This window comes from Hibiscus syriacus, unplaced genomic scaffold (assembly GCF_006381635.1).
Source record: "Hibiscus syriacus cultivar Baekdansim isolate YM2019G1 unplaced genomic scaffold, ASM638163v2 tig00110213_pilon, whole genome shotgun sequence".
In the NCBI taxonomy this organism is placed as follows: domain Eukaryota; kingdom Viridiplantae; phylum Streptophyta; class Magnoliopsida; order Malvales; family Malvaceae; genus Hibiscus; species Hibiscus syriacus.
Genome location: NW_024062630.1, coordinates 1630939 through 1748828, shown reverse-complemented (window position 1 = coordinate 1748828; position 117890 = coordinate 1630939). Strand labels below are relative to the sequence as shown.

At 33.7% G+C, this 117890-nt stretch overlaps 13 protein-coding genes, 1 long non-coding RNA gene and 1 pseudogene across 20 annotated transcripts; 11 read left to right on the top strand and 4 right to left on the bottom strand.

Annotated features, from left to right (window-relative positions):
• The first annotated feature begins 3921 nt into the window (after positions 1-3921).
• LOC120113902 (probable protein phosphatase 2C 33) lies at positions 3922-7362 on the top strand. 4 transcript variants are annotated; one of them, XM_039134962.1, is made up of 7 exons: positions 3924-4597; positions 5227-5622; positions 5715-5832; positions 6071-6294; positions 6382-6615; positions 6856-7110; positions 7185-7362. In XM_039134962.1, exons 1-6 carry the CDS (start codon positions 4349-4351, stop codon positions 7099-7101), a joined length of 1467 nt encoding a protein of 488 aa, XP_038990893.1. In that variant the 5' UTR covers positions 3924-4348; the 3' UTR covers positions 7102-7110; positions 7185-7362. The 4 variants fall into 4 exon arrangements, with proteins under 4 accessions (XP_038990895.1, XP_038990893.1, XP_038990891.1 ...); XM_039134960.1 differs by having other exon boundaries at positions 3925-4597; positions 6856-7105; XM_039134964.1 differs by lacking the exon at positions 7185-7362 and having other exon boundaries at positions 3922-4597; positions 6382-6411; positions 6647-7043.
• Positions 7363-8932: 1570 nt separating this feature from the next.
• LOC120113704 lies at positions 8933-11224 on the bottom strand (the record flags this gene model as incomplete). Its single annotated transcript, XM_039134767.1, has 2 exons — positions 8933-9323; positions 11058-11224. Coding segments are annotated over 2 exons (375 nt in total), but the record flags the coding sequence as incomplete, so codon positions are not given.
• Positions 11225-13716: 2492 nt separating this feature from the next.
• LOC120113904 (CMP-sialic acid transporter 3-like) lies at positions 13717-28902 on the top strand. Of its 2 annotated transcripts, none has more exons than XM_039134967.1 (16): positions 13717-13913; positions 14031-14208; positions 14302-14418; positions 15280-15336; positions 16311-16388; positions 16611-16655; positions 17004-17063; positions 17207-17329; positions 17887-17964; positions 18147-18216; positions 18890-18997; positions 19968-20101; positions 20276-20355; positions 27766-27814; positions 27925-27990; positions 28517-28902. In XM_039134967.1, exons 2-15 carry the CDS (start codon positions 14053-14055, stop codon positions 27973-27975), a joined length of 1206 nt encoding a protein of 401 aa, XP_038990898.1. In that variant the 5' UTR covers positions 13717-13913; positions 14031-14052; the 3' UTR covers positions 27976-27990; positions 28517-28902. The 2 variants fall into 2 exon arrangements, with proteins under 2 accessions (XP_038990898.1, XP_038990897.1); XM_039134966.1 differs by having other exon boundaries at positions 14022-14208.
• Positions 28903-31201: 2299 nt separating this feature from the next.
• On the top strand, positions 31202-44178 carry LOC120113901 (probable E3 ubiquitin-protein ligase ARI7). Of its 2 annotated transcripts, XM_039134958.1 has the most exons (15): positions 31211-31618; positions 32952-33076; positions 33470-33575; positions 33702-33792; positions 36510-36682; positions 39879-39983; positions 40118-40206; positions 41124-41231; positions 41521-41611; positions 41733-41822; positions 41973-42020; positions 42789-42860; positions 42930-43029; positions 43119-43245; positions 43577-44178. In XM_039134958.1, the coding sequence occupies exons 1-15, from the start codon at positions 31427-31429 to the stop codon at positions 43776-43778; spliced, it is 1719 nt and encodes a 572-aa protein (XP_038990889.1). In that variant the 5' UTR covers positions 31211-31426; the 3' UTR covers positions 43779-44178. The 2 variants fall into 2 exon arrangements, with proteins under 2 accessions (XP_038990890.1, XP_038990889.1); XM_039134959.1 differs by lacking the exon at positions 42930-43029 and having other exon boundaries at positions 31202-31618; positions 42789-42863; positions 43106-43245.
• A 942-nt stretch (positions 44179-45120) lies between these two features.
• LOC120113898 (protein AIR1-like) lies at positions 45121-49096 on the top strand. Of its 2 annotated transcripts, none has more exons than XM_039134953.1 (7): positions 45121-45564; positions 46620-46772; positions 46848-47009; positions 47474-47635; positions 47716-47832; positions 48379-48579; positions 48668-49096. In XM_039134953.1, the coding sequence occupies exons 1-7, from the start codon at positions 45208-45210 to the stop codon at positions 49052-49054; spliced, it is 1539 nt and encodes a 512-aa protein (XP_038990884.1). In that variant the 5' UTR covers positions 45121-45207; the 3' UTR covers positions 49055-49096. The 2 variants fall into 2 exon arrangements, with proteins under 2 accessions (XP_038990884.1, XP_038990885.1); XM_039134954.1 differs by having other exon boundaries at positions 45208-45564; positions 48379-48555; positions 48668-49094.
• A 668-nt stretch (positions 49097-49764) lies between these two features.
• Positions 49765-50930, top strand: LOC120113896. The gene is made up of 2 exons (XM_039134952.1): positions 49765-49865; positions 50657-50930. Exon 2 carries the CDS (start codon positions 50658-50660, stop codon positions 50928-50930), a length of 273 nt encoding a protein of 90 aa, XP_038990883.1. The 5' UTR covers positions 49765-49865; position 50657.
• Positions 50931-52846: 1916 nt separating this feature from the next.
• LOC120113703 (lysine-specific demethylase JMJ706-like) lies at positions 52847-55396 on the top strand. Its single transcript, XM_039134766.1, has 9 exons — positions 52847-53166; positions 53264-53420; positions 53517-53736; positions 53829-53882; positions 53971-54050; positions 54119-54396; positions 54466-54864; positions 54951-55144; positions 55298-55396. Exons 1-9 carry the CDS (start codon positions 52878-52880, stop codon positions 55394-55396), a joined length of 1770 nt encoding a protein of 589 aa, XP_038990697.1. The 5' UTR covers positions 52847-52877.
• Positions 55397-56568: 1172 nt separating this feature from the next.
• Positions 56569-59779, bottom strand: LOC120113894 (binding partner of ACD11 1-like). Its single transcript, XM_039134950.1, has 5 exons — positions 59621-59779; positions 58698-58801; positions 58196-58271; positions 57545-57619; positions 56569-57459 (listed from the first exon to the last, which is right to left on the bottom strand). The coding sequence occupies exons 1-5, from the start codon at positions 59624-59626 to the stop codon at positions 56818-56820; spliced, it is 903 nt and encodes a 300-aa protein (XP_038990881.1). The 5' UTR covers positions 59627-59779; the 3' UTR covers positions 56569-56817.
• Positions 59780-65381: 5602 nt separating this feature from the next.
• On the top strand, positions 65382-76494 carry LOC120113897. Its single transcript, XR_005515348.1, has 3 exons — positions 65382-65393; positions 69413-69415; positions 76293-76494. It is a non-coding gene; the product is annotated as an uncharacterized LOC120113897 (long non-coding RNA).
• LOC120113895 (histone acetyltransferase MCC1-like) lies at positions 71949-76268 on the top strand. Its single transcript, XM_039134951.1, has 6 exons — positions 71949-72081; positions 72896-73120; positions 73205-73349; positions 73657-73756; positions 73858-74086; positions 76068-76268. Exons 2-6 carry the CDS (start codon positions 72999-73001, stop codon positions 76246-76248), a joined length of 777 nt encoding a protein of 258 aa, XP_038990882.1. The 5' UTR covers positions 71949-72081; positions 72896-72998; the 3' UTR covers positions 76249-76268.
• A 434-nt stretch (positions 76495-76928) lies between the features above and the next one.
• LOC120113892 lies at positions 76929-80001 on the bottom strand (annotated as a pseudogene).
• Positions 80002-81446: 1445 nt separating this feature from the next.
• LOC120113893 lies at positions 81447-84443 on the bottom strand. Its single transcript, XM_039134949.1, has 2 exons — positions 84258-84443; positions 81447-81882 (listed from the first exon to the last, which is right to left on the bottom strand). The coding sequence occupies exons 1-2, from the start codon at positions 84404-84406 to the stop codon at positions 81759-81761; spliced, it is 273 nt and encodes a 90-aa protein (XP_038990880.1). The 5' UTR covers positions 84407-84443; the 3' UTR covers positions 81447-81758.
• A 4501-nt stretch (positions 84444-88944) lies between these two features.
• On the top strand, positions 88945-89386 carry LOC120113702 (DNA polymerase delta subunit 4-like). The gene is made up of 2 exons (XM_039134765.1): positions 88945-89107; positions 89211-89386. The coding sequence occupies exons 1-2, from the start codon at positions 88945-88947 to the stop codon at positions 89384-89386; spliced, it is 339 nt and encodes a 112-aa protein (XP_038990696.1).
• Positions 89387-92574: 3188 nt separating this feature from the next.
• Positions 92575-96338, top strand: LOC120113891 (pentatricopeptide repeat-containing protein At5g14770, mitochondrial-like). Its single transcript, XM_039134948.1, has 3 exons — positions 92575-95732; positions 95829-95883; positions 96168-96338. The coding sequence occupies exons 1-3, from the start codon at positions 92636-92638 to the stop codon at positions 96172-96174; spliced, it is 3159 nt and encodes a 1052-aa protein (XP_038990879.1). The 5' UTR covers positions 92575-92635; the 3' UTR covers positions 96175-96338.
• A 13489-nt stretch (positions 96339-109827) lies between these two features.
• LOC120113700 (cytochrome P450 89A2-like) lies at positions 109828-111336 on the top strand. The gene has a single exon (XM_039134764.1). The coding sequence runs from the start codon at positions 109828-109830 to the stop codon at positions 111334-111336; it is 1509 nt and encodes a 502-aa protein (XP_038990695.1).
• Positions 111337-117890: the final 6554 nt, after the last annotated feature.

Below are 117890 nucleotides of genomic sequence, written 5' to 3'. Positions count from 1 at the left end.
AATAGCCATAAGGATGCTTATCATACAACTGTCATGTGCAAACCCACCGCCTTTTAGATTCTTGAAATGGATCATTGATGAAAAATGATATTTTGCGGTGATTCTATGTAAGGGTTTCGGAAAATGATGTGGTAAGAAGACGATGTGATATGGACCAGGTTGGTTGGCAGTTAATTGGAAGGAACGAAAAGGGGGATTAACTATGATTTGGAGGTACTGAACTTGATGTGCATTGTGCAATGATTGGTTGGAAGCATTTATTGCGTTTTCCAAGTCATAAAACAGCCTTGATTAGCTTTGTGGTGCGAAAGACAGCTGCTTCAATTGTTGAACTTGCTCCAGGATTGCTACCAAATTTTGTCCTCCGCAATTATGGTGTGATATGAAAGATGAATAAAAGGTGGTATGGACCACTACATCTTGGGAACATTTGTTTCAGTAAGCACATGCTGATGCTATTAAAAGGCAACGTAAGTGAGGTTTTATATTTATATAATCATTGATTAAATAATCTGAATCAAATATTATTAACATATTTTGTGATGATTTTGCCAATTCGATTTGTTCTTTTTGTAAGGTTAAGATTTCAATAAAAAAAACTATCATTAATATGCGTGTTCACCTTAAAAAATATTTATAAATCGTCATATATATATATATATATATATATATATATATATATATAAAGTTTCATAGTAGCCCACACCCTTCAAAACAAGATGAACCTTGGGAAAATTTTAAATTTTTACTTATTTTATATTCAGAAGTGATTGATAGGAGAAGTACCTTGAACGATTACTCCGAGTCCTCATTTTTTATTGTACCATTAATTTTTTAGTCCTATTTTTTATCTTCATAATTGATGTCTTTATTTTTTTAGTTTCATTTTCTATTTTTATAATTGATGCTCCTAACTTTTATAATATTATATTTTATCTTTTTAATTGAGCTCATATTTTTTTATTCCCATTTTTTATCTTTATAATTGAAGCCTCTAATTTTTATAATCTCGCATTTTACCTTTATAATTGAGACCTATTGTTTTCAACCCTACTTTTTACTTTTATAATCGAGACATCTAATTTTCTTCAATCCCACTTCTTACCTTTATAATTGAGACCTCTAATTTTTTTCAATCTCACTTCTACTATTATAGTTGAGGCCCCTAGTTTTTCTATCTCACTCTTTTACTTTTAAGTATTTTAGATATTTTAATTATTATTATCATTTTAAATTATATTTAGAATAAAATATTAGTAAATTTATCACGTAATAGTAATAGTAATAATAATAATAATAATCCACATCATCGTAGAGTGACAAAAAAATTAATATATAAAATTAAGTAAATTAAAAAAATTAATATATAAAATTAAATAAGTAAATTAAAAAAAATTAATAATACAATAAATAAAATAAAAGATAGAAAATAGTTCAATTGCTAAATTTATAATTTATTCTAAAATCAATGTAAACCAAAAATTTAAATATAAGGTTTTTTATTAATCGAAGAGTGAGGCGGCCAGTTAGGTTTGACCCGAAAAAATAACGTTGAATTAACTTTCTCATATAATAATTGTCTGTCTCTTTGACTGCACGATTGAAGGTAGATGGTAACTAGTAGTGTCGCCCTGATTTGACCACCTTCTCACGTAATCTGATATACGATCAAATACATTTAGGTTGTTTTAATTATTAATTTGATTATAAATCGATAGTTTTTTAAGTTATAATCTAATTATTTAATTAAAATTTTATTATATATATATTATTTATCATTAAATATTAGAAAGAAATCAAATAATAGTTATATGAAAGGATATATTACTAGTTTTTTAGTATAAATATTTTTTATTTTAATTCAAATATTAATTAAATGTATTTAAATTTAAAGTTGAGAAGATTTTGAATCCTTTTATATCCATCCTATCAAGTAGTTTTAAAAATTATAAGTGAAAGATAGAAAAACTAACACAATCGTTCAATTAACAAATACACTCCCTCCTCGTAAAGGGTGCAAGAACAAAACCCAAGCAAAGGTCAACTCACCTTATCCTTGCCGATAAAGGGCATGATCAAACGGGACTGAAAAGTAATTTTTGAACACATTTCAAGAACAAATACACGTATGATTAGATATAAAAGCATACATAAATAATCAGAAATATATTTATTTTTAAAAAAAATATTATTATCATATATACTTATTATTGAAAAATTATCATGTCTTTAAGTTAATATTAAAAACTTATTATATGTTTTTAAACATAAAACGTAAATTAATTAATAATTTAACGACATTGATGTCGTTTATAAAAAAGACAGAAAATAGAGAATTAAAAATAATAATAAATCCATAAGAGAAATTAACTAACTGAATTATCCAAAAAAAAAATTAACTAACTGATGCAAAAACAAAAGCCAGCCATTTAAACGGAAAAGTCAGGCACCTACTAATCTGTTTCTTAATTAAAAATTAGTAAAATGAATTATACGACACGTCATGATCAATTCAATTAGTAATTATTATCAAATGATTAAAAATGAACTATTTTAATAGATTTAATTTATTAATTAGAGTAAACTACAACATCAGTCAGTAAACTTTAGATTATGTATCATTTTCAGCATTAAACTTTAAAATATTTTACTTTTATCACTGAATATTAATTTATTTTCAAATTTGGGCATTGAGTTGCTAAACCATTCATAGAAATATAATGGGTCAGTTTACTGTTGACATGAAAGCTGAAATAAGTTACCATGAAGGTTTAAAAGTTTAGTTTTATTATATTTTATCATCATCAAACTTAAGTTTTTCGTCAATTTTCAGTTGTTATATAAAATATTATTTTTCAGTAATTTTTATGGTCACCTTAAATACTAATAAACTTATCTTATAGTCTTTTTATTATTTAATTTTTTTCATCTTTAAAATTCATGAAATTAAACACAAATTTTATTATTTTCGGGGTATGTGAGCTTTATCATATTTGAAATTCTTGATGTATTTGTCTAAATATCAGAACAGTGAGAAATATTCTCTATAGAATACGAACAATATACATAAAAATTAGCATCATTAAACAATCGTTAAAGGATATTAGAACATTAGAACATCAAACAATTTTATGTATTTTTGTAGATCTGGAATGAATTTCGCAAAAATCATTTCAAGAAGAATAAAGATGAGTACAATACAAATATTTTAATATTAATTTTGTAACAAATGATAATTGGTGACGTATGGCAAAGGAATTAATAAATTTCTATAAAAATAGAAAAAAAACAACAACCATATCAATTATCATCACGTCAATAAAAAAATACTCTAATTGAGACACAAATTAACATGCGGTATTAAAACTAAAAATATTTAAAATTAATTGCTGAAATCGAAAAACTGACTAATGATATGCCCTACTAATTAATTAAACACACACCCGAATATAATAAAATTCTAATTACATTTTTTTTATCTATAATTCCTCTCTGAACAACTAAGTTCAGGTATCCTCCTCCTCTCTCTCTGTCTTCAATCCATTTTCACTATCCCATGGCTTTGTTTTTTATTTTTGTTCATCTTTACCGCTGACGAAGAAGGTTTGCTCTTTTTTGGGGTGGTTTCTTGTTTGAATTATACGACTCTCAACAACTTTTGGCCTTGTTCGTTGAAAAGGGTCTTACCTTTTTTTTTTCTGGTGGAGTTATTCAATGTATAATTAGTGATTCCCATATATTGTTCTTCTTTCCTGTTGATTTGCATCTGTAGATCTCCTTTTTCCCAAAACATGTGCCTTTACAGCTTTCTGTTATTATTATAATTTTCTTTCTGATTCCTTTTATGTATTAGAAATAAAAAAATTTACCTTTTCTTCCTTCTTTTTCTTTTATTCTGAGTGTCTTTCTTTTTAATGGAAGCAGATTAAGAGATTGAATTCGTGGAGTGGCCTGATCATTGGATTGGAAGTGGGAAAGGTTATCGGGCAAATTCTTAAGGTAATTATTCAAGTGATTTGAGAAGAAACTCAAAGGAAAACTTATTTTAAGGCTGTGATTTTGAAGATGGGAATTCTAAGAGATTGAAGAACCAATCAATGAATTTTCAATTGGCAAATAGGATATTTGGCTCTGAATTGAGAAGGAATTGTTTAGATTTGGTGAAAGAAGGATTTTACAATTAAAGGTTATTGGTGGATTAACTGCAACATTAGCTATCTAGAAAGTGGGGAAGAGTTTCTTCAAGGATTTAACCCAACGAGTTCCGACGGATCCATCTACTGAGAATAGGGGTTGTGGTTGTCTAGCTGGTCTGGAGTGCATATTAAGCATCATCAGGGCCCTCCAAATGGGGTCCTGCTTCTCTGCTGAAAGCAGGAGCCCTCTCCCGGGGTCGCCTCTATCCCCTCATCAGGCTCTCGACTACTGGAAGAAGGGTTATTCGAGGAAGAAATCAGGGTCTTTCGACTACAGAAAGGGAGAAACATTGCATAGGATTCCAGGGAGGTTGTTCTTGAATGGCTCTAGTGGTGTTGCTTCACTCTATACTCAACAAGGCAAGAAAGGAACCAACCAGGATGCCATGATTGTTTGGGAGGTTAGCTTCTTTTATCCATTTTCACATGAATCTTGTTTCTATCAAACTGGTCGAGCAATTGTTGTTTAATATATTTGCTTCGTGTGTCATGATCCATTTGTAGCTTTGAAGAATAGTAATAGATCTTATATTATTTAGGAGTATAATATTTATTGGATGATGGAACTTTCCCTTCTTTTCTGGTTGCTTTGTCAGTATCTTTTAGTTCTTTAATGTTAATGTTCATCTGTTTCAGCTAACATTAAATTTTGTATTATCTTCAAGTTGTTTATGTAACTTTTAGGTTACTCGTGAACATATCTTCACAGCTGTCTAGTTAGAGGGAAAACAGTATCTTCACGTTAATTGACTGCGACTTCTTCCCTTTCATTCAGGATATTATCTATCTAGTTTCTGCATGCCTGATGCTTCCACGATAATGACTTCAAAAACATTGACTTCTTTTATCCCTGTAACATGTATCCTATTATTTGTATGCAGAGGAAAGGATAAAAGGTTATAGTAATAACAGATTTGTGATGCAAATCGCTGTTCTCTCCTTGTATTTGATATTGTTAATATGGTTACCAACATTTTTCTTCTGCATTAACATGTTCCATTTCTCACTATTTATGACTGTTGTTCCCCAGAATTTTTGTTCCAGAACAGATACAGTTTTGTGTGGTGTTTTTGACGGCCATGGTCCCTTTGGTCATATGGTGGCAAAGAAAGTGAGGGACCATCTTCCCTTAAAACTGAGTGCTCACTGGGAAGTCAATATATCCAGTGAGGATGGTTTCAGAAAGATCAGTTTGAACACTGCAGGAAGCGTTAACTCCGAAGAAATTGCTTTTATATCTGCTGACAACGACTCTAGGACCTCTGTAAATCTTGATGAAACGGAAAAGCTCCCAGAGATCGAGATTTTTAAGACTCTTAAAGAGTCTTTTCTGAAGGCTTTTAAGGCTATGGACAGGGAACTTAGATTGCATACAAATATCAATTGTTTCTGTAGCGGAACAACAGCTGTAACTTTGGTCAAACAGGTATGCAGCTTCAACTTTCAAAAGCTTTCTTTGAAGAACTATGTTACGGTAAGTTTCATAGCTAATCATAAGTCCCTTTCCTCGTTGTATAGGGTCCATATCTAGTCATTGGCAATGTTGGGGACTCAAGAGCTGTGTTGGCCACTAGGGACAAAGACAATTCACTTACTGCAGTTCAGTTGACTGTTGATCTCAAACCAAATCTTCCAGGTCCATGTCTGTTCTAGTATATCATAACTGCATGCGTGAGAGCATCTACATTAATGCTTTTTACATTAGTGTGCTCTCCCCTGGCTGGCTCGTCTGACATTTCGTGTATCCTTTAATCTCCATGGTTTTCTTTATGTTTTCTGAACATTCTCGATACCGTTGTCAACTTGTCATTGCTGGATGGTTGAGAGAAGATTTCAGCAGATGACATGTTAAATACTTTTTCCCCCCTTTACAGCGGAAGAGGAGAGAATTCGAAGATGTAAGGGTCGTGTCTTTGCTCTTCATAATGAACCTACAGTTGCCAGAGTTTGGCTGCCTAACAATGATGCACCTGGCCTGGCCATGGCACGGGCTTTTGGGGACTTTTGCCTCAAAGATTTTGGCCTGATCTCTGTGCCTGAAGTATATTATCGGCGCCTATCAGAGGAGGATGAATTTATTGTGTTGGCCACAGACGGGGTAAAGGAACCAACATGAATTCTTATTCAAATACTAGCATTTGATCGCATAACTTGCGATCTAAGGTTTTCCTCAATATCTTTACAGATATGGGATGTTCTTTCAAACAACGAAGTGGTAGATATTGTAGCATCTGCCCCTGCTCGTTCCTCTGCTGCTCGAGCCTTGGTTCATTCAGCAGTTCGAGCTTGGAGATACAAATACCCGACTTCAAAAGTTGATGATTGTGCTGTGGTCTGCCTCTTCCTTGATTCCAACTCAAGCAATTTAACTTATGCTTCCAATGCCAAGGAAAAAGTGCAGCCAGCTTCAATGGACCACATCAACAATGAGAGCGAGAAAGACGAAAGTGGTAGATATTGTAGCATCTGCCCCTGCTCGTTCCTCTGCTGCTCGAGCCTTGGTTCATTCAGCAGTTCGAGCTTGGAGATACAAATACCCGACTTCAAAAGTTGATGATTGTGCTGTGGTCTGCCTCTTCCTTGATTCCAACTCAAGCAATTTAACTTATGCTTCCAATGCCAAGCCAAGGAAAAAGTGCAGCCAGCTTCAATGGACCACATCAACAATGAGAGCGAGAAAGACGATAGTGTGGGTGTCTTAACCAGTCTCGACCGATCTGGGTCTGTGCGAACAAGCAAAGTAATCCCTGGAGGGAATGAAGATTCCTCAAAGTCAAAACAGCAGGAAAGGAATTTAGAATCGGGAATAGATTGGTCTTCCCTTGATGGAATATCTCGTGTCGATACACTTTTGAATCTCCCAAGGTTTGTTCCAGGGAAGGAGGATGAGAAGGCTCGGAAATGAGGTGGTCTGGTTAGTACCTTCTTTAAAAATTTAATTTAATTGAATTGTGGCTTGCTTTTCTTATATTGGTTTCTTTTCCACAGATCATTGATTGATGTTGAAAAAATTGGACCGGAGAGGTGAGGCCGGCTGTATTAGTGAGTCCGGGAATCTGTCCTTTTTCTCTCTAAGTCTGTAATGTGGCTAGAAATGAATTTTTGTTGTTGTAAATTCAGCTCTCCATCTATTTTTGATTTCATAATATATATATTGATTTGATTATTCTCCCTTGTATTGCCTATGTGTGTGTGATTTGTTATGATAATAATTTTTTTTGAGAATGAAGCCTTTTTAGGTATCAACTTGAAGGGCATGAAGATGATGTTCTTTAGTGTGTGATTGTGAACTGTTTACAACAATAGATATTTGTTTTTTGTTTGGTTTGAGTAGCATCAAAATTATCTCTTGGTGACCAACTAATTCAACTTGAATATATATATTGGTACAATTACGGACCTTGAGAGAATTTCCACGTTCTAGGACAAAAGCCATTCCATTCATTTTAAGCCTTGGTTTTGGTGTTGAAGATGAAGTTATAGAAAAGGGGTGGTGTGTGGCGGGTAGCAAAGTCCATGTATACTTTGGTTAAAGTAGAGAAAATGACTTTTGCTTTTGTGGTTGAACAACACACCATTAATGAGAAGGAATTTACTATAATTCAAGACTAATAGCATAATTAGATTTAAAGGATTTTATTATTGAAAAATTATTTGAGGGTTAATAATAAGTTAAGCCAAGTTGGTGAGTATAAATCAGATGGGACCTTCTATAATCAACGCTAATTTTGTTTTATTTGGGGAATTTTTATTCATTTATACAATCCTTTTTCATATGAAACCGTGTCAAATCAGGTGAATCCTTGGAATCTAAGCATTTGGCACGGTTTTCAAATCTAAACCTTGGAATCCAAGTCCCCACCTTTGTTTCTCTAATTGTCAAAGAACTGTATGTTTTATTTTTTCCATGTTAAAATTGTCATTTTTGGGTGGTGGACCAAACCATTGTAATATTTACCTTTGAATTTTGTATTTTATTTTACAATTGTTGGGATTTTTTTTGGTTTGCTTGAAGGCTACAATTGTTGTGATTTTAATAAATTTTTATGTGGGATATGTTATTATTTTTATGCAATGGAGTCTCAACAATAATCCAATCAAATATGAACTCAATAATAATATATAAAAGTACAGCCAAAATCTCAACAATGGACTTATTTATTCCATAAATACAGCGAGTGAATTGATACATTGTTTACCGAAATAAGAATCTTTTTTATTTTAAGAAAAAAATATCGGAGTTTCTCCACTATTGGAGTTGGAATTGCAAAAAAGATTTTTGACAGATTATTTTCATGTTGAAAAGCGTAATATTCCGATGACGAATTCCAACATTTAATACTATTGTTTGTTTGTGTCGGAAGATTTTCAGATGATGGACTGCGTCTCACGGATAGTAACCCAACCCTTAATTCAATTGTAAATGCTGTATATGACAACCTGTTTCATGCAGGAGAGTTGAAAACTTAAGTTTTTTTTTTCCTTTTTCTATTCTACTTGTTTCTCTACGTTAGGGGAAAAAAAAATCAAAACTTGAAGTGAACGATAAATAATCAGTTCTTTCCGGTTCGTTATTAACTTAATATTCCAGATAATCATATAAAATCGAACCGTCAGACCTGTTCGATTTCATTTCCGGTCGATTCAGTCCAGTTCTAAATCACCGATGGACATGGACATTCAAAACAAATGGGTGCAATCCTAGTACATAGGTGATGTTCGAATTCTAAAGCAAGTAAAGGGAATAAGGGATTTTATTTCGTGACTACAGCACATGAATGAGCATATCGTCAAAACCAAACTATAACAAATGGGAAAAACAATTTGCAGCAATAAAAAGCTGCCTACACATAATATGCAGAAATGATGATCTCCGATGCACAATTCCAGCGTCTGACAAATATGTTTGCTGAATGTATTCAACTTTCATTAGTTTTCTCTTCAATCTTGATTTTAGATACGGATCTTCGTTGCGCTTCTCTTCTTCTAGTTTGAATCTGGCGAACATACTCGACAACAACAACATGTAACTTGGGTGCAAGCTTAATTGGAGACGGGACATTAAGGCCTGCCCTTTTCAATGCCCGTTGAAGATATTTTTCAGCTGCTTGAGCATGGACAGGGCAATAGAACAAGCATGGATATTAATAGGAGGAAATGGTTATCCAATATAGTGACCTATTCAAGAAATAAAGGCGACCATAAATGATGCAGTTGCTATCCTACACAAGAATAGGCACAATAATAATTGGCACCACCAAGGAAACATCTAAAATTTGTGTACCAAGTGTCCCCTAGCATGCACATCCCAAATGTTTAAAATGGAGAGAGCAACAGCAGTGCCTAGTTTTAATGTGTATTTGGCCGGCCCAGCTCAAGAATGAGATTTTCTGCAACAAAAGTAGAAGAGATCTATTTGGCTCTTAAAGTTCTAAAATTTAGTGTATGCAGGAAGCCCATTGGAGCTTTCAGACAAAACAGTAAATCAAAGCTTCGTAAAAAAGAGATAATGTACAGTAACACTTCATGAGATTCTTTTGCATTCTCACTTTACCTGTTAAATTATTGGAAACTATAACTTTCAACATTCATCATTTTATTTAACTAATTTAAATTCCCTTGATTTCATTTATATTTTATTTCTAATTAACAAAAAATGTATTCTCTTAATTTAATTCACCTTAAAATTTATCATTAAGTTAATAACATTGAATATTTTATTTTTATTTACTAAGAATAAAAATATTAATAATATTTTTCAACATTCTATGTCACTTCTGCATCAAGTTAGCAGAACTATCATGGTGATTTTACTTGTACATGAAGTGAATCGCTCAGACTCCAATAGCATTTCTTTAGAGAAGACCCAGCCATGCCAAAAGGGCAAAAGGCCCTCTGTCATTCATATAGGTTGATAAATAAAATATGATAGCCAAGTATCAGTTGCAGGTGCAAAACTCACAGAACATAATGTAGTATATAAGGTGGCTAGCTTACATGTGGCAGTGGCACAGTCCAATAATCTCATATAGATGATTTAAATTAATCTCTTATAGATGATTTAAATTATCTTTCCCAAACAAAACAAATTACTGTAGTAAAATCACATAATAAGCATATGAGTATTAACATCCAAGGCATCTAAGCCCAAAATTTTACAACATAATCAAATTGAATATTATCCCAAATGACTGAAGTAAACATCAAAAGACAGTTAAATCAGTGGAGAGGAAAGCTATCATTATTTCAACATGGAAAGCATATTCATGTTCACGAACAGTCTACCAAGCCAAATATTTTCTTCCATCCACAACACTGAGATTGGAAAAGAGAATAGCAGGTACTTAAATAAGAGTTAAGACTCTATATTTGTTAGTTAGAATAAGCTTTCATAGAAGAAACAAAAAGGAAAAGTGTTTCAACTTCATGTTGATATTCTCAAGTTCGCTAGCACAAGACTCCTTATTTCACCGTGCGGATCAAAATTTTAAGTTCTAAGTTAGAGGAAGAGTTGTTACTTATTGAATTCAATTTCCAATGTCAGTAAATCCAAGTAAATAAATGTTCTCCAACATCACAATTTTTAAGATCTAAATTAGAGGAAGATTCATTCTTTATCGAATTCAATTTCCAAGGTCAGTAAATGAGTCCAAGTGCATAAATGTTTTCCAAGATCCAAAAAATGAATGAAAGAAAAAAAACTAATTCATGATTTTGACTACAGTTTAAACCCTAATTCAACTTAGAGAAGAAATTGCATTCAAGAAAAAAAATATAGAAAAATGCGGAGAACACATAAAAGTAAAATCGTAAAATATAGAAAAAGAACAAACCTCTTTGAAGGGGCTCTTTCCTTAGAGCCAATAGCATTCCTTTAAGTCTCTCTTGATCCTCTCCATTAGACTCCAGTAGTGAGCTTTGTAGAGCCTCGCTATCTGCTTGATCAGCCGCAACCGCCGGCGAAGAACCTCTTTTCGGCTGAGGAACTCGGACTTGGAGAGGGCCAGTCCTCGTCGGCGCCGTCGATGTTACTGGCACCGCCCATAGCTGGTGGTGATACGGTGGTGCTGAATCGGGAAATCGAGTTGGCGCACTTTTTTAAAATTTAATTTATTTGAGCCTTTGAAAGTTTACGAGTACGTTATTGGTATCTGTAGTATTCGTAGTATTAAAGTCGGTGTTAATTGTTTTCATAAAGTTAGGGGAATTACCTAATGAGACGTTTGAACCGGAATATTTATTTTGTTAACCATCCTGAAAAAAGTTATTTAAGAAATGGGAAATATCATTTTGCAAAATTAATATAATTAATTCTTAAGTGGGAGGATAAGTTTTGTTCAATTAATTTAATTTTGGTGTAGTTTTATTTTTCTCTATAAATTAAAATTACAACGCATTATATTTTTTAAATAGATATTATTTTCTAATTATCTCATAATATTTAAAAATTATAACTTATTAAATTAAATAATACTTATTATAAATTTAAATCTATTTTTATCAGTTTATGATAGTTATAAGATAATATTAATTTAAAATTTTCTTAGTCAGTTGACAATAAACACACATCTTACCCATACAATTGTTTGAATATGAAGTTTTAAATAAAAATAACATATTTTTTGTTATCAATGAATTTGCTTAAATCTAAAAATTGTATAATATAATTTTATAAAATTTTCAATTAAGATATCATATTATTTTCTTGAATTGTGAACATAGTCAAAGGTATTTTTTTAGTTATAAGTTGCACTCGATCGACTCTTAAGGTATAATGGACTCCCTTCTATACACATTCTAAATCATTCTTGTTTTTTTAATTAATGTTAATTGCACTTGTAATTAAAACATCATAATTTGGATCCATTGTAGTTTATAGACTTTTAATTTTAGAATCGTATAGTAACTACAATTAAGTAACACCCTATAGTCGGGTGGCAATTATGTACTCTATAGTTGAAGGATCATTTTATAACTTTTAATAGTCAAGAGACTCAACAAAGCATCACCCTATAGTCAGAGATCATTTGTATACTTTAACATATTTATTTAATATATTATTAATGTATTAAGTTTTTTTGGTTTAGTTGAAGGAATATAATAATGAAAAATATATATTTTATCAAATTATCATATATTTTCTTTTTAACATGTTAAAATTTTAATATTAAAGAAAGTTTATATAAAATATTTTATTATTATTTATAATTTGTATATTTTTATAATTTTTATACAAATAATTTAATATACATTTTTTTCTATTTTTTTTATCTTTTGAAATATATAAACATGCTTACATTAGTGTAAGTATGTGTTTATTTTCACACTTTTTCCTTAATTTATTTATGTTACATATATGAGTTGTAAAACAAAATATCATATCAATTTATTTGATAAAGTTAATAGAAAATAGAAAATATAATATATAAAATCTTAGGTAAATTAATCTTTAAATATAAATAAACTAAACACATATAAAAATTAAACTTAAATCAAACATGTACATAATAAATATTCAAAATAAAATAAAATAAATCGATGTTCTTTTATTTTTTTTATTTTATGAACATCATGCTATTTTATAATATATATTAAAAACTTAGAACAACAATAAAAAATAGATTCATATTAGTGTAGTTATAAAGAAACAATTTTAAAATAGTTGTATTATTTCAAAGATACTCTTATCTTAAAATGAGATAATTTTCAAATACTAAATAATTTAAGATAATTATTCCCACCAAATAAATAACAAAAGATAATGTATTCCCACCATTTCAAAAAAGATTATTATAAGAAAGTTGCAAAGATGAGATGTGAATATAATTTCAAATAAAATTATTTATTTTATAGTAACCTTTTCCTTTTATGCTATAATAGATCTCTAATGATAATAACAAAATATAATAAAAATAACAAATAATAACTCCACAAATGTACCATATTGCAAACAATGAAAAATGAAATTTAAACACTTATATTTGGGAGGAAAAGGTTTGGATTTGTATAACTTGAGATTAAAATTATAAGATTTAAGGTTTAACTGAAAAAAAATTGAGGATAAATTTCTAGCGCTGGAGTTAATTTAGGATAAACGTATAGCTGGTGAGATAGTATAATTGTTAAGGCAGTGATAAGATATTTTTGTTTGAATAGAAGTTATTAGATATTTTTTAATCTATTAAATCGCGTGTAATCGTATTTACTAGCTATACGTGTTTAAAAATTAATTAATACTATATTTCATAATTTAAAAAATATCTAATCACTGCCTTAGCAATTACACTATCTTTCAATTACTTTATATGTCGACACATACTCTCAAAATAAGAGAGAAAAAAGAGGACACGTTTTTAAAATATTTTTCCACCGTCAAGAGAAAAATACAATAAATGGAAGAAGAAGAAGAAGAAAAAACTATATATGAAAAGCGCAGTCCACCTTCCTTTTTTATTATTTAATTTTGTTTCACAACAGTAAAATTTATGCATATAAACTTGAAATAATTTATTCAAACGTAAGCAGAACTAAAAGGAAAGAGCAGCCAACAAGTGACATTACATCTCACCTTCCTAGCTCCCAACTCTTTCTTTCCATACGTTTTGACCCTTTAATTCTCAGATTTCTATTCTGTTTTGTCAAATTCTGATCGAGGGCTCCGAGATCTCTCAAGATCTGCAGCCTCTCTCGCCTTTCGCTTCCCGTAACTATACTCTGGTAATTTTTCTCATTTTTGTTTTCTCAATTCTGAGATTGCCTCCTTAAATCATATTTTTATTATTTGAGGAAATGAAAATTGATTTTATGGTGTTGATCTATTGTTAGTTTGGTTAGTTAGGCGGTGGCGCTGGCGGGGATGATAGAATGCAGTGTTTGCCATTCAAAAATAGCACCGCCCGGTACTAAAACCGTTTCGAGGGCTTACGATACGCATCGTAGCTATGTATCCTCCAAAAATCGTCTCCTCAATGTTCTTTTGGTCGGTGGGGACTGCGTTTTGGTCGGTTTTCAAGTAAATTATTTGTTTCTAACCATCAAATCTAAATCAGCAATCTGGATCCGGGATTTCTTTGTATTCTAACACCATACATATATATTATTGCAGCCTATATTGGTTTATATGTCAAAGGTGGATGGCGGTTTCAAGTTTAGTCCAATTAGCGTTAACTTTCTTACTGAGTTGGCTAAAGTTATTTTCGCCATTATTATGCTCTTGTTCCAGGTACTTTTTAGCATTTTATTAACTTTCAACTGGAATAGGAGGGTGGCGGGGGGGTTATACCATAAAGTGGAGTTCAAGAACTCTTTAAAAAGGTTTATATGCTTGTCATGTGTTAGTTTAGCTATAAGCATGTTATAACATATACCTAAAGTGGTGCCCAGTGAGGAACTCTCTTGTCCCCATGGAGGTGTATTCTCAATTAAGTCATAGTTGTACCTGTTGAATTTAAGATTAAATTATCTTTTTATACTAGGTTAGATAGGCCAAAGAAATCTTAAATGTCTCTCTTCCACAATTTATCAGAAGCACCATAAGATCTGCCCATATCCCACTAAATTTGGTCCTCGCATTTAACTGTTCAATCAAAATTGCTTCATGCATGCGATCTGTGTTAAAAATAGCTTTCTCTGTGAAACTTGAGAAGTATAAGAGAGGGGAGTGTTGGTGTGTTACAAATTCATCAATTATTTTTGTAAATTGTTTTGTATCTGATTCGTAAATTATTTTTAGTGGGGATGTCCTGACATGCTGGAACAATTAGATTATGTTCATTTCCATGTATTATCTGATATCCTAGAAGTGTAAGAGATCAGCTGCATTAGTTCTGGAAGTTAGAGGGATTGCTAAAATAATTTGCTTTTTCTTATTGACCTACAGTGCTAGGAAAAGTTACTAAGCCTAGCATGTAGGAGCTCAATGGGCTTGCTATTAGTTTTCAGCCGTAACAGGAACAATTGCATTTCAAAGATTAGGAAGTCCTAGTCCATTGATTATCACACTAAATGTTATTTCAGATTCTTCTAATTAAATTCTTTCATTAGGTTTTAACTGTTGTTCTTATTTAACTCTCTCTCTCTGAAGGCTCGGAATAAGAAAGTTGGGGAGAAATCTCTTCTCTCAATTTCTTCGTTAGGGCAGGTAAGAAATTTACTTCCAAATTGCAATTCTATTATTAGTTTTGTATCACTAATTTCACTATTGATTCTTGGTAACATTAATAACCTTAATGGTTTTATGATGCATCCCAATAGCGTTTGATAAAGAATGAAAAACTTGTAGACTATTCTATGGGGCAACCATTGGGCTAATTAGAGGTTTGAATGTTAGTTTCATTAAGTTTCTTCTATCGGTAGAGGATGATTTTGTCTGGAGTGCTATACTGTGTGAGACTGGTGTCACTGGTCAAGAAGCTGACTTAACCATATATGCTCTGCGGTAGATAACAATAGCAATTGGCATACCAATAAGGTTATTCATTGTGAGCTTAGTTGATACTTTTAAGATATTTTGGGTCTTAAAGGGGGAGAAATTAGAAGAATTCCAGTTATTAAGAAGCCATGCTGAAAGTAGAGATAAAGCAAGTCAATGAAATGTTTTTAGTTTCACATAGCTGTGGCTTTTTTATTGATTTTCTTGGTCATGTGCAATAAATTTGGTCAGACATGGTGTTTTGCAATGTGCAACTTTAATGAGACTAATGTTAGATGAGTGAAGATACATTGTTAGCATTCTTTTATTTTTTGAGTGGCAGTTTTCTTTATTCTTCATTTTGTTTATTAATGGTTGATATAATTTTAACTCTTTATTCATAATATGGGTTTTCTGAAAAAGATGCTGCCAATTAAGTATCTTATTCGGTTGATAAAAATGTGTTTAAATTGCATTCTGAAAACTAATATATATGTACTAATATTAGTGTGGTGTCATTTTGGTCTAGTAAAACCGTCTTAATGTGACATGAAGTCTTTTTGTAACTTTTAGCTCATTTTCCCCTTTTTATCTGCAAATTATTGTTTTGCGCTGAATCTACTTTTCTGAAATGGTATGAACCATAGTAGTATATCATCTTTTTGGCCTCAAGGTGTCTTTTCCTTTGTTCCAAAATTTTACAGGCTGCTCGAAATAATGTGCTTCTTGCAGTTCCAGCTCTACTTTACGCCATCAACAATTACCTAAAGTTCATCATGCAGGTGGTGTTTTCTTAATGATCTTTCTGCTTCTTCTCTGTCACCTGTTTAATATCAGTTACTTAAAAATTACCTGATTCTGTAGAATTTTGAGAAATAGAATTTAACTACGTGCTGTGTTTCCGTTAAACTATTTATCCACAGCTAAAATTTCTTTTTAATATTATTTGGCTTTTTTCCTTGAAGTAATTGTTTTCTAATATTTATGCCATTATTCCTTTGCAGCTTTATTTCAATCCTGCTACTGTGAAGATGCTTAGTAACCTAAAGGTAGAATAATACATTTTGTTTAATGATTGTTTAAATAGTAAAGGTTCTAATCTATCTCCTTTTTGCTCTAAATAAATGCATTTTGGGTTAGTTTATCCTTTAAATCCATTTCCTTTTGGTTATTCGTCACGTATTTGTTACCACCACAATCAATGAGTGTGATGAATCCTAAATACAATTAGTTTATGACTCTCTATCTAGAAGCTCAATTTATTGGTGAAAACTAACTTTATGCTACTGTGCACCATGGGAAAATTTTGAGTACTATGCACATGATCATGCTTTTTCTTTTGGTTTTGCTGTGAGAATTCTTAGTGAATCTGTTCCAGTACCGTCCAACTTATGCAGGTTTTGGTAATAGCTATCTTGTTAAAGATGATCATGAAACGGCGGTTTTCTATTATTCAGGTTAGTTTGAACAGAAGGATTTTTCTCATTGAACTGTATCACAATTATTCAAAACTGAAAGAAAATATGTGGACATTTGGAATGGTTAATTGGTTATAGTTTATCCATATTGCATGTGTGGTGCGGATTCATGTTTGTAACAGTGGGAGGCTCTTGCTTTGTTGCTCATTGGAATTAGCATAAACCAGTTGCGGTCTCTTCCAGAGGGTACTACTTCGCTTGGTGTTCCGATTGCAACAGGCGCATACTTGTACACTCTTATATTTGTAAGTTGTTAACATAGTTGCCGCACTTAATTGATGTGACAACTTTGTGAACTGTTGTTTCAAAGGGTTATATCTTGCAATGATGTTATTCATACTGTAGGACTAGGGAAGGGGAAAATCAATTATTAAGTTTACCGCTTTCACAGTACTTGTTTATCATTGTACTTGTTAAGGAGTTACTTTGACCAAAAAGTGTTCAACACACACCATATTTTACAACTACTTCACCATCTCTTAGATATTATACGATAACTAATCCAGCTATTAGGTTTGAGCTCAATTAGATTTACAAACAAATCTCATAATGTACTATGCAGACTTGCAAAATTAACTATCTAAATATACATCTAGTAAATATTTTGATGCTACAATTGTTCAATTCAAGTTTCTAAGCATTCATTAATACTATGATGGTTTCTTAATAATTCACGCTCCTTAATAATGTTAATTATCAATAGAAACAGAATATATTGGTAACTGGGTTATTTTGTGGGTTTGGGCTTTTAGAGTCAATAGACAATGACACAAGGAAACCTAACTCTATGGCATTAATACAGGTTACTGTCCCATCCCTGGCATCTGTCTTTAATGAATATGCTTTAAAGAGCCAGTTTGAGACGAGCATTTACCATCAGGTATGTTTATAATGAATTTATTTGTTGTCCAGGCTCTAGCATTGATTCTTGATCAAATCTCAAGTAGTCTTACAGGGCATAGATTAATTTGCTGATGGTTATGCAAATGGTTTAAAAATAATGTTCTTTGACCATTAATTTGAATCCTCTATTTATTTGTGGTTGCTTTATGTGTTTTACAGAACTTGTTTCTTTATGGGTATGGCGCAATTTTCAATTTCCTAGCCATTCTTGGAACTGCACTTTTTAAAGGTAAGAAATAAACTTTTAAGCTTGGAATCTAGTGTTGCTTTCTGGTGGCATGAAGCCTCTGATAAGCTCTGATTATTCAGAGGAAATTATGACATAATTATCAACTGATCTTCATTGATCACATTTGGGTGCTATTTCTTCATTGTCTTGCAAATTCCTTTAGACATGTATATACACACATGAGGGATTCACTCACATTAGTGTAAAATTAAAATACTTTTCCATGTTTTTGTAGCTTTTTATTCGATTTTTTATTTGTTTAATCTAACCGTTGTATTCCATGTTCTATCCACATAGAACATGCATATTGAGTTTAGAGTAAATTTAAAATGTTTAACAATTTGTTCAATGTAAGAAACTGTATTGTTAAATATAAATTGAGAAAATCAGTAGTTTCAATTTATATGATAGTGGTATCGGATTGATTCAGAACTTTATGTTAATGTCAAGTAAAATAATATTGGTAAACTCAAGGGTTGCTTTATTAAAATATCAAGTGTAGACTAATTTAGTTCTACACTGTGTAATTGGGTCCCTCTTCTGTCCCCCTATCCATATACAAATATATTTGTACTGATATTTTTCTATTTAGAAGGCATGCAAATTGCTCTAAGTGTACTCATAATCTTTTTATTGACTAGCTACTGTATTTCCATGACCTCCTTACTTTTAGGTCCCAGTAGCTTGGATATCCTGCAGGGACATTCAAAGGCTACTATGCTTCTAATATGCAACAATGCAGCCCAAGGGATCTTATCATCTTTCTTCTTCAAATATGCAGGTATATTTAATACTAAAGTGTGCATGCATATATTATTACTGCAAGGTGATGCAAAAAAAAAAAAAAAAAAACAAAGGAAAAATCAAAGGGATTACTGAAAAGCACTGGGAAAAATCCCAGTAGCTTGGAAAAATACTTGAGTTAGTGATTACCTACATGAGTTGAATGGTTTTAGAAAGGTTGAACAGGAGGTACCAACATTAAGTTTAAGGTTTGGCTGTCCTTCATGCCTTTATAATCATATGCAACAACCTAAATCGTACTCTAATTTGAACTGCTTTTTGTTTCCTGCTTGTTTGTAGAGAAAGTAATTCCTGCTGACATCATACCTAAATAGCTACCATAATTGCTTGAAAACTTTTTGGGAAATTTACAACTACCAATTATGTGTGTCATAGATGCATGGAAATGTGTAAAGGGATATGGACAGCAGGTGCTAATCTCCTAAAGGAAGCTTTTAACCCCCAAAAAAATAATAGGGAAGTTAGTTATTCCTTTGATCAATCAGATATTTTGGGTAGAGGGATAGGACAAGGTTCCTGATGTGGACTTTTGGAGAACCACACGGCACACGCCCAAAGCCAGCTGTTGAGGTTGGGGAACCTAGGTCTGTATAAACTCCACAAGGAAATCGATATTTTTCCTGGCTAAAGAAAACACCTGGAAATTACTGTTATGCAATTTGTCTCCTAAAAACCGAAGAAAAAAAAACCACTTTTGGGTAGATGTTAAACTATTCCGTAATATTATCATACAACATATCGCCTTTGATTACCCTTCTAAATTTGTCAAACCAGTTTCCATTTCTGTATATTGCACTAAATTTTTCTCTTACCTTTGGCCGACTGGTTGCTTCTTTTTAAACCCTTGCATTATTAGCGGCACCATACTTGTTTTATTTTTCTTTCAATGTCTATAGGTTTCTCATACTGTTTGTATTTTGCTCAAGTATGGTACCTTTTTCTTGCAGATACAATCTTGAAAAAGTACTCCTCAACAATTGCCACAATTTTCACTGGCATAGCATCTGCTATTTTGTTTGGTCACACCCTGACCATAAACTTTGTTTTAGGAATATCAGTTGTGATTATCTCCATGCATCAGGTAATTTTAGCTTATATAGGTGCTCATATATTCTCATGCTGGCCAGTAAAGCACACACAGAAACATGCACTTATTTATTTTTCAATACTCCTATCATGTTGTGCTTTCCTTCTCTTCTATTTTGAGATAGGGAGAGCCTGCTTATAATTGTGCTGTATACTTTATTCCTTTCAGTTCTTTTCATCACTTTCAAAGGTTAAAGATGAAAAACAAAGTGGTAGTTTGGAGATGGTGAATAGCCAAGACATCAAGAGGTATACCTTTTTCTTGTATGCTATTTTTGTGGACCATGTTGAAACTGTTCTATACTTGGATGTTGATTAGGGCGATAACTGGATCTATGATTTCAAAAGATTCATTTTTTTTCTTTATCGTTTTTTTTTATAAGAATTGAAGGCCTCATTAAAAAACCCCTTCATGATTAATGGAACTCAAAATGATTTCCTTAATCAGAGGAAAAGAGTGCCTTATACTTCATTAATAGGAAAAGATACATAAGATTTTAAACAATATAAAAAACCCTAACAAAGAACCAGAAGACTCAACATAAAATACCCCTAAGAACCACACTGAATTAGCCTATACCAGCCTTAGCTAGAGCATTTGCCTCCATATTGGCTGTTCTAGCAACCCATCTAATTACACTCTCCAATTCTCTCAGCCTTACAGCTATATCCCTGACAATTAAGACATACATCTCAGAACAAATAACACCATTCTTAACCCAATCTACTGCCATTTTACAATCAGTTTCAATAATCAACCGACCCTTAATACTTCCTTTCAATGAATCAAAAAAAGATAATCTCTTCCGAATAGCCTTTAGCTCCATCATAGTAGGTGGACCCGGATCTGAAGCCTCCTTGAAAGACCTAGAAACAGACCAGCATCATCTCTTAGAATTCCAGCAATTCCACTTCTCTTCTAATCCCCACTGGTAGCTGCATCCACATTCATTTTGATTAAACCCTTAGGAGGAGGTGACCAAGGGATCGAAGTGATAATAGAATTGTTTTGGGGGATACAAGAATCCCCAATGGATGGGTCACAGATAAGAAAGTCCTTAGAGATAGAAGAATCTTTATACTTAGCTAAGAACCAGGAAGCAAGCCTAAATCTTTCTAAGAAAAATAAGTCAATCTTGTCTAACTCATTCCCTTAAAAAACAATGGCATTCCTGACTTTCCAAACAGTCCAAATAACAACATCAGGAATAAACTTCATAATAACAGATTTAGTGTTTAAATCTTCCCACGCTAGGAGAAAGCTTTGCGCATTGACATGAATAACCGAACTTATGCTCCAATACTGCATGAATTTGTTCCAAATTGACCACACAATAGAATATGAGAAGAATAAATGAGAAGAAGATTCATCCACCAATTTACAAAGAGGGCAAGAAACATCTTCAATTCCCGTAACCCCTCTTTTAACCAATTCTGTCTTCACTGGCAGCTTTTGAAGTACCACCTGCCACATAAAGATCTCTACTCTTGGAGGCACCAAACCTTTCCACAAAATGTTCTTCCAGAACTGAACTTCCTGGGAACCCGATGAACACACCTTCACACATGAGCTAACAGAAAAGACACCAGCCCCATTTCCTTTCCAGATCAGTCCATCAAAAGACTCTTTAGACAGGCAGAAATTCGAAATAATTGATATCAAATTTACCCATTGTTCATATTCCCAATCTGTCAAATTCCTTCTCATCTGAATATTCCAAATCCGTCCCATTGAACTAAACTCGCCAAACTCAACTAATTTGCCGCTGTTATTAGAAGAAATAGAAAACAATCTAGGGAAGGAATCCTTGAGCGAACAGTCCATCGCCCAAATGTCTTGCCAAAACCTAATCAACTCACCATTACCCACTTGAATTCTGCACATGGTACAAAACTTGGAGCCAAATGAATCATCTTTAAAATGATTGTTGACCATTGAACTCCAAATCCAAGAAGCTTGAGTTGGAACCTTGCTATTAAACATTAATGAGGAGGATTCAAGGTTGTATTTACAGCATATCAACATCCTCCAAACAACATTCCTATCATTAGCAAACCTCCAAGACCATTTTCCCAAAAGGGCTCTGTTCATATTGATAAGATTTATCACTCCCAAACCTCCCTCATTCTTAGGCATGCACACAGAGGACCATTTAACCTAATGAATCTTGTTTTTCTCCAATCCACCTCCTCATAAGAACTTAGACATAATGGAATTAAGTTTAGAATTAACCGAGGAGGGGATTTTAAAAAGAGCAAATAATAGGTTGGAAGTGAGCAAAGAACCGACTTGACCAAAACTAACCTCCTTGCCAAAGAAAGAGTAGCAGCTTTCCAACCAGCAAGTTTGTTATAGAAGTTCTGAACAACCGGATCCCAAAGTGATGAAGAATTCCTTTTTGCACCAAGAGGAAGCCCTAGGTAATCTGAGGGAAAAAACCTAACAGCACAACCAATTGTTCCTGCCCACTCCTCAATCTCCTCTTGACTCACATTGACACCAAGTAGTCTACTTTTCTTTAGGTTCAGTTGAAGTCCAGACATGATTCAAAGACTCTAAGAACTCTCTTGACATTTAAAATCTACTTTTCGAAGCACCACAGAAAATTACAAGGTCATCTGCAAACTGCAAGTGAGAAAAATCAACAGCAGTCTCATTTCTACCAATTTTCAAACCAGAAAACAGCCCTTCAGATATTGCCTTTAACAGTAGTAGGTCTAGAAGTTCCCCAACTAAATTGAAAAGCAAAGGAGAAAGAGAACAACCCTGACGAAGACCCTTTGCCATTGGAAATTCCTCAGTAGCTACCCCATTAACCAAAACAGAAACCGAAGATGTTGTAACACACTGTCTAATCCAATTACTCCATTTGGTGCCAAAACCCATTTTCTCCATAACTAGAAAAAGTATAGACCAGTCCACTGTATCATAGGCCTTTTTGAAATCCACCTTAAATACACATCCCTTAAGTCATTTTTTCCTCCAAAAGTCTACCCCCTCATTAGCTATAAGAGAACAATCCAATATTTGTAGACCTGGGACAAAGGCAAACTGTGTAGGACTGATTATATCATTAATACAGTTTCTTAATCTCCTCGAAAGACACTTTGAAAGAATCTTGTTCAACCCTCCTATGAGGCTAATAGGTCGATAATTATCTAAACCACCAATGTTGGACACCTTTGGGATTAAAATAATGAAAGTGTGATTTATCCCATGTTCCCAATCTTTCCCCAAATAAAATTTGTGGAAAAATTTCAAAATATCTACCTTGAGGATAGACCAATATCTTTTAAAAAACCCATATTAAAACCATCCGGCCCGGGAGCTTTGTTGCTATCACACGATTTAATAGTCTCCCAAATTTCTTCCTCCGAAAGCTCTTTTTCTAATAGAAGACTTTGTTCCTCTGAAATTCTGGAAAAATTCAGCTTCATATCTTCAACTTCCAAGGTTCTGAAAAAGTGGTCCCTGACACTAGCTTTAATAAAAGCTGGATCTTGAATAATCTCACCATTAACATTCAGAGCACTCATGCAATTCATCTTCTTTCTAACTGAAGCACATGTATGAAAGAATCTTGTATTGCGATCCCCTTGTTCCACCCATTTCGATCTAGATTTTTGAAACCAAATCTATTCCTCAATTTTATACAGCCTCCATAATTCTGATCTCATAGAAGACAATTCTGCTCCTTGTTCTCTTCCATTTGAGTCTTGCAACTGCTGGAAATTTTCCTCTGCCTTGTGGATTTTTGTTTCTAATTCAGTAATCTCCTTTGCTGGAAATTGGTCTCCTACCTGCCCATGTTTTTATTGCCATTTTGGTTGTTTTCAGAACTGCCAGAATACCAACCCTGTTCTTTTTTATCTTGCTGTCTTTAATAGTAGAATTAACAAGTTCCTCAAAGCCATCCTCGTCCATCAAATAATTAAAGAGTTTGAAAGGTTTTGTACCCCAACTAACTCTTCTATTCTCAAAAAAGATAGCATTGTGATCTGACACAGCCCTAGGGAGTAAAGTTTGAACAATATCAGTAAAAGTTTCCAAGAAATGAACATCCACTAAGAACCTGTCCAATCTGACAAGAGTGGGGATATCCTGATTGTTGCACCATGTGAACCTACCCCCATTCAAAGGTAAAACAATTAATCTTGTATGTTGAACAAAATGACTGAAAATCCCCATTGAGATTCTGTTTTGAGCTCTTCCAATCTTCTCTACTTCTGATAAATAGACATTAAAATCTCCTCCCACACAAAGAGGAATACTCTGTCCATTAATGAAATCAGCTAGTTCTTCAAAAAAACTGACTTTCTCTTCCTCGACATTAGGCCCGTAGACATTAATAAAACCGCACCTTAGTTGGTTTGATCGAAATTTCCCGAAAATGGCAATAAACCTTCTGTTAATAACATGATCTTCCAATTCAAACGAACTCTCATCCCTACAACTCAATAATCCTCCAGAGGAACCCACTGCTGGAGATTCGACAAAACCTTGGAGGGTATTCAAACCACTCCTTAAAAAATAACTCTGAACCTTCTCCAATTTAGTTTCTTGCAGCAGAAGAATTAAAGGTAGATTCTTTAAAACCAAATTATGAACAACTCTCTGTTTTTCCTTTCTTCCCAAACCCCTAACATTCCATGTAATAATGTTTAAATTATTATTCATCATTTAATAGTCTACAACCTGAACATCCCTGAAGAACAAGACCATCAGACTTGTCTTAAAACTTTCTCCAAGTTAATATTTTTTTCCAAAAAGGTTGACTTACTTTCCTTAAAAGAAACCCCCAATAGCTTACTAATTTCCCAAGTAGCAAGTGCTTCCTCCGTAATAACCGAAAAAGCTGGAGAAGAAACTGTTGAAGTACTAACTTGATCTAAAGCATCCCTTAACAATAATCTTTTAACTCTTCTGTTGATATTCTTGGAATTGAGGTTATAGTTGTCTCCATCTGAAAGCCACCCTTCAAACAAATTATCCAAATTTCTATCAGCTTCATGTCTCTTCATAGTAGATTCCACACAACAAAATTAGCTGACCCTTATTCCCATATGTAATGGGGTAAGGGGGAGGTAGGATAGTAGGCTGCCCCCAACGCCAGGTTGAGAGCAGCTTCCGTAAGAGACCTCCGAATTATGAAATGCCTTCCGTGGGACTCGATCCCACGACCCCAAGGTTAAGAACATTGTGCTCTACAACTAAGCTGGATGGTCATTTCAATAGATTCCACACAACATTCCACATTAAAATCTGCTGCTACATTGATAGGATAAGCTGAACTTAAATCCAAATTCTGCTCCTTGTGCCTATCTAGAGTTCCCTTTTTTCCGGAATTACACTTTGATCATTCCCGAGCCAATGTCTTCTCTCCCTTGACCTTTTATACACCCTTTTGAAACTGCAAATTCTTCTCCTCTCCATCGGTTCACTCTTAGTAGATGATGAAGATTTATACCGGAAACCGATCTTCCCCTAGAATTCCATTCTTTAGAATCTGCATTGGACCCAACCAACTTTAAATTTTCTGTTTGATTCACATCTCCACTGTTATCAGGATTGTCCTCGAGTAGCTTGTTTTTAAAGAACTCCATGGTTGGGACTTCAATTTCCACCTCAGATTCTTCCCCACTTGTAACTACCTTATCTAACTCCACTTCTACCTGTAACACATCTCCAGAATGAATATTTAATTCCCTATTTAACAGTGGAATAAACCTGCCCATAATATCTCCTTTTCCTTCAGCAGTCCTCTTTAAATTGTAAACAGGGCCTGCAGGAATTAATTTCTGCATAAGTGTATTAGAATCTAAATTATCATCCAATTTGGCTTCAGATTCTAGGCCCACTCCCTTCCTCAACCCAAGTCCCACATGTTCCCCTAAAGAAGCTGTATCCACCTTAAGCCTTGAATCCTGGTCAACATTATCATGCCCCAAAGTTGGACCTCCAATGCTTTTGTGCTGGATGGGGACAACAACTGCTGCTGTTTCCTCACTACAGAAGTCAACAGCCGAAAGTTTTTTTGTTCCTATTATTTTTTTCAAACTCCCCTCGATATCCATGTTACCCCCTTGTTGTGAATCCCGAACCCATGTATCTACAGTGTTCTGTACATCCACTTGATTCCAGTCCGACGAATTCTCCTTCCAAGGATCCACTGATTCATTCTCTTCAACCACATCTGCTAACTCAGGAAAAAAATCATCATTGCCTTCTACCTTAATCTTAATAACGAACGACCTTCCATATGTGTTAATGGTGACATGGGAAGGAATATCAAACGGGCTCTCAACCCTCAGCAGGATATGCGCCACTCTGCAATCCACCCTTTGGGTTGTTTGTTCCTGTATCTTCACTAGCTTTCCCCATCTCGATGCCATGCTTGTAAAGAAAGAAACCGACCAGCAGTTTAATGGAACACCTATAATGGAAATTGCACAGCAAGCTAATGGAACACACCCATCTTCCGTAACAGGCTCCAGCATTTCGAACCAGAAGGACAGAGCCTCCCACTTATCTTCCATCGCTGCCTCTTTATCCTCCACTGTCTGGAAAACTAACAAACTTGCATTTTTTGCATAACCCCACCTTACCACCTTGACATTGAAGCCCTCATTCCATAATGGCTTTTGCACAAAATCAACTTCAAAATTCGCCTTGCAAATGCCTGTTAAAGACGAAGTGAGCCATAGCCTTTCCTCCATTGGAATAAAAACTTCCAAAGGTTTTTTCGCGTTCCTCTTAACCCCCAGAACCGTATCCTTGTATGTCCTACCATCGTGAAACTTATTCATCGACTCCTTCTTCCCTACATTTTCAATTGGAGATGCGGATCTTCTCCCTTTCGATTCCTCTGCTACAGCATCTACATACCCTTCATGCTCCTCGTAGAACTATAGTAATGAGTCTAAGAGGCCTTGGAATAATGAGAGTTCTTAAGCGTTAAGACTTGTCTCAGATGTTTTTATGCCTTTCTGATGTTCACATATCACATCAACTTCTGTTTGTGCCTAAGAACAAGGTTTCTGTTAGGTCAACAAAGGGCCTATCATCAAAATTGGATCTAACTCCTCCCCCCTCCACCCAAAAAAAAAATTAGTTATTCTTTATTTTTTATATTTTGGTGCATGAAACTTATTCCAACCATTTCTTAACTTAAAAAAATATGCCCTATGGTTCAGCTTAATTATCAGTGAACTTATTCAAAGAGTTGGTTGGATGGTCATTAAAGGAACAATTTTTTGAAGTTCGTGAATGATTATGATCTATTGACACTATATACTGCCCTATTATCTTGAAAGGTATCGTGTAGTTCATTAGTTGTCATTTCTACTATCTTTTTTTTTTGTGTGCAATGAGTGCAAGGAAAAAGAGTGTGAGTGTGTGTGTGTGTGTTGGGGGTGGGGGGTAAGAGCTAAGGCATCAAACATAATTTTTTGTTGCTGAGTTTCATTCCTGCTCTATCTAGTAAAAGAATACAACAGAGACCTCCAGTCTAGGTTCATTGCTTTTTTCCTAGTAAAAGCAGATCTCCTTTTATGTGTTTCTCAGTACACCCCATCTTGTTTTACCCTCGTTTCCCCAATACTTTAGTTCTTTGATCCACTGTAAACCAAAGATGCTTACTTCCTGATATATCTTATCAGGTCTAAGGATGCATTGTTGCTAAATATGACTGCTGGAGCCAATGAAGAGGTGAGAGCTTTCACCGGCAGTTTTCTATTAAATATGTTAACTTTTTTTCTCTTTATTTTTTTATCCGTATTTAGGATATGTAATGCTTTTCTATTTTTAAATTTCTCCAGGCTAGTCATCGTGTTCATGAAGAAGAAAAAAGACCGCTTCTTCCCATTTAAGTTCCCATGTAATTGGTATGGATAATGTATCTCAATACTGGCTTATAAGCAGAATGTTTAAATTTTCTGTGCTGCCTTTTCCTCTGTCTAAAACTCATCGTTCCTTCCATTTTGTGCTATTAAAAATAATATGACCAGCTCTTCTCTTTTCCTCAATGGTTACATGCTTGTCACTTTAACCTTGACAAGGTTTGAGAGTTGGTAACCGTGAAAGAAAAATAACATGAGGCTTTAAATAAAAGAAGCTCTGTTTGTACCTACATGGATCTCGGAGGTATTCAAAACTTATAGGGTTTCCCCCCCCCTAATATTAGAAAATAGAGGTTGTAACAGAGGGTGTTGAAGGGAGGTTGGGTTATTAGATCAGGTTTTGTTTGTTCCCTTTTAGAGTGAAATTGATGTTCAGGTCGCATTGGGGTTCGAGCAGGTTGGGTGAGTTTTATTGGTCAGTTAAGTTTGTTAGGACATGATCATTTAGGTGGTTTTGATTGATATTTCTGCCTTTAAAAGTAAATAATTTTTGGAAATGTTTTGATTTCAGGAACAGTTTTGGAGTAATACATTCTTTTTAGGTGGAGTCAGATGGAGAAAAGAAAAACACAAGTTTTAGCTACAGAACAGAATAAATGCCATCTAAATGGTTCTTCACAGTTCATAACTCCATTCATCTCTTCTTCCATGCATAGTTAATGAAAAAAAGTGGGCTGCTGGCTGCATCATCAGCGAGAAAGAAGATTGCATCTTCTATAGAAGAAAAGTTTAAAAAATATATATATATAAACTGGATTTTAGAATTCTTATTTGTCTTCTTTATTCGTAAAGGAATATAATTATTTTAATCAATACCCTTCGGATCATTTCATTTGTAAACATTGAATATGCTTGGAGATCTTTGATATCCAATGGATTGGACTCTTGAGTCTTTCATTTATCATTTTTTTGTTATTTCTTATATAAGATTCTATATTTTATTTTGGTGAAATTGGTGGATGTATCTTGTTAATTAGGATAGGGCCCGGTAACAACACAATACTCGTATATTTCGAATTGGATCATATCTTAGTAGAAGATATAGGACCTGAATCAAGGGCAAACCGTAGAAAGTCTGTAAAAGAAGTTGATCTGTAGTTAACAGTGATAATGGGCATAGGATCAAAGTATTTAGTCTTGGAGCATTCGCTTGATGACAAGGTCTAATCAAGAATCGACTTCTGTGGAAGCTTATTCATAGTTAAACTTTCTTAACCCGTTCAATAATGCTTCTTCAACTCCAAAAATTTTTTTGGCAGCAGAAACAATGCCAAATACTTGTTTTTTAGCACCGAAATCAAGGTAAAAAAGTGCCTTTTCACCCAAACTATAAAAATTTATGAGGCTGCTGGCTCAAAAATGTTGGAGTAAACAAAGAAAAAGTAAGAAAACTTGTTTAAATTTTATATTATTTTCTAAATTTATTTAACAAAATCGCATCGTATGTTTGGAAAAACTGCGATTAGATGGAATATGAGAGTGCTCTAGTTGTAAATGTTTTTTTTTTGACAACAAATGAAATTGGAGCACCGGACTTTAGGGGATCTTTGTGGTTCCAGAAGTTAATAAAATTTTGGATTTTAACACTGATCCTGAACAGACAAATAACGCGGCAGTATGTATGAAATAAGACGATGCTTTCCTGTTTCTAGTGCTTCTGGTATTGTTGCAATGCAAAAATATTAAGACACAGTGATGAGCCCTTATAATCCCTGTAAAGGTGTGTAGGCTTTGAAGGATCTTTCAAATTCCATACTTGCAAGCAGTGAGGAACATAAGATCTTATGCTAAGGGTGAACTTTTAAGTTTATAAAATAATTAGGGAGAAAACAAATTATCAATTAAAAATATAAAAAATATTTAAAATATATATTAATTTAAAACTCCCATAAAGACGATTTTTACTCATCCCGTTCAGTCTATCCCCACTTGCAACGTCAAGGGACTTCTCCATATTTAGGGACTTAATATGTTGAAGAACGGTTAGAAGTTTTGTTGGATGTTATCAGAGTTGTTATTGGTTTGGATTTTGGAGACGTGGAAGAGAAGAAATAAAATATGAGTTCAGAGGAGGAATTAAAATGATAGGATATTAAAATGTTAATAATTAAATTTTTATAACTAAAATAAAATAAATTATAAATGGTAAACATTAAATTTATTATCATGTTAATTTTTTTAATTGTTATGTCATTTGTTATTATTTTTTAAAGAAATTATTATTTTTAATTAAACGATCATTTTATATTTTCTTAATTAAGAGATTGTTTTCACGGGTTTACTCTACATTTTATTATTTCTTTGTCGTAATCATAATTGTGATATATTTATAAGTTTTAAGATATTTACACGTATTCTCATGTTTAAAAGTGCACGTCTAAGGCTGGCATAATAGACTTTTTCAAACCAAATTTGTTCAAATATACCCAAGGCTCTATATCCTTTAATAGTTTTGACTTTTAGTCCTTTTTAATAATTTAATTTTTTGTTTTTATATTTAAAAATTAAATCTAATTCATAAATTAACATGTTAAATTTTATAATGTGACATTCTAAAATAAAAATATTACTTTCACAGCATATAATAAAAATGTTATTGTAATGGAATTAAATTTGATAATTAGACTTCAGTTTTTTAATTTTAAATATATAATTATTTTTAACGATTATTATTTAAGAGGAGGAGAAGTGAAATTTTTAACCAGCTAAATTAACTTATTTTGAACAATTACGGCCTAAGAAGAGGAGAAGTAAAAAAAATTATTTTTAAATTTGATGAGTTTTAAATATATGAAGAATAATGAGTTTATAATATATTTTAATCAATTACCAACAATTAATTGATTTAGTGTGATGAAATATTATATTTTTTAATTAATATTTGGGATTTGATTTTTGACGTTTGCGAATGGAATAAACTGAGTTGGAAGAGTCCCCTATGCAGTATCTATCTAAATTAGTCATCAATATATCAGATATTAATGATTAATTCAAATATATATATGTTAATCAATTAAATTAATTTATTTTGAACAATTATTATCCAAGAGGTAGAGAAGTGAATTTTTCACTTCTAATAAATATGAAACTCACAATCTATTAAAAAAGGAGAGATGTCAACTTAAAACTTTTAATAATTTTCTTTAGAGATTATTGACTCCAATAAATCTTTTGAGTGCTGTTTAACCTAAAATTAATTTGATGTTAAAAATCTGAATTTTGATTCCCATTTATCTGCTTTTTTCCTTCCCATTCACTTATACTCATATACCATTAATTCCTCCTTCATGGATCTCACACCATCTCACAATTCTTGCTAGGGTTTGGTTTCCTTTGCTCTCTCTCATTTTTTTTTGATTAATTTTGATTTTTGGTACATATATCGGAGGAGGAAAGGGGGAAAAGCAGCAGCAGCAGGGAGATGGAATCGGATGATGATTTCTATATGAACGATGCCAACGAATCGGGGGAAGACGATTTCTACAGTGAAGGCGACGATGATGCTGGATCCATTGCTACTTACGATGATGATTCCGATGCCGATGACGCTGGCTACGAGTTTATCGACCATGATTCTGATGATTGCGTTGATTTTACCTCTCACAGTCACCGGGTATTTGTTCTTTTTTCCTCCTTTGGATTTCACTTTATTTGCTTAGAATTTTTCCTTTATAATTTAAAGCTCATTACTTTTTTTCAGTATTGATTTTGTGGGTTATGTTTCTATTTGTTAATGCTAGTTGCTTTTGGTTAAACATGATTGTCAAATGTAAGAATATTTCGTGCAAATTTGAAAGTTTATAATTTCATTCAAATTGTTCATCTTTTTCGGCCACGTGATTATTGAACTGCACTTGCCTTTTGCGGAACAAATTATAGTATCTTTTGGAGGTAATGCTTGCAAACATTGATTACCTTAATATGCTTAATTTTGTTTTTTTTTCCAACATTTCAAAATATAATCAAGATTTTGAAGTTTTTTTTGTTTCACAAATATAAATTTTACTAGATATTGAATTGCTGGATTACGTGCAGCGCTAAGTTTGTTACTAAACAGAGCGAATGAAAATGGATCATATTATATTGCATATGTTACCACATGGAAAGGAAATTAAATTAGATTGCAGAATAAAATGATTACATAACCTGTTGATTCAGTAAAATTTCCATGGGCCACTTGAGTTTTAGTTTCTTTAGGTGTTGAATGACCATATCAAAGTTCTTAGTCAAAGACGTGCTGTCAAGTCTCTACTCCAAAATCATTTTACTTTCGGATAGAAGTTTATGGCGTATTCCTTGCTACTTTTAGCTAATGGGTATTAGATGCTTTTTCAGATGGAAAAAAGGGTACCATATTTGTTTTTCCTTCCACAATTCATTGCACCCTAGGTAATGTTTACGCTTTACAATTTAATGTTAAACATAATGAAAAAATGCAATCATTCTGGGTGCTACTTCTTAATACAAGTTGAAATCCAACATGCAGATGCTTATTACTTGCTTTATTTGTTAAACTGGTTAACTTTCTGACCCTTTTCTTTAACCGTATTTGTGCTGCTCTACTGTTAGCATTAATGGGAATATACTTGACATTCTGCAGTGAATGTCTTTAAAACCTTACTTTTTTCTCTAATGTTACATAGTTACTGGCAGAATTGAATGTCTGAGAATGGAACACTTTTTCTTTATGGATTTTTTAATTAAAGTGTTTTACATAAGTTATAAGTTGCCCTATAAAAAAAAAAAGTCATAAGTTCTTTTTACTTGTATTGCATGCATTCATTCCTTTTGCTGTAAGATTGATTATTAACACTGTGGTTTGCCCTACAAGCTTCTAACATTTTTCATCCTTTTCTACATAAAAGATTGTGTATTTCGAGCCCTGTTCTGTTAATCAATTTTTTTTTTGAAGCTGCCTGTCCTAAATACGTGTCTTCTTTTCTTAGCAAAATTATACCGTTTTGAGTGAAGTAGATATTCATCAACGTCAAGAGGATGACATCACTAGGATATCTACTGTGCTTTCCATCTCAGAGGCTGAAGCAGGCATTCTACTACGCCATTATAACTGGTGAGTGATCACTATTGGTATAATTTCTGTATTTCATAATCTCTTCAATTCTGTTCCGAAACTTGTAGAGCTTTTCACTGGTTGAAAATTGATTTGTAAGTATTATTATTGGTACACTGGCACATGTTCTTCTTATTATTTTTTAAAATAAAAGATAAATGAGTGGAACATGTGGTATCTTTTTTAACCCATTTGTGGAGTTAATGCCATTTGTATAGCATAATAATCCTATTTTTAATGGACCTTTAACTGCAGCAATATAAATGCAGAGTGAAGATTAGAATTTTGTCTCAATGTTTTGGTTAATATGCATATATTTTTACTTTATCTTGATGATGATTGATTTGGCTGCCTTGATGTTGTAATTGATTTATGTTTATTTTGGGCTTGCAGGAACGTCAGTAAAGTACATGATGAATGGTTTGCAGATGAGGAAAAGGTTCGCAGGTCTGTTGGCTTATTGGATAACTGTGCAGTTTCATTTCCTCATGGTAGCGAAGTAAGTGATGCAAACTCGATTGAGAGTTAACTTCTATTTTATGTGCCAGAAGTTTCAGTGCTTGTTTGCTGCGCATTCTTGGACAGTTTGTCTTTCATTTTTTTTTCACATCTCTTATTTTGGCAGATGACTTGTGGGATATGTTTTGATACCCATCCTTGTGATCTGCTACATGCTGCTGCATGTGGTCATCCTTTTTGTAACTCTTGTTGGTCAGGTCAGTTGAGATTCAACCACACCTTTTATTTTCATATCATGGTACTTAAAAGTTCCACAGTTAATGTCTGCTATTCTTAGTGTCATTTCTTGACTGTTGTTTCATTTTGTGGCAATCAGCAGCATCCCTTTGCTGTGATAATCTGAACTGTTAATAATTTTGGTTTCAAAACTGGTGGATTGATTGCTTTGTCCCAATAGACTACCTGAGGCCCGAGTTAAATTACGATATGGTAGTGGCAGTGACATGAATATCCTGCCTAGTATATAAAGGAAGATCATTTCTAGGGAATAAAATGTTTAACTTAGGAGTTAGGACCACTAATTTCTACTCTTTGCCTGGTTCTCTCTCCTCATTTTCTATTTTTTTTAAAGTTTTTATGAAGTTTGTTCAAAAATTAGAAGCATAAAATTTAGGAAAGATCAGTAAGTGTTGATGGGGCTGTTAACTTTGATTGGAGAAGAAGTGGTATTGGTGGAGTTCTTATAGATGTCGAAAAGAACAAGCTGGTTTCTTTTTCTAGAGCATTAGGACCTTGTTCTCCTATTCTTGCTTAGATTTTTGCTATCAAAGTGGGGTTAGAAGTGTTTTTGAGTCAATTTGGAGGGACAAAGGAATTCTGATTTTGGAAAGTGACTCGTTTCTTGCTGTGAAGTGGATCAACAGCCCGGAACTTTGCCCGGTTCACCTTGTTGATTTGATTACAGAAATTCAGAAGACAGTTGTGCAGTCTAATGTTATCTTTTTTTTTATAAGATTTGAAGGCCTCATTAAAAACCTCCTTCATGATTAATGGAGCTTGTATAGAAGCTCCTTAATCAGCGGAAGGAGGAAAAGAGTGCCTTATATTTCATTAGAAAATAATAATTACAACCAGGGAAAATAAATCCAAATAACCCTTACAACAATAAGTAAACCCCAACCTAACAGGAAGCAAAAACCAATCTGAAAATACCAACAACATCAAAATCATCCTAAACCAGCCTTTGCTAAAGCATCAGCATCCATGTTAGCTGTCCTTGCAACCCATCTAACAACCCCCCCCCCCAAAATTCTATGTCAGGAATTGGTTAGTGAGTGAGGAGGTTGTTATTATGAGTAGTGGTTATGGTGTATTATTTTGGTTATGATTCTATGTTAGGTAATTTTATGTAATGTTTGGAATCTTATGTAATTATGGGTTATTTATATATTTAGGCACTCTTTTCCTCCTTCCGCTATTTGTCTCCTTACAAGAGGCAACTATGAGGGAGGTTTTTAATGAGGCCTTCTATTCCTATAAAAAAAAAAAGTAAGTACAAGAAAAGAAAGCTACTTCTCGGTTCTGGGAGAAAAGAAAACTTTATTTATCTTCAATTGTATAATTTAGTTTACTTCCCCCCCCCCTAGTGGAATATAAATCTAAGTTCCGTGTTTTCTCAAGCTCCTTACTGCTTAATTATCAAAGATAAGGTTGGAATGTTTCTAGTTGGACACAATTCTAATTATTTTTGTAGCATCTCTAAGTCCTGGTTGTTAATGAAATTTCTTCAGCTGTTCCATTCATTTTGGAAGCTATTTCCTTGTTCCGTCATCCTTTTTTCTTGTGTTCCTATCAAAGAGCTACTTTAGGCATTTGGCTGATAGAATAGATAATATTTTCAGTTGAATCTATAAATGCCATTATTTTGAGCCTCCCAAATGATTTTGGGATTTTGAATTTAGGACAGTGTCAGGTACAGTCCAGAACCTGTGGGTTCCAATGCTTAAGAAGTTATCAGTTGCACAATAAGGGAGTTTCCTTATTGATTTATCTATTCTGGTTCTTACTATTATATTGGAAGTTGGTAACATGTTCCAAACAAGTAGACAGGGTCCCTTTGTTGCTTTATGTTTGTAATAATGACTTTTCCCCTCTATTCTCGTTCTTTTTCCTTGATATTGATTTAAATCATTCCCAAGAATTGTCACAAAGGAATGGTTATTTGATAATTTGCACGAGGAACTGGTAAAAGTATTTGGAAGAAAGAAAGATAAGAAAACTCTTGCTAGAGATTATCAATATACTTTAAAGAGTCTTGGCATCAACATTGCAACCATCAATATTGGTGCCTGCTGATTTTAGGGGACACATGCATCTAGAAACTTTGTGGAAATTAGACTATTGATATAATTAAGCTGCTGGTTCCTGTTGCTGTTATACCATGTATATTGTATATTTTATACATGGCCAATGAACTTTTTAGATAATTTTGTGTAAGCAAGATCAACAATGTTTGTCACTATGTAGAAGTTATGTTCTATTATTAATGCTGCTATATAGGCTTATGCCCTAGTGGACCCTTCCCTCTCTAATTTTCAGTTTCAGTATTGTATTGAAAGCTGTTGGTTAGATTTGGGAAGTTTTTGTCTTAAAGCATTGGGTTCTCGTATCTAAGCTGTCTGGGAAGGGGTAAAGGACATGTACGTTTAAAAATTATTGTTTACATGGTTATCTACGTTGTACTTTAGTTTCATATGATTTTAAGCTCAATGGTAGACCAGGATATTGTTCAGATATTCTAGCTTTATTTTTAATTTGGTAAAGAAAATGGTTTACCTCTCAATGACTTTTTCCTGTCTGAGAGCTATTTGCAAATATTTGAACATTGTGCGTTTACTAACCTTTCCATATTTTATGCTTGTGGAATTTTCTTTTATAGTTGTGATATATATATATAATTTTTCTCCTTGTTTAGGTTATATTAGCACAGCCATTAATGATGGTCCTGGATGTTTGATGTTGCGATGTCCTGATCCATCCTGTGCTGCTGTTGTTGGTCAAGATATGATAAATGTATTGGCTTCTGATGAAGATAGAGAGAAGTATTCTCGTTATTTCATTAGATCTTATGTTGAAGACAATAGGAAGGTACTTAAAATGTTTTGAGTAATAGGACTTATTGCCCATGAGTAGAGCATTTTAAGTGTGCATTTACTTTCCCTTCACTTGTTAAAGTTTGCAAAAAGATTTATCAGAATTGCCTCCTTACATATATGCATATATAATTTTTTATTCCTTTTCATTTATATCATTTGGGTTGAAGGACGAGGTACCTCTGCGTTGGGACTGCAGTTGTAAGATTCTGTATTTTGGCTTTTAGTGCCTTATGGTTTGTATCTAATCGGAGATGAATTGAAAATTGGTTGTTCGCTTCAGCAGTTTTGCATAAAAAAGATGTTAACCACATTATCTTATTTCTGCTCTAGCTTATTTATATAAAAACAAAAAACACATTTGTCAGCCAGCTTACTGGTTTTTATAATTCTTTCTTCTCAACGAAGTTTTTTATATGTACACACACACACACACACTCTTTTGAACAAAAACACAGATGTAGTTTTGAAAACCACCCGATAATTGGATTTGGGTGTAATCGCTTGTAATTACACATTGTAATTAGTGGGTCCCAATGAATTGAGTGCAATTGGAGCACCCCAAGTCCACTCTTCAGTTCTTGTAGGGGTTGAAATGAGGGAATTATGCCATAATGACTTTGAAACATTTTTATTCAATTTCCAATTAGTGCTCCTTCAGTGGGCTAATGCTATTGGTTGTCCTGTAGGACATTTTCCTGCAGAATATTTAGGGCTGCCTCTTGGTGCTAAGAGAAACTCTATGATGTTGTGGGATCCGGTAGTTCAAAAGTTTCATTCAAAGCTAGCCGGATGGAAGGCGAAGACTCTATCAATGGCAGGGAGGTTGGTATTACTGAAGGCAGTTTTGGGTTCCCTTCCTATCTATTTCATGTCCCTTTTCAAGATGCCTGCTTCGGTGAGTGTTAAGCTGAATTCCATCATGGCCAGATTCTTATGGGGAGGAGGAGGGGAGGCTAGGAAAATCCATTGGGTCAATTGGACAAAAGTTTGCTCCGATAAAAGTGTGGGAGGTCTTGGTGCTATGAATATAAGTCTGATGAATAGAGCTCTCTTAGGGAGATGGTCTTGGAGGTTTGCTAACGATAAAGACTCAGTGTGGAAGAAGGTTATTTGTTGTAAATATAATTTGGATCCCAGTTTACTGCTGTTTAACGAGAAACTTCCTACACATGCTTCTTGGATTTGGAAATCGGTGGTCCTCAACCACTTCAAAAATGATCAGTTTGGAGAAAAGTTTCGTAGCAACTTTAAAGTCAGAGTGGGTGATGGAGGGAGCATTAGATTTTGGTGGGATAGGTGGGCACATGACTCCCCACTTAAAGTGATTTTTCCGAGGTTGTATGTGCTGTCTATAAATAAGAATGGGAAGCTTTATGAGTTTGGGGAATTTCGATCTTCAGTTTGGTCTTGGCATGTTAACTTGAGAAGGAATTTGAGTGAATGGGAATTGGTTCAGTACTCTGACTTAATGACCCTAATCCACAATATACCTCTTTCTCAGGAGTTATCGGATGGGTTGGTCTGGTTTGGTAATGGGGAAGGTGTCTATACTGTTAGTTCGAGTGTTAAGTCATGCAGGCCTGTTGGTATAACAGACCCCTTTTGGAAGAAGTATGTTTGGAGGGGAACGGTGCCTCCTAGAGTGGAGGTCTTCTTGTGGCAGGTCGTGCACCAAAGATTGCCAGTTAAAGTTGAGCTAAAGAGGATAGGAGTTTCAACTATTGTGGATGTTGCTTGCCCCTTTTGCGGAGAGGCGGATGAAACCTCAGCACATTTATTCTTTTCTTGCTCGGTGGTGTGGTCCTTATGGAATAAATTTTTGTTTTTCTGGGGAGTTTCCTCAGTTTTTCATGACAATGCTCACAGCTTTATGGTCGCTTGGGATGAATTGGTACCTAATTCGAAAATTTGGTCCTTCATTCCGGGGGTGGTTTTATGGACAATGTGGAAGGGTAGGAATGCAATTGTGTTCGAGGGGGGAAAGGTAGATCAGATTGATTTATTCTTTTTGGCAAGGTGTAGACTGGCGGCTTGGTTCTTAGCTTACTACAAGGCTGTATCTATCCCTAAGGACTCTCTTATTTGTGACCCTTCACTTGGGGATTGCTGCTCCTTATTAAGCTCTCCTATTATCAAAACTGTGTCCTGGTCTAAACCTCCAGAAGGGTTTATTAAGATGAATGTGGATGCGGCTGTGACTGAAGATTGGAGGAAGAGTGGTGTTGGGGGCATTCTTAGAGATCATGATGGTTCGGTGGTGGGCTCTTTTCAAGAGGCTGCTGGTCCAGGTCCTCCTGTTTTGTTAGAACTCAAGGCAATTATGAAAGGGTTATCTTTCTTTGACTCGTTCCAGCAGCGGTTTAAGGAAAGGTTAATTGTTGAATCAGACAGTAAATTAGCAGTGGATTGGGTCAAGAACATCGACCGTTGTCCCTATGTTTACTTAGACATTGTGACAGCTATTGTTGGCAAGGTTAATGGCCTGAATAGTAGTATTAGATGGGTTGCTAGGTCTGCCAATGTTGAGGCTGACAGTTTAGCTAAGGCTGGTATTGGATAGATCTCTGGGTTTTTAGTTGGGTTTCTATTAGGTTTTGGGTTGCTTATTTGAATTATAGATTGTATGGTTGTTTTAAGTCTTTGTAACGTGTGGTTATCAATGAATTAATGAGGCACTCTTTTCCTCCTTCCGCTGATTAAGGAGCACCTTGTGATCCGTTAATCATGAAGGGGGTTTTTAAAGAGGCCTACCTTTCCTATCAAAAAAAAATTAGTGCTCCCCCCTGAATTGTTACACTTTGTCAACCAAAAATGTCTAGGGAATTAGTTCCTTGTAACTACAAGAGGTGTAATTACTACCTTGTAATTACAGGAGGTTTAATTACTACCTCTTGTAATTCATAACTATTTCCTTCTCTTTTGTGTCTTTGTTAAGGGTATATGAAAATATTGCTAATATTTCTCTCAATATAGCTTCATAAATAGGTTTTCCTCGAGCTTTTCATGGATTAGAACCATGAATGTATTGATTTGATATGTTCCTTCTCAGTTTTACTATATTTCTTCAATATATATTCTGCACTAAAATGACTAATAAGAGCAAACATATAGCTTATTTTTTCTCTCATTATTTTATGTTTGCCTTCTTGCTATCATAAACATTTCAATTCTTTTGTGTTATTTTGCAGACCAAATGGTGTCCTGCACCTGGGTGTGATTACGCTGTGGATTTTATTTTTGGTAGTGGAAACTATGATGTTACCTGTCACTGCTCATATAGTTTTTGTTGGAATGTAAGATCCTTTGGTGCTGTTTCTATTTAGAGTACTTTTAACAATTCATGCATATGGCTTTCCGCTTCATTCTTCTTTCATATTTTATATTGCAAACAGGAATTTTGACCCATAATGTAAACTTTACTTTGCAGTGCTCTGAGGAAGCTCACCGTCCTGTTGATTGTGAAACTGTTTCCAAGTGGATACTGAAAAACAGTGTAGAGTCTGAAAATATGAATTGGTATGGAACAGGATTATAGTTACTAGATTTATTCTAATGAGTGAGATTGTTTAATTCATACCAAATAGAGGGGTTGTTACTTGTTAGTTTGGTGCTGAATGGCCCACCTAACAGAAGCAATTTTCTTATTCTCACTTCCCTCTCTGCTGAGCTTAAATGTGAAGGACTATCTTTACAAGTAAACAGTGTCTGTAGAATGCTTATATGAATACCCCTTATTTTGGATATTGCCACTAGGCCATTCGGGAAAGCTTCCCCAGATTCATTTCTTATAAACACAAGTTGGGATATCAGAAAAATGTGAAAGGGATTATTGTGGAGCGGTGAAGGGGTGTTATTGGGGTCAGATGATACATTAGAGGGTTGTGGAAATGGTAATGTTTGTAGTTATAGATTATCATTTTTGCCTTATGAATTTAACTATTTTGATACTAAATGAAGTAGTGAAATAAATATTCCTCATTTATATGTCTATACAAATATGCTATGTTACTCAGACCCTTCATTTTTCTTGAAGTATTCATGAACGATACAAGTGTCTGACCCATATTCAAATAAATGGAAACTTTAGAAAAACTGAACATGCTCGTATCAGATACGTACACATATCTGACACATATGAGTCTGAGACTCTGAGTGGTAGCTAATTTGTCAATTTTATATTCTAAATTACATATTATTTTCCTATAAAAAATTACATATTATTTAACTTTCTCTAAAACATTTTAAGTGAACAAAGTGAATGTCTTTGATAATTTCTTTCTTGAAATGAAGTTTCCTATTCGTTCTCCCCTTCTACAAATGGACTTGTTTGTGATTGTCCAATTACTAAATTGATGTTCTGCATTATATATTATACCATGCTTTATTTTCAAAGTGTTATGTTTCTCAATAAATATGCCTGTTTTAATCTTCAGGATATTGGCTAATTCCAAGCCTTGTCCTAAATGCAAGCGCCCAATTGAGAAGAACCACGGATGTATGCATATGACATGCACACCACCATGTAAATTTGAATTTTGCTGGTGAGCTTATACTTTTTACTTGTGCATTGCTTGTATTTTGATTGCTGTCTGTCCTCACTACCTTATTTGTACCCCTTTTTTTCCAAATGAAAACTTATATATATAATTCTGCTACGGCTCCTTACTTTCTTTAGCTATACGATCTACTCAACTAGAGAGACAATTTTCCTTGACGACCATACTAAAAAGATTGTGGCAAAAACAAATTAATTCTTTTTACTCTTTTTGTGTTTACTGTATGTTTTCTCTTTTGTATAAAAGTTTGTCAGTTGACCACCTATGTATGCAGGCTTTGCCGTGGTGCATGGGCAGATCATGGTGAGGTAACTGGTGGTTATTATGCTTGCAACCGTTACGAGACAGAAAAAAAGGAGGGCACAGTATGAAAACAATTCCTTATTCTTGCAGTCAGCATTTCTCAGTGCTTGTCATTGTTCACTGCGCATCATTATTTAGCCGCCCTCTTTTTATGTGTTTCTGATCAACACTATTTATTTACAGTTTAATGAAGAGGACAAACGAAGAGAGATGGCTAAATTATCTGTAGAGAAATATACACACTATTATGAACGATGGGCAACCAACCAATTAGTCTGTATTAGTTTGTAGAATTTGTGGCATTTATTGGCCCATTTCTTCTGATTGCTTAAATTTATTTTCTGGAATACTTTGTGGATGTTATGCCACTATATACTTAATTGAGAATACACGTCTTGTTAAAACTTCTCTTGACTTATGCAGTCTAGGCAAAAGGCAATGGCTGATCTACAGCAAATGCAGTCCGTGCATGTAAGTCAAACTTCTTAAAATTACTGATTTCCTATTTGTCGATGCTGGTCTCTTCAATTATTTTTGCACCATTTATTGTGGATGTCATGGAGATGGGTTTGAAGACTATTAAAAACTCTGGATAAGTTTATAATCCATCACCACTGGTTTTAATATGTTTCTATTCATGAAATTTGCATGTTCTTGTCATCTGAGTTTTATATATTCAGTCTGCAAAGTGTGGCAGTATCACTTGTTTTGAAATGTCAAGATTTGTATAACCAATGGAACCTTTAATGGGATTTTTAAATGCCTTTATCGTGAAAATGAGGTCACTATGTTGCACATTATTTTTGTTCTCCAATGATAATATTCTGTTAACGTTGAGACATTTCGTGGTTTGTGGAAAATTCCTCTCCCCAAAAGACATGTATAATAAGATGTGCAGCTGCCAAAGACCTTCCCTTTCCTGTTTATGTGGGATTAGTGCACTTTGTCTACTTCTTTAGAGTTTGGTGAGACATTCTCAGCCACCCATTCTCCATCATTTTGGCTACCTCCCCTCTAAGTTTCAATCTCCCCTGCCAAAAATAAAACAAATACCAAATAGTAATTACAATATAAAAAATCGCTAATAACAGAATGAAGAGAGGGAAGCAGAGAAGGGAGAGGAAGCAAGATGAATAATTTTGTTCCTTCCCACTTGACGGTGTTCTATCTTGCTTCAGACTATGATCATTATTATTATTTTAGTTTATGGGAACTGCTGACAATTACATGTAAATGTAGCTTGAGAAGCTGAGTGAGACACAGTGCCAACCTGACTCACAGCTGAAGTTCATCATTGAGGCATGGCTACAGGTATATTTCAAACTTTTCTTAGTCCCTAGCTACATGCTTTAGCTCATTGTAGCTTCTCTGCTTGTGTAGATAATAGAATGTAGGAGAGTCCTGAAATGGACTTATGCGTATGGATATTATTTACCAGGCGAGGAACATGCTAAAAGACAGTTCTTTGAATACCTACAGGGTAATAATGTGTCTCCATCTATTGCTATAACATAAGCTATTGCTTTATATTCCTGTTCACTTAGCACTAATTGCCTATATGTCTTGCAGGCGAGGCCGAGTCTGGGTTAGAACGACTTCATCGATGTGCTGAGAAGGAACTTCAGGTTTACCTCAATGCAGAGGCACCATTAAAAGATTTTAATGAGTTTCGCTCAAAACTTGCTGGTTTGACCAGGTAATTTTCATTTTAAATTATTTTTACCACCTAAAGTCTATGCAACTCGGTTTTAAGTACAGTGTGATAATCTTAACATGAAGTTTTATTAAAGAAATTGTCTGTTTGGTTGGTTTGTCATGGAAATAAGCTACTGTGCTGGAAGCATATGGTTTTCATTATTATTTTTGGTATATTCCATTTCTGATTCAAGGTCCATGTTTGGGGTTGCAAAGATGATCCTTATATTGAACTTTCTAGTGAAGTGTTCTCTCTTACCCTTATGCATTTTTCAGAGAATTGGTACATCAACTTTTTTTTCTAATTAATTGCTTGAACTTAATGACAACAGTGTGACTCGAACTTACTTTGAGAATTTAGTTCGAGCTCTAGAAAATGGCCTATCAGACGTGAACTCTCGTGGAGCCTGCAGCAGGATGGGGAGTTCAAAGAGCTTGGGAGGTGGTAACAGTAGGGGAAGAAGTGGGAAGGGCAAAGCTTCAACCCATAGATCCAGCGCCTCTAACAGAAATAACGATGGTTCTGGCCATTGATCTTGTGAATATTGTTCCCTACAAACGTCAAGTTGGCCATCATTTGCGAAATTTGCAGGCAGCGCCTGACATTCTCATTACCTACACCTGATACATTTGCCTGGGCGGATAGGCATCAACGTTGGCATACCAAGGCATAGGGTTTTTGGCATTGCCAAAGGAGGGAGGGGGATACATCACAAACACAGCAGCACCGAGAAACCGATGATGCTTGGAGGAAGAGAGTTCACTGTGTATCTATGTTTTTTCCCGTGTGAAAATGTATATAATAGTTCTTCTCTCCATGTTAAACTGTACGCTGAAACCTTGTTACATGTAGCTGCTGTCTCCCCAATGTATTCATATGTAATTTCTACTTGATTATACTCTTCGTTGCAAGCCAAAGGCTTTCAGCTTGACTCCAGATGAGACTACTTTCATTGCAGTATGATAAATAAATTGTTGTAACCTCCTTATATTACAACACCAAATTCCCTTGCGCGCATCCAATAGGTTCCATCAGCCATTCATCCACCATTAGCACATCTCATCCCACCAGCAAACCTTACTACAAACCAATCAACACAATACTAACAATTCAATGGTCAGATGGTAGTTCTGGACTAGAAGATACCGTGACCGGATTTATAAACCTATCCTACGGTGGGTGAAGAGATTGAAGAATTTTCATCTTTCACCTTGAGGTTCTGGTTCCGGTTTGCTCGGTTCGTTTTTGCTTTAATAGCAAACTTTCGAGGTCCAGGTGATTTAAGCTATGCAAGTGGAATATGTAATTTACAGTCTGCCCCGCAAACATTGTTTTGCATACCGTATTTTAACTTGTTTCATACTTTCAACTTAACTTATAAAGATGATTACTTGGACTTAACATGTCACCTAACATAAATGTATCATAGTTCAAAAGAACTTACCTTAACGTGTCACTTTATCTTCCATTGCTCTAATTGAACTCAGCAACAAACATGAATGCATATGGTGTAACCATAGAAATAACAAACATAAATACATGTGGTGCAATCATAGAATTGTATCAAAATATCATTTCAACATTAATCATGGAATTACGAATTGTCCAGAATCATCAACTTCTCCAAAACTATTCAAATTAGCTCCACAAGAAGAAATTTCATCAAAACAGCCCACTCCAGCAAAGAATTATGAAAATTTAAGATATTATTATCAGTTAAAAAATCGTTTAACGATGTTAATTCGGGATAAGGTTTAAATATAAAGCCCATGAATGCTGGTATCCTTGTACTGGGCTTTCTAGCCCAACTGTTATTTTCAAATTTTAAGAGCTAATCCAATATGCACAAAATATTAAAATAAAACAGAAAACCCTAGCTTCCCCTGTACCGTTTGGGATCTTTCCTTGCAGAAAAGGTGCAACTCCTAACTATTAAGAAATTTGCATTCCCTAAATATCTTCATGGCGAAGAAGGGCAAGGCAAAGTCAGCAAAACTTGAGATAGAAGAGAATGAATCGGGAGCGTGTGATTCAAAGTCATTGATGGTTCTAAGCAGCAGTGAGGACGAGGAAGCCAATGAAGACCTAAGCTTGAAAATTGTTGAGAAAGCAATATTGGTGAAAGCTGCGAGGTTTGATGATAGAAACCATGACGCTTCCGATGACCCAGGCGTTGCTTCTGTGGTGAATTTGACCTCTTCATCTTCACTCGGGGGATCTGGTGTAGCTGGCACCAGCGGTGGAAGTGAAGAGGCGGATTTGAATTTGAAAAGTAAGAAGAGTGTTAAAAGAAGAAAGAAGAAAACGATAGTTGAAAAGGTTAAAAAAAAATTTTGTTGTTTTTTTAGTGATTCTTTTGATCGAATGTACTGCTTGAGAAGTTAATTTTAGTTGAATTTGATATGAAAAATTTATTTGTATCTCCATAGAATTGATGGGATGATGCAAGTTGAGAAATCATAATTTGGTTGAACTTTTAAGATGTTAAAGTGCTATGAATTTAGATAGAAGTTGGAATTTATTATAACTATTTCAAGTTAGTATTCTCATTGCTTGCGTTGCTATGACAATTTGAATTCCAGCTGTCCCGCTTAGTTCTTTGTTCAAACTATGTTCTTGAAGAATTGTTGGGTAAATGTTGAATAAACTGTTTTCTGTCTATTAGGTTAACAAGTTATTGATTTTTGTTCCGTTTTCTTCTCTTAGTTTGTTGCTTGAGATCTTCTTTACAAAGAAAATTTGATCTCTTCTAGTTTCATTCAAAATTATAGCAGGAATTGGCTTTCCCTCCAATTTTATATATATATATATATATATATATATAGAAGGACTGTCATGGATTACAGTTCTTTGGTGATGTCCTAATTTGTGGTGATTATTCACGTTTTAAGTTATGCAAGGAAAAAACAACAACCAAGGGGTGTTAGAGTTGGTGCACCAATGCACTTTTCAATGCACAAGTCAGTATCTTGTAGATAGGCAGGGATATCAAGTATATTGAGAGAATGATGGAAGGGTGAAGAAAGAGACCTTACCTTTGGGGAGGCCATCTTCTCGTTATGTATAGGGTACGAATATTAATATAATCACTGTGTAATTTAAGTGCACAGTTTTCTGCTGGGAAATGCAGCAAAATAATCACACCTCTCTGGTAGTGGACTTGGCTTCAAAAATAGTGTGAAATGGACTTTTACCTATCAACATTGCTTTTATTCTGGTAATGGTTTTCATTGAACTGGTTATGCATTGTTCTTGTTGAATGAGTTGTTGAATAAATGTTGTACTGAATTCAATCTTGTAGCCTGTTATATAGCTAACTTTTCTTATTTAATTTGCAATTTATGAGGATAAATTATTTTTTGTCGTTGCACCAGGTCACCATTACAGGATATGGAGATAAAGCTGCAATGATGGAGAAGGTTGAGATAGTCGAGGAGGCTATTTTGGCTGAGGCTGCAGAGCCTGTTGAATCTCTTCACCGAAATACTGTAGACAAATCTGACAATATTGTGCTCCGAAAGCTTCTTGTGAGTTAAAATATTTTCTTTGATATTTCTTTGATGGATTGGTTTTTAGCATCTCTTTGATATTTCTTATATCAGCGAGGGGCAAGATACTTTGATCCTCCGGATAGTGGTTGGGAAACATGCTATAATTGTGGCGAAGAGGGGCATATGGCAGTGAACTGTAAATCTGCTTCAAAGCGGAAGAAACCATGCTTTCTTTGTGGGAGTTTGGATCATGGTGCTAGACAGTGCTCAAAGGTATGAATTTGTGGATTGATGTGAAACTTATGAGATCATGTACCACATCTTTTAATTTTTAGCTGTCTGTTTCTCTTTTCATAAAAGGCAAATGCATCTATTAGAAGTTACTGCATTTTTTTTCCTGGAAAATGGTTGGTCACACATATTTCCTGCCTCTATAAATTTAGATTCTTGGCAGTTGGCACACTGTTGAAGTGTTGATATTACAATGATGCTTTTTAGTGGTTACGTGGATAGGATACCTCTCAGCTTTCGTTGAGGCTTTAGCCCTTTGAATTGTTTGTAGATCCAAATGGTGGATGCGTCGTTTACCTATCATTTGTTTATGCTTTTCCTCACTATGTTTCACTTCAAATAGAAACTAGAAAGTGGTCCTACCTGTAATTGTTGTTAGTAGCATGTTTTGAATTTTTTATTGGGGTCAGTATTATTAGCATGCTTATAATTTTAATTTTTTGTAGGCACAAGATTGCTTTATCTGCAAAAAAAGTGGTCACCGAGCAAAAGATTGTCCAAACAAACACAATAGTGGGATTAAGTATGGTAATATTTGTTTAAGATGTGGAGCTTCTGGGCATGACATGTTTTCATGCAGGAATGACTATTCCCATGATGATATCAAGGTTTCTTCTTTTTCCCTTCTAGTATTGTTTATTATTATCTTTTCCACTGTTGCTCATTGTGTTTTTTCCTCTCAAATCAGGAGATGCAGTGTTATATCTGCAAGAGTTTTGGCCATTTATGTTGTGTTGACTTTGTTGATACCAAAGCAAGAGAAGTTTCTTGTTACAGATGTGGCCAACTGGGTCATAAAGGGTTGGTGAGTTTACAAGTTATGCTCATATTTTATTAAAATTAATAGAATGTATGTACTGTTTCTGTTACAGGAAGATTGCTTGCTTCTCTGTCCGTGAACTTATTTTCAGGATATTAGAGTTTGATTCTCAATGTCCACTGACCCGTTCCTTTTATCTGGTTCAAATATTATATATTGACATATCCAGTTCTTGTTATTAATGTTCTCATTGTGATCCATTGAATGCTTTGTTCAGCTATTCTATATCTAGTTGTATTTCATTTTCAACAATTTGGTTACCGTCCAAAACGTTGAAAAATGACTTTTACCTCAGTTCATTAATATTCTTCCATTTCTCTTCGCAAGCTAACCGGATTGAGTACGACTTCAAAGTTACCTGGTTGCTAGCACAATTTATTTTATCTGAAGATATCCAGTGTCTGAGCAATAATTTGCATGAACATTCTGGTTCGAATTAGCTATTCCTTCATTCATGTGATCATGTTTGCATTTTGCATATGTTCATTTGTAATAATTGTTAACCGTCAACATGGGAATATTTTTATGCAGTCATGCGGTAGATTACATAGAGAAACAAAGGAGACCACTGATAATAGGTCACCTAGCTTATGCTATAAGTGCGGTGAAGGAGGACACTTTGCACGGGAATGCGCCACTGGTACTCCATCTAGGTCATGCTACAAGTGTGGAGGAGGACACTATGCTCGTGAATGCAGTTCTGCTAAAGTAAGTTTCAGTACAAAATCAAGTGTCAGTTCCATTGTTCATCTATGTTTTTTACATGCTGGACTATCTCTGATTGACTTGTTATGGACAAATGCTATTATTTGTGAAACAGGTTGGTAAAAGAAATCGTGAACCATCCACTCCAAATAGAAGACATCGTCGAGAAAATAAAGAGTACTTGGGGTACAAGTCAGCACCTCATGATCAGGGCAAGATCCGCAAAAGGAAAAAAAATAAGTTCGAAGAAAACGGCTTCAGTACACCACGAAAAGAAAAACAAAGAGGTGGTTGGATTACAGAAGAAGTTGGAGATTTCTCCAACAGGAAGTCGTCATCAAGGAGCCATTGGAGTTCTCCCAAAACGCCACCTGCGGAGAGACGTAAGAAGTCTTCTTCAGTTTCTCGGTCTTCTAAAACAAAGAATTCTCATAGATATTCGGCATCAAGGTTCAGCAATTTTGGCAATGATGAACCAAGTAGGGATTACAATTGGTGGTAGGATATTATATCTTTGGTTCTTTCTTGTTCTCATCTTCTATATATTCGTGGTCATTGAGCGTCATTGTGTGTGTTTGAATATGGAAAAGGAAAAATTACATTATATACGTGCTCGTGCCCAGTTTTAAGTTAAATGTTCACCTGTCATAACTTTTAAATTTGCATGCAAATAGCAAGTTTTTTTTTTAATCTTTTTATTTAAGCAGCATTTGGATTTAATTGGGCTGTCATTTGACCCATTTCCCTCCAGCGAGCTTCCGTTGCTGTGGATGACTATTTATCAAATTCATGCAGTAGAGCAAGATTCAATTCCACAAAATCCTACTAATTTTTTCATCGATCAAAACATGTATCGAGGAACAATAACTCGACGCTAACATAACAAATGTATGAAACTATTAAAAAATGTTTTCGGAGGGAAAAGATAGAATAATGAAAATGGAAAAATGAAGTCCATATCACCAAAACATATACATCACTCTGTAAACTGTAATACTCAATTTAGGAGGACCAAAATAAGAATAAATCAAAATTTTTGAGATTAAATTGAATATTTTTAAAATCAAGTAATCAAAATGGGAATGAAATTAAAACTTAGTGATCAAAATAAGAGTGGATTAAAGTTGGGTGGTGAAATTCTAATGTACATAAATAGTCTTTATTCATTATTCACGCTTTCACATAAGCACTTGCAGCGGCAGTTGGTGTTTCTCGTATAAGCTAAAACCCTTCCTTAATCTACTTCATCTAAGATCTTCGACGAAACACTCTGATCAGATCAGTCAATCTTCCAAATCAAAGTTTCCAGGTCAGTCTCTGATTATTTATTTGAATTATTTTTATTTACTTTTTTTTTTCTCTCATGAAAAAAACTTGTGTGTCGTCTAAAAGATAAATGTGTTCGTTGAAATGCCTATAAGAAAGTTTTAATTTTCTTTCTTCAAATTTTGTCAGAAGTTATTTAGTTGAATCATTATTTTTTATATTTGCACATCATTCAAATAATTAAACATTTCTCATTTTTATTATTTGAAACTTATCGAGACATTCATTCACTACTTGCTGAGTTTTTTAACGGAGCAGCTATGATGTTCAAGAATCACATAATTGATTTTAGGTTGTTCTATATTAAGATTTTTCTTTACTTTCTCACTATTTCACTATAGGAACTACTCATTCATATTAAAAAAAATGATGTTTTATTGACAAATGATAGTATTGAAAGATGATCAAAGTAATTACAGACGCCCACGAGTTTCAAAAAATCAGAAAAGCGGGAATGAAGGAGAAGAGTGATGAGGATTACGTAGATTCTAGTTGTACCAAATTACCTGTTTTTTAGAATATAGTTTAATATTACCCTGTTTGTATTAATAAGATCTTTGGGTCAACAGAAAATAATATCAAAGTCAACAGAAATGACACTTATGATCTTAAGAATATGAGCTTGATGAATACAAGAATCGTATCACTAACTCTATGATTATTACCATCCTTTGATAGCATCTTTTGTTTATATCATAATATGAGCTTAAAGGCAAAGGGTGTTCGACGAAATGTCTATGAGAAAATTTTACTTTTTTCGTTCTTAGGATTTTGTCAGAATGAAGAAGGGATTGATATGGGCAACAGCCGACGACTTAGCGAGAAACCGAGGGAAAGTAATCTCGTTGTACCGAGAAATACTTCGGAGCCTGAACTCGCCTAAACTGGAACTGAATTTAGCAGCGAGGTTGGCGAAGAAAGCAGAGGCGCGCGCCATCTTTATGCTGGGTTCTGAAGAGCGCTCGGTTCATAACATTGAAGACCTCATCGAGGCAGCTGAATACTCTCTCACGCTTTTGAAACAAGGCAAAATCCCCAAACTCGTTCAATAAAATCTTCTTTTGTTCTTTGAACTTGAAAATAAAAATAGAGTTTTTGTTAGCAAATGTAATAAGCAGTAACTAAAATAAAATAAAAACTGAATATTTGGCAGTGGACTTGGTCTTGGTTACTAACTCCATTTGAATTTCTTTTGATTTTCTTTTTGATAAAATCTAAGGCAAATAAAATAACGTCTGTTCAAAGATTCTTAATCATTTAACAACAAAAGTTCGTGCTTGAACTCGAGACCTCAAAAGATAACAATAAATCTCTTAACCATTTGGTTTTGTTTTAATTTTGGTTAATGTTCAATATTAAAATTTGTTTTATTTATATGGATAACCGAATAGGTTCTAGATAAGAATTTAATAAATCTAAATACTTAATAGACTTAAATATATTTAAATGTTAATATTCAAAGAGCAATTGAATTCGGATCTGGAATTAGTTAAATGGATTCGGACCTATTGGCTGCCTACTTAATAGATTAAAATTATTAATTTGTAGATTAAATCAGCCTGGGGTAAGTTCATTAAATCATTAAATTTGTAGATTAAAATTATTTGTTAATAGAATGTCAATAGAGTAAAAAGTAAATAAAAAGTAGAATATATTCATCTTACGGTTTATGATTAGAATTTATAATTATTCATTTTAATAATGTTTTCAAGAATTATATTACAAAGTACCATCTTTAAAAAAAATAATGTTTTCAAGAATCGATCATAGATTTTCGTATTGAGAATATGAATATATAATTTATTTTTCTATTGTGCCGACCCTTATAATGAATTACATTAGAAGTAGGGATTCATTAATTGATCAAATGATCAATAATATTTATATTATGTTACCTTATATAAGTTCAAATCCATATATTTATCTTGAAAATATAATACCATTCTATTTAATAAAATAAATTACATTAGGAGTAAGATAAATTCAATTTTTTAATCTTGGCTTAATCTGATTGCTGATAAAGGAAACAAACTTATAGAAGTTGACAATTAGTTAAAACTTTAAATCCGATATATTTAATAATCCAAAAGATACGAGGAGCAGGCATCATTACATCAACTCGCGGTTGTTCCACGCCGCCAAGGAACAAAATCAGATTCCAACCAATGAAAGGAAGCCACGTGTAGTTTCAAAGATATTTGAAAAAATCTTTCATAAAGGCAACGTTATAATAAAACACATGGGATTGACGACTGTTAGAGCAGTCTTCTGTTATTTTCCATCTTGCAAAATTTCTCCATAGAAATCCTTCCTTTCTCTCCCTTGCAAAAGAAGACATTAGATATATTTTTACAGGTTTGTATTTCCTTTTCCTCGAGTTTGTTTGGTTGTCAAGAGACTTTAAGTTAACCTCAATTTGTTTTCTAGTTTCTTTCCCATGCATACTCGATTACTCGTTACTACCGTCTTCTTTGTAAAAGTGGGAACTGTTTGGTTCCAAAGAAACTGGAAAGAAAAACAAAAATCGAAAGAATGGAAAAGATTTTCTTGATGCTTTGGATTCTTTACGAAGTAAAAAAAAACAATGGTTTTTTTTCTTACGTACAATGTGTGATCATAAACTCACCACCAACAAGTTTGGGATTTCTCTCTTCCCGTTTCATGTTTTTAAAAACCCCTCCAACATTTTTTTTCTTCAAAATTATTGCACTTATTTGCTCTTTTTATTATATTTTTTTCCCTCTTTCTAGTTGTTATTACATAAACACTTCCTCTTGTTTAATTCAACTTTTTCTTTATGGGTTTGTTTGGTTACCAAGAAACTGATAAAGAAAAGTAACATAGGATTTACAGAAACCAGTTGACATTTTCCTTCGCGATCGTTTTCTCTTTGTTTCTATTTTCCTTGGTTATTTAATTGGTTATCTGGTTTTTTCATATATTTTTTTCTTTTTGGACAGTGAAAGTAAGAAATTATCTTCGCAAGTTAATTAAGAAAAATGGGTTATCAAATAAAAAGGGAGATCAATTCAAATAAGCTTAATTCATCTGAAAGAAGAAAGCGAGCCAAAACTAGTTTGTCAACTGCCCGAACAAATAATCTATCTTTAATGAAAGGAGAGACCAATGCCATGTCAAACCCTAAAATTATGGAGAAATACAAGTTGAGTACTGAGCTTGAATGGGTTGATCAAACTCCTGAATGCCCAGTATTTCATCCATCAATGGAGGAATTCAAAGACCCCTTGGCTTTTCTGCAAACCATCTCTCAACAAGCTTCAAAATATGGTAAATACAAACACGCACACACACACACATATATATATATATTGTTTGTTTTGAGATCATATGTTGAAAAATGAGAATCTGGAACAATATATTACAGGAATTTGTAAGATTGTATCGCCATGGAAGGCTTCGGTTCCAGCTTCTGACGTACTGATGAAGGAGCAAAGAGGGTTTGAGTTTAAAGCTTACGTTCAACACTTGCGGCTTCATCAATGGAATCTCAATGACATGCCTAACTTCCTCATCACAGAGAGGTTTCTTTAATTAATTTGCACAATCCATAATTAACAACATTAAGTCTCACATTATTAAACTAGAGTTTGATAAGTTGTAGTATATATGTATTTCAGCACATATAATTACAGTAGTTTTGAGAAGATGGCGAATAAGGCATTTGCTAAAAGGTTTCCTGATCAGTCCACTGGCCTGTCTCCCGTTTATTTGGAAAAGCAATTTTGGCTTGAAATGGCTCGTGGCACTGCAACAGTCGAGTATGGTGTCAATATTGATGGCTCTGCCTTTTCTTCTGATCCCAATGACCAGCTTGGCCAAAGCAATGGCAATTTAAAGGTATTTTCTTTGGAATCATATGTGTATCCGTCTATCTGTTTTAACAGTCTAAACAAAAACTAATCTTGTTTCAATCCCTTCTCAAATCCCAGACTTTCCAGCAGTTGCCCAACTGCAGTTTGCGGCTGCTTGATTATCAAATACCGGTAAATAATGCTGATCGTTGTTTCTTACTTTCTGTTTGCTGAATTCATCTTTAATTATTTTTCTAATGAAAACTTTAACTGAATTCAGGGAATAACCTTTCCCATGCTTTACATTGGAATGCTATTTAGTACATTTGCATGGCATGTTGAAGATCACTACTTATACAGGTAAATTTACCTCAACTCCATTCTTTTTGTGTTATAATATCTCTTTACATATACACTTTGCTTTGCAGCATTAATTATCATCATTCTGGTGCACCCAAAACTTGGTACGGTGTTCCCGGTCACGCGGCTTCCGGGTTCGAGACGGTGGTTCGGGATTACATTTACGATCCTGACATCTTGTCGCATATCTGTGAAGACGGTGCTTCCGCAGTGTTAGCAGAGAAAACAACCATGTTCCCTCCAAACATTTTGCTGCAGCATAATGTGCCTGTTTACAAGGCTGTGCAGAAGCCAGGAGAGTATGTTATCACCTTTCCTAGAGCATACCATGCCGGATTCAGTCAAGGTAAATAAATTGCCTCATCATCTTTTAAATGATTCTTAGCTTTCTTAATTACTTGCGTACGATTTCTAGGCTGCAATTGTGGTGAGGCGGTGAACTTTGCGATCGGCGAATGGTTTCCGTGGGGAGCAGTGGCCGGCCAAGTTTATGCACATCTTTGCAAGATGGCGATCCTTCCTTACGAGGAACTACTATGCAAAGAAGCGATCATTTTATCCGAATCTTCGAATCATCGATGTTTGGATCATCCTGCATTTGTAGAACCGAGCTCTCAATCTTCTGTCAGGAGATCATTTGTGAGGCATATTGAATCTCTTAACACTGCTCTTCGGCACTTGCATGATTCAATGCCACGGATCACTTATTCGTCGGTTTCTCAAGGAACCATCATTTGTCAACTCTGCAAACGAGATTGCTACTTGACATTCCTCGAGTGTGATAAATGCTTCCACCATACATGTGTTTTTCATGGTAAGTATTCACAATTACACTATCAGTTTTGTATGATATATCTATGGAAATGGGCTGATTGATTTATCTTGCCGGTTCTGGTGCAGCGGTTGATTCACTTCGCTGCTCATGTTCGGGGAAGCTAATTGTTTATATAGACGAGGGCATCTGGAAAGCGGTGGATGCATACCGAGTGTTTGAAGAAAGTTCAGAGCGGGGAATTGAACAAGAATTATGTTTGTATCCACTGTCAAATATATCCTCTTGTATTAAACATGGAAAGGCTCGATTTTGGCGCAAGGTAAAATTATGTTCATTTACATGTGATTTCTGCATTTTGTTTTATATTTATATCATCTAATCCCACATTTTGTTAATGAAATAACAGGTCAATAAGAGAGAGAGCCTACCATGAAACCATCCTATCATGCTCATCATTTGCTAATGGCAACAGCACCATATTCAGAAGGCAATGCACATGACAATGGCCTTTTCTGCTTTTGCTAACATAGGGCATTTTTGCAACATTCAACGGCACAATACGTATATGTAGAGGGATCAGATGACATGAATTGTCAACTCTGTATTTTTGTTCTGGCGTAAAGACAACGTTTGATATTTTTTTTATTGAAAACTATAATGAGACAACTATTAGATTAACTTACGACATTTATTTATATATTGAATCCACCCGATATTTTTTCTAATATTTTAAATTAATTTGAATTCGTTATTGTTCCCACAATAATAATTAATTAGGGATGTTTAGTTAATATTATTCAAGGATATTATAATATAACAAACATGGAGATTATGATAATAATAAATTCAATAATCAAAATATTATGATAGGTTTAGGGTATTATCGCTAACGATGAGTTATAGTCAGAAAATTAAATTGAATAAAATAAAAATTAAGGGATTAAACTAAAAAAAAGAAGATAAAATTTGGTGTCAAAAAGAATAATTACAATTACATAGGAATTCTATACATATATACGAGCATGATCACGAGGTTTAAATTTAATTGAAAATGAACTTAAAACAAAGTAGAAACTGAAGAAATAATAAAATTATGTATTATACCCAATATTATTGATATTATATACTAAAGAATCATGTTCATGAATAAATTATAGGGTAAACTACACAAATTGTTTCTGATTATAGGAAGTTGCTTTGTTAAATCCCTCTACTATTAAAAGTTACAAAATTATCTCCCAACTATAGGAAATTGCTTTGTCGAGTTCATCAACTATAAAAAGTTATAAAATAGTCACCCAACTATTCATTGTATTTCATACTCGTCCTTTTTAGTTAAAAATAATGACATTCTTAGCTGAACATTAATATGCTGACTGAGATATGATAAAATATGATCTTATAATCTCAAACAACTATTATATCTCAATCAACATGTTAACGTCCAACTTATACAATCATTATTTTTTAACAGAAAAAAGACAAGTTTGGAGCATAATAAATAATTGAGTCATCATCTTGTAACTTTTAATTGTCGATGAACTCAACAAAACAATTTCTTATATTTGATTATCATTTTATAACTTTTAATAGTTAAGGGATTCAACAAAACATTATCCTATAGTCGGGAGACTATTTATATACTTTACCCTAAATTATATTGTGTATATATCTTTACAACATTAAATTATAAAAATTTGTTTTATAACAGGAAAAAAAAAAGCACAAATAATAAATAATTAGTCAAAATCTGAATTGAAGAGACGAGGAGCAATGGCGTGACTATAGAGAATTAGAGGTGAATGTTTTGACCATCCACATAAGAGCGGAGTGGGAATGGAAAAGCAACTAGCTCCATTGCCATCAATATAACAAAACAATGTGTGGACAAGCTATCCTGCATTCAACTAGAAAGCAGATTTCAGATGACCTGGATCTTTGGAACTGGTATGTACCGTCTTTTGCGAATTAAAGGATTAAACCTTGTTCTGATTAGGGCTTGGGAGGTTGTTCGACTGCAGCAGGTTCAACAGCTTTGAGAGATATCTCTGCATTTCCCCCCTCTGGTTTTTGACCTTGTTCTGATAAGGGCTTGGACAGTTGCTCCACTGTAGCATGTTCAGCTGCCATGGGAGATCCACGTTCATTAACTTGTGAATTTTCTCCCTCTGTTTTTTGAACTTGCTCCTCCGCCAAAACCTTTTCTCTAGTCTTCTGCCCCACCTCTTCAGCGGCCTTAGCAACCCTGTTGTAAGCGCCCATGGCCCACGTGGCTCCGCTTAAAACATAGGGGTTCTTCATGATGGCAGAACCAGCAGTGCTCACTTTCTGCTCAGCAACCGTCAATGCGGACCTGGTCTTCTCGGAAACCTGGTACTTCTGGTCCATTTCCTTGGCTTTTTCATTCAGAATGATTGTGCCAGCATTAAGTTTCTCAGTGAAACCAATCTTCTGGTCCAGAGAAGCAACTTTGGCAGTGGCAGTTGATGTGAACTGATGCTTCTCATCAAAGGCCTTTGCTTTGCCCACTGCATCTTTGCCAAGAATAAATCCCTTGGCTAGCATGGTGCTTACAACATCCTCCGCTTTCTGGACAGCTGATTCTGCATTTTCAGAATCTTGGTTTTCTGTTGCCTGAGGTTATCGGATAATTCATTCATGTTAAAATCATCATTTAGTGTTTGAAGTCAAAGCAGAGAACCATAGATTACAACATTACAGGTATTGCAGAGGCAGGTAGCTTGTAATCAGGAGCCAACTCAATGGTAACTGACTGATCAATGATTGTTGCCCCCTTGAAAAAAAAACCATGTGAGCTGAACTCATAAGAATGAAATCTAAAAATTTAAAAGTTAAAAGTTAAATAAGTTATTTCTACACAATCAACCAACAATAGCCTTTAGAGGAAAGGATTCCTTCCTGAAGAAACCGAACTTTGAAGCATTACCAATTAACAATAAAATGATCATCTGAATTCGTAAGAAAAAGAGTAAACATGGGAAGAACAATTTGGTGTTTAAAAATCAAGTCAAGTTTATCTCGCTATAAAAGATAATGGTTCTAACCAACAACAAAAGAAAAGGGAAACGAAGATAAACACAACTTGAAACCAATATATTGGCCTAAAACACATATTTGCACATTGAAGAACTAAATGCAAGCTATATCAGAAAAACCACATTATTCCAAACGGCCAACCTCCAACATGAAAGTTATTTTACGAAATCAAGTAAACAAAAAACTAATCATTTCATTCTACCAAAATAAAAAACTCCAACACTGTGACGCATGAGGGAGAGTGGATGAAATCATGAAAACAATTAACATAATCAATAAAGTAAAGCTTAAAAGAAACGAGATAGGTGCATACTGAAAGAAGAACAGCAGTCTCTGCTCCCTGTGAATCCTTGAAAGTAACATATGCAACTTGAGATCGTTCATTATCTCTAAAAGAAAATAGATAAATGAAAGCAATAAGAAACTTAGACCAGATAACATTTACAAAATTTCAGAACAATATATACTGTTAAAAATTTGTGTCAGAAGACTGGAGAATTAGTTTCAATAGTTTTCACCTATTTTCTTTGTATCCCATGCTAAAATTACTTGGACTTGAGTGTGAGTCCATGTGGATATTTTATGTCCAACAAATGCACGTTCAAAATTTTAAAACTTTTCATGCATTTAGAGGATCTTTTGACGGTCAGTTGGAGGGTCTTATACCCATACCGATGTCGCGATATGCATCACAAGTATTGGATACAAATACTTCAAGAAAAAAAAATGAAGAGTTGGAACAACATAGTCCCATACAGTAGAAAGGAGCATATGCAAATAAAAAAGAAACATTAAATATCTTGGTCATAGCTAACCTTTGCATTTCAACATGTACAATTTCACCAGAGAAAACAAAGAACTCGTTAATATCTTGCTCAGATGCAGCCAAGGAAACATTGAGCACTTTCACAGATCGGATCTGTTCAAATAAAAAAAAATAACAACTTATAAATAAACCCCTATAAGGCTAAAAATGATAAAGCACCTTCTACCCCCCATTATTACGTGCATTTATAAGCAAACATCCCACATCCTCTTAGCAAAATGCAATTTACATTATGTTTCAAACTAATAGAAAGTTAATAACTTAGATATGAATCTGAGGCGTTCTCATCAAAACATACAGATAATTTAATATCACAATCAAGTTAGGGAAGGCGTAATAATTTTAAATCAGAGCGAGCTACATTCTGCAATTTTTTTGAACTTTTAAGGAAAGCATTTAATTAAGCATCTTTTATTTGCCCTGATAAACTTCAAGTCTTCAACTAGCACACAAAATAGTTATGCATGCACCAATGGATCGATGTATAGTTTACAATACATAACACAGAAAATGCATAAGAAATTGCTAAGAAATGCAGAATACTAAACATAGATTAGATTATATCGTTAGGTAAATGAGAGTTTAAATAATTAAAATACTTGCACAATATCTTTAATTTTAAACTGAAAATGAAAAGAAAAACAAACAGATGCATAATAATTACAGAATACTAACATTAGATTAAATTAGATCCTTAACCTTGAATAATTAAAAAGAACTATAAATTCTCCTTCGTTTCCCGATGAAATTAATTGGAAAGGTTACAAACTAAATTAACGATACTAACATCAAAACAAGAATAACATAGATTCTGAAGCTGAAATTGAATAGGAAAATAAAAAAAATTATTTTCGTAAATTTTCCTTTTGAGCAAACAAGATATTGGAAAAATAAAGGAGAAAAAGTACTAACCTCCATGAAGTTCCGGTTTATGGCGGAAGAGATCAAATATTTTTCTTCCCCGGAAAATAAATTTTTGTTGTTGTTTTTCTTTTTCTCTTCCTTTCAATAAAATTTAAAGCAAATGGGAAATTTTCATTGAGGGAGAAATTATGGCGTGAATTAAGTTACGGGGTGGAGGTGGACAATAAATATTCTCTGCACATATCTTTAATATACATCTTTAATTGAGGGAGAAATTGTGGCGTTTCGAAGCAGTATTGAGGGTATTTTCGGGATATTCGTACAATTTATTGTATGTTTAAGTAGAATTGGTTGTAGATGATTTGGAGTGGTGGGGGCGTGCGGCGCGTAGCTCAATCAATCAATTTTCTGTCTGAAATTGAAATTGTTTTTATAGTTTTAATTTCCAATTTTAGGTTACTGTGACCAAAATAGCTAGTCTTTGAATGGGTGAAAGACGATTAATGCGACGCATTTAAATGGCTTTTCTACCTCCGGGGGGAGGATTAACCTTGATTAATTATGCTGTCTAATCTTTTCTGTATTAATTACGATGTAAATTATAGAAGTTGTTACTTTTATTTGATATTTATATATCTTTTCTAATCAAATTAAAAAAAATAAATTTTAAGTTATCTATATTATTATTTTATTAAGTCTGAGTCATTCAAACATTAATTGTCGTTAGTGTGATGATATAAAATATTGATAAAATATTTAATTTTTATTTTAATTCTTAAATTTTAAATAAATTATCAATTATAAATTTTTAAAACTTAAAATACTTTAGAAACAAAATTTTAATTTATCATTTTTTAATATTTCATCTTCGCCGAAAGCTCTATCCCAACTTGATAAATCTTCATACAGCTATCTATACAATGCTCAGCCTACATTATATGCAGGCTGGTTTTATAAATGAACTTTATAATTTCTTTCTCGTATGTCATGTATTGGGTCAGTATCTGTTAACGTCATTGTCACTTCATCGTTCACCGTAGTCATCTCTAGTAAGCCATTTTTCAACAAAATAATTATTATACGACTTAAAATTTTTATTTCTGTCACAAAATATTTTATTAAATAGATTGTATAATAGAATTTTTTATTCAGATTAATATAAAATTTAATTCATAAATTTTAATATATCTTAAAGAGTTGGATTCGTAATACATTATTATTCTTACATGATTGTTAAATTTGAAAAATTAAATAGTTAGGAGTTAAAATTTGACATAAATAGTACAGTTAACAAACGAAAACAATGTGTTTTATAAGACAACTATTATACTGTCGGAGATGACCTTCATTCTCTAAACACAAACTTCTGATTAATTGCAATGCATAGACAACAGTTTGACTGGCAAATATTCTGACGTGCTCATGTGATATGTCCGAATAAATTTAAAGATAAACTAAAAGATTGATTTAACCTGTCAACTTACAAATTGACATGATCATCCTATAGTCGACATATGAACTAAAGAATATTATAAATACCCCCAATCAATTTTTTAAAAAAAATGACGGACCCTGTATAATCGAACAACTCTTTTTTTTCCCTCCTCATGATAATATACCTTCTTCCTCATTTGAACATTGAACAACTATTGTTCTCTCACCAACAACGGCTATCTATATAAATCAGAAGGGGTGAACTGTTAATAACCTACGAGCTAAACTTGTTTCCATCAACATTAATAATTTTATTCATACTCGAGTCAATTCGAATTGAATGGAATATCAAAAAGTTGACCTGAACTGAAAACTGATTAATCCGATATTAATTTAACCCGAAAATTGATTAATCATATTTTGATATGAATCAAAAATTGATTGATCTGATGTTGACCTGACATGTTATCCAATTCAGCTCGACTTACCATATATCTAAATTAAATTCAAATCAACTCTGATCCAACTTAAATCAAACTTAAATTAAATTTATTCTATAGTTAAAATGACTTGATCTAAAATAAATCGATCAAATTCAATCCAAACGACTCGATTATCATCTCTAAATAATTTTAGAAGATTAAATCTCTCATAACATATCTATCCGATTTTATGTTTCCTAGTAAAAATATTGCAATCACGATATCAAAGTGTAATAAAATCAAATTGAATTAGATACGAGAAATCAAAATACTAAGATTATTAAAATTATTTCTTTTTATTGATCTGTAGTTAATTTTTTTAATTTCATTTTAAAACGGGTTATTAATAAAAATATAAAAATTATTTTAAAATCTAAAATAAAAAATATGTAAATATATATTTTATAAAAATATTATTAGAAAAAGAGAATTTTTATAGGATAAAATATATAAAGTGTCATCGACTATAGAACATTGTTTTGTTATATCTCCAGGCTATTAAAAATTATAAAATGATTATCTGACTATTCATATATTCTAAACTCGTCATTTTCTATTAAAAAGTGTTAGTTGTCTAAGCTGAATGTTGACCTTCTAACTTAGATATGATAAAATTTGATCTCATAATCATTTGAATTATATAGTCGTTTGAGATTTTAAGATCAAATTTTATCATTTCTCATTTAGCAACTTTGTTGATTGTTGAAACATTTTAATATTTCGATATAACAAATTAAGTTAAATGGATTTTAAGATTTTCCAAATGATTTTCTAAGTATATTCGATATAACTATTCGAATATCAAAACATTACTCCAAATATTTCAAAAATCATTTTTGATCCTTACTTAATGTAAAATTAAGTTTTAATCATAAAACAATTTCAAATATTTTTATAAAGTATTTCGAACCAATTCAAAGTCAAAATTCCAGATTACTCAGAGGAACCGATTCCCCCCTAGGAGGAACCGATTCCCCCTGAATGGTTTGGCTCCGAGATTTCCAGAATGCTCGGAGGAACCGATTCCCCCAAGGGGTACCGATTCCCCCCTGTTCACGGTCGAAATATTTGAATTTTACACTTAGGGAACCGATCCCTATGAGAGGGAACCGATTCCCCCCACTGTCCAAGCTGTTTTATAAATGTTTTCACACTAAAACGGCTATAATATCTTCTCTAATTATCCCCAACGTTCAGAAGTGATCCAAGGTGTATTTAAGCAAGCTTAAAGCCATTGATCAATACAAGAAATATCAAGCAACTAGAATCAAGAGAGAATCAAAGAGAAAGCATCAAACCTCAAGTTTGAGCATTTCAAGCCCATTTTCATTCAATATTCATTTTGCTTTCAAGAACACTTTTTGTGCTCAGTTGTATTCATATTTGAGTGTTCTTTTCTTGTTCTAGAATTGTGCAAACATCTTACCTTGTGAGGTTTTCTTGTAAGTTTGCAAATTTGTAATCTTCTCTTTGAGAAAAGAGTGTTCTCAAGAGTTGGGGTATACTCTTGAGGAATTGTAAGGTTATCTCTTTGGCCTCAAAAGAAGAACAAATTAGTGAATTTGTTGGAAAATCCTTAGTGTGGATAGCTAAGGTAGTGGACGTAGACTTTGTTTTGAGAAAGTCGAACCACTGTAAATCGCTGTGCAATTATTTTCAATTTTCTGCAAAAGCTTCCACAAATTTTATTGCCAATTCACCCCCCTCTTGGCCAATTTCGTCATTCGATTAACTCAACAATTGGTATCAATGGAGCTAACTATGCCTATGGAAGAATAGAATGATGTACTTCATTCAAGCAAGTGACATGGGAGCATGGAATGCTGTAGAAGAAGGATACATCAAACCTCTCACTCATCCAAGGTTGTGGAGTGAAGGAGAGACAAAAATGTTCCAGCTCAACTCCAAAGCCATCCATTATTTTTTTGTGCTCTTGGACCAGATGAATACGGAAGAGTTTCATCGTGTACAACCGCCAAAGAAATATGGACAAACTTCAAGTCACACATGGTACATATGAGGTAAAGAAATCAAAATTAGTATTCTAACGCATAGCTATGAAAATTTCAGGATGAAACCAAATGAACATCAAGCTATGACGGATAGATTTTCAACGATTGTCAATGGTCTCAAATCATATGGAGAGATCATCTCAAATGAAAAGCTTGTGAGGAAGTTAGTCTACTCCCTCCCAAAATCATGGCAATCAAAGAAGACGGCAATCATCGAGTTTAAGGACCTATCGTCCTTAACTCTTGAAGAACTTATCGGTTCACTCCTCACTCATGAGATGATGCTTGAAGATGAGGTGGACCTTGATAAAGTGAAGAGACACCAAAGGAGAAGGAGAAGAAGAAACATTGGAGTTGCTCTCAAATCCACAAAAGATGAGAACGAAGGCCTCAAAAATGAACCAAAGAGAAGGACCCAATCATTGCTATGAATGCAAAAAGCCGGGCATGTCAATATGATTGCCCACAATTGAAGAAAAAGGGTCAATCAAAAATACAAGGCTCATGTGGCTACATGGAGCGATGAAGAAGGTTCCGATGAAAAGGAACAAGAAGTAGCAAACTTGTGCTTGATGGCATTCGGGGAAGATTCTAAGGTAACCTCTAACTCATCCGATTTTGATGATTATCTTATGAGAGTTATTTGAGGAGTACAATGGTTGGCTTCGGATTATGAGAAATTGTTTTTAAAATATAAAATGATGTTTCAAAATTGAAAAATGAAAACAAACTCATATCCAAAACCAACAACGATCTTGAAAGTAAAATCAAAAATTTGCAAATCAAACTAGAGTTTGAAAAGAAAAATTTAGATTTGCAAAATTTACTTTCAAAGATCAATGATGATCATCAAAAGAAAATTGATGATCTTAAAAATTCTTTTGATAAAGTTGGAACAAAACATTTTGAAAAAGTGAAAATTCAAAATCCACTTTGTTATAAAAAGTTTTAGAAACTACAATCATAGAGGTCCCCAAAGAACCTCTAATGGAAAATCATTAGAAGTGTGTGGGTTCCTAAAGAACTCATTACTACTAAAGATAAAAATATCCTACACATGGATACCTAAAGGGACTAGGATTTTGGAAACTAATGAATATGGACCCAAAAGAATTTGGGTACCAAAAATCAAAAATTAATCTATGTTTGTAGGGAAAGGAGCATTGCTACAAGGCACGGGAAACAAATTCAAACTCATGGTACCTTGATAGTGGATGCTCAAGACATATGACAGAGACAAAAGCCGGTTCATTGAGCTTAACGCCAAAAATGAGGAGAAGTGACTTTTGGAGACAATTCAAAAGGTCACATTGAAGGTATTGGTACAATAGGTATACCTCATTGCTACAAGGCACGGGAAACAAATTCAAACTCATGGTACCTTGATAGTGGATGCTCAAGACATATGACCAGAGACAAAAGCCGGTTCATTGAGCTTAACGCCAAAAATGAGGAGAAGTGACTTTTGGAGACAATTCAAAAGGTCACATTGAAGGTATTGGTACAATAGGTAATACCTCTTCCATACAAATTAAGAATGTTTATATGTGAATGGATTAAAGCATAATCTATTGAGTATTAGTCAATTATGCGATAAAGGATTCAATGTCTTATTTGAAATTAATGGTTGTAAAGTCATTGACATTGCATCTAATCGGATGCTTGTTGGTCATAGAATAGGAAACATTTACATGGTGCATTTAGATTCTATTGATATGACTAATTTATGCCTAGTTCTAAGGATGAGCATGAGTTGGTTATGGCATAGGACTAGGTCATGCTAGTATGAGTGTTTTGCAACGGCTAATTCAAGGTGATTTAGTTCGAGGGTTGCCTAAGCTTAAATTTGATAATGATAAAATCTGTGATGCTTGTGCTAAAGGAAAAAGACGAGTTTCTTTTAAATCTATTAATGATGTATCAACTATAGAGTATTACAATTGATCCATTTAGATCTTTTTGGGCCAACTAGAACTACTAGCTTGGGAGGAAAACAATATGCATTGTCTGGTAGATGACTATTCTAGATACACTTGGGTTCTATTCTTAAGTACTAAAGATGAAGCATTAGAAAATTTCATCACATTTTCAAAAATAATCCAAAATGAAAAAGGATACTCTATCACTGTGTTAGAAGTGATCATGGAACTAAATTTGAAAATCTTGGATTTATTGAGTTTTGTAATTCTAATGGTATTAGCCACAATTTTTCAGCACCTAGAACCCCTCAACAAAATGGAGTTGTTGAGAGAAAAATCGAACTTTAGAAGAAATGGCTAGAACCATGCTTTGTGAAAATATTTGCCAAATATTTTTGGGCGGAAGCCACAAATACCGCTTGTTATGTTATAAATCGAGTAATGATTAGGCCAATTTTAAAGAAAACTCCATATGAAATTCTCAAAAATAAAAAGCCTAACATTAGCTATTTTCATCCTTTTGGATGTAAATGTTTTGTTTTAAACAACGGTAAAGAAAATCTTGGTAAATTTGATGCTAAAAGTGATGAAGGAATTTTTCTGGGTTATTCCTTAAACTCTAAAGCTTATCGTGTATTTAATAAAAGAACTTTAGTTGTAGAAGAGTCTATACATGTTGTTTTCGATGATAATCCCCTTCCGAGGAAGGATTCTTCTGTTAATGATGATGTAGGTATTGTACAAGCAAATGACGTTAGATATGACGTTGGAGAATCATCATCAAAGGAAGAAACAAAATGAGGAAACTCATGATCCCCTCGAGAATCCAACCATTGAAGAAAGGGAAGTATCTTTTCCAAGAGAGTACAACTATGTCAAAGATGGTGAATTATAGGTGATCCATCAAAAGGGGTAACTACTCGATCTTCTCTTAAATATATGTAATTATGTTGCATTTATTTCATGCATAGCCTAAGAACATCAAGAAGCATTAAAAGATGAACATTGGATTATGGCTATGCAAGAAGTAAATTAAATCAACTGTTACTAGATGGGTTTTTAGAAATAAAGATGAAAGTGGTAATATAGTGAGGAACAACTAGACTTGTTGCTCAAGGCTATACTCAAGAAGAAGGCATAGACTATGATGAAACATACGCTCCCGTAGCTAGGATGGAAGCAATTAGAATGTTATTAGCATTTGCATGTTTCAATGAATTTAAATTATATCAAATGGATGTTAAAAGTGCATTTTTAAATGGTTTTATAAAAGAAGAAGTGTACGTGGAACAACCTCCAGGTTTTGAAGATTCAAATTTTCCGGATCATGTTTTAAAATTGACAAAAGCTCTTTATGGTTTAAAACAAGCTCCTAGAGCTTGGTATGAAAGATTGTCAAATTTTTTAATTGAAAAAGATTTTTTAAAAGGAAAGGTTGACACTACATTGTTTTTAAAGAGAAAAGGTAAAGATTATTAGTAGTTCAAATTTATGTTGATGATATAATATTTGGTTCTACTAATGATGTTCTTTGCCAAGAATTTTCTAAGCTAATGCAAAGTGAGTTTGAGATGAGCATGATGGGGGAGCTCTCATTTTTCTTGGGACTCCAAATCAAGCAAGAAAAGATGGCATCTTCATTAATCAAGCTAAGTACGTCAAAGATATGCTCAAGAAGTTTGGACTGGAAAATGGAAAACCTCATAACACTCCAATGAGCTCTTCAACAAAGCTTGACTTAGATGAAGGAGGTAAATGTGTAGATGTTAAATTATATAGGTCAATGATTGGATCTTTGCTTTATCTAACTGCAAGTAGACCGGACATTATGTTTAGTGTTTGCTTATGTGCTAGATTTCAATCATGTCCTAAGGAATCACATTTACTAGCTGTTAAGAGAATCTTTAGATACCTTAAGGACACTCCTAGTTTAGGACTTTGGTATCCTAGAGACTATAGTTTTAGCTTGCATGCTTTTTCTGATGCGGATTATGGAGGATGCAAATTAGATAGGAAAAGCACCTCCGGTACTTGCCAATTCCTTGGAAATATGCTGATTTCTTGGTTTTCAAAGAAACAAAATTGTGTTGCATTATCTACCACTGAAGCTGAATACATTTCAGCCGGTAGTTGTGCACAAGTTTTATGGATGAAACAACAACTTTTTGATTATGGAATTGAAGTAGGTACTATTCCTATCAAGTGTGACAATACTAGTGCTATTTGTCTCACTAAAATCCCATCCAACACTCTAGAACTAAGCACATTGAAATAAGACATCACTTCATTAGAGACCATGTCACTAAGGAAGATGTAGTTCTAGAATTTGTTGATACTTTGCACCAATTAGCGGATATCTTTACAAAACCCTTAGACAAGGAAAGATTTTGGACACTTAGGAGAGAATTAGGTTTGACCACCTATCTTCACTTAGTGTTTAAAATAATTTTAGCACTTTTAATAAAGCTTGAAAAATGCTTATAATAATAATTTTTGATTGCATTCTTGCTATTAGTTAGGGGGAGTTTGTGATTCTTAATGAAAATTAATTTTATGTTCAAAAATCAATTAAAGATTAATTTAATTATTTGAACATAATTAATGTTTGATATATGAGTTGCCAATACCACTAGAAAAGATTAATTTAGCATTTTGTGCTTAAAAAATCGGATTTTAGCATTTTGGTGCAGAGGGAATCGATCCCCCCCTGAGGGAACCGATTCCCCCTTTGAAGGGGAACCGATTCCCCCCACAGGGGAATCGATACCCCCCTGGGGTTCTGTTAAAATCGAACAGAACACCCCAAAATCCCAAACCCTCATTTTATTATATATTCCGCCGTTCTCACCCTCTAAACCCCTCAAATCTCCATTTTTGCCTCAAATCAACGATATTAATCGGAATTTGCTTCATAAATCATCTTCCAAACCTGTTGGAATCATTAAAATCGTGCAACAACATCTAAATCCCCTCAATCTTCATATTTCAAGGTAAATTTTTCTAAACTCTTTATTTCATTATTTTTGAACATAGGATTAGTTTCAATTAGTTCTAGTTGAAATAGTGATCGGGCATTGATTATTTAGTGATTAGAAACTAGATGTTACAACTAATTTCATCAAAAACACAAGAATTTTTCAAATTTTTTAAAATTTTCGAAATAATAATAAAAAAAATGTTATTTTTCAAATTATTGTGTTTTGATCAAATTATATTGTTGTTATGAAAAACTATACATATTGTTTCTCAAAACCATATTTTCAAAAGTTTTTCAAAAACTTTGCCCATTAGGATTGATTTAGAGAATCTTGAAATATGAGGACTCATTTGAGTTTTGGGATTAATTGAATTGCATACACTTGTTTTAAAATTGCAGGTTATTATATCTATTCCGATTTCCTTCACCATGTCAAATCCTAAACGACCTAGGTCTTCATCTAGTCGTTCTAGTCGTCACCAAATCCACCTCCAAATCCTCATTCTATTCCAATTTCTAATCCCAATCCCACTGATCCTAACTTGACTATCCAAATTCGTGTTTCAATCATCCTGGGTCTAGAAATCACCGATATTGGTATTATCAATATTTCGATTCTTACAAAATCCGGGAAGAACGTATTCCTTCTCGTCAAGCTATGTTAGCTATCGATTTTAAATATCTTCCCATTTTACAAGAATGGAAATTTGATAAACTATTTGATCTTGAACCCATCGTTTACCATCAACTTGTTCGTATATTCTACTCTAATGCCGTATGTGTTAAAAACCAAGCTGAAACCGAAACCATAGGAATTCGTTCCTACCTTCTAGGACAATTCTTATATATTGATCCGGCATATATAGCCAATACATTTGGATTAGATAATGATGGTATTTCGAATGAAAAACAAATTTTAGGTTCTCGTTATAAAAGAAGGGATAGTGCGAGTGTATTAGACCTACATGAGCGTTTTCTTCATCTAATGATTTCTTGGTGGTTTCGACCATCCGGAGGTCGTTATTCTACTCTTAGAGCTTTGGATCTTTGGTGTTACATTGTTTTGAAAACCGTATTAAAATTAACCTACCACAGATTATTTTTGCTGAAATTGTTGAAACCGTAAATCTTGTTCCTAACAAGAAACACTGTTCATCTCTAGTTTACGGTTGCTTTTTGAGTAATCTGTTTTCCAAAGCTGGGCTTAGAGTCGGTCTAGATGCCGTTTTTCCTCTTAAGAAACAAATAAATCTTCTTTCCTTAACGAGAGCGGGATGGGTAAAGGACAAAGAAACCGGTGAATGGATTCGTTCTTCTACTCCGGGAGCTAGTTCTTCACAAGCTCCACCCGAGGCTGACGAAGATCCCGAGTTTGAACAATTAATGAGGGATATTGATGAAGCTGAAGAAGAACCTGAACAACCCGAAGAGCAGCCCGAGGAGCACGCACAACAACGCATCAAATGCCTCCATATTTTCAATCCTTTATGGAGACATTCGATTTCCGATACGCTACCATGGACTCGCGCTTTTCCTCTATAGAGTCTCATTTATCCACAATGGGAGCTCAACAATTAGAGATTCTTCGGGAGATGCGTGCAAACAATGAATCAACCAACGCTCGTATCAATGAACTCACACACGAGATGGCCGCTATGCGAGCCCGTTTTCCTCCTACCGATCCGGATGCTTGATTTTATGTTTAGCTTTAAAGCTTTGAACAAAATGAATATTGTTTCAACATTTTGATTTGTTTGATTTTGTGGATTGTTGGATTTTGGATATATGAATGGTGTGAACTTATATGTTTGGAGTGTTTTATTTATTTTTGCATCATTTACATTATCAATATGACCAATTTTGCCATATCACATTATTTATGAATATTGATTTATGAAACTAATGGCTAACCTCTCTTTTGATTGTGATCTTAGCAGCTTAATCTTATAATTAATAATCAATTGGCTAAATGATTTTCAAAACCTTGTTTTACAATGTCTTTTTGATTTAACAAAAAGGGGGAGAAGAATAAGTGTTAAAGTAAGGGGAATAATTTCTAATTTCAAAACTTGATTTCAAAAATCTTAAAATTACTAAAATGTTTTGTTATATCAAAAAGGGGGAGATTGTTGATTGTTGAAACATTTTAATATTTCGATATAACAAATTAAGTTAAATGGATTTTAAGATTTTCCAAATGATTTTCTAAGTATATTCGATATAACTATTCGAATATCAAAACATTACTCCAAATATTTCAAAAATCATTTTTGATCCTTACTTAAGTGTAAAATTAAGTTTTAATCATAAAACAATTTCAAAATATTTTATAAAGTATTTCGAACCAATTCAAAGTCAAAAATTCCAGATTACTCAGAGGGAACCGATTCCCCCCCATAGGAGGAACCGATCCCCCCCTGAATGGTTTGGCTCCGAGATTTCCAGAATGCTCGGAGGGAACCGATTCCCCCCAAGGGGGTACCGATTCCCCCCTGTTCAACGGTCGAAATATTTGAATTTTACACTTAGGGAACCGATTCCCTATGAGAGGGAACCGATTCCCCCCACTGTCCAAGCTGTTTTATTAAATGTTTTCACACTAAAACGGCTATAATATCTTCTCTAATTATCCCCAACGTTCAGAAGTGATCCAAGGTGTATTTAAGCAAGCTTAGAAGCCATTGATCAATAACAAGAAATATCAAGCAACTAGAATCAAGAGAGAATCAAAGAGAAAGCATCAAACCTCAAGTTTGAGCATTTCAAGCCCATTTTCATTCAATATTCATTTTGCTTTCAAGAACACTTTTTGTGCTCAGTTGTATTCATATTTGAGTGTTCTTTTCTTTGTTCTAGAATTGTGCAAACATCTTACCTTGTGAGGTTTTCTTGTAAGTTTGCAAATTTGTAATCTTCTCTTTGAGAAAAGAGTGTTCTCAAGAGTTGGGGTATACTCTTGAGGGAATTGTAAGGTTATCTCTTTGGCCTCAAAAAGAAAGAACAAATTAGTGAATTTGTTGGAAAATCCTTAGTGTGGATAGCTAAGGTAGTGGACGTAGACTTTGTTTGAGAAAGTCGAACCACTGTAAATCGCTGTGCAATTATTTTCAATTTTCTGCAAAAGCTTCCACAAAATTTTTATTGCCAATTCACCCCCTCTTGGCCAATTTCGTCATTCGATTAACTCAACAAACTTAATATCCAATTCAGACGATCGATAATATTTTATAACTATAATAATCATTTGTATACTTTAACATTTTTTTGTAATAAAATAAAGTTAAAGCCTTAACCGCGTGACCTCCCCGTTGTTGATTACGAAATAATTGTTCTCTTTCGCATTGAGTACCTAATCATCTACTTTATTTTAATTTAATTTATTATTTCGTTTAAAATAATTAATTTTTTTTTTAGAATTTTTAAACTACACTATTACAGTATTACTAGATTTGCCAAAATATTAATCAAAACTACACTTTGCATCACTTCAAATATTCATCCATACATGTATTCATCAATCATCAATAAGGCTCAAACATCAGGAAGTTTCAATAAAAGGAGTGTCGGTTTATTTCCTCTTGCCTAATCCCTCTGCCCCCTTAATTGGTCAACAAATATAATAAGTTCCCAGGATCCATTTCTACTTCTTTACGCTGCGATTTTGTTCTAGCTTGACATTCTCCAGGTAAGTAACTTCAATTGTTTTTTTATCGGTTTTTTTTGTAATTTTGCTATTGTCCCATGTGTTCTTCATTCTGTGGATCTTTCTTATAATTTACTGATTTGGGTTCATTTACAACTTGGATTTTGGAATTTATCCTCGGTTTCCCCATTTTTATGGTATTTGAAATTTTGGGTTTCGTTTTTGTTGGACAAAAATGTTTGTAATTTGAGTGATGGTTTTGGAAAGCCTTTGATTGGTAGAGATCCTGGGTTTCTGGAACTTGAAATCCAATGGCTAGTGGATTATTTGTTGATGCTTGACGGGTAAACTTTCTTAGCTTTGTTTTTTTTTTGAAATAGTTGGCAGATATTGAACATTGAGGCTATCTCGAAGGTTTTTTTTTTTTTTTGCTACTTACTGCTTAAAAAGTTTTCACAAAAGAAAAAACACATAAGCAGTGAAACCATAGATTTTCTTCATAAAGGAAAATACCTTTTTAATTTTAATTATTTGTAAATATTGTTTGATTTTGTATCCAAAGTTGTTTTTGCTTCTGGTTTTCAGATGTGAAAACAAATGGTAGAAGTAAAAACTTGACAGTTCTTTCATACTATGTGGAAAAATTGGTTGATGTTTTAATGGAAGGCTGTTAAGTTTTCAAGTTAAGTATCAGGCTATATATATAGTGTTGTAAATAATGGTGTACTAGCAATACAAAGAAGAGACCTTGTTGTTGTGTCTGCGAGTTGTGATTTTCTATTTTTGGGTTGGAATTGTGGTACGGTCTGTATTTGACATCAAAGGAACTAAAAGAATGCGAAAATTTCTTCACCAGTTTTCATCAAGTGCTGCATGGCAATTGTGGTTGATACTGTATAAATGGAAGGTGGATTGTTTTTACAATTTCTCCAAGTCTTTCACATGTTTTATGGAGATTAATGATTCAAACCTCAATGGTGAACCCGAAAATCTCTCATCGCCCTACCATCTTCTATAGGCCCATACAACCATCGGATTTAGAGATTTTAGAGCAAATCCACATTGATGTATTTCCTATCAGGTAAGAAACGTATCTGCTTTCTATGGAGGATTTTCAGTAAAGAATTTTTCTTGCAACCTCAAGTAAAGATGTTGATCTATTCAGGTATGAATCTGAATTTTTCCAAAATGTTGTGAATGGACGTGATATTGTATCATGGGCAGCTGTTGATCGCAGTCGACCCAATGGTCGAAGTGATGAGCTTATTGGATTTGTTACTGCAAGAATTGTAATGGCAAAGGATAGTGAGGTATGCCATCTATTTGTGTAAGCAATAACACCTTATTGATATTTGCTTGGTTGTTGACTCATGGCTCAAGCAGAGATTTATAATGTTTGAGTCAGACAGTAGTTAGGACTTAGGATCCATATGATATAAGAGTTCTTTGTTATGATTCTAATATGCACTTGAATATTGCTGTGGGAAAAGAACAAGGAAATTCAACCTTTTGATCCTTCTTTTTAATTTTATTTTTACCCCCCCCCCCCAAAACAACAATATTCTCCTTTGATTTTATAGCTTTTGGATTTTGTTTCAACCAACTTTTACCTTGCAGATAACAGATTTGCTCAGGTATGACTCATCGAAGGAGGATCAAACATTAGTATATATTCTGACACTGGGAGTAGTAGATGCTTATAGAAATCTTGGCATAGGTAGGAGTCATTTTCTCTTCTAATGGTTCTTCTTTCTCCTTTTCCTTACCCATGTTTGTCTTCACCATGTGAATTGAGATTTTCTTGGTTTGTATCAACAGCTTCGGCACTTATCCATGAGGTTATTAAATATGCTTCGAGCATCCCAGTATGCCGTGCAGTTTATTTGCATGTGATTTCTTACAATAATCCAGCCATTCATTTATACAAGAAGATGTCATTCAAGTGTATGCGGAGGTTGCTTGGGTTTTACTTGATCAATGGTCAGCATTATGATTCATATTTGTTCGTTTACTACGTAAACGGAAACCGTTCTCCTTGCTCACCGATGTAAGTCTTCAATGTATTTTGATCAAATTTGTACCGTAGAAAAATTTTACCTTTTTTTGTTGTTCATTATAACCACTATTGAATTACTGCTAAATGGATAACAGGATTGAATTAGTAGAGAACTAGCCTTTTACCCTTTTTTTGTTGTTCATTATAACTACCATTGGTGGGGGATACATTGTAATTTAAAAGTAGGATATACGACTGGGAAAAAGATGAGATCATTACAAGTTGAATAGACTATATCTGGGGCCATGCTCAGCTTTCTATCAAACTTAGGTCATAGATTGATTCAGTCAACTAAGAAATAGTCTTGAAGCTTGCTGGGAACCATTTCCCATGTGCTTCCAGCTGAAGCTTAAGAAATATATAGCTTATGCAGTGTGATGGATGTTTTTCACACTGCTATTGATATAAAAGTTCCAATTATCATCATATCATTTAGGAGTAATAATTGGATTAAGTTCCATTGGTATTATGCGAGTTAGGGTGTTATGTTGAATTATGAATTTCAGGCCCATATGTCTATTCTAACTTCCTTCCATTCTAAATGAGGTGTGTATATGATTTCATCTATATAGGCAGTGAGCCTGCATCCCTATATTGGCTATGTTCCCTGAAAAAATCTTGCACACACACATACACACGCATATATTTTGTGATTGTCAGATGGAAAAAGGTGAATAGGGTTAATGTCTCCAATCATGGCACGGCATAACCTACACGAATAACCCTTCAACTTCGTGGACCCTAATTTACTAAATATATGTAACATTGTGAAAAGAAATATGTAGAACTCCTTGTGCTGATATTTATCTTTGTTTTCCCTTCAGCTTCTTGTGGCCTGAGTGTAATAGGGTCACGGTAATATTTTTGTGGGAGTTTTTGTAAGATTATAATGATGAAAGATCAAATGACCCTGTTTAAATTTTGTATATCATTAATTTCAAATATCTATGCTTGGGTGCAGTAATAGTGAGATCTTACTATCCTACTTTTGAAGCTTTTATTTAGGATACTCTTAAGCATTTTCTTTTTATGCACATGGTCTCAGATTATGCTTATATTTATCATCAATTAGTCTTGAGACAATTACTAGAATAATGAATAGTTTCTAAGAATTTTCCAGCAGGCAATTAAGCTTGCGAGACTTTAGATTTTACATTGAAACTGTACTGAGGGTAGGATACGTAGCATTTTATCTTTTGTTCAAGAATTGTTTACTTTTTGCCTGTTGTGTTGTATTTGATATACCATCTTTTGAAAAAGGACTACTGTCAGCCTGTGGGTGGTTTCTACTACTTTAATCTTATCCGCTGAGCATGCAAGTCTAGAGAATCAAAATGCAGGATCGGCTTTTTGCTCTACCTGTATTCTTCAAAACTAGAGGCTAGAAATGAGGGTTCTTGCGAATTAGCTGTTGTCCCTTCATCATGATAATACCCGCTTCTAGGTAGTCTCTAGGTCGCTCAACTGTGGAAAAGCCTAGAAGTTCTGAGAAAGAATTCTATATGGCAGCTCTATTGTAAAATACTTCACTTTGAAAAAGGATTACTGTCAGCCTGTGGGTGGTTTCTACTACTTTAATCTTATCCGCTGAGCATGCAAGTCTAGAGAATCAAAATGCAGGATCGGCTTTTTGCTCTACCTGTATTCTTCAAACTAGTCATAAGGAAGCTCTTGCTTTACTAGAGGCTAGAAATGAGGGTTTTTGCGAATTAGCTGTTGTCCCTTCATCATGATAATACCCGCTTCTAGGTAGTCTCTAGGTCGCTCAACTGTGGAAAAGCCTAGAAGTTCTGAGAAAGAATTCTATATGGCAGCACTATTGTAAAATACTTCACTTTCATATTTGTTTTAACCCATAGCTAGCATTTCATTAGTTTGTGATCGCTGCTTGCCAACCTACATTTTAAGAGTTCTGTTTGCAGATGGATACCTTTTTTTAATGAAATAACCATTGTAAACCTGTGATTTGCAGAGTGCTTCTCACTTTTTTCGTTACTTGCATTAAGACCGGTCTCAAATCTGTGGCTGCAAAGCTGAGGAAGAATGAAGAGAAGATGGTGAAATGGCCAAAGTGTAAAGAAACTCGGGGTCTCATCCCGATACAAAATAAGCGAATGATTAAAACCGAGTGTTCTGGATGTGAGTATGTTTAGTAAGTGTAATACCTGTATTTGACATCTTCTAGAGAAAAAAAAAGTATGTTATCCAAAAAAAGAAATGAAATTCAATGACTGATAAATAAGTTCCTCCCCCTTTACCCCCATTTCTCCATTTGTTAATGTTTCCTAGACAAAATAGAAAAAAAAAGTTTACTTCATAGTACCTCTTGTATTGGAAAATAAATGGTTATTGTGATGCCTATTTATTGAATTTATATGTTGTGCTGTATCTTGGTTTCCTCTTTTGCTTCATGGATTTCATTCTTCTTTTATTGATTTAGGGTTATTTATTTCATGACATCATAAACAACCTCGTTTTAGGTTTTAGTGTTATTAGACTTGTTTAAGTGGAGAGCTAAAAAGGAAGGCTTGTCATCGAAGATACTTTTAAAACTTTTGAGAAAGAATTAATCAACAATCCTTCATATGCATTATTGTTTATAAATTATGTGTATTATTATTTTTATTTATAGAAAAATATGAATATTCTTTGAGTAATGTGTCAAGATCGATTTTGCATTAAATTACCTTATAAATTTGTTATTTAATTTTAAATTATTATACTACGCATTATGGAGAATCAAATTTAATTTAATTATTAAAAAAAGCCTAATGAGGACATTACAAGCAAAAGAAATGTAATAAACACATTACATGCCAATGCCACGTGGGGGGGACTAAGACATGCATGCCCTGGCTGATTTCATTATCTACTTCTGGTTGTTACTTCCCTTCTTCTTCAGTAGGCTCACGAATTTAGCCAGCAAGGCCTTCTTCTTTAGCTGCTTCTGATTTGACGCTGAGTCATCCACTTCCTGCACAAGGGATTTTTTCTCAGGTTCTCTTTCTCGGGAAAATTCTTTAGTTTCAATTTTGCAGCTCTCCCACATGTTGAATTCAACCTTATCCGAATCATCGTCGTTTTCTTTTGTCTCGAATTCTTTCACTTGTTGTCCAATTTCATTCTCCACTTCGGCACCATCTGCCTCCGGAGGCTGTTCCGATGGGAGTTCTAACTTCGCATTCTCTTCATTCCATGATCATAGTCATTTTCACAATTAGTTGGCTCATCATTTTCCTCTCTTTGCTTTTTTATTGTAGCTTCTTCTAACAGCTTAGACAACTCATCAGCTTTCTTAAGAGAAGCAGCTTCCCTAGCTTGGAGCTCCTCATTCTCTTTAACAACGCTCTGCAGTTCGGTTTCTTTATCCAACAAACTCGTCCTCAGTACTGTGTTCTCAGTCTTGACCTCCATTAAAGCTTCCTGCAGGTAAATCGCCTCAGCTTCAACTTCCTTTAGGCTCTCCTTCAACTGATCAGCTTCATCATCAGATTGTTTCAGCTCTTTTGGTTCCCAATTGATCTGGTATTCTTTCTTGGACTGTTCAATGGCACTTGTAAGAAGATCAATCTGTTTTCTCGCATCACTGAGCATCGTTTCGTACCTCTCGTTCGTTGCTTTCAGGGCCGATCTTAGATCCTCTAACTTGGTCTCGTTATCTTCATTCTCTTTTTCACTTGATAAAAGCTTCTCCATGGCCTCCTTTGATTCTGCAGAAACTTGATTCAATACTGAAGCTAAGCTTTCCATTGCTTTCTTGCTCTTCTCGATCTCATCCCTCGAACATTCCAACTGATCGACGAGTTTGGTTTTCTCATCTAGAAGAGTTTGAACACTAGAAGCTGCTATTTTTTCGTTATTTAAAGCTCGGATCTTTTCTTCAATGGCCGTTTCTAACTCGGACTTCAGAGACTCAACCAATTTCGTCACTTCTTTAGTTTCTTCCTTAGCCGTATTCATACATTGTTGTGATTTCACAAGGTGCCCAATTTGTTTATTGATTGTAACCTCCAATAGTCCCACCTTCACTTTAAGAGCAGTTATTTCAGATTTTGCGTCAAGCAATGAATTGTTGTTGCTCGCTAATTGCTTCATGACCAAGTCAAGAGAATCCGATGCAGATATCTGTAACTTCTTTGCTTCTGCGATCTGCATTTTTAGTTCTTGGAACCTTTTCTTCCATTCTTGTACTACATTGAGTGCGTAAGATTCGGCTATTCTTGCGGCTTCGAGATCGACATTAAGTTGTTCGATGAAAGCCTCCTTTTCCATCTCGTTGGTCTTTGCTGTCTCAAGTTGTTGTTTCAATGAATCTATCTCTTCCTTACACTTGATCACCATTTCCTTGTTTTCTTTAACCTCTTTTTCGTGCTCCGAGTTGATCAAGGAATTCAACCGAACCAATTCTGCTGAAAGAATGTCGACCTCCTCGGCATGGATTTCAGCGATCTTGGCTGCATCATCAGCACGGTTCAGAGCCTGGTTCTTCGCATCATAAGCCACGGCTAGCTCTTGCTTCATCCTTTCAAGCTCCTGGATGGTAGAGCAAAGGGTAGCCGCATCTGAAGCATGCTGGTTCCTTATGGATTTGATTTCGTTGCGCCATTCTTCATCTTTCTTCTGTGCAGCTTCGATTCCGGCCTGTTCCAACTCGACAGTCCGGAATTTCTCGATCTCCAAGCTCTCTTCAGCTCGCATTTGCGCAACTAGAGCCTCTCTAAGCTTCTCATTTGCTTCTTCAGCTGCTTTTTGTGCTTCTTTCAGTTCATCAATTGCTTCTGCCTTTTCTTTCTCAATCAATGATATATGTTCCTTTGCTTTCTTTAGATCCTCCTGAACCGAGTTAAATTGAGCCTGCAGTTCCAATCCCTTACTCGCTCGTGTTTGTGATTTCTGAAAATCAAAACCAAAAAACATGCATAAGACGAAATACAGTGATATTTGACATCATTGAAAAAAGTAGTACACTTACTTCGGATGGCGTAGCAACCCTCGGCGATCCCCGACCACCTGTTGGCTTCGAGTTAAGGGATGTTCGCGGAGACCGATCAACTGAATTGCGTGTACCTTGCAATGGAGAGGGTGAACCAGGTTCTGGTTCAACCCTAGTCGACCTCCTATCAATTGACAGCTTCGAGTTAAGGGACGACCCCCGAGAATGATCAGCTGTCGGCTTCAAGTTAAGGGATGGTCGCGGGGATCGATCAACCGAATGGTGTGTACCTCGCAAGGAAGAGGGTGATGAACCAGGTTCTGGTTTAACCAGAACCCTGCTTAGTTTACTAGCGACTCCTGGTGTTGCTGGGGAGACCTTGGTATGAGTTGCAGATAAAGCAGATCTGTTTACATGTTCAAAATGTCAAATTCGCATGATTTAAAAGCACACAATGCAAGGTATACCAACAAAATGAAAGTGGAAACCAAATTAAAGATGGATGTAATATAAAAATATACAACTTTTTTCTCATAATATTTGGCATGATCAGGTTACTCTGTTACATTAACACATGCAACAGATATGCATTCCAAATAACAAACTTGAAGAAACGAGAGAAATATAAGACAAAATCCAGCCCAAAAGCAAAATAACTAAAGTAAAATTAAGTAAAACATATTTGATAAAGATAATCAATGAACAAAATTAGTTAAAAAATTGAACTTTAAGATAATAATCCAAGGAAAAGAGAACACAAAAACAAGCCGGATGTAATCTAAAACAAAAAGTGAGTGAGAATAAAGCTGGAAATTATCGAAAAATATAAATGTATATGAAGAAATAAGTGTAACATACTTGGATTTAGTCGCCATGAGGTTCTTTTAACAAGGAAAGACAAACCAAGAGAAAAACTTGGATTAAAGCTGGCGTTAGCTAAAATCTGCCATTTTTGAAGAATATAATGCACCTTTTGTCAGCTATTGATGTAACATCAAATCAACTATAAAGAAAGAAGTAGAAATGAAGAGCTTAGCAGAGTAGCAAACCACAACTACTGTAAGATAAAAGAACACGGCACAAAACCAGAAATTAGATATAAAAGTTTATTCTCGATAAAATAATCCGATCCGAATACTATATGTCATATTAGTCACCAGAGTAATCTGCATACACACTCATATATTAGGGGTTTATTCGCATAAGCTTTTATATAAATACAAATGCAATGTAGTTAAAATAGAGATATATCTATTTGTTTGACTATCCAAGAAGTAACCCCTTTTTTTCCCCAGATATATAAAGGCCAAACCTAGCCTGCTTTTGCACTTTTTTCACGTTAGGTCATAGTCATATAAAATGAAAACTAAGCATACAAGTACAATGTGCCCACCCTCTACTTTCTTTCGCCTTTTACCTCCATTTTTCCAAAACCCTAAAATGATAAAATTTAATTGAAAATCATTAAATTAGATCAGGTGGAACTTTACCAAAAAGAATTTGCGACACAAAATCTGATATTCTGCGATTGTGCAATTGGAATTATTGATCGGTTCCAATCTCCCTCGCTTATAATCTTTTTGGGTGTGGGGAATTTATTGTGAAATTAATTCTGTGGGTTTAAGCTAAAAATGATATATATTTGTTAAATTTAACTATTTAAGGATGTTGGTCATGTTTGTGTGCCATATTTTCAATGGGTTGAGTCCATTGATCTGTCATTTGCTTTAATTACCCAAATATTCAAACTTTGGTTTCCATATTTTTTTAGTTAAGTTGCTAAAATTTATTATACCCAAATGTGCTTTTAATTCTGTACTTTCAATTTCCGAGTAGGTTCTTTTTTGGGTTGTACAAAGAAAATTTTTCAATCTTCCATTTATATCTAAACAAATTGTTAATATAAGCCAATACTTATTTTCAAAATTCTAATTTTATTTAAATCGATGTGTATTAATAAGTAGCATTTTATCTCTCTCAGGAAAATAGTTATTTAGACCGAAATACACCTATCCATACTAAAAAAAGGTAAATGATAACATTGATCGTCATGTTATTATCTCTCCTATTTTAGTTACCATACTATTTTTTTGTATAATTGAGAACTAACATTACACTTTTTTTTCTATTTTGATCACCAGTAAAATATTATCTACTTCGGTTCACATTAAACTACTTCGGTTAAACTTATAATACACACGAACTCCGAGCTCTAGCCCTGTTGATACATGTAACCATGACACTAATCCTGAGTGAGGGTAAGTTTTTGGGTGACTATTTTCAAGAATATTTTGACTTCTTTCACCATAAGAAAAAAAAGATTAAAAAAAAAACAAAATGTTTGATTCAGGATTGAGCTTGCCAGTGCTGGGTGGTTTATATATGTAATGAGACGGATGCTGTAAGCAGGCTAGCAAATTAAGAAGAGGGCCAACTCCATTGAACAACACAGGAAGAACAACCAAAACACGACAGGAACACAGAGTATCAGGCGGCACATTCTTCCCTGCGACATCCACAATCAGTTAAAAGGTGGAAGCCGCAGGACCACACATGCTAAATTTAGTGAAACTCAAACCATAACAACCCCATATTCTGGAACATAGAAAATGACATAAATTAGACAACCCTATTCTCGGATGGTTAACACTTAGATTAAGAACACAGTTTTGTATAAATATACATATCTAATCTTTGGATGAGATTCAGGTGAATGAGGGAGATGGCACGTCAATCATCGTCATATGAGACATGGAAACTGGTGGTGCAGCCAAAAGCCTCAGGGTCCTCAGCCCCGCAGCAGTCATAGAACTTGGCAGCATACGGTGGATCATCAGGTTTCATCTCATAGTACCTTCAATCAATCCAAAGAGGTAAAACAGTAACTAGCAAATATCTGTCTTGTGTCACACAATTGGAGAAAGAGTAAAAAGTGTTCAATGAACTTGTAAGAAAACATTAGGCTAAAAACAAGGGTATAGTTTCAAAGTTGAGTAATTCGATTTTCTACATGAACTTCATAACACATCATTACCATAACAAAGAGAAGCACATACACAGGCACACTTGATACACAGTAGCATCTCATTGCAAACAGTCTCTAATGTGTACTCATAAACACAATGAGAAGGGCACATTACCCTTTTTCCCATGGCAAATGCTACAGCTCTCTCTCTCACACACACAGACAGACAGATGCACTCAAAGCAAAAGCATTATAGAATGGCCATGACATTGCAAACTCCTTTTCCTTCAATTGAAAAGTAGACATGTATTAAAGCAGTAATAATCTGTTCTAGAATATGACATTTTACGCATATGAGTATGCAGAGTCCTCTATAACACGAACGGAATCCAAATACGTGGCAATACCTTACATTTATGATTTCTGCATTCAGATTACAGAATTGAGTGATGCAACTTCCTATCAAAGAGAGTGCATTACAAAGGATTGTAGATATGGTCTCTTCAAACCAGAACTACAAATAGAAGCAGCAGGCTAACAGGAATGGTTAGTTCCATTCCTGAGAAAGCTATCTAACATCCAAAGTTTGAAAATGTCAGGGTGGACTCTTGGCAACATGATAAAAGTCGAATGCACTATTACCAGATACAGGTACTCATCTTACAACTTCGAAATTGAATCCCCCGATCCAAATCACAGATCATATATGATCCAATTCAAGAAGCCTATGTTCCTAGGTTATGGTAATATGCTTCTAGAATGTTACTAGTGGATGGGCAGTGGACTTTGCCTTGAAGTAATAAGTTTCCATTCAAATTACAAATGAAAGTTAAGAATGGACAAAGATTAAGAGTTCAGATGTACAATTCTCTTTTGGGTCTTTAAGTTCTTTTTCCTTTTTTTGTGAAAAAAATGTTTTACGCTTTAATTAACGGTTTTTCATTCCTACCATGTGAACCGAAGAAAACTACCCTTTTCAAATTATATTCTACATAAGTAGCGATTTGCATTTTCCAGTTTCTGTCCCTAGTATCAGACTGATCCACATTCTAGGTAATACTAGTCGAATGTCAGATGAAGCGGAATGAGACTCATTTATTCAACAGAAAAAAAAACTCAAGACACGGTTAAAGAGTGAGTTAATTTGATCCTGGTATATGTATATAACCATTTGAAAGCTTCACAAGCATTCTAGATGGCACCTTCTTGCGGTAGTTTGCTAAGTGGTTCATCAATTTTTGCAACTATGGTGCTCTTGCTCATCTAGGCGAATGAGGTGATAACTTCAATGAGAGTTTTAAATGATTGGGTTTGGATAGTAGTAATCACCGAGCAAAGCAAATTTTTCCTTTCAAAAATACTGAATCAGTCCATCCATGACTTAGACTGCACAGTTAAACTCAGTGGCAAAAGGTAAGTTACTTTAACAAACTTCCTCGTAAATGGCAAAGAAAATTCATGAAACAGCTAGTTAAGAGCAATTAACTTCAGAATACTTGCTTTACCATACAGCTAAGATATATAATTGTTGCTCAGTAATTTGTCGATATCTTCACTGAGGCACATCCACCTGCTTGTTTAAATGATTTAGTTCCCGAATTCAGTTTCTATATCACTATATTAAGTTTACAGGGGTTGTTAATTTACATCAACTTTATTCACTAAACCTTATCTGTACTCAACTGAATACCTATATGAACCTCACTCTTGCATCAGACATAATAAGCAGAAATCCGACGGGCACACCGCTAACCATTTTCTTCAGTTTGTTTTTAGAAAAAAAAGTAAATCCAAGTGGTTCTCGATTGCCAAGGAATCAAACCTAAAGGTTCCTAATTAAACTAAGCTTAGTTAAATCATCATCATCGAATTTGTAGATTTCTCAATTTCTAGGACCAATACAAAGATGGGGAAATCTTGAAATCGAATTCAATTACACATTATAGCCTAATTTCAAATGAAAATTTAAGTAAGGAAGTTAAAACTAAAAGAAAATTAAACAATAAAAATAAGGTAATTCGTATTCAGAAAAACTATAATTCAAAAAGAATCAAAAGGGTATAAAAACACATTAAAAAGAGAAAATGCGCATTACCCATTTCTAGTGCACAAGCCGATCATAATTAAATTAAATTAAATTTAAAAAAAAACGTGAAAATCAATCAAATCAGACAAAAGGGTATCCAGGATTACTCTCCATTTGTAAATACAATTATAAACACGAAAAAAGGGACATAGAAGGAGAGAAAGGAGTGGGAGGATACCTCTTTTGGTCGTCATGACGACGACAAACAAAGAAAGAAGGATGGAAACGGCACGAAGAGGAAGTGTTGGAAGATGTGGTGTAGCTCTTCTTGCATCTCTTACATGTATTTTCTGTTTCTTTCTCCATTTCTTTCTTCTTCCCGTCCATGGTTTCTCTGCCAGTCGGGGAAGGAGCCTAATATATTAAGGTGACTCCCTCAAAACATTTTTGTTTTATTCAAATTTAAATCCTTAATAGTTTGAATATTAACCAAATTAAGCTTTAATCCTTAATTCTACATCATTGAAAAAAAATGACATATTGCATCATTGTTAATAAGTGACTAAGATGAAATTAAAACTTAAATTTAAATATGATTTTAAAAAAAAAATAGTTAAGTGACCAAAACAAAGCCACACAAATAGTTAGGTGACTAAATATGTAATTTACCCATTTGTTTTATTTTATTTTATTATTTTTATCTATTAACTTGTAATCACAAATATAATTAAAGGTTTGAATTAATATAAATATGAAGGAAAAGTACAATAATTATTTGCACAAGTTCATACGGTCTCAATTGACAAAAATTATCTATTTCATCATTTTTTTAATTTTTTAATAAAATAATATTAAAAATGAAGTGAATGATTTTTATAGAAGCTATAAGATTAGGCCTGTAAACGAACCGAACGCACACGAACGGAGGTATGTTCATGTTCGTTCATTTAATAAATAGACGAACATAAACGGACACGAACATAAACGAACAAAAATTTTTTTTGTTCATGTTCGTTTATTAAGGAATATAATATGTTCATGTTCGTTCATTTAATAAATAAACGAACATAAACGAACACGAACATAAACGAACACGAACATAAATGAACACGAACATAAACGAACATAAACGTTGGAGACCCTACCTTCCATTGTTCTTTCATGAAAAATAGTCGACAATACAAATAACCAAATCTACAGTGATAAATAGCGTAAGAGTTTATTAGCAGTGATGAAATGTTTGAAGATATTAAATATTTTGATCGATCTTTTAAAGATATTAAATGATTCACACAACTTTAATTTAACGCTATAACATTTATCTTAGTGGTCCATGATTACATATGAACAATCATTTTTCGCTATTACACTCTTTTCAGAAATTGCATAGAAACCTTTGTTTTGTTTTCTGGCAAATTCTATATATTTTTCTCTTTATTGATATTCATATACTTCCGATTGTTACCTTTATCTTCCCATCTATTTATAGAAAGAAGTATGATGTTTTCTTGAGTTTTAAATGTGAAGATACCTGCAATAACTTTACATATCAACTATTAAGCCAAATAAAACAGAGAAAGAGATGAAAACATACTTGTAAAACTTCATATTGCACTATAATATAACTTGTTTTGAAGCTTTCAGCGATCGTCTCCACTCTCTAGTGAACACTAGGGTTTGGGGAAAAAGGGGGAAATGAATATAGGTGCGATGTGCCTCACAGGTTAACATATTGGATTTAATCTCCAAATAAAATTGGGTTAATTATGGAGTTGGTCATCAGAATATCAGATTAATTAATATTTTTAAGATACTTACAAATTGGTCACCAAAATTGATTTAAGAAGATTGAGTTAAACATAAATGAATGAACATAAACGAACATAATCGAACGAACATAAACAAACATAACCGAACGAACATAATCGAACGTTCACGAACGTAAATGAACGAACGAGACCTATGTTCATGTTCGTTCATTTAATTAAACGAACAAAAAATATTGTTCATGTTCGTTCATTTAATAAATAAACGCACATAAACGAACTTCCCGCCGTACGGTTCACGAACGGTTCGTTGAACGTTCAGTTCATTTACAGGCCTATATAAGATCATAATTGATATAAAGAAAAGGATGCGTGACATAAATTTTCTTTTGGTAGGTGAATTAATATTATGGTATCCAGTTGTGATAATCAACCTAACATCTATTTCACCTCTTAAGCCATTGCAACACATTAACTCCTCTTACCTTAATCATGGGATCTTGAGGCTGGTGATTTCTGAAGAGAAAATTACATTACCACAGCCATACATAAGAAAGACGAACAATCTTAGTCCGATCTGCACCGGTTTCGAATCCGCATCGTTCACTCGAAACATAACAATCCATGATCCAGGATTGTCCCAATAACAACCATTCCATCTTACCATACTTTTATCATTCTAATACTCAAAACAATTTCTTCTCATTAGATATCAAACTTTATGCTTCTCAATGTTCGATTTGATTATTCAAATGTCATAGACCATAAGGAAATTGTGTGTATTAATGATATTTTAAAAGATAAATAAAGGGAGCTGAGAGCACGATTTATAGATACAGAAACACGTACAAAGATCATGTATACATATTTTGCTATACTTACTCAAGCTAATGTCTTTTATACAGGCTAGAATGCACTGCATTCTGCAACAATATTTTTAAGACATTACATCCATGTGAAGTACAATTTACATCTCAAATCAAAATAAAAACAATTGTAAACACTTGCTCGCCGGATACTAAAACTTCATCAACCCAATACCAAATGTAGTCTTACTAATTCACCTATATAAAAATTTTAAAACTCTAAACCCCAAACAAACAACAAATTCACTCACATACTATTGTTCAATCCATACATCATCAATTATTCTCATTTTCTATTATACTTTATACTAGATATCTATTAAGATTTTTAATCCTTACATTTCTCATTTTTTTATATTTTTATATTTTATTTTTCAAAACATCACATATTCTAACTAATATTAATTATTATCTTCGTTCCAGACATCGTATAATAATTATGATATTTTTATCTAAATTTTTAAAATCTATGTCATCGGAAACACAGACTCATGTATTTTAATTTAAAAAACTAATATTATCCTATAAAATTTTAATAAATAATTTTTTTCCCACACCTCTCATTCCGTTCCAACCACACCGACGATTCTGAAATTTGATTTTCAAAGCAAAAATCTTACCCAATATCTTCGTAGCATTATAGGTAGATCTGAACCCGAAAACGAATTGTATATCTTGTCTCCAATGCTCCTTTATTTCAGAATCTGCTTTCAAATTCATCAAAGACATCTTCTGCGTCAAAACAGATAATCGGTCAACAATTGTAGCCAAATCAGCAACTGATTAACAAGACCCAGATATTTCTTCAGCATATAAAGGCAAGACTCTTGTCGTAAATAACGTATCCTTAAACTTGTAATAGATAGCAGAAGCTAGACATCTTAGTTTGGGGAGAGTGTTTTCACCAATGTCTAAGGCTGCGAGGAAAGTAAAGTGAAGTGAATAAGAAAGAGGGTTGGTTTCTTTTAGGGTTTACTTGACTTGGAGGCGTTAATACAATAGGATACAGGAAGCTGGTGGGTTTTTTCCCCCTTTATAAGAGTAGCAACTAGGGTTTGAATATGATATTTATATTTAGGTTGTATGAAGTACAAAATAATTTTAATAGGTTGAATTCAAAAATAAGTATTTAAAATATATTTAAAATTAATTTTTTATATTTAATTTTATTTTGTTAAAAACAAAATGTATAGCGTTTTTAGTATTACACTTTTAATAGTTTAATATTTTTTTTATACTTTTAAATGTTTATATCGTAATGATCATAAAAAAAATCGTTAAATGATGTGTATCATATTTATATTTTTATGAGATTTTTATTTTTAAAAGTTAAAGTATATTTATTTTTTTTCAAAAAAGCCAAAATTTCCAAAGATTATAGAAAAATCCCAAATCCGAAAACAGTAAGCCTCCTCCAGCATCGACCAGCTCTTCATGATGCTAATGCCATGTGGCATGCTCATCTGAATGTAACTGCAACTACAATTGCAATTGCAATTGCAATTGCAAAATCAATAACAAAAAATAATAATGCTTTCGAGCAGTGTTGGAGCGACGAAAGTTTGAGGAAAAATTGTAGATGCATATATAATGCAAAAAAATAAAATGACTAATGAGATATAAGGGAATTGACGGCATGAGAGGAATTGAAATTAGATTTAGGGATTTAAATTTGAAGATTTAGGGGATTAGAATAATGTTAAAAAGGATGACCGACCGTGAAGGTTTATTGAAAGGCGGGTTATCGTTTAATGACGGTGATAATGGTCGGAGTTGGCTGGTGACAATAATAAGGGGATTTTAAAGTTTTTGGGTTTTTTTGAGTTATAAAGAAATTTGAGTTTTTAAAAAATAAATTATACATTTTTATTTTAAAATAAAATTTTATAAATCCGACACGTGTTAGATAATATTATTTTTAGCAACGATCAAGCCTATGCAATTAAAAATATAGCATTGAAAACGTTAAACACATATTTTTAATAAAAAATCTTTAGACATCAAAAATAAAAAATTTATACATTTATTTTTACGTTAAGCCTTATAAATAATATAATTAAATAATTATAGGGTAAACTATATATTTAGTTATTTAAGTATCAATTTGATTTCATTTTAGTCACCAATTATTATTATTATTATTTTTGTTAGGCCCTGTTCCTAGGCCTAGCTATGGCATTAGACCCAAAGGTCGCAATACAGAAATTTGCACCATAAATACAGAAGAATCCCTTGAATGCAGAGTCCACGAATCAAAGAATTCAAAATTTGAATTTGAAGTGGAGATTCAAGAATGGCAAGAATATCCAACAACATGAGGGGCTTTTACAGGCAGAAGAAGAAGAACCACATCACTACCACTGCAGGAGGCATCACCAAATCAAAATCTTCCAAGTCAACCAAAACCCCATCTTTTGGTTCCGATATCACCCAAACTCCCGCCCTCGATGTCAAAGGTAATTTCCCACATTATTGCTTTTGTTCTTATCAGAATGGTTATTCATTAAAACTGAATATCATTATTTTTTCAATGGGGAACAAATGATTTTTCTGATGAAGAACGAGCCTTAAGGCAATTTGATATGAACATGGCATATGGACCGTGCCTTGGGATAACGCGGGTGGCTCGTTGGGAAAGAGCTCAAAGGTTGGGGCTGGACCCTCCTAAAGAAATTCAATATCTTTTGAAAGGTGGGAATGTGAAGCTAGAGTGTTTACTTGATGAGAGTGTTTAGTTAGTTTAGTAGTAGTGTATTATGCTCAAGTTGGAATCAATGTACAGCCTCTGGCTGTGCTTCTTCTTGGATGTTTTCTGGGTTTTCATCAAGGAGCTGGAAAGTTAACTGGTTGGAGTGTTAGAGTGTTACTAGTTTGTTATTAGTTTGTTATGGTTTGTTATTAACTTGTTATTAGTTTGTTATTATTAGTTTGTTATTGTTTGTTGGTTATTTGGGCTATATAAGTCATCCTTTTGTATTAGGTTGTAAGCTGAGTATTTTCCACTGTTCAATAAAAAAAAAACTTATTCTATCATATCTCTCTTACCGTCTCCTTACTCATTTGCTAACTCAACTCAGTCTTTCATCACTTTCAGCCTTCATGGCTGCATTCTCACATAGTATCATTCGCCAACGATCCTAATGTTGTTTTTCTTTCGCTGCTGACTTTTGGAGCCGATTTTACCACCGCCGTGCTATTTGTTGCTAATTCATCGTCGTTCCTTTGTTTTTTTTTCTGGCTGATGTTGCATTTCTGCAATCTGGAATCGTCGATTTGTTTCTCCGGTGAGATCTATACCTTTATGGTCATTCTTGCACTTTGATTCTTCTTTTTGATTTTTGGAGTGTGGTTCTTGGAGCTGTAATCTGGTTTGTGTTGGGCATTTATGTTGTTGTTTTTCCATGTGGTTTTGGTTCAATCCGGCTTGCTTAAGTTTGAGAGATAACTTCATAATTATATTGTCATTTACCTTTCAATTTGAGATCGTTTGTCCTGTTACTCTTGAACGCTGGTGCTCTGTTATGGCATGGTTCTATGGCAGCTTCTTGGATATTTTACAGATGCGTATCATTCTGAATGCCTAGAAATTGGTCGAAGAAATGTCTGAATGAGTAACTCTGAAGTTTGCTGCTTAGCTTTTCCCTCTATGTGTCCCTGTGTTGATATTGTATTTCCCCGGTTTCAATTTCGTTTGGTGTGGACTGTCTCCTCTTGGTTGTGGTTCAATCAAACTTGAATTTGCTGGCGGCTATCAGATGAATGTAACCACTAGATGAGATCGAACTAGTCTGATGTTTCTCTTTAATGCTTTGGTTGATCACTAGTTTTGCTGATGGTTTTTCAATGGAGCTTGTTGCAGATGTCAATTTTTTTAGTTGCTGTTTTAGTTAATATTTGGTTGCTTTAGTTCACTACTGCTTGTGTTATTCATTCGTATTGTGGTTTTGCTGCTACAAAGGGTTGATAGTCTGATTCTAAGTTGACCATTGAGTGGTTAATACTCCTGAATTGAGTTGGTGCATCTACTATTTTGTTGGTTATGCATTTTCCGTTCGGTCCTCAAATCATACAGCAGTTTTAAGGTGTTCATAGAGTATATTTCATCACTTGTTACTTCTTCTCCAAAGTTTGACATGGAACTTTGAGGTTTAACAACCAAGTTACCATAGAAGAAAATCTCTGGGGAGGGTGAAGAGTTTAACAGCCTGGCCTTCCTTAACCAGACAAAATAGGATGTTTTCTTGTCCAAAAGAGGCTTTAAATTGCATCCGGGAGCTCGTATCTTAACCGTCTTGCTTCCAACAAAAAGAAAGTCCTAATAAGTGAAGAGGAAGAACACTGAAGAGGAAAAATAACTCTTGAAAAGAAGAAGAAGAAAAGCCGAGGAAAGTTGAAGAAAGAAGATGTTTTAGGTGAAAGAGAATTTGTTCGATAAATTGTTCATCAATACCGCAAGACGGTTAAACTCCATCTTATTAAGTTTGCATTCTTTGTTTGACCAACTCTCTAATAGCAAGTTCATTTTGAATAAAATTAAGTAGGGTGAATGTTAGAGTATTACTAGTTTGTTATTAGTTTATTATGGTTTGTTATTATTAGTTTGTTATGGTTTGTTGGTTATTTGGGCTATATAAGCCATCCTTTTGTATTAGGTTATAAGTTGAGTATTTTCCACTGTTCAATAAAAAAAAGCTTATTCTATCATCTCTCTCTTACCGTCTCCTTACTCATTTGCTAACTCAACTCAGCCTTTCATCACTTTCAGCCTTCATGGATGCATTCTCACATAGAGTTTTGCCTTGGATTAAAATATATCCCATTAAGTTTTATCATGATATTCGTTGTAAATTTTATCATGTTATTTGGACTTAGGCATAAATACTTAATATGATAAGATAATTTGAATCCAGTTCTACTGGTTTTGAACCTTGCTTGCAACAAGAAAACAGTGTCTCAAAACAGCAGGAGCCACAATGACGATAGAAAAAAAGAGTAAACTCTAGGAAACCTTTGCCTCCATTAAAGTTTGCCTATAATTTTTTTTAAGGATTGTTATCGCATTAAATAAGCTATTTAAATAGCCGATTCTTATTAGAATAGCCGCAGTTATATAACAATGACGATGCCATCCGAAAATGTTATTGTGCCGATTATAATATCAACAGTAATTATAATAACATTTCTTATGTCCACAATTGTAACAGACACAACAAAAATATCAACTTCAATTTAAATTGCTAGTAAAAATGTATGTATTTAATCATAACTTTCAAAACAGAAACCATATGTTCGCTTCAGCTTAAGTTATTCTATCCCTCACTGCTAAAACTGTTGTCCTGCCTAATTCCTTTGCGCGATGGAGGCCGAGTAGTGGGTGCGTTTGAAGGCTTTCTGAAAGAGGTTCGTCGAAATTTATTTTGGGGAAGAATTGAGAAATTATCGTAAAATTGATTTTTTTTAAAGTTAAAATATTAAAGAAATACGCTATATGTTATAAATTATAATCAAAGCTTAACAGTAGTTTTGGGGTTAAAGCATTGGATTATACAGAAGTTTATCTATTTGTATTTGTGTTTATTAATTAAATTGAGATAATTTTTAATATAAAAAATTAAATTTATTAAATTAATGATATATATAAATAATAAAAATCAAATATGCTATTATATAAAATTTATTTAATTATTACGCTAATAATTTAATTTATACCGATAATTTAAATATAAATAATTAAATAATTTATGGTTTAGTTTATAAAATTTTCTCTCTAGGTTAAAATACAATCTATCACATAATTGAATGATTATAGAGTTAGTTTACCCAAAAAAAATTCCCCAAAACGGCAGCGGTAGCTCATCTTCCTTTCACCGAAGTTTCAACCATCGACATCGAAGAGAAGCTCTCTTCGATTGTTCATTGTCTGCTCAGTTCAAGTTCATTAATCCTAAGCAACCACTTTTCCCAAAACCCCATTATTTTTTGATATGCCAAGTAGAATCCAAAAGATTCAAGTTATGCTAAAATATTTCAGTTCCTATAAAAAATCGCCTTTTCCCTTTCATTTTCTCTCAAGATCTTCCACTTTCTTCTCAACCAAACACCCTTCACCCCTTAAACCCTCCAAAACCCCACCACCCTTGCCTCCAAAAACCCTTTCCAATCCAATAATCCCCACAGCCAAGACCCATCTTTACGCCTCATTTTTCTTCACTCTAATCCAGTTATACTTAACATGTGGAAGATATTCGCATGCCAAGGAGACATTTTTAAACATGAGGAAACATGGTGTTATTCCCGTTTTGTTCCTGTGGAATCGCCTTATTTATAGTTTCAATGCCTCTGGTTTGGTTTCTGAGGTAATGCTACTTTACTCCGAGATGATAGCCTGTGGGGTTTTTCCGAATGTTTTCACTGTAAATGTTTTGGTTCATTCTTTAGTGAAAGTTGGTAATTTGAGCTTTTCCTTGGAGTTGCTTAGAAGTTTTGGTGCCAAGAACATTGTTGACACTGTTACTTATAATACTTTGATTTGGGGTTTTTGTGAGCAAGGTTTGGCTTATCAAGGTTTCGTTTTTTTGTCGGAAATGATCAAAAAATGTATATCTTTTGATGCTTTTTCTTGTAATATAGTTGTGAAGGGGTTTTGTGGAATTGGATTGGTTAGATATGGAGAGTGGGTTATGTATAATTTGACTACCGGTGGTATTTGTAAGGATGTTATAGGGTTCAACATATTGATTGATGGATATTGTAAGAGTGGAGATATGAATTATGCGGTCGATTTGATGGATAGGATGAGAAGGGAAGGTTTAGTTCCTGATATCATTAGTTATAATACTTTGATAAATGGATTTTGCGAAAGAGGTGATTTCTTTATGGCTAAAAGTTTAATCCATGAGATTTTGGGGTCACGTAGGAAGGAAGATTTTAAGATTTTGGCTGATAATGGTAATCAAAAGGAGCTAGATAACGATGTGGTATTGGAACCGAACCTTATTACGCACACCACGCTTATAAGTGCCTATTGTAAGCAAGAAGGGCTTGAGGAAGCACTTTCTTTGTATGAAGAAATGGTTGCGAAGGGGATTTTGCCTGATGTTATTACTTATAGTTCAATCATAAATGGCCTCTGCAAGCATGGGAAGTTAGCTGAAGTGAAAATGCTTATGATGGAGATGGAGAAGATGGGTGTGGATCCCAATCATGTCTCTTATGCTACTCTTATAGACACATTCTTCAAAGCAGGGAGTTCTATGGATGCTTTTGCCCTTCAAAGTGTAATGGTTGTTCGTAGCATTGTCTTTGATGTTGTTGTGTACACTATACTGATGGATGGACTTTTTAAGGCTGGGAAGCCAAAAGAGGCAGAAAGCATTTTTATTACTCTTTTAAAGCACAAATTGGTGCCTAATTTGATCACCTATTCTGCTTTGATTGATGGTCGTTGCAAATTGGGAGACATAACTGGTGCAGAATCTGCATTTGAAGAAATGAAGGAAAAAAATGTTGTTCCTAATGTCGTGACTTATTCTTCTATCATAAACAGCTATGTCAGGAAAGAAATGCTTGATGAAGCTGTTAACATTATGCGGAAGATGGTAGGCGAAAATATAATACCAAATGTATATGTTTATGCTGCACTAATTGATGGATATTTCAAGGCAGGTAAAGAAACAGTTGCTCTTGATCTCTATAACGAAATGAAATTAATAGGGTTAGAGGAAAACACTTTTATACTAGATGCTTTTGTGAACAACATGAAAAGATCTGGAAGGATGTGGGAAGCGGTTGAATTAGCTAAAGATATGATGTCTAGGGGTTTGTCACTTGATCATGTAAACTATACATCTTTGATGGATGGTTTTTTCAAAGATGGAAAGGAGTCGGCTGGTCTTACCGTGGCCCAGGAAATGACAGAGAAAAATATACCATTTGATGTTGTTGCATACAATGTCTTAATTAATGGTCTTTTGAAGCTTGGTAAATACGAGGCGCAATCTGTTTATGCCAGGATGAGAGAGTTGGATCTGTCCCCGGACCTCATTACATGCAATACGATGATTAATGCATACTGCAAAGAGAGTAAGTTTGAAGATGCGCTAAACTTCTGGGATGACATGCAGAATTGTGGGTTAATGCCAAACTCCATCACTTGTAACATTCTCATCAGAGGTCTTTGTAAAGCTGGTGAAATTGATAAAGCTCTGAACGTATTGAACGAGATGCGGATTTTAGGCCTTTCACCTACCACTGCCATTCACAGATTTCTGCTTGATGCATCCTCGAAGAATAGAAGGGCTGATGACATTTTGCTAATGCATGAACATCTTGTTTCTGTGGGGCTTGAACTTAACCAGGCAGTTTTCAACACTCTCATCACTGTCTTATGCAGACTAGGGATGACACTGAAAGCTGTATCAGTTTTAGAAGATATGACAGGAAGAGGCTTTTCAACTGACACAGTAACTTACAATGCTCTTATGCATGGATATTGCACAGGCAGCCATGTAAAGAAAGCTTTTGCTATATATTCTCAGATGTTAGCGAAAGGAGTTTCACCAAATATTGCCACTTACAATATTCTTCTGAAAGGTCTCTCGTCTGCTGGTTTGATGAATGAAGCAGATGAATTATTTCTCGAAATTAAGGAAAAAGGTTTGAACCCTAATGCGTCAACATATGGTACGTTGATATCTGGGCATGGTAAGATTGGAAATAATAAGGAATCTGTGAAAGTTTATTGTGAAATGATTACCGAAGGATTTGTTCCAACAACTAGCACCTACAATGTGCTTATCAACGGTTTTTCTAAGGTAGGAAAAATGGTCCAAGCTCGAGAGCTTCTTAAGGAGATGCAATTGAGGGGATCGTTGCCTAATTCCTCGACTTATGACATACTAATCTCTGGTTGGTGTGAGCTCTCTAATCAGCCAGAGCTGGACAGGGCCTCCAAAATGTCGTGCCTAACCGAGGTGAAAAATTTGCTTTTGGAAATGAATGATAAACAGCTTATACCGAGTGAAACTACTGTTTACAACATCAATTCTATCTTTGCAAAACGAGGAAAGAAATTTGGTGCTCAGCAATTTTCGAAGGGACCATACAAGAGAAACAACATATAAGGAATTAATGGAATATAAAAGGAAATGGGATTACTTCAACGCAAATAGCCAACCTTGCTGATCTTCATTAGCTCTTCCTTCGGAAACCTGGCTTCACTTCTTTTTGCAAGGTATCTTCTCGCTTCATTCATAATAGCATTTAGATGCTTCCATACTCATAAAGCAGTGATGCTGGCAATGAAAACTAGTCTCAATTTCTATCACTGTGAAAATACTGCATGTAGGCTATAAGAATCGAGAAAGATTAAACCAAAATTATGGATACATGCATTTTGTTTAAACGTTTTCAGGTTCATATTTTATCTTTCAATTGACATTTTATTAGAAGTTATGGATGCATGCTTTTTGTTTAAACCATTCCTACATTCTTAACAGTTGATTTCCATTTGAATAGACTGTGATGAGAAGAGAGTATTGGCAGTTGGTTTCAGCATCAGGCAATCAGGGTTCAGAAGCAAGATTCGATGCTTCATTTTTCTGATGGATTAGCAAAGATGGCATTCCTTCGGAGAACAGCACCAATATTGAGTAATAAGCATGCACGCACACTTAAGTTGTTTTTTACTGCATACACAATGCTAGTGTAGCATATTGTATAATACTTTGGAGAACAGCGCCGAATCTCATTAGTCAATTTGCGCACAATCATGACGCTTAGACCTCGTTGAGCACTGTTGTTGCCACAACTTAAGGTTTAAAATTGTATTTTATTGAAAATGAATGTTAAGTAAATAGGGTTTTTACTTTTACTGCTGTTATATCTTCCAGGACATCATTACGTCATGTCTCATGTCACTCGTTGATCCTAATATAGTAGACCCCTCCGTTTGAGACACAAAGAAGTACGTGGAACCCCCACCACTAGAATGGTGTTAAAGACACCCGTAGATGCCTCTTAATGAGCCACTTTTGCTAGTATAGTGTGAGAAGCTCCTTGACCCGCAAGATAAAAGAAATTTTATTTGTGTTTCTGTTCGAATTAAAAAGAGTAAACCATCATGATCCCCCGCTATTGAGAGCATCAATGTGATTGTAACCCCTATGTTATTAAAAGTGCAGATATGGCTATAAATCCTTTCGCAAGTCTATGGGATATGACCATGAGTTCCTCCACAAGTTATGTGACATGCCTCTATAGAGTAAAGAGAGGTCTTTAGACGAGATGCTGACGAACGTAAGGTTCTTCTATCTTGATCTAACTTAGAAAGGATGGACCGTCAAAGTCTCTCATGATCAGTTTTCTTTGTCTATACAACCGAAGATGTTCCTAGGATCGCTAGATCTGTGTTAGGGAGGTCATAGAGATGTTGGATGATGGTGATAGAGGATTTGGATGATGGTGGTGGATCCTTTTAATGTTGAAAATCATAATACTTCTATTATTATTTTTCGCTTTGTTGATTGTGTCCCTTAACTTTTCACTTTTATCATATATTCATTTATCCACTTATTTATTGGAACAAATGTATGAGCGCATAAGGGCATACGGGGTCGACAACCCCTCGAGGATATTAATATAAAAAATGCTAAAACTAAATCATCAACGCCCACTTCCCATTGAACCACCAAGCGTACCCTATCAATGATTTATGCAATCTCTCCTAATTCACAAAAACTCTAATCACACTTGGTAAAAATTAATTAAACTAATTAAATCTATCAAATGGTCTCAATAACAAAAAAAAAAGATTATTCTATCTAAAAATCCAATGTTCAAACAACGATGTTCGAAGAAGATATATGCATTATCAATAGATTAAAAAAATTCTAAATAAATATTATTTTATAATTATCACGAAAACAAATTAATTAGACTAACTCATTCCCGTACACTAGAAAACAATTTTAATTAAAATTTGAAAATGAAAAAACATTTAATTGAAAACTTTACACTTGCATTTCATCGGCAGAGACCCTGAGATAATCTATTCTACAGTACAGCTATATCAACTAAAAAGCTATTATGTTATCAATACATTTAAAAAAGTTTTATCAAAAGAATTAAATTAAATTTCTCTTCAAAAATAGCGAGGGATGGTAATTTCAAATAAGGACCGAGAGTCTGTAAAATAAGAATTATTGGGAAAGAATCAAAACAAATCAAAATAACAACTTTTCATTTTTAGAAGAAGTTGATAATTGTAGTTAAAGTCACTAATCAATATTATAAATCAGTATCTCAAATAAAATTATTTTATGCAATGATGCCGTGTTTGACTTTGGCTTAGTGAGTTTGGGAAGTGGTATTTGATTACGGAACTTGTGTAATTTTAAAGTGTCGTATATATCATGCTGATGACAGCTCAAACAGAAGAGAAAATCTAATTGCATTTAATCGTGAACAAGATAGGCCGGTTGAACCAAATGTATTTATAAGAGGTATATACATTATTAATTGTTTAAAAATATTTTAAATAAATATTATTTCGTAATTATTTAAAAAATAAATTTGAGTCCTTAGATCTCCAATCCCACCGATCCGATCAGCAACAGCCTGGATGGCTTGCAATCATTTCTTAACATAATTTCAAGGAAGGATAATATCATATACTTCGGATATATATATATATATATATATATATATATATATTATTATTTTAGAGTGTAAAATACATTACACACTACTCAATTATATATCTGATAAAAAAATAAGTTAGTATTTAAAAAAATATACAAATATATCACTCAATTAAAATATTATTACAAATAAACCATCTAAACTAAAACACATATCTAATATAATTGGTATAATAATATTTTTACTCTTAAAATTTATACATCAGATCAGTTTTATTCTAATTCAAAATAATTCAATAAAATATTTAAAATTTTATTAACTTTTTTCGTGATACTGTCAAATAAAGTGAACTCATAGGATCAAAACAGTAGTTGGATAACTACTTTATGCCATAAAGCATAAATAAGTTATTGTTAAATTATTATTTTTTATGCGGGAAACTTGTATTGAAGAATTACGCATCAGTACATCATAGGCAAAAACCGAAACAACAATCTCAAGACAAATTGAGTTAAAGTACAAAGTAATACTCAAAGATCATGAGGCAAGCGAGCGTGCAGTTGTGTTAAATTGTTATTATACAGGAAAAATAACAATAAAGTGATGTAACTTTTATGAGAGAAAAACAAAGACTAAAATGATAAAAATTATAAATGTAACATCCCAAATCAGGGTAAGTGACTAAATTGCAAATTTTGAAAGTTTTGTGTTCAATTTAGAAATAATTAAAAGTCTAGAGATTTAAGTAAAGAATTTTAATATTAGATTAAATAGCAAAGATGGATGAACTAAAGGGGCAAAATGGTCTTTTCATGGGAAAGATTTTTATCTTCCCTTTTTTAGTATTATAAAACGTGGGAAATATGAGAGAGTTCCAGACTTCTCTTCTTCATTCTCTTCTTTTCCACCGTGAAGCCATAAGCAAAGGTAAGATCTCTTGTTAGTTGATATTTAGCTGAATTTAGGATTTGATTATGATCATTGGATGATAATTAAGCTTAAGGAAAGCTTAAATCATCTTAAAAACAAAGGATCTTGGAATTAGGAGAAATTAAAGATTAAGAGTTTTTGAATGAAATTTTGGAATAGAGTTCATTACTCAAATTGGAAGTTGAATTTGACTTGTCATCTATGAGAATAAAAAGCTAGAAGTGTTAGAATTAAGTTTGGGTAACATGGAAAAATTGGTATGATTCTTGAATACAATGTGGAGGAGTGGATTTTTAAGTTAAAGAGATATTGAATGAAAATTTATTAGTTTAAGTATGTATATTTGAGTTAAGAATATTAAAGGAAGTGAAATAGGAAGTGTGGAACTGAAAATGAAGTGATTTTCGAGCTCAAAATGTGATTTCTGGGCTAGGGGAATCGGTACCCATTCAAGGGGAACCGATACCCCCTCAAACGAACCAGAATTTACAGAATGTCATGGGGGAACCGATACCCCCACAGGAGGGAACCGATTCCCCCCTAAAGGAAGAAATGAATATTAGTTTATTAAGTTCGTTTAAGTTGTTAGTATCGAATTACAAGATGTAGGTATCTAATAATTGTCTTGAAAATGTATAATTATGTAGATTCAGAGCCTGAACGAGTTCCAAAATCATTGTCAAGTAAGATCGATCAAAGGGAAAGATAAGAGATTTGAATTGACTAGTGAGGCCAGGTGAGTGCATATTCAATAGTATATGATGGGTGATGGGAAGAACACTTGCGATGAGTCTATTTCCTGAAGAGTTACATATGAATTCATGATTAAAGGCATGAGTTGAATATGAGTGTATGTATGCTTGATTATATGAATTGATATGTTTTGTATGTGCTATGTGGTTTATGTACACACACTATTAAGTGTTAATGAGAGAATATCAAATAAGTTATGAAATTATATGAATATAGAAGATAAGTCAAGAGATGTAGGGAAATAGAAATAGAGGTTTATGAAGAATCATAGGAGAATAAATATAAGTAATAAGATAATGAAATATAAGACTATGTGAATACATGGTTATGAGAATTAGTAAAATAGAGTTATTTGATTTAATGAGAATTGAGGAAACTAAATAAGATTGAATTATAGAATGGAATGGGAATAATATATCAATTAGGGAACTTGAATATAAAGCGATGATATGCATATATATAGGATAAATTATATGCTAAAGATCTATGGAGTTATATGAAAATGTTATAAGGAATATATGAAATTGAATTAATTAAATGGATTAAAGTAGTATATAAATAAAATACGATAAGTGTAATATATATGTTAGATATACGACATAAGTTATATAATCTAAGGGAATACAAGGAAATAAAGCATAAAGTAGACGAAATGAGATAAGTTATTATATACCTATATGATATATGTTAGCAGGTAATATGAAAGGATTCATGAAACTTATATAAGCTATGTGAAAGTGATCTAGGTGTTTATATGTGAATTATTTGGTAATAAGTTATATGAAATAAGTGTAGTGATTACCTTATCATAAGAGATAAGTCAGAGAATGTGAATAATATGACCAGAAACTATAAGCCTGTGTGATGAAATGAATATATGAAAACATGACTATGAGATATGTGATAAGAAGTTGTGATTAAATGATCAAGAGATATAAGCTAAGGGATATCTGTGAATTACATGAAAATGTGCTATGTGTAAGTGAATTACGTGATTATATGAATATGAAATCATATGCGAATTGATATGAACTACGTGATTACATGTATGTGTGAATGAAGCTACGAGCTTATATGAATATGTGATATGTTACATGAATATGTGCAAGGATATAAAAGATAGTGCCCATGTTATGTGTCTTGAGAGCTTTGGGGTATAGTTGGCATGCCAAGAGTCGAGGGTCTACGCGGTCCTTCGGGACATATAGGTATCCTATGGAACATCTATGAGGTCCTTTGCGACACATATTTGGTCCTTAGCATATGTATATGATTCTTAAGGAATTTTTTACGTAGTCCTTCGGGACGTATATGTATTCTTTGGAGCATGTATGAGGTCTTTTGGGACACTTACTTGATCCTTGGTATATGTATATGGTTCTTAAGGAATTTATATGTGGTCCTTATGGACAATCTTATATGGCACTACGATGTAAATTCTACGCGGTACTTCGGTGCAATTATACGAGCTGTGGTGAAAGCATTAGTGCACAACCTCTATAGACTCACATACCTATAGTTCTCATATATGTCCATGGGCTAATCATGAGATAATAACAACAAATATATGTTTGTGATATGATAAATGTTGTAGAAATGATATGATGCTTTATGTGTATGTAGGTATAATTTGTTAAGTAATCTGATATGATTTTGTATGTTATGATGAAATAAGGTGATTTAGTATAGCATGATAGAATGAAACATGCATGCATTGTTAAATGTTATTAAGTGCATTATAAGTTTTATTTGCCTCACTAAGTCATCGACTTAGCATGTGAGTGTTTCACACGTAGGTTCCGGAAAGCTAGAAGAAAAGCTAAGAGAGCAAGACAGGTCAGCATCTCCCTTATAAATTTCAGATCAGAAAATAGATGACTTAAATTATTTTGGTTATTTTAAATATAATTGGCATGTATTAAAGGATTGAGTTAATATGCCCTGATTAATTTTAGTTATTATGGTCAATTTATGTAAATAAGTTGCTTTTACTTTAATTAAAGTTTAAATTTTCTTTGAATTTTGTCAAGAGTCAAAGTTTGAAAGTCAATGTGACACCTCGGACTCGTATCCGGGTCGGGTACGGGTTGGGGGTGTTACAATAAATATAAAAGTTAAATTTATTATATTATTTGACATATTATATAAATTTTAGATAAGAAATAATTTATAAAATAAGAATGATCGAGAAGAACAAATCAAAATAACAACTTTTCATTTTTAAGAAAATGATAACTCAAATTAAAATTATTTCAATATTATAAACCAGTATCAATAGGGATGGACATGAGACCTGAACCCAACGAGTTCCGATCGGGTCGTTTTTAAAAAAAATCTAGTTCAGATCGGGTTCGGGTTCAGGGTGAAAATTTTCCGACCTGACCCAGGAAAAATAATATAATTTTACCTTATATATTTATGAATAGTTACAATAATATCACTCTATTTATTATTATTTTTTCAATTAAATCAATTTTTTATTGAATAAAAATATTATTTATTTATTATTTTAGGTCGGGTTTTATCATAAAAAATCGGATCGGGTTCAGATCGGGTGGAAGTATATATTTTTCGGATCAGGTCGAGTCTAATGAATGATGTAAAATTTTCGGGTCGGGTCAGGTTGGCTGAAACCTGATCCAAACCCGACCCATGCCTATCCCTAAATATCACAAATGAAAAAAATGGATTATAATTCAAATAAGGAAAAGTTTATAAAATAAGAATGATTGAGAGAGAATTAAAAAAATCAAAATAGCAACTTTTCATTTTGGAAGAAATGTAGAACTCAAACTAAACCCATTTACCAATACTATACAGCATCATAAATGAAAAAGAATTGATGACAATTTCGAATAAGAAATGAAAAGTTTATAAAATAAGAATGATTGAAAAATAATCCAAACATATTAAAATAACAACCGTTCATCTTGGAAGAAACGGATAACTCAAGTTAAAGTCATTTATCGAGATATTATAAATCGATATCACAAATAAAAAAGAAATTGATATCCGTTTAAGATAAGGAATGGAGATTGTTAGAGTTGTTATACCGTTATGCATATTGTTAGAATTAACAGCTGTGGTTGATGGTTGTACAGTTAGTTCCGTAACTGCATAGTCACAGCTCATGTGCATGCTTTATATATTGCTTGAAGTGTTGAAGAAAAAGTAGTGCATTAATTCGATATCATTAAACTCTAACAAACTCGACTCATTTATCAATATGATAAATCGGTATCACAAGTAACGAGAAATTGATGATAATTTTAAATAAGGATGAAAGAATTTATAAAATAAGAATGATTAAAGAGAATCAAAATATTAACTTCTTATTTTCAGAAGAAATGGATTATTTAAATTAAAATTATTGAATAATATTATAAATAAATATTATAAAGGAAAAAGATGTTGCGGAAGACGGCTATCGGATAGAGCAAAAATGCAACTGATAATTTGAGAAAATAAAAATTGAAGATAAAAGAGACACAAAATTTACGTGGAAAACCCCTAAATAATATAGGGTAAAAACCACAGGCAACGGTAGAAGAATTTCACTATGAGAAAAATAGGAATTATAACCTCTCTCGATCTACCAAGGAGAAAACAATGATAATTCTCTCTTGATAAAAAGGAGAAAACAACTCTCAAGAAACTCTCTAAATTCTCTCTAGTATTGGAAGAAAGCTAGAATGTTTTGGGATGGTTTTGAAGATAAATAAGCTATGGTATTTATAGTTGAAACTTAAGGACTAATTTATAAATATCCTAAATTACAATGACTACAATTGAGATTTTACCATTGTTGATTTTCAACAAATAGCCAACCATTTTTGACAAAATTGGTGGTTGCCACCGAAAGTGGCTTGGCCACTTGTTTATTTTTCAACAATCTCCCACTTGAAGATTTGATTGGAACAATCATATCTTCACACCATTCTTTCTACCTTGTACCATCATGTTGTTTATGTCTCTGACAGGCCACAAGAGGATCGACACCAAGTAAATTTATTAGCGTTGATCGTCTTTGTCATGAAATCTGCTATGTTGTTTTTGGTATGGATCTTCTACATATCTACTGTCTCTTCTTCCACCTTTTCACGAATGAAATGGTACTGAACTCGTATGTGCTTTGTCCTTGAATGAAATGCTGGATTCCTTGCTAGATGCAAGGCGCTTTAACTGTCACAAAATAGAGAGACATACTCTTGATTGTGCCCAAGCTCCTCCAATAGCATCTTCAATCAAATTGCTTTTTTACTGGCTTGTGTAGCTGCTACATATTCTACTTCTGTTGTGGATGTAGCCATAACTTACTGTAATTTTGAAACCCAGCTTACAGCTCCACCAGCAACTTTGAACACATATCCTGTAGTAGATTTGCTTTTATCCAAATCCCCTACATAGTCAGAATCTACATACCCATTGATTAGTAAGTTTGATCCTCTGTAACATAATGCAACATTTGAGGTCCCTTTGATGTATCTCAGGATCCTCTTTATTGTATTTCAATGCTCTTTGCCTAGATTCGCCATGTACCGACTAACCACTCCCACTGCTTGTGCAATGTCTGGTCTTGTGCATATCATAGCGAACATTAAACTTCCCACTGCTGATGCATACGGTACTCGAGACATCTCCATCCTCTCTTCTTCACTGCTAGGACTCATACTGGAGGATAATTTGAAGTTAATAGGAAGAGGGGTAGAAATTGGCGTACAATCTTGCATGTTGAATCGTGACAAGATCTTCTTTAAGTAATTCTTTTGTGAAAGCCAAATCTTCCTATTACTTCTATCTCGGTGAATTTGCATCCCTATAATCTTGTTTACTGATCCCAAGTCCTTCATTTCAAATTCCCTAGCTAGTTGTGCCTTCAATTCTTCAATATGATCTTTGTTGGGTCCTGCAACTAACATGTCATCCACATACAACAACAATATAACAAAATTGTTATCACCAAACCTCTTGAAATAAGCATAAGGGTCTGCATTAAGTCTGTTGTATCCAAGGCACATAATGAAGGAATCAAATCTCTTATACCAACACCTCAACGACTGCTTTAGACCGTACAGAGATTTGTTCAACCTGCAAACCAAGTTCTTCTTTTCTTTTTCTTCAAAACCTTCAGGCTGGAGCATGTAAATCTCTTCTTCAAGATTTCCATGAAGAAAAGTTGTTTTAACATCTAGCTGCTCTAGATGTAAGTCCAATATAGCACACATTGCCAAAACTACTCGAACTGTTGTTAGTCGAACCATAAGAGAAAATATTTCATTGAAATCAATACCTTCTTTTTGAGCATATCCTTTGACCACCAGTCTTGCACGATACCTCTCCACTTGATCGTCACCATTTCGCTTGATTTTGAAGTCGCATTTGTTACCAATTGGCTTCCTTCCTTGTGGTAGTGTCACAAGGTCCCATGTATTATTTTTATGAAGGGCTTCAATTTCTTCTTGCATCGCCATCATCCATAGTGAAGCATCTGAGTTGTTTATTGCCTCCTGGTATGTTGATGGCTCACCGTTCTCTGTTAAAAGGCAGTATGCAATATTACCTTCTATAACATAATCTGAGTGCCAATTGGGACGTCTTCTCACACGATCTGATTGACGAGTTGTTGGAGCTTCAGAACTCTATGGTTCTTGTTCATCATGTGTTGGTTCTATTTCAGAATAATCTCCTTGTTCAACCTCCTTTTCCACATGTATATGTGTAGTCTCTAACTTTTCAGCGCTATCATCGTCTTCTTTTCTTTGTATTTTATCTTCTACAAATATAACATCCCTGCTGATGATCACTTTACGGGCAGTGGGATCCCACAAGCGATACCCCTTGAATCCATCAGCATACCCCAAGAATTTGCATTTCTTGGATTTTGGATCTAGTTTTGAGATTTCTTGGGAGTTGTACATCACGTACACAATACTTCCAAATATATGGAGGTTTGAATAATCAGCTGGTATACCAGTCCACATCTCCATTGGTGTCTTCAGCTCTATTGCAGTTGATGGAGCTCGATTCACCAAATAACAAGCAGTATTGACTGATTCTGCCCAGAATGATTTTTCTAGGCCTGCATCCCTCAACATTGCTCTTGTTCTCTCTAACAAGGTTCTGTTCATCCGCTCTGCCACTCCATTTTGTTCAGGAGTGTTTGCCACTGTGAACTGTCTTTTGATGACTTATTTCCTGTAAAAGTCATCAAATTTTTCGCTTGCGTATTCTCCTCCATTATCTGTTCTGAAACACTTGATCTTATTTCTAGAATCAAGTTCCACCCGCGCTTCGAAGTTTTTGAAAGTTGAAAACACATCTGACTTCTTCTTAATAGGGTACACCCAGCATCTCCTAGAGTAGTCATTAATAAATAAGACAAAGTATTTTGCTCCGCCTAGGGATGTAACTGGTGCTTGCCATACGTCAGAGTGAACCAATTCTAAAACACTTTTGCTCTAGAATTTGACGTGTTGATTTTCAACTGGTGCTGCTTACTTGTTATGCAATGCTCACACAAGGTAAGTGATACCTTTGTTAAGCCTGAAAGTAGCTTTTGCTCCACAAGGACTTTCATTCCTTGTTCTGACATGTGTCCAAGTTTCTGATGCCATAGCATTGCCGAATATTAACTACATGAGGCAACAGAGGCTTCTGCTTCTACCAAAGTCTCTCCCTTCAGCATGTACAAGTTTGCAGCTATCTTTTCACCTTTCAGCACCACAAGCGCTCCACGGAACACCTTCATGATTCCTTTCCGTGTTTCAATCTTGCTTGCATTATTATCCAACAATCCGTAGGATAATAAATTTTTCTTCAGGTCTTTCACGTGCCACACATCTCGAACAACTTTAATTGTTCCATCATACATCTTCAATTTGATGGTTCCAACGCCAATGATCTCTAAGGCATGATCATTGCAACTATACACAGATCCTCCTGAGACAGGTTCATAATGATGGAATCATTCTCTTCTTAAGGTCATGTGATATGTTGCTCCTGAATCAATGAGCCATATATCTGCAAATCTTTTTCTGCCTTCTTCAAGTGACCCTTCTTTCCACAGTTGTAGCACTTTAAATTCTTCTTGCTTCTCGACTTCGATCTACCATGTTTGTGACTGTTGCTTTGGTCACGTTCTGTTGATCTCCCTCTCATCGTTGTCATCGTTGTTAACGCTTCTGCTTGTTGCAGATTTACTTGTCTGTCTTCTTTGTTCTTGCGCCGATTTTCTTCTTGTAGAACAGCAGCTGCAACGTCATCGAAAACTAGACTGGTGACATTACTGTTTGTCAAGTTGATGATGAGTTGATCATACGAATCCAGTAGGCTTTGAAGTAGAAGTTCAGCACGTTCTTGTTCTCCTATTTTACAGCTTAAAGATATAAGCTGAGAAAATAAAGTGTTCAGTGTATTTAAGTGCTCCGTCACTGAAGTAGATTCTGGCATACGGAGAGTGTACAATTTTCTCTTAAGGACAATTTTAATTGTGCAACGATGTGGCCTCGTACAGTTTGGTGAGATGATCTCATATCTCCTTAGCTGTCTTTTTCTCCTCGATGCTTGACAATACTTCATCTGCTAATGCTAGATGAAAGTTTGTCATAGCATTCCCGTCCATTTCGATCCATTTGTTGTCATCTGTGAAATCCACCGGCCTTTCACTGATAGCTGCTAGACAACCGTCTTTCCTCAGGATGACCTTCATCTTCAATTTCCACAATGAGAAATTTCTCCCATTGAATTTTTCAATATCAAATTTCGTTGTCATAGCTTCTTTTATTGATAGCTCCCACTATTTCACTATCGTGAATAGTTCTCTGGAACCTTCAAAGAATGGGTAATACCTTCTTACTTTCTTATGTTGGAGGATCCACCTTTTGGTGGCAACCACAATGATAATAAGTAGATATTATACACTCAAATCTGGCTCTGATACCAATTGTTGCGGAAGACGGCTATCGGATAGAGCAAAAATGCAACTGATAATTTGAGAAAATAAAAATTGAAGATAAAAGAGAGACAAAATTTACGTGGAAAACCCCTAAATAATATAAGGTAAAAACCACGGGCAACGGTAGAAGAATTTCACTATGAGAAAAATAAGAATTACAACCTCTCTCGATCTCCCAAGGAGAAAACAATGATAATTCTCTCTTGATAAAAAGGAGAAAACAACTCTCAAGAAACTCTCTAAATTCTCTCTAGTATTGGAAGAAAGCTAGAATCCTTTGGGATGGTTTTGAAGCTAAATAAGCTAGGGTATTTATAGTTGAAGCTTAAGGACTAATTTGTAAATATCCTAAATTACAATGACTAAAATTGAGATTTTACCATTATTGATTTTCAACAAAAGCCAACCCTTTTTGACAAAAAATTTTCGGTGGATATTTTAATTCCACCTTTCGGTGGATTGGTTTAGTTTTCAACAAAAGAAACTGATGATAATTTTAAATAGAGAAATTAAAGTCACAAATTTATTTAATGTGAACTTATTGATTGTGGCGGTTGTTAAAATTTTAATAAAATTAACTTTTTAAAGATATAAAATGTTTAATTAGAGTTAAATTCAATGTAGATGATTTGGGTTAGATTAAAGTATAATGATAATTCAATGTCCTTAAATTAGATGATTTGGGTATATATTAACTCGATTAAAAATTATTACGTTATTGTTATTTTAAGAGTTTATAATTTAAAATTTAGAGTTAAGCTTTTAATGTGTAGAGGTTAAAGGTTTAGATTTCAGGATTTATATAGATAGATTGTATGAAATACACAATCTATGTGTCAAATAACAATTCAATGATTAAGGAAAAAAATCTTACACACAGATTATGTAAACTTTATACTACACAAATCTAATTATAGAAGTCCTATTTAGAATTTAGGGTTATGAGATTACACAAGCCTGACTATAAATGAGTTAATTAGGGTTTAGGGTTTATGAATTTAGGGTTTACTACAATTTAATATTTCAAGTTGTATGATTAATGAGTTGTGATTTTAGATTTTAGGGTTTAAGACTAAAATAGAGAAATAGTGTAAAATAAATTTTATATTGTTTGTGTATGAGATAATAACCCAAAGATTAACCTTCGGCTTACTCCCTAGAATTCTAAAAGGTCTCGCATGCCCCTTCTAAACTTTGACTACCCCGCAACGATGATTAGGTCTACCTTCAGCCACCTACATTAAAAACGACAAATAAAACTGAAGAACATTAAGAACATGATTGAGATACACCTCCCTCGATTTCTCCTCGATCGCATTTACTCTAAAATGCGTCAACTCTCTTTTGTTTACAGAGTTGGACGCCCCTTGCATAAACCCTTATTCAATGAAGTTAGAAGTTTTTTCTTGCATCAACCCTTCTTACTTGAAACATGGTTCTCTCTTTTCTATCTTGCCCATAAGTAGTGCTTTCACAGTTGCAATGTCCCTTTGATCATTTAGGCTCTCTCGAATCTTCTCCAATTTTGGCTTCCAAGATTATTTATAAATAAAATTATGATTGATATATTTTAGATTATTATTTGATATAAAATTTATTTTAAATAAAATATATATTCTAATCCTAAATCCTAAAATCTAAATTCTAACTCCTACAATTTAAAATTTAAACTTTAAACCCTAAATCTAATTGTCCCCTAACCTTAAAATAGAGAAGCTCATGTAAATTTTAATTTAAACATATTGCGTATTAAATAATTTTATATAAAATATTTTAATTCAACCATGTGAATGTTATAAACAAGATATAGGAAAAGTCCATACCTTCCTTATAAATGTCCATCGAACTCCATTAATTGTCGAAGCTCAAAATAGTTGGGTTTGGCAATCCTCTTGAAGCATGGGAGCTTGTTTCTTCATTATCTTAATCATCTCTACTACTCTTTGTGTTAAAATCTTCAATCTTTACATTAAGAAAACAATTCCGCAGCTCCCTCCAGGCCCCCTCACAATTCCATTATTTGGCAACCACCTATGTCTCCTTCTAAAGCCATTGCCCCACGTTAAGGCCCTTCGTGAAAGATATGGTCCTATTTATACCCTTTATATAGGCTCAAAGCCCTTAATCGTTATTGCCAGTCACTCCGTTGCTCGCCAAGCCTTGATTTCTAACGCTGCCATCTTCGCCGACCGTCCCCAAGCGACGGCCACAGATAAATTCCTCAGCTGTGATCAACACAACATCAGCTTGGCATTCTACGGCCCTACATGGCTCCGGCTCCGCCGTAATCTCACTTCCAATATCATTAGTTCTTCACGCAGAAAATCCTTTTCGTGTGCACGTAAATGGGTCTTGGATTCACTCATCAATCGCCTTAAGTCTAATGAATATCATCATCATCTACCGATTCAAGTAAGGGAGCATCTACTACATGCACTCTTTAGTTTGTTTGCTTTCATTTGCTTCGGCGAGAAGCTTGAAGACAAGAAAATTCAAGATATAAAGAACACGCAGCAAGGCTTGCAGTCGAGTTTCGATCGGTTCAAACTACTCAACCTGTTTCCGAGTTCGGGAAAGTTCTTCTTTCGCAAGCGTTGGCAAGAGCTTCGTCGGCTTCGACTTGATCAGGAGGAAGTATTGGTCCCTTTGATAAGAGCCAGAAAGGCAATGAGGGATGAACATGGTCGTGCGGAGCCTTTCATCCCCTACGTCGACACATTGTTTGATGTGCATCTTATAGAGGAAAAAAGAAAGCTTGAAGAACAAGAAATCGTGACATTGTGCTCTGAGTTCTTCACCGCCGGCGCTGATACTACTTCCACTGCTCTAGAATGGATAATGGCTAATTTGGTGAAGCACCCACAAATTCAAGACAAGTTATTCGAGGAAATCAAAGGAGTTATCTCAGAAGGAGAAGTACTGGAGATTAAGGATGAACATTTGGGTAAGATGCCATACCTTAGAGCTGTTATCTTAGAAAGTTTAAGGCTTCATCCTCCTACCCATTTCCTAATCCCACGTTGTGTGACGAAAGACGTTGTTCTGGGTGGCTTTTTGGTGCCAAAGAACACTATTGTAACGTTTATGGTATCGGAAATGGGTCGGAATCGGGACGTATGGGAAAATCCGATGGTTTTCGACCCGGAGAGATTCTTTAGGGACGGTGATGGAAGAAAAGAATTCGATTTTAGTGGAACGAAAGAGATTAATATGATGCCATTTGGTGTAGGGACAAGGATGTGTCCAGCGTATCGTCTTGCAATGCTTCATTTGGAGTACTTGTTGGCAAACTTAATCTGGCATTTTAATTTTGAGTGTGCAAATGAAGACGTGGATTTGACTGAGAAACATGAATTCACAACCGTCATGCAGAATCCTTTGCAGGTTCAAATCACTCCTAGATTATAACTCCACTGAATTGTCTTGTTTTCAATATAGAAACTATGTACCATCTTTTGCAATTCAAGCATGCGGTTGTGTCAAGCAATTAATAACTGTACTTTATTATTACTATAATATGATCCTCCTTTTTCTTGTATGTATTATTCTATTATTTATATCCAGGATTTTTAATTGTTTTTCTCAATAATATCGTCTTTATAATTTATATTTAGATATTTTCTTAACAACGTAATATATTTTATCATTACACTTTATTCTTGTTGATATATAATCTCTTTAATAAAAGATAAAATATGCATAATATAATAAATATATGAAGCAACTAAAATATACATAAAATAAATTATTAATTAAAATATAAGAAGAGGTGTGTTTTTGTGAATGTGTTGATAGGCCAAAGTGGAGGGTCCCCTCTGCTTGGTTGGCTGACACATGGACTTGAGCGATGTTCCCGTGCATGGGGATCAGATGAGGCATTGTAGGTTAGGAGGACGAGGGATGATGAGTAAGTGGGATATACTACAACAGATGGAGGGCCCAAGCTAATACATGGACACCCCATTTCTGCATGTAAATTGAGAGGCCCATAACCCAATCAAATAGTGAGATCATTCCGGTTTCAAGCAGAGATACGTCCAATGCAGCAGTCACCAACCGCCACTTCCAATTCAATTCATCTTTCAACACCATCTTCCGTCCTTACCTAATGAATCGGCCAAGCTCTTGATAACCCGAACCATTGTAAGACCAATCACAACTGTAATTAAAAGTGCAGCACAGCAGAATCAACCTTATCCAATGCCATTGTAGGATTTTATCCCCGCGATAGTTAAAGTAGCAGGCCACCTGTTAAAAGTCGATACAAATTTTAGGAAATCTATAAGTATCATTTAGTGTGTGTATATATATATATTAAGAATATTTTAGAATAATATGAAAATAATAGATGTATAGAAATATTTATAAAATAATCTAGATATTTGTAATATTTAATATTATATTTTTAATTAACTACTAAAATAATCTAGATATTTGGCTAAGTTGTTGAGATGTGTTAACAATCCAATGACCACTAAAATCTATAAATAGCGATGAGTTTTATCATTATAGTAAGAGTAAAAAGAGGGAAAAGAGTATAAATGTGAGTTAAAGAAAGAGACCTTAGACGTAGAGAAGAGAAAAGTAGTGGAATAAGTGTGTAGTTTTGTAATTGTAATTTGTATTAATAAAAAGTGTTCTCTTCTCTTAAGTTTCTTGGTTAAGCCTTGGTTTGTTTTAAGTTATTACTGCACTCGTATTAGTTTTATTATATGGTTGAATTTGTAGCCTGATTGATATATGATCGGTTATACTGCCTAATTGATAAATGATCAGTTTTGTTGCATGAATGATATATGGTCGGCGCTACCGCCTATGTATTATTGTGCACTAAGAATTTATAAAATTAAAGACTGACCAACGTTGAAGAATTAGTGTAGTATTAGTGATATATCCTAAATAGTGAATAAATTAAACTCGTCAAAGTTTTTAACAATACAATCTCCGGAGTGATAACAAGAAATCTTAAGAACCTCCATGTAATTCCAACAAAACCATATGCATTTTTAAACTTAAATTTTATTACATGAAATTCCTTTTTATATCTTCATATTGTAATGTTTTTATAGTGTGGAAATGAAGGGATTTATTCTTGGAAATTGTTTTATAAAACATGGTTAATGGGCATTTTTAAGGTCAAGGTTTAAATGTGTGATACATTTATATATGTGGTTAAGTATTTGTTGGAATTTTATCTTAATATATGTAATTTGACATAAAATTTAATATGTTTAAAATTAATTATAGGTAAATAAAAAATTGATCCTAAAGATTCCTTTAATGAGAACGTTTTAAAATCGAATGATTTTCTATTATTTGATGAAATATATTAAAGTTATTTTGTAAATTTAATTAGATACACAATTCGATTCGATTTGATTTCTTTTTTTTTAAACAGACATCCGATCATTTATCTCAATATGTCAATTCATAAGTTAAGTACATTTATACATGAATTAACATTCATGTATTTCATATATTCATGCACGGATGATCAATGTCTACAGCTTACACGATAGAAGGGTTTGTTTCTCTTAATTTTTTTTAGTATAATAACACTTTAAATCTAATCTCAAGTTAAATAAGATCCTTATTCTTTTTAATCTTTAAATATTCAATAAATTTTGTCTTTAACAAATGCATGTATATACAAGTGATTTAATTATGTTAATATTCCAAGTATAGTATAGGGAGATGTTTACCTTTATTGTCTAACCTACAAGCTAATTTGGGTTGGTATTCCATCTCAGCATTGCTTAATTCAACATTCATATTGAAATGATGGTCTTTTAATGCATGCTCGATTATGGTCGCTCCATTATTATTGTTATTATTTAAAAGGAAAGTAATCTTATTAACTGATTAAAAAAATCAAATTTGCATCTGCATTAATCTTTCAGCCCAAAAACATGGAGAAACAAAAAAACTAAAAACTTGAACATTACCATATAATTTAAAAAGAAGAAGAAGAAGACGAGGAACTCTTGATAATGTGTTTTGTTCTCAATAACACGAAAATTACTAACTTATCTATCATGCAAACAAAACAAAAAACACAGAAACAGTTCATATTTGAAGGTTCAGAAAGCTTAACCATGTTTACCAAATCATATATATATGAGCTAGACTCGTAGACCATCTTTGGCCGAAGCTGAACCGCCCGAACCATGAGCATCGGTGTGGTCATTATGCCTCCCTGATGGACCTGATGGAGGAATGGAAACACCTTTGGTGAGAAAACCGAAGGAAGCTTTGCTGGAGTTCATCGCCATATTGTTATTCCCGACGCTTAAATCACGGGTTCTGTACAAAGCTGCATTGCTTAAAGGGAACAGAAACAAAATAAAAATGGTTAAAATAATCTGTCTGGTAGCCATCCAAATGAAGGGAATTGTGGTTGTTGGATTTTGCATAATGAAAATGTCAATTAAGATTGATTTTGATTAAAGGATGAAAATCATATATATATATATATATATATATATATATATAGATAGATACACAGTGTATACACGTATATTATTTGTATGAAAAGCAAAGTAACGTGAGAGGGTCTGCAGAAATTGAGATGTGTAGGAAAATGTCAAAGATAAAAGTTGCAGAGTAACGGATGCTTAAAGAGAAAGCAAAGCATATATATATTTATTATAGTTTGGTAAGTTTGTGATTTATATAATTAAGTTAAAACATATTCATATCTTAATATTTTATTCATATTTTTTATATATTATTTTTATTACAAAATTGAAAGATGTTTATATATATTGGAGTAAATATGTTTATATACCAATATCTTATGTAAGAAGAGAGAAATTGTATTGCATGCAAGGTTGGAGGCAGGCAGTTATAAAGAAAGTACTCTTTTTCATTGTTTGGGGAAACACATTTATAATTTTGTTACCTCATTTGGACTCTCTTGCCTTGTATGAAAACATGTAAAAATATAGGTATAACTTAAATATGAATAGAAGATATAGGCGTAAGAGCGTTACGTTCATCTAAGATTTTTGAGGTTACTTTGTATTATGACATATCATTTTTATAATAATGAATATTATTTTACAACGTGCATAGATCATTTTATAATATTTCTATAAGCTTAATGATAATTTTATAATTTTTCAAATTTTAATAATAAAAAATTCATTTCAAATTAATTTAATGACTATTTGTGTAATTTATCAAATAATTAAATTATAGGGATACAAATTTTTGCATAATAGAGAATTTTTTTACAGTAACTTAAACAACCATTAAAAAATAGGAGGCAGGGTAAACCTTGAGTATGTAAAAAAAAACATTTTTGACGATTAATGTTAGAACAATATTCGTGTTTTTCTTTAAAGGAGAAAGAATTGATAATTGAGTTATGATTTTGAGATAAAATATTTGATTGATTATAATAGAATAGAAGTGATAATTGAGGTATTAAACGTGTATTTTATTCTATTATATAATTTTTTAAATAGTTTGGTGTAATTACAAAGGTAACATATGTTCATAGTCTTTTTTAACCATTGTCAATTCATATACACAACTGCTTGAGTTCAAGATTGAATAACAACACTCCCTTTAACTAACCAAGGAGATAACTCAATAATTTAAACCCTAACATAAATTAGAAGTAGATAATAATTAATGTTATTTGATTCATGTGATTACATTTTTTTTCATACTCAAACTGTTTCAGGTTTGAATTCGAAGAAATTAAAAATTAGTTGAATTTGTTCATGATTTTTTTAGCTTTTGTCAATTCTCATACATAATTGTTTGAGCTCAAGATTGAATACCAACACTGCCTTCAACCAACCAAGGAGGTAACTCAATAATTTAAACCTTAACATAAATTAAAAGTAGATAATAATTAAATGTTAATTGATTCATGTAGCTACATTTTTTTCATACTCAAACTGGTTTCGGGTTTGAATTCGAAGAAACTAAAAATTAGTTGAATCTATTCAAAATCTCTTTTAACCATTGTCAATTCACATACACAACTGCTTGAGTTCATGATCGAAGACCAACACTGTAACACCCCCAACCCATACCCGACCCGGATATGAGTCAGAGATACTACATTGACTTTAAAACACAACTCTTAATAAATAATAGTAAAATATTTGAATTTATATTAAGAAAATACAATAATATACATACTGTAATATAAGTTTATCAAAATATTCAGAGCATACACAACTTAACCCTTTAATTACATGCCAACCGCCATTTACATAACAAAATAACCTACTGATTAAGTTGCTTCTGATCTGATGGTTGCAGGAGTAATACTGTCAAGCTGCTTCACCTGTCTCGTCTAATTCCTCGGATCCTACGTGTGAAACACTCACACGCTAAGTCATCGACTTAGTGAGGCAATAATAATAACAAGGCAATGTAATGTAATTAAAATGTCAGGATCATATGAGATGAGATGCAAACATGTACTTAATCAATGTAGTATACATCATCAATATCCATACCTGTAAGCGTATGACTGTAACATTCATGAATATGTATTAATAAGTTTATTGGCCCATGATCGCATATTGAGAACCTAAGGTATCGGAGTAATGTGAGGTTGTGCACTATGCTGTCACCACAGCTCGTATAACTGCACCGAAGTGCCCCGTAGAATTGCACCGTAGTGCCATATAATGATGTCCATAAGGACCACATAGAATTCCTTAAGAATCATATACACATACTATGGATCAAGTATGTGTCTTTCAAGACTTCACACAGGTTCCAAAGGATATACATATGTCCTAAAGAACCGCGTAGACCCTCTACCCTTGGCATGCCAACTATACCTATAGTTCTCATCTACATAACATGGGCTTTTACATTTCACGTAGTCTATATCGCGTAGACATGTAATTTCTTACCTTTTCACATAGCTCATAATTTTTTCCCACATATTCATGTCATATAATGCATTTTATATGAATTCATGTCATGTCTCATAATACAGAATATGCTCATGTATCAAGATATAAATCTAGACTTATCACAAGTCTAGAATGCAGGATATTTCTATAATCATGCTATGCATATGCACTCACCTATACTTCTTTGCCTTTTCCTCGATCGATTCTACTTGTAGATTGTTCCCGAACTCGAGTAGGCTCGGTATCTACATAAACATAATTTTCAAGATGATCATCAGATGTCTATGTCTTGAAATTAAGCTTTAATAGCTTACTAATTTAAGGAATTTATAGCTTAGTCTTTCTTTCTTTTCTTTCTTTTTTTTTCTCATGGGGGAATCGGTTCCCCCCCTGGGGGTATCGGTTCCCCTCTAGCATTCTGGAATTTCATATCCGTTGAGGGGGTATCGGTTCCCCCCTGGGGGTATCGATTCCCCTCTAGTATTCTGGAAATTCATATTCGTTGAGGGGGTATCGGTTCCCCTTGAATGGGTACCGATTCCCCTAACCCAGAAATCCTATTTTGAGCTCGGAAATCATCCCATTTCAGCTCAAACATACATATTTCAATCCCTTTAATACTCTTAGCTCTCATACACTTACTTAAACTAATTATTATCCATTCAATACCTCTAAAACTAAGAAAACTACTCATCCATATAGAATTGAAGAATCTTACTCCAATTCCAACTTGTTCTAATTTCAATTCTATTACTTCATACTTCTTAATTAGCTTATTGACAAGTCAAAAATCTTATTCAAACATCAAAAACTCATCCATATCAAAATTTCATCTAAAAACTCATTTTCCAAATCTATCTCTAAAACACTTATCTTGTAGTTTTAATGTCATATAAGCTTTCCTTTAGCTTATATAACATACAAACTTCCATTTCCAATCTTAAAAATCAAAGAAACTACCAAGGTTCAGTTTCTTACCTTTACTTGCAAGCTCCACGTTTGGAGAAGGAAGAGAAGAAGATAAGAAAGAAGAAATGGGAGTATTCTGGAAACCTAATACCCACGTGATTTCTA

Excerpts from the sequence above, each read along its gene's own strand:
- LOC120113702 (XM_039134765.1), top strand. The coding sequence starts at position 88,945 with ATGGCAAGAATATCCAACAACATGAGGGGCTTTTACAGGCAGAAGAAG. Across the intron at positions 89,108-89,210 it reads TCCCGCCCTCGATGTCAAAG|AACGAGCCTTAAGGCAATTT; the intron begins GTAATTTCCCAC and ends TTTCTGATGAAG.
- LOC120113902 (XM_039134962.1), top strand. The coding sequence starts at position 4,349 with ATGGGGTCCTGCTTCTCTGCTGAAAGCAGGAGCCCTCTCCCGGGGTCG. Across the intron at positions 5,833-6,070 it reads TCTCAAACCAAATCTTCCAG|CGGAAGAGGAGAGAATTCGA; the intron begins GTCCATGTCTGT and ends CCCCCTTTACAG. Across the intron at positions 6,616-6,855 it reads AGCCAGCTTCAATGGACCAC|ATCAACAATGAGAGCGAGAA; the intron begins ATCAACAATGAG and ends TCAATGGACCAC.
- LOC120113894 (XM_039134950.1), bottom strand. Across the intron at positions 57,620-58,195 it reads AGACTGCTGTTCTTCTTTCA|GGGGCAACAATCATTGATCA; the intron begins GTATGCACCTAT and ends TTTTTTTTCAAG. Across the intron at positions 57,460-57,544 it reads TACCTGCCTCTGCAATACCT|GCAACAGAAAACCAAGATTC; the intron begins GTAATGTTGTAA and ends CGATAACCTCAG.
- LOC120113703 (XM_039134766.1), top strand. The coding sequence starts at position 52,878 with ATGGGTTATCAAATAAAAAGGGAGATCAATTCAAATAAGCTTAATTCA. Across the intron at positions 53,421-53,516 it reads AACTTCCTCATCACAGAGAG|CACATATAATTACAGTAGTT; the intron begins GTTTCTTTAATT and ends TATGTATTTCAG. Across the intron at positions 54,397-54,465 it reads CCATGCCGGATTCAGTCAAG|GCTGCAATTGTGGTGAGGCG; the intron begins GTAAATAAATTG and ends TACGATTTCTAG.
- LOC120113895 (XM_039134951.1), top strand. The coding sequence starts at position 72,999 with ATGATTCAAACCTCAATGGTGAACCCGAAAATCTCTCATCGCCCTACC. Across the intron at positions 73,350-73,656 it reads TAATGGCAAAGGATAGTGAG|ATAACAGATTTGCTCAGGTA; the intron begins GTATGCCATCTA and ends TTTACCTTGCAG. Across the intron at positions 73,757-73,857 it reads TTATAGAAATCTTGGCATAG|CTTCGGCACTTATCCATGAG; the intron begins GTAGGAGTCATT and ends TTGTATCAACAG.
- LOC120113904 (XM_039134967.1), top strand. The coding sequence starts at position 14,053 with ATGATAGAATGCAGTGTTTGCCATTCAAAAATAGCACCGCCCGGTACT. Across the intron at positions 17,330-17,886 it reads ACTTGTACACTCTTATATTT|GTTACTGTCCCATCCCTGGC; the intron begins GTAAGTTGTTAA and ends GCATTAATACAG. Across the intron at positions 20,356-27,765 it reads AATAGCCAAGACATCAAGAG|GTCTAAGGATGCATTGTTGC; the intron begins GTATACCTTTTT and ends ATATCTTATCAG.
- LOC120113893 (XM_039134949.1), bottom strand. The coding sequence starts at position 84,406 with ATGGACGGGAAGAAGAAAGAAATGGAGAAAGAAACAGAAAATACATGT. Across the intron at positions 81,883-84,257 it reads CGTCATGACGACCAAAAGAG|GTACTATGAGATGAAACCTG; the intron begins GTATCCTCCCAC and ends GATTGATTGAAG.
- LOC120113901 (XM_039134958.1), top strand. The coding sequence starts at position 31,427 with ATGGAATCGGATGATGATTTCTATATGAACGATGCCAACGAATCGGGG. Across the intron at positions 33,077-33,469 it reads CTACTACGCCATTATAACTG|GAACGTCAGTAAAGTACATG; the intron begins GTGAGTGATCAC and ends TTGGGCTTGCAG. Across the intron at positions 36,683-39,878 it reads ATGTTGAAGACAATAGGAAG|ACCAAATGGTGTCCTGCACC; the intron begins GTACTTAAAATG and ends GTTATTTTGCAG.
- LOC120113898 (XM_039134953.1), top strand. The coding sequence starts at position 45,208 with ATGGCGAAGAAGGGCAAGGCAAAGTCAGCAAAACTTGAGATAGAAGAG. Across the intron at positions 46,773-46,847 it reads TTGTGCTCCGAAAGCTTCTT|CGAGGGGCAAGATACTTTGA; the intron begins GTGAGTTAAAAT and ends TTCTTATATCAG. Across the intron at positions 48,580-48,667 it reads GTTTCAGTACAAAATCAAGT|GTTGGTAAAAGAAATCGTGA; the intron begins GTCAGTTCCATT and ends TTTGTGAAACAG.
- LOC120113896 (XM_039134952.1), top strand. The coding sequence starts at position 50,658 with ATGAAGAAGGGATTGATATGGGCAACAGCCGACGACTTAGCGAGAAAC.
- LOC120113700 (XM_039134764.1), top strand. The coding sequence starts at position 109,828 with ATGGGAGCTTGTTTCTTCATTATCTTAATCATCTCTACTACTCTTTGT.
- LOC120113891 (XM_039134948.1), top strand. The coding sequence starts at position 92,636 with ATGCCAAGTAGAATCCAAAAGATTCAAGTTATGCTAAAATATTTCAGT. Across the intron at positions 95,733-95,828 it reads AGGAAAGAAATTTGGTGCTC|TGCTGATCTTCATTAGCTCT; the intron begins AGCAATTTTCGA and ends AATAGCCAACCT.